Raw genomic sequence first — 131,961 nt, forward strand, 5'->3', positions numbered from 1 at the left:
GGAGCTAAACTTCCCAAATCTAGGTTGTATAATCTTTTGGAGCCCGAAAGAAGGGATATGCGAGAGTATATCACCGAGAGCTTGGCGAAGGGTCATATCAGACCATTCAAATCCCCAGTGGCTGCTGGTTTTTCTTTGTAAAAAAGAAAGATGGTACCCTAAAGACCATGTCTGGACTTCCATGAACTCAATTGCATTTCCGTCCGTGATCCTTACCCTCTTCCTTTGATTCCAATTTGTTTAAACAAATTGTCAGTGACAAGGTGTTCTCTAAATTGGATCTGAGGGGGGCATATAATTTGGTAAGGATCAAAGAGGGGGATGAATGGAAGACGGCCTTTAATACTCCTGAGGGTCATTTTGAGAATCTGTACATACCTTTTGGGTTAACAAAAGCTCCAGCTTTATCAATGACATCTTTCATCATCTGGTGGGGAGGTCTGTTGTTGTATACCTTGATGACATACTAATTTATTCGCCTAATATGGAGACTCATCAGGATCATGTGAGACAGGTGTTACAGATCCTAAGAGAGAATAAATTGTATGCGAAGATGGAAAAATGTGTTGTTATGGTTCAGGAAGTGTCATGGAACCATGAACCAGACGTACAACAAGAGATAAGTGGAAAATAAGAAGGTTTATTGAAGAGCAAGCCGTAAGCAAAGTCCGAACGGATGGCTAAACCGAAGCAGGGTCTTGCGGAGACAGAGGTCAGGAACCAGAAGGGTAGTCAGACGAAGCCAGGAACAGGAACCAACGGGGTAGTCAGACGAAGCCGGAATCAGGAACCAACGGGGTAGTCAGACGAGGCCAGGATCAGGAACCAGAAGCAGCAGCAGTCTTGGAAGCATGTGAACACAGGAGGACCAAGCAAGGAACTGAAGCCACAGACCTCCTATATATATGAGCTAGGCATCCAGCTCCTCCCAGTGGGAAGGAGGAGCCGCAGGGTGGGAGGCTACAAGAAAACCCAGAAACCAAGATGGCCAGCCAGCACATGTCAAACGAAGGGAACAGCAAGGAGGTAAGACCATGACAGTACCTCCCCCTCAAGGGCCCCTCCTCCGCGGAGTAAGGAACGGTTTCTGAGGGAAGCGTGCGTGGAAGGCTCGGAGCAAGACAGGAGCATGGACATCTGCGGAGGGAACCCAGGAACGCTCCTCTGGACCATAACCACGCCAATGGACCAAAAACTGCACCCGGCCGCGGACCAGGCGTGAGTCCAGGATATTGCTCACCTCATACTCCTCACGATTGCCCACTTGGACCGGACGAGGCCGAGGAATCGAGGAAGTGAAACGATTACACACCAGTGGCTTCAACAGGGAGACATGAAACACGTTGGAGATCCGCATGCCAGGAGGAAGCGCAAGGGCATAGGCTACCGGGTTTACCCTGCGAAGCACTCGGAAGGGACCAACAAAGCGAAGCGCCAGCTTGGGAGTGGGCACTCGAAGGTTGAGGTTGCGGGTGGACAACCATACGCGGTCTCCGACCTGGTAGGAAGGAGCGGGCGCTCGTCTGCGATCAGCCTGGAGTTTCTGGCGCTGCGCAGAGACCTCAAGGGACCTCTGGATCTGTACCCAAGAAGCACGTAGGACGGAAAGGTGATCCTCCACAGCCGGAATATCCTGGGGAGAGAATACCTCCGGTAACACGGCAGGTTGGAACCCATAATTGGCCATGAAGGGAGACGTCCCAGAGGAAGAGTTCACCGCCGTGTTCCTGGCAAACTCAGCCCAAGGCAGGAGGTCAACCCAATTGTCTTGGTGATCGGAGACATAGCAACGAAGGAATTGCTCCAAGGCCTGATTGGATCGTTCTGCGGCCCCATTGGACTGAGGGTGGTAGGCCGAGGAGAAAGAGAGATGAATCCCCAACTGGGAGCAAAAGGCGCGCCAGAACCTGGACACAAACTGACTCCCCCGATCCGACACAATCTCCTTGGGCAAACCAGTGCAACCGGAAGACCTCCCTGGCAAAAATCGAGGCCAACTCTTGTGCAGAGGGTAACTTCTTGAGAGGAACACAGTGGCACATTTTGGAAAACCGATCCACAATCATGAGAATGACCGTATGGCCTCGGGATGCAGGGAGGTCCACAATGAAATCCATCCCCAGGTGTGACCATGGACGCTCCCCGGTGGCTATGGGTTGCAAAAGGCCCAACGGAAGGTGCCGAGGGGACTTACTCTGGGCACAAACGGAGCATGCCGCTACATATGCGGCGATGTCGGAACGTAGAGAAGGCCACCAGAACAGACGTGAAACCGCCCAGGACAGCTGATTCTTTCCAGGGTGCCCCGCGGCCTTGGAGTTATGGTAGGTTCGCAACAACCGAGTGCGCAACTCCTCAGGCACAAAACATCTGCCAGATTGAGCCGCCAAAATCTGCTCGCCCAGAGGAGAAGTCAGGCTGGTGCGAATAGCGGCCAGGATCTGATTCGGGGGTATGACCGTAGTCGGAATCGACTCCTCCCCGGACAGCTCGGAGTACTGCCGTGATAAGGCATCCGCTCTGATGTTCTTGAAGCTGGGTAGGTAGGAGACCACGTAATTAAAACGTGACAAGAACAGAGCCCATCTGGCCTGACGTGGTGTCAATCTCTTGGCCTCAGAGAGGTAGGTCAGATTCTTGTGGTCCGTCAGGATGAGAACCGGAACCACCGAGCCCTCGAGCAAGTGCCTCCATTCTTTAAGGGCCTGCACGATGGCCAATAACTCCCTGTCACCAATCTGATAGTTGCACTCCGCGGAAGACAGTTTCCGGGAGTAAAACCCACAAGGAAGCAGAGGACCCTCTGGTGTTCTACGCTGAGACAGGAGGGCGCCTACTCCCGTCTCAGACGCGTCCACCTCGAGGACAAAAGGCAACCCAGGGTTGGGATGCGACAGAATCGGAGCCGACACAAAGGCGGACTTTAGAGCCTCAAAAGCTCGGATGGCCTCGAGCGGCCAGACCTGAGGATTACTGCCCTTCCTGGTCAGATCCGTGAGAGGCTTGGCTAGCATGGAAAAGTCCCTGATGAACTTCCGATAATAATTGGCGAAGCCCAAAAAGCGCTGCAGGGCACGAAGCCCACTGGGCTGGGGCCACTGTAAGACAGCCGAAACCTTCTCAGGATCCATGGAGAAACCCTCAGCGGAAATGATGTAACCTAAGAAGGTTACCTGGGATCGGTGAAATTCGCATTTCTCAAGCTTACCGAACAGCTTGTTCTCTCGTAAGCATTGCAACACTCGTCTGACATCCAGAATGTGGGCCTCCATGGATGCAGAATATACCAAGATGTCATCCAAATAGACCACCACACACTGCTGCAACAGGTCACGGAAAACATCGTTGATGAATTCCTGGAAGACTGCGGGCGCATTGCACAACCCAAAGGGCATAACCAAGGATTCATAATGACCGGTCCTGGTGTTAAACGCGGTCTTCCACTCATCGCCCGCCTTGATCCTTACCAGGTTATATGCCGCCCTCAGGTCGAGTTTGGTAAAGACCGTGGCCCCTTTGAGGCGATCGAACAGCTCGGAAATCAAGGGTATCGGGTAAGCGTTCTTGATCGTGATGCGATTGAGACCCCTGTAATCGATGCAAGGCCTCAACTCGCCGCCCTTCTTTTTCACAAAGAAAAATCCAGCCCCTGCCGGGGACGAGGATTTGCGAATGTGTCCGCGTGAAAGCGCCTCCCTCACGTACTCCTCCATGGCCTCATTCTCCGCTACCGACAGTGGATAGACTTTGCCACGAGGAGGAACGGCACCGGATTGTAACTCTATGGCACAATCGTATGGGCGGTGCGGAGGTAGGGCAACCGCGCGCACCTTATCGAATACATCCCGGTACTCTTCGTATTCAGGAGGCAACAGAGAGTCCGAGGAAGTACACAGCAACTTGACAGGCCCATGGATGCAACTAGCCCCACACTGCGGTGACCACGAGAGGATCTCGACCGATCTCCAATCGAAAGTCGGATTATGCTTCTGGAGCCAGGGGTACCCCAAGACCACCGAGTAGTGTGGAGACGAAATAACCTGGAGACAGACCGACTCTCTGTGAACAGCACCAATGGCTATCCCCACTGGAAGGGTCTCATGAGTCACGTGTGGCGGCAGAAGGGGTCTGCCGTCTATCGCCTCAAGAGCCAGTGGGGAACCTCGAGGCTGCAGAGGAATGGAATTGGCGGCAACGAACACTCTATCAATGAACAAACCACCAGCACCAGAGTCCACCAACGCCTGGGTCGTCACCGAGCCCCCGACCCAGGAGAGGACAACCGTGATCAGTGGTTTGTCAACACGGGAAACCGGGGACGAGGAGACTCCACCCAAGATCTGCCCCCGACAGGACCTCAGGTGCGAGCGTTCTCCCGGACGGTTCGGACATGCCAACCGAAAATGCCCACCGAGACCACAGTACATGCATCGGCCCTCGCGTCTCCGGAGTACCCTCTCCCCCTCAGACAGGCGAGCAAACCCCCGCTGCATGGGTTCACCCCCAGACAAGTCATCCCCAGGAGGCGTGGGAGGAGAGGGAGGCACGGGTGGGACAGCAAACGTAGGCGCCAATCTGTTAGGAGACCTCCGCAGGCTCTCCTTAAAGGAAGGTCTCTCCCTGAGTCTGGTGTCAATCAAAATCAGGAAAGAAATAAGAGACTCGAGCTCCACTGGTAGGTCCTTAGCTGCAACCTCATCCTTCAAGGCATCCGAGAGACCATGAGAGAAAGCAGCGACCAGAGCCTCATTATTCCAGCCCACCTCTGCTGCCAGGGTACGAAACTCAATGGCGTATTCAGCTACGGATCGTGAACCCTGTCTGATGGACATAAGGAGCTTCGCAGCAGAGGCAGCACGAGCCGGCACATCGAATACCTTCCGAAGAGAAGCAACAAAACCGGAAAACTCGGCAACCACCGGATTGTTGTTCTCCCATAAAGGGCTGGCCCAGGCTAAGGCCTTGTCCGAGAGCAGCGAGATCAAGAAGCCCACCCTTGATCTCTCAGTAGGAAAGGCATGTGGCAGCAACTCGAAGTAAATGCCCACCTGGTTAAGGAAACCTCGGCACTGAGTTGGCTCTCCCCCAAAGCGCTGTGGAAGGGGGGCAGAACCGGTCATACCCTGAAACACCACAGGCGCAGCAACAGGTGTCAGGGTAGACTCTGGCGCAACAACCGGAGCGGCAGTAGGAGCGGGCCCAGGAGCGACAACCGACCCATCGGCAATGGAAGCTAAATGAGCCGTGCGTTCAAGCAGGGTTTGCAACGCCACAGCGAACCGACCCAACAGGTGATCCTGCTGATCAAGTCTGGCAACCAGCGTAGGTAGCGAGGGTGGCCCTGTACCGTCAGAATTCATGGCTTGGTCCTAATGTCATGGAACCATGAACCAGACGTACAACAAGAGATAGGTGGAAAATAAGAAGGTTTATTGAAGAGCAAGCCGTAAGCAAAGTCCGAACGGATGGCTAAACCGAAGCAGGGTCTTGCGGAGACAGAGGTCAGGAACCAGAAGGGTAGTCAGACGAAGCCAGGAACAGGAACCAACGGGGTAGTCAGACGAAGCCGGAATCAGGAACCAACGGGGTAGTCAGACGAGGCCAGGATCAGGAACCAGAAGCAGCAGCAGTCTTGGAAGCATGTGAACACAGGAGGACCAAGCAAGGAACTGAAGCCACAGACCTCCTATATATATGAGCTAGGCATCCAGCTCCTCCCAGTGGGAAGGAGGAGCCGCAGGGTGGGAGGCTACAAGAAAACCCAGAAACCAAGATGGCCGCCAGCACATGTCAAACGAAGGGAACAGCAAGGAGGTAAGACCATGACAGGAAGTGAAATTCCTGGGTTTACATACTCTCATCCTCAGGTTTTCGTATGGATCCAGAGAAAGTCTGTGTGGTGTTGGACTGGGATCGACCCGAAAATCTGAAAGTGCTTATGCGGTTTTTGGGATTCACAAACTACTATCGTAAATTCATCTTGAACTAATCTACTGTGGTTAAAACTTTAACAAATATGTCTAGGAAGGGGGTTGATTTCTCTGTTTGGTCTGAGGCGGCATTACAAGCCTTTTCTGCTATGAAGGTTTTGCTTCAGCCCCTATTCTGGTGCAACAGGACATGTCTCAGCTATTCATTGTAGAGGTTGAAGCATCCGAGGTAGGGGTGGGAGGTTTGTTGCAAGGTCCTTCACCTAGTAAATGGCGCCCATGTGCTTTTTTCTATAAAAAAAACTCTCGACTGCTGAAATAAATTATGATGTGGGTAATAGGCAATTGCTGGCCATTAAGTTGGCTTTTGAAGAATGGCGCCATTGGTTGGTAGGACCAATTCCTCCTATTACGGTAATTACTGATCACAAAAATCTGGCTTACCTTGAGTCGGCTAAATGACTGAATCCAAGGCAGGCCTCATGATCTCTGTTATTCACCAGATTTAACTTACCTGCGTAAGTGTGTTGAGGACTATGTGTCAGCCTGTGGTACCTGTGCTTGTGCTAAGGTGACATACTCGGCCTTCTGGATCTCTTCTTCCGTTACCCATCACGTCCAGACCTTGGATGCATTTGTCCATGGACTTTATCATGCATTTACTGAATTATTCGGGAAAAAACGTGATCCTGGTGGTAGTTGATCAGTTGAGCAAAATGGCGCATTTTATAGCATTGCCTGCTCTACCTAATGCCAAAAGGTGTTTGTCGATAACATTGTGAAACTACATGACATTCCCTCTGATGTGGTGTCCGATAGGCGGACTCAGTTTGTTTCCAGATTCTGGAAAGCATTCTGTGCTCGACTGGGGGTACAGTTGTCGTTTTTTTCGGCTTTTCATCCTCAGTTGAACGGACAGACGGAGAACACCAATCAGAATCTAGAGACTTGTCAAAGGGCCTGAGCAAACAGCAGGTGTCACATATAAGCAGCCACTGGCTAATGTCGAAGGAGTGCTCCTGTCTGCCTGCATCATCAAGAAATTGTTTACAGCCTTCCTCTGCTCATGTAGTTGGTCCAACATGTGGAGGGTGGAGTTCTAAAGGGTGGAAACGTTGCATAGAAAGCGATGTTGGAGAATGCTATTCTGCCTTTACAGCTTAAGCAGGGCGTGCTTTGCAGTGTAAGAGTGGGATGTCTAGCAGTTGGGTGAAAGACTTCAGGAACTGCTTTACAATCAGATTAACCCCTTAAGGACCCATGACGTACATGTACATCATTTTTTTTTCGGGACTTAAATGTACTTCAGGGGATTGGGCGGGTGCAGTAGCTGCGCCCGCCTGATCCACAGCAGAGGTCCGGCAGTCACTGACAGCCGGGCCTCTGCTGCATGTGCCAGCATCGGTGAAATCACTGATGCCAACGCATTAACCCTTCATGTGCCACGGTCAGTGCTGACCACGGCACGTGCGATGTCAGGCGGGGATCGGAGCTGCCATCGGGTCCCCGTGCTGCTGTAACGGAGACCCAATGGCATGGAAGGCAGTGCACAAACATAGAAGAGGATTCTGTACGGTAAGAGCCAGGGCTGTGGAGTCGGAGTCGAGGAGTCAGAGTCAATTTTGGGTACCTGGAGTCGGAGTCGGCAAAAAATGAACCGACTCCGACTCCTACTAAATTTAAATTGGAATAAAAAAAAAAAGCAAGTTTAAATGTCCGAATTCATAAACAGTTATAATTAATGACTTCTCTACTGTAAGAATAAAGGCCAATGCATGCAGTGCCTCACGTAACCGCAAAACAAACGCGTTCAGTGATGTGAAGAAGCATGCTTTTCACATGCTTCACTATATGGCACGCAATGCACAATTAGGAGTGGCAATACATATACTTTCCATTGTGTTGTTTTCTGATGTTACAGGGAACACAATGCCCATGGTTTACCTAGCCTCTCACTGATAAGGGATGAAGTAAATATGTGTTTTGCAGGACTAGAGACACTTGTATAAGTGAAGGGAATGGAGGGTCAATAGTTCAAGACTGAAGCTGTAAACCACTGGAAAAACTGCTGTCATTCAGCTAAGGCTATAAAACGTGTAAACTCAGAATGTTATCTTAAACTTTAAACATGACTATGGGATTCTTCTAGGGAAATCATGTTTTAAAATAAATGTCCCTTCCTGGATCCTCCAACTGCCCGATGTTCAGCAGAAGATCAGCACACAAAGGAGAAGGCAGCAGCTTCTGCCCAACTACCTCTCTGTGCTAGAAGAGCTTAGAAAAACTTCTTTCTTTCCTTCAAGGAATGTATAAAATACATTCGTATATTAAATACAGAGGAGTCGGAGTCGGGGAGTCGGAAGTACAAAAAACTGAGGAGTCGGAGCATTTATCTACCGACTCCACAGCCCTGGTAAGAGCAGTGATACTATGGAACTCTCAGCCTGAGGAGGTGGTGATGGTGAGTACAATAAAGGAATTCAAGAGGGGCCTGGATGTATTTCTGGAGTGTAATAATATTACAGGATATAGCTACTAGTGAGGGGTCGTTGATCCAGGGAGTTATTCTAATTGCCTGATTGGAGTCGGGAAGAATTTTTTATTCCCCTAAAGTGAGGAAAATTGGCTTCTACCTCACAGGGCCAAAAAAAGACATTTGTCCATCCAGTTCAGCCTGTCATCCTGCAAGTTGATCCAGAGGAAGGCAAAAAAAAACTGTGAGGTAGAAGCCAATTTTCCTCACTTTAGGGGAATAAAAATTCCTTCCCGACTCCAATCAGGCAATCAGAATAAATCCCTGGATCAACGATCTCTCTCTAGTATCTATAGCCTGTAATATTATTACGCTCCAGAAATACATCCAGGCCCCTCTTGAATTCCTTTATTGTACTCACCATCACCACCTCCTCAGGCAGAGAGTTTTTGCCCAAAAATAGGGAAAAAGGAAAAGTAGACATATTATCGCCGCGTCCGTATCAATCAGCTCTTTAAACATATCACATGAACTAACCCCTCAGATGAACACCGTAAAAAAAATAAATAAATAAAAATTGGGGGTCACCTTATATCACTAAAAGTACAACACCAAGTAATCAGAAGGGATAGCACTACATAACAGTATGTTTCTAACATTTGTCCCTGCAGCCGTTTTTGTAAAATAAGCACTTTTATAATATGCTAATGAGCCTCTATGTGCTATGTGGGTGTAAAATCAGCACCTAGAGGCTCCATCCACTCACGCTTTATCCCACCCAGGTCCCCTGTTCTGCCCGTCCCGCTCCTCTTGATTGATGCCACGGTCCACCGCATCGTTGACGAAATCCAGCATCTGCGTGCAGTGAGGAATCCGGGGCCAGGAGCACATCATTAACTTCACTGCGCCTGCGCCGAATACAGAAGTGAACGGCGCAGGCGCAGGATTTCGTCTGCGATGCAGGGAACAGTGACATCAATCAAGAGGAGCAGGGCGGGCAGAACAGGGGACCTGGGCGGGATAAAGCGCAAGTGGACGGAGCCTCTAGGTGCTGATTTTACGCCCACATAACACCTATAGGCTCATTAGCATATTATACAAGTGCTTATTTTACAAAAACAGCTGCAGGGACAAATGTTAGAAACATACTGTTATGTAGTGCTGACATTAGCGCATCGCAGTCCTCACATTAACAGGGCTATATATACTGCCTATCCATGTGACATTGGCGCAACCATGGTACCATAAAACATTCATAATTGTAACTAAAAATATACACTTAGGTTGTGGCATTACTTTGGTGGCTCTATGCCCAGATGTCTTCCAAAAGAGAAAAAGTCACGTCATTGCTCTGATTCACATGACCTGGAACAATTATGTATATGCAAGTTTGCACATTAATTATGTATCATGGATATTGTGTATTTGACACACAGTCATATTCCCACTGATATTATGTCCCTAATATGATGAAAGCACGTGAATATAACTTAGGCAATTTTTTTATATGTTTTTATTTAATATTTAATCAAAATTACCACTTATGTATTTATAAGATTGATGGATTGGTTTGATTATATATTTGCCGCAAGTCACATGTGTTTTTTGCTTGAGAAAGGCTCTATGGATGAGCCGAAACGTCGCTACTGAACTGTTCCACATGGGTAAATAAACTTTTCATATTTTTATAGTTTTGGAGTGCTGTCCAATTTTCTTTATTTTTTGGGGGGTAATTAGCCTATATCCTGGGACATAGCACCCATACATTTCACTTACAGTTGGTGCTAGCAATTTTTATCTACATATTTTGAGCTGTTTTGGCTGAGCACGACCAGGATATTTTAGTGTTTTCCTTTTGGCATATTTTTTTAATTTAATATGGGTTTGAATCCGTCATGTGGTTCCACCTATACCCAGGAGGAAACAGAGCGAACTCTACAGGGAATTGAGGGATATGCCACCTTTCTAAACACGCCATCAGTTAATAAACTCAAGAAAAAAATTAAAATTATCGAGAAAAGCTGCATCTCTGCGACTGCATATGACCACCCTTGGGGAGTACCATAAAATGCAACTGATACCACGAGGTATGAGATTGTACCTACGTCCTAACCTGTTTCCGGACAATCCGGTATTTTGTAAAAAATATTTAGACACTTTCCAACAGGTACTCTTAACATAGAGTTTTTACAACATGAACTATCTAACAATAATATGGACTTGACTGATATTGAACACTCTTTATTACATCAATGTCTGAGGATTAGCGACGTCACGAACATAAACCTTTCCGTTCACGAACGGCGAACGCAAATTTTCGCAAATGTTCGCGAATGGACGAACCGCCATAGACTTCAATAGGCAGGCAAATTTTAAAACCCACAGGGACTCTTTCTGGCCACAATAGTGATGGAAAGGTTGTTTCAAGGGGACTAACACCTGGACTGTGGCATGCCGGAGGGGGATCCATGGCAAAACTCCCATGGAAAATTACGTAGTTGACGCAGAGTCGAGTTATAATCCATAAAGGGCATAAATCACCTAACATTCCTAAATTGTTTGGAATAACGTGCTTTAAAACATCCAGTGTGTGTATACGATCAGGTATGATGTTGCATCTATCAGATAGTGCAAGGGTTACACCCGCTTTACAGTGACAGACCAAACTCCCCGTTTAACGCACCGCAAACAATCGCAAACAGTCCATTTGCACAACCGCAAACTCCCCATTTGCACAAGGTTGGATACCAAGCTAGCCATGTCCCGTTCCTTGTCCTCACTGACGTCATTGAAGGTCTCTTCCTCCACCCAGCCAAGTACAACAAGCCCCCTGGGACGCCTGCTGTGGTTGGTTTTCCACCTCCTTAAAGCCACCTTCCTCCTCTGACTCCTCTTCTTCAGACTCCTCTCTCTCTGCGTTGCCGCAGGTCCAGCAATCGGCGACGACAAGGCTGCTTCTGGTGGTGATGGTGACCACAACTCTTTCTCTTCATGCTCATCTACGGCCTGATCCAGCACTCTTCGCAGGGCACGCTCCAGAAAAAAAGCATATGGGATGAGGTCGATGATGTTGCCTTGGGTTTGACTGACCAGGTTTGTCACCTCCGCAAAAGGACGCATGAGCCTGCAGCCATTGTGCATGAGCATTCAGTAACGCGTCTTCTTTTTTTTTTTAATAAAAAAAAAAATCTGTTCTTACCAGTTTAATCTCTGTTTTGTCCCCTATCAGGGGCCGGTGTATGGAATAGATTTTAGGAACCGGGAGATAGAAAAAGATGCTTGGTCGTTCTTCTTACTTCCAATTTGGGGCACTGCGCGTATGGCTTGCAATGTACTGTGCCACCAGATATGAGTGGTGTGTTTAAGTAGTACTATTCCTATCAGTTTAATCCCTGTTACATCCCCTAGCAGGGGACGTGTATGGAATAGATTTTAGGAACCAGGAGATGGAAAAAGATGCTTGGTCGGTCATCTTACTTCCAATTTGGGGCACTGCGCGTGTGCCGTGCAATGTACTATGCAATCCCAATATGAGTGGTATGTTAAGTAGTACTATTCCTATCAGTTTAATCCCTGTTATGTTCCCTATCAGGGGACATGTATGGAATAGATTTTATGAATTGGGAGATGGAAAAAGATGCTTGGTTGGTCTTGCTACTTCCAATTTGGGGCACTGCGCATACGGCTTGCAATGTACTGTGCCACCAGATATGAGTGGTGTGTTTAAGTATGTCGGGTTGTAATAATTCAATTAAGAATTATTAATTATGGTCATAAAAATTATTAATCATAAAAAAAAAAAAAATTATATAAAATTTGTCATAAATTCTTAAAATCATGACCTGGTGAATCGTAGACAACCTATTTGATACAATTCACATCTGAGGCCGACTATTTTCTCAGATAAATAAGTTATTTTTGACGTGAGATGACGTTAATGATAAAACATGTAATCCTACATTACACAACAACACACAGGTATTATAAAAATATGCAGATTTATTGGTTACAAGGTTATAAACATATATAAGTAAATAAACACAATGATACATGCAAATGAATATATATAGCGTTAATATAAAGCATTACAAGCTTAACAATACATGTGAGTGGAAATAACTTGTCACATTATAACCAAGCTATTATTAGGTTAGGATATCAAATAGGAACATAATTTATATATTACCACTGTTCAGAGAAAGCCTCATGATATCAGGACGGGCATGTCTAATCCTAGACATCAATATGGAATGCTAAATACATTCCACCCCCTCTAACCAACTACACATCACATGACCTCAGGCATGGGCAAATCCATTCAAGGATATAACGTAGAAGAGATAACTGTATCCTTCCGCCCCATCCTGGACTATTTTCACACATATGACTTTGGTAAGACTATTAAGACAAATGACAGGGATATAGGATCTTTGCTAGACCATATCTTAAATGGAAAGGACTTGAAATAAGTCTTTCCTGTGGGAAACCATCACTTAGCTTGGCGAAGAATGTTCTATCAATATATATATATATCTAAGCAATTATTTACTGCTTTGCTAGATTATGAGTCTTGATTCTTCTGCAGGTAGAATGAAGTCTCACAATATCCTAAAACTACATCTCAATATGGAGATGATCGATTAATTAATTTATTTATTTATTCGTCAATCTAGATGGTATAATTTCACCCACACTATCAAATTAGTCTTAATAAAATGAAATATCATTTTCTGTATCTCTTACCAAGTCCTAGTAGAAATCTCACTTCTGCTCCTAGGAAAGCTGGGTGGTCCATCATAGCACATCTCACCATGGCTTTCATCTTGATAGACACCTCTAGAGAGCTTAACTTCTCTTTCCTCTTTCTCTTGTGTGTCCCTCTGTCCCCCCTGTGCATGGTTTATGAACACAAACTTATCAGTTAGACACACCTTCCTAGTTTGGAAGTTTCCAATCATTGTCGGATGGGTGTGATCATTGATAAGAAATGACATCATAACCTTACCCAGAATGCACTTTTGCTACTGTTGTAATGTCACCTACTCATACCTAGGTGGCACTGCTGTGTAAGCTATTTGCATCATGGTATAAAGGGTTAACTTCTGTAAGTCTGAATAAAGGTATAATAAACAATTGACCTTAAAAGCTTTAATTCAAGGCTATAGGGATTAGATTTGACACTTGTAGCAATTAGAGACAGACCTCTAGGCGTCTTCTTTGAATGTTTCTGACATTGTTTATTTGTATATCGTAAATAACTTCACTGGCTTTGTTTTCTCAGAGATATCAGTACCTCCTCTCATACCAAAGAGGTGAATAATTGTTACAAAACACACATCTTCACAGACACTCTTTTAGAAACAAAGATTCTCCTAATGAGAAATATATATAATATACTGGATACATGTTGTCTTCATAACATATAACAGTATAATATATATTATATGTCCTACTGATTGTCTTATGCTAAGGACTAAGGCTCATTAAATGAATTCATGAATACTATATATTTGCTTCATTGATAAATGCCTAATTGTATAGGTAATTATCACCAGCTGCATAGAGCTTATCTTTAACTCCCGTCATAAATTTATAAGTAGACAAAGAAGACCTCTTCTCAGACTGGTACATTCATGAGAAGAATAACACTAAAAAGTAGAAACCTTCGTGTGACCTTACTTTGGCCTTCTCAAGACATACAAAATTGTAACTGTAGTCGAGCATGGCTCTTAAAGGTAATGAACATTCATCTTGACTAAAATAAATTGGATATCAATGCATTTACCTATGAAAAGGCACGACAAGTAGTACTATTCCTATCAGTTTAATCCCTGTTACGTCCCCTATCAGGGGACGTGTATGGAATAGATTTTGGACAACCGCAAAGAGTTGTCAATAGTTGACACACTCATGACATAAATTTCATTCCTCTATGCGTCAATCTTGGTGTAGTGATGACTGTGCTCGTGCGCACATTTAGGAGATTGCAGGCGATAGGATTTTTTCAAAGCCTATGGTCACGCTGAGGCAGTTCAGTGACAGTTAAGTGACCCAGAAAACAATGATTCTGCAGTGTGGGCCCATTGTTGGACTAGTAGGCTTTGATGATCACCTTAGATGATCACAAAGAAAATTTATCTTTTTTCTATGCAAAATTATCCAGCCGATCGCTTTTGGTCTGTTCACAATGAAGCAGCGACCTTATCATCTGGGGTGTGCCAACATTGCCATTGCCAACACACTCATAGAGGTGGTCGCTTCATTGTGATACGCAAGCCCCTTCACCACAACAAGGTAACGATCACGAAGGGGAATTGACACATGTATTTGCCTTTTTCTTTTTTTGCAGACACAGTGCAGCACCAGAGGCCAGAAAAATTAGGCATGTACACATGCCTGAAAAATGAGGTATTGTTGCAGCCACTGCTGATGTTTTACAGGCAGAAAGTGCACGAAAACATTGCGGCTTTAACCCTAGTTGGTGGCGGATAAGTCACGCAAGTCATCCGGCATGCAGAGATATAATACAGCAGCGTGTGGACCATTTTTAGCCCAAGGCAGCTCATCTCATCAGGCCTTTTTTAGTCAAATATATTGCCCACTGTCAGTCCCTTCGGGATCCATGCCTCATTCATCTTAATAAAGGTGAGGTAATCTAGACTTTTTTGACCTAGGCGACTTCTCTTCTCAGTGACAATACTTCCTGCTGCACTGAAGGTCCTTTCTGACAGGACACTTGAAGCAGGGCAGGCCAGAAGTTCTATCTCAAATTGGGATAGCTCAGGCCACAGGTCAAGCCTGCACACCCAGTAGTCAAGGGGCTCATCGCTCCTCAGAGTTTCGATCTCTGCAGTTAAGGAGAGGTAGTCTGCTACCTGTCGGTCGAGACGTTCTCTGAGGGTGGACCCTGAAGGGCTGTGGCGATGCGTAGGACTTTAAAAGCTCTGCATGTCCTCCATCAACAACACGTCTGTAAAGTGTCCTGTCCTTGCCGGCGTGGTCGTGGTAGGAGGAGGATTACTTTCACCTCTTCCCCTGTTAGATACCCGTTGTTCTGTGACATCACCCTTATATGCTGTGTAAAGCATACTTTTTAATTTATTTTGGAACTGCTGCATCCTTTCCGACTTCCAGCAATTCTGTAACATTTCAGGCACTTTCTGCTTATACCGGGGGTCTAGTAGCGTGGCCACCCAGTACAGGTCGTTCTCCTTCAGCTTTTTTATATGAGGGTCCCTCAACAGGCACGACAGCATGAAAGACCCCATTTGCACAAGGTTGGATGCTGAGCTACTCATGTCCCGTTCCTCATCATCACTGATCTCACTGAAGGTCTGTTCTTCCCCCCAGCCACGTACAAAACCATGGGTACCAGATAGGTGACAACGAGCACCCTGGGATGCCTGCTGTGGTTGGTCTTCCTCCTCCTCAAAGTCACATTCCTCCTCTGACTCCTCTTCCAGCGTTGCCGCAGGTCCAGCAAGCGATGCTGATGAGGCTATTTCTGGTGGTGATGGTGACCACAACTCTTCCTCTTCACGCTCATCTACGGCCTGATCCAGCACTCTTCGGAGGGCACGCTCCAGGAAGAAAACAAATGGCATGATGTCGCTGAAGGTGCCTTCGGTGCACCTGACTAGGTTTTTCACGTCTTCAAAAGGATGCATGAGCCTACATGCATTGCACATGAGCGTCCAGTAATGTGGCAAAAAATTTCCCAGCTCCGCAGAGGCTGTCCTAGCACCCCGGTCATACAAATACTCTATGGCTTTTTCTTGTTGGAGCAGGCAGTCGAACATTAGGAGTGTTGAATTCCAACGTGTCGGGCTGTCGCAAATCAAGCGCCTCACTGGCATGTTGTTTCACCGCTGAGTATCTGAAAAGTGCGCCATGGCCGTGTAGGAATGCCTGAAATGGCCACACACCTTCCTGGCCTGCTTGAGGACGTCCTGTAAGCCTGGGTACTTATGCACAAAACGTTGTACGATCATATTCAATACATGTGCCATGCACGGCACATGTGTCAACTTCCCCAAATTCAATGCCGCCAACAAATTGCTTTCGTTGTCACACACCACTTTGCCGATTTCCAGTTGGTGCAGAGTCAGCCACTGATCCACCTGTGCATTCAGGGCGGACAGGAGTGCTAGTCCGGTGTGACTCTCTGCTTTCAGGCAAGTCAACCCCAAGACGGCGTGACAATGTCATATCCGGGATGTGGAATAGCCCCTGGGGAGCTGGGGGTGTGCAGTTGATGTGGAGCAAGATGCAGCAGCAGAAAAGGACTCAGCCAAGGAGGTTAGCGAAGAGGATGGAGTAGGAGGAGTAGAGGAGGTGGCAGCAGGCCTGCCTGCAAGTTGTGGCGGTGTCACCAACTCCTCTGCAGAGCCACGCATTCCATGCTTGGCAGCCGTGAGCATGTTTACCCAATGCGCAGTGTAGGTGATATACCTGCCCTGACCGTGCTTTGCAGACCAGGTATCAGTGGTCAGATGGACCCTTGCCCCAACACGGTGTGCCAGACATGCCATGATTTCCTTTTCCACAATAGAGTACAGGTTGGGGATTGCCTTTTGTGAAAATACATTTCGGCCGGGTACCTTCCACTGCGGTGTCCCAATAGCTACAAATTTTTTGAAGGCCTCAGACTCCACCAGCTTATATGGTAAAAGCTGGTGGGCTAAGAGTTACGACAAGCCAGCTGTCAGACGCCGGGCAAGGGGGTGACTGTGACATTGGCTTCTTACGCTCAAACATGTCCTTGACAGACACCTGACTGTGGGCAGATGAGCAGGAACTGCTCAAGGCGAGAGGCGGAGTGACGGGTGGTTGAGAGGGGGCAAGGAGGACAGCAGTGGTTGACGTGGCTGAAGATGCTGGACCAGAAGGGGGATGGTGGCTTTGAGTTTGTGTGCTGTTTGTACTCATCATGTGTTGATCCCATAGGAGTTTGTGATATGAGATCATGTGCCTTCGCAAAGCAGTTGTACCTAGGTGGGTGTTGGACTTCCCACGACTCAGTTTCTTTTGACACAGGTTGCAAATGGCATCTGTTATCAGAGACAGACACACTAAAAAATGCCACACTGCTGAGCTTTGCAATGACGGCATTCTGGTGGTGGCAACAGCATGCGTTGATTGGCGTGCTGTCTGGCTGACCCCGGGTGCCGATACATGCTGTCTGACTGTGCCACTAGATCCTTGCGACGACCCTCCTCTCTGTCTCCCCATCTGAACTTTCCCACAGTTCTTCTTCTCTTCGAGCGGGCACCCGTGTGACATCCACGGACACATCGTCATCATCAACCACTTCACTTGTATCTGACAACTCAGCAAAGGAAGCAGCAGCGGGTACAACATTATCATCATCACACCGTACGTCCATGTGTGTAATGCTGCCTGACTGAGACATATCGCTGTTATCTACATTCTCTGGCAATAATGGTTGCGCATCACTCATTTCTTCCAACTGATGTGTAAATAACTCCTCTAACAGATCAAGTGAAACAGCTGTGGTGCTAGTGTTGGTGGTGGCGACAGGCGGGTTGAGAGGTGCCTAAAGCTGAGCTGGAGGAGGATGGTGCGTCAAGCTGCAGAAGATTGGGTGTCCTGTGTTAGCCAGTCAACTATGTCCTCAGAACTTTTAGAGTTCAGGGTACGTGGCCTCTGAACACTGGGCATTATTCTAGGGCCAAAGGGAATCACAGCACCATGACCACGACGACGGTGGGGTGGCCTGCCTCTGCCTGTCATTTTTTTTAAATTAGTTTAGTTGTACTATGCGTGCAAGCTACAGTGACACCAGATATGAGTGGCACTGTGCACTGGCAGTAGTTGGCAGAGTAGACACTGTAGGCCTGACACACACGCTTGCAGACAACTAACTGCTATTATATTACAGTCAAAATTGTTGTTTTTTCTTTTTTGAATGCAAGCTACTGTGACACCAGATATGAGTGGCACTGGCGGAAGTTGGCAGAGTAGACGCTGTTGGCCTAACACACACGCTTGCAGGCAACTAACTGCAATTATATTACAGTCAAAAAAGTTTTTTTATTTTTTATTATGCAAGCTAGTGTGACACCAGATATGAGTGGCACTGTGCACTGGCAGTAGGCACAGTACACGCTGTAGGCCTGACACACACGCTTGCAGGCAACTAAATGCAATTATATTACAGTCCAAAAAGTTTTTTTTTTATGCAAGCTACTGTGACACCAGATATGAGTGGTGGCACAGGGCAAGTGGGCAAAGTATGCGCTGTGAGCCTGACACACACACTGGCAGGCAACTGCAATTAGATTACAGAGGGAAAAAAAGCAGACTAAAAAGGGCTTTTTGGGGGTGCTGTCAGGACGCTGTCTTTCAGGACTGGAGTGGACACTGAATACACTGGCCTAGCTATCGATTTCCCTAGTAAATCAGCAGCAGCTACACTGTCCCTTCCGAATGAATCTAAAATGGATGGTCCAGGAGGTGGGAGGGTCTGGGACCCCGGACCAGACGGGGTGGTCGCCGACACCGAAGAACTCAGAAAATTGAGGAACAACAAAACACGCATAGCAGTCAACAAACCCCAGACGTCGAGGAAGAGATGACGGTGGTTAACTTGTCCTCCAATATTCTTACACCTGCACAAGTGAGTGTCCCCAGCAAGGGACTTTCCTTTCGTCCTAATACTTAGGTAAATTGATTTGATTTAGACTTTGATTTGAATGCTTTTTTTCGTAATATAAAACTTAAGGTCTGGTTCAACAACAAATCACGAGCTGAGACTCCACAATCAAGTGAACTATCCTTAAAGATGTTTAAATTGTCCATCAAAAGTGGGTTCACACCAATTGTTAATGAACCGGCTATTGATGCATTTAATTTACGTCTGCTGTCAAATCTGATGTTGCGGTCTTGAAATCTACACATGACAATATGGGATTTAAACATCCCAATCTTACTAAATTAGAGGTGGAGGCATTGGATCAACTTAAAAATGACCCCCTCCTTAAAGTGAAACCTGCTGATAAGGGGGGTGCTGTGGTCATTATGGATACACCTAGATATACAGCTGAAATTATGCGGCAATTAAGTGATACTAATGTGTATCAGGTCATTCACTCTGATCCCAAGTTTGATATTACCAGAGTGATCAAGGAATGTCTGTCCGATACAGTCAGGGCGGGTTTTATCGATGATGACCTTTGTGATTATCTTACGGTGGTCCATCCTGTCACATCAGTGATATATGTACTACCGAAGATACACAAATCCTTTATTGATCCCCTGGTACGCCCTATTGTGTTGGGGTCGGACTCCATCTTTGGTTATTTGGCTATATTTTTGCATAAGGTATTGCAAAACTTTTCTATAGGGGTGATTCATTCATAAGGGATACAACAGATTTCTTATGTAAATTAGAGGCAATTTAATTGCCTGATACACAACCGATCCTTTTAGCCTCATTTGATGTTACATCCATAGATCATGATTTAGGCATTATAGCGGTTAAATGAATGTTAGATATGTCCACACTCTCTACACCAGCTAGTGAATTCATCATTAGATCACTGGATATTATCCTGAGATATAATAATTTTTTATTCCAGGATACATACTATAAATAGGTACGAGGTGTGGTGATGGGGTCACATGTGGCCCCGACATATGCTATATTTTCATGAGATTGTTTGAGGAGGATGTCGTCTATCCGTCCAACCACTTCAGACATGTTCTGAGGTAGTGGTGATATATCGACATCTTCTCATATGGACTGGCGATGTGACTCAACTAATGGAATTGTGTGAACGAGGACCTACAATTTACATTGGTACAATCTGATTCTGAAATACAAATTTTAGATACCACTGTGAGATATCAGGCAGGGAGATTACATAATCGGTTAAATACCAAACCTATGGGTAGAAACACGATTTTATGTTTTGACAGCAATCATCCTAGAAATATGGTTAAACATCTCCCATTCTCAGTTTTTGAGGGCGAAACGTATAGTCTCTGAAACCAATGCACTTGACAGCACATTGGAGGTAATGGCTAACAAATAAAATAAAAAAAGCGGATACCCACATAGCTTATTACAAACTCAAAAGGAGAAAGTACTAACCATTGAAAGAAAAGACACACTGATTAATAAACAATCTTGACATGCACATACTAGAATTCCATTTATTTCATTGTACACAGAAAGTAGTATGGAGATTAATCAGATTATTAGACGTCATTGGGGTATTTTGAGTGGATGTCTCGGCAAGATCACAGAATTCAAATCCCCTCCATTGTTCTCGTACTACAGGTCGAGGAATCTACGTGATCAATTGACAAAGGCCGATGTTTGCCCTAAAATTAGAATGGAGCAAACCACATTAACACAGCCAGGCTTGGGGAGTTTCCCTTACCTGTGTTGTGTCAATTGTCGCCATATTTGTAGGGGTAGTAAGTTCACACACCCGAACACGGGGGTAGTGTACCCCATTAGATTTCATCTTACGTGTGATTCAAACTATGTCATTTACGTACTAACATGTCCCTGTAAATTGCTATATGTGGGCGAGACGTCCACAGACTTGAAAACTCGACTTAATAATCATCGATTGTCCATACGTAAAAAACTACGCAACTTACCTGTCCCAAAACATTTCACTGATTCCAAACATTTAGAAAAAGATTTCAAGTTTTGGATACTCGACCATGTCCCACAACCTAGGAGGGGTGGCAATAGAACACTACTACTAAAGAAAAGGGAGATGCACTGGATATACACACTCAATTGTCTTAAGCCGCATGGCCTTAATGTTGAGTATAATCCAGGGGTGTTTGGATGAGGGGTGGTTTGCCCTCTTGACTCTGGTTTATTCATTCCTAGTACCGTACAGGTATAAGGTGATTTGTAAGAAACACACTTTGAGCTTATTTTTATTAAATGATTTAGAATTTTTTATTTTTTTCTCTTTTGTAGATGCCGTGATGAGAATTGGAAGACATCTGGGCATAGATCCACCAAAGTAATGCCACGACCTATGTGTATATTTTTAGTTATAATTATGAATGTTTTATGGTACCATGGTTGTGCCAATGTCACATGGATAGGCAGTATATATAGCCCTGTTAATGTGAGGAGAACCCTCATCCATTTGGTGCTGGAGCTAGTTCTTGGACCTAATATTATGTGTGCTCGGTATTAGCGTATTGGACGCATATATGATGATGGCCCAGTAGGGGTGAGGTTTGGTGTCTTTGACAAGAGGTCACCTCCCCCCTGTTCCGGTGTACACCATAACATGTATCTTTACCTCTATAATAGAAGGGCTTTGGGCAGTATGCCATTTCCAAGATGAAGCTCCACGGAGTACTGTATAGGTGTGCATGCACCAGTATTTTGCTTCACAGATACCATTTCAAAGATGGCCGCTGCGGTCACAATGCTGGAGTGCGCATACTCCAGTGTAGGTCTGGGTGACCATTTCCTGGCGCATCCGCAGTAGAATTTGCAACACAACGAAATCTCGGCTTTTGAATACACGAGGTCGCTGTTACACCTGGTCGGTATGTACATATGTTAATCCTCTCTCATATCCTGTCTCGTCACGTCATTGCTCTGATTCACATCACCTGGAACAATTATGTATACGCAAGTTTGCACATTAATTATGTATCATGGATATTGTGTATGTGACACACAGTCACATTACCACTGATATTATGTCCCTAATATGATGAAAGTATGTGAATATCACTTGTTTTTATGTCATTTAGGCAATTTTTTAAATGTTTTTATTTAATATTTTTCACAATTACCACTTATGTATTTATTAGATTGATTGGTTTTATTATATATTTGCCACAAGTCACATGTGTTTTTTTTTTTACTTGAGAAAGGCTCTATGGATGGGCCGAAACATGGCTACTGAACTGTTCCACATGGGTAAATAAACTTTTCATATTTTTATAGTTTGGGAGTGCTGTCTAATTTTATTTATTATTTTTGGGGGTAATTAGCCTATACATCCATTCATTTTTGGGGTAATCAGCCTATGCACCCATCCATTTAACTTACAGTTGGTGCTGGCAATTTTTATACATATATATATAAACTGTGTGTGTGTATGTGTATATATATATATATATATATATATATATATATATATATATATATAATTAACACCTCAGAACTTAGTATCAGGCCACAATTTCACACCAATTCAACAATTAGGGATTAACGGATATATTTATGTAAAATAGAACTTGAGCAGACTGTAGTCTGTACTGTAGAAGAAACTTTAAGTTCTCATACTTATATATGAGAACGTGAACACACTAAATAGTGTAGCATCAGGCTGCAATTTCACGCCAGAATCAAGAATAAATGGATGTACTTATTTATAAAAAAATAAACCCAAAACATTATAAGACCGCAATTTCACAAAAATCAGTAGTATTGGATCACTTTTTAACCCCAATTAGTGTAGCAAGGTTTAATAGAATAGCTCCTAGTACCCAGGATTTACACTCTCCTATCAGTCCCTGCGCTTTCCCTACAGTGTGGATCATGCCACCCTAACATTTCCCTACACTATGAATAAGCTGCCCCTTAACTGCTTAATAGTAATTTTTAGTAAATAAAATCTTTCTTAATCACTGTCCCTAGTGCCTGTAACTTGTCTCCCTGCGCTAATTTTAATTAAAATGTCGGAGACCGGGCAGGATGAAGCTTTATATAAGGTTATGACTAGAGTTGAATGGACACCTGGATGTTCGGGTGAACTTAAAAAAAAAAGTTTGAGTTCGGGACCCGAACTTGATCCCGAACCCCATAGAAGTCAATGGGGACCCGAACTTTTGAGCACTAAACTCGCTCTAAAAAGGTCATGGAAAGGGCTAGAGTGCTGCAAATGCCAGTAAAATGTGGTTAAGAGCAGGGCAAGTGCTGTCAAACAAATGTGGATATGGAAATAACTTTAAATAACATAAAAAAAAATTATAATCTTGAGCTAGAAGGACGAGGTCTATATGGAATAGAAGGTTGAGGAGGCAGTGGATGTGGCGGTGTAGGTGGAAGCAGAGGTGGAGGAGGAGGTAGCCTACACTGCTTTTTGGTTTTAAATGTATTTTTTAAATTAGGGTACACCTCAAAACATTGGGAAATATAACCTGTGATAGCCCCCTCCAGTCGTGCTAAACACACATTCAGACAATACACTGGCTGCAGGGCAAGCCAGCACCTCCAAGGCGTAAAGGGCAAGCTCAGGCCATGTGCCCAATTATGAGACCCAGAAGTTGCAGGGGGCAGATCCATCAGTCAGTTCGTGTAGTCGTGTGCACACATACTGCCCGACCATGTCGCACGTCCCCGTGACGTCCACGATCCATTTGGATATCTTCTCTATCAACTTTCAATGTTTTTTCCTGAGCCTACCATGTTGATCACGGTTATCGGCAAATCAGGGTTCCACACCGGGGAGGGAGCGTGAGAAAGGGATACCACATCCAAGGGAGGTCAATGGCTGCAATGTGAGGTACAGAGTGGTAAGGTAGGTCCGAATAGTGCAAGGAAGGCAGCTGAAAAAGTCTCCAATGAAGGCACTCAATGCAAAAATGAGATACACAAGATAGAGGTGGTGAGTTAAAAGGGGTTCAACTGACCAAGGGAAAGGGGAAAAAATGCGAAAGCGCCAATCCAAGCTACGGGTAGGTGGAGAGAGTACTCCACGGGTAGGTGGTGCAGAGGTACAAAACAAAGAGGATTAGGACAGACAATGTAGCGCAAAAAAAAAGATATATAAAATAAATGTATGCAAAAATTTATATTGTACTAGAGCCCGATCAGTGTATAGCAAAAGGTCTCAGATCATACATAGATCAGACCTGTGGGAGGTCAAAACTATAACAATGGATATGCATATATCAAAAGTATATCGATATAATGAAGTTAAAATAACCATGAACTAAAAGGAACTGGGGAGTGGTAATGATTATCCACTAAAGTTGGCGTAGAAGATAAAAGAAGGAGATATGTGACCACAAAATGGACTGGTCACTTCCAGCAACAGCAGCAGCAGGAGATTAAAAACACGAGGTTTAAAGCAAGAGATTAAAAGCATGAGATTAAAATGGATGGGTAACATCCAGTGAGGCACTTACTTCACTGGGGGGGTCGTCAGCAGGATAAGCACATGACACCTGTGACGGATCCCCCCCCCCCCCGGCCAGGATCGTATGTAGAATCACAGTGAATGATGGCAGCGAGGCAACAGCGCTTCTGATCAAGTCACCTTTAATATATGGCTCAACGCGTTTCAGGGATCAAGGTTTCCCCTTCATCAGGAGCAAGTAAAATACAATAGTACTGTAGGCATACCAGGCCTATATACTCACCTAAAGAATTATTAGGGTTGTGGTCCTGGTCAAGACAATCTCCTGAACTCCAAACTGAATGTCAGAATGGGAAAGAAAGGTGATTTAAGCAATTTTGAGTGTGGCATGGTTGTTGGTGCCAGGCGGGCCGGTCTGAGTATTTCACAATCTGCTCAGTTACTGGGATTTTCACGCACAACCATTTCTAGGGTTTACAAAGAATGGTGTGAAAAGGGAAAAACATCCAGTATGCGGCAGTCCTGTGGGCAAAAATGCTAGAGGTCAGAGGAGAATGGGCCAACTGATTCAAGCTGATAGAAGAGCAACGTTGACTGAAATAACCTCTCGTTACAACCAAGGTATGCAGCAAAGCATTTGTGAAGCCACAACATGCACAACCTTGAGGCAGATGGGCTACAACAGCAGAAAACCCCACCGGGTACCACTCTTCTCCACTACAAATAGGAAAAAGAGGCTACAATTTGCACAAGCTCACCAAAATTGGACTGTTAAAGACTGGAAAAATGTTGTCTGGTCTGATGAGTCTCGATTTCTGTTGAGACATTCAAATGGTAGAGTCTGAATTTGGCGTAAACAGAATGAGAACATGTATCCATCATGCCTTGTTACCACTGTGCAGGCTGGTGGTGGTGGTGTAATGGTGTGGGGGATGTTTTCTGGGCACACTTTAGGCCCCTTAGTGCCAATTGGCCATCATTTAAATGCCACGGGCTACCTAAGCATTATTTTTGACCATGTCCATCCCTTCATGACCACCATGTACCCATCCTCTGATGGCTACTTCCAGCAGGATAATGCACCATGTCACAAAGCTCGAATCATTTCAAATTGGTTTTTTGAACATGACAATGAGTTCACTGTACTAAAATGGCCCCCACAGTCACCAGATCTCAACCCAATAGAGCATCTTTGGGATGTGGTGGCACGGGAGCTTCGTGCCCTGGATGTGCATCCCTCAAATCTTCTTCAACTGCAAGATGCTATGCTATCAATATGGGCCAACATTTCTAAAGAATGCTATCAGCACCTTGTTGAATCAATGACATGTAGAATTAAGGCAGTTCTGAAGGCAAAAGGGGGTCCAACACCGTATTAGTATGGTGTTCCTAATAATTCTTTAGGTGAGTGTATACACAGACCAATTACCTGGCAGTTTGCGAATTTGGCGCAATGTTGTCCAAAACCGGAAGTGGTGAATTTTCATTTCCAGTTGGTGGAACGCAAACTGCGTTCCAAAGGGCGGAAATTTAGTCACCATATGAGGATAGTACTTTTCATATGGGAGCAATAGTAAAGTGAAATATAATCAAGTTGGGATATAATCTATCGGCATGTAAATTACCCTAGTGGACCGCTTGTGGTGGAATGGACGGGATAGGGGGACATGTTAAAGGACGAGTGCTGGGGAGGGATAGAGCGATCCGACGTACTTCCTCCCCGTGGAACACTTGGTGGAACGCAGGTTAGGGTGGTGGGGCTTGCTGATGACTCTGTGCGCAAGTCTCTGGCCAGCAACACGGGGAGGCTGGTGGGTGGGTGAGGCAAAGCCTGTGTGGTCATGTGCTCTGGTGATATTGGTCATGGGGTAGTACTTTTGGCTAGGAAGTGGTGCCGAGTAAACTTACTGGAAGCTGATGGGTGAATCCATACGCATGATGGTGATAGCAACAGGTAATTGGTACACATCAAAATAATAGGTATATAGATATATAAGGGCTTAATGTAGAATTTAGATGAGAAATCTGTGATTTGGGGTTGAACCTGATTTTCCTTGTATTGGCGGTCCTCCTGTTTCAGTTTTGTATAATAGTGCCTTGAAATGGTGAAAATACAAACCTGTAATTTATATGAAATAGATCAATTAATTTGTAATTAATTTGTTAATTTTTCTTTGCCTTTTAGAACAATTTGAATTTTAAAAGATTGGATGGGGATCCTTGAACTGGCCCTCCTTGATGGTGACGGCGCCGAGCAACAACATCTGTGACTTCCTGTTGCGTAATTCCAGACATTAAATTTTGGTATTTTTGTGTAATGCTTTCCTTTGAGGGAGTGTGATGTAAATCTGATACGAATGTGTGCATGACTGGAGGGCTATAGGAAAAGGGCCCCCCATAGTTATATAAAGATAGGTAGATAAGAATTCCTTTTACATCTTAGGTAATGCTGATCGTCTCATAGAAACCATTCTAAAAGAACATTGGGTTACTACAGTTCATAAAGACATGTTGTGTAAGCCGTAATCATCTACTGATAACGAAAAATAACTCATACAAGCAATCATACAATTGGTCCATAGGGACACCGCCCGTTGAAAACAGAGTACTGAGCATGCGTAGAACGTGATACTCTTATATAATAGTATGTTGCAATGCGCGTAATAGTAAGCGCGCACAAACAGTACTTAACCATAACTAGTGCTGTTCATGAGGAAATGGCTATAAGCCATCCAATCATAATGAAGCTCATGACTGAGCATCCCCAGGATGCAACAAGATGATGGGTGGAGTTATGGGCATATAGGCAGAGGATTTTTCCCATCTGGTTGGGACTTTTTCCACCGCTGACGAGCCGTGTGATGTGTATGCGCTGCCTCCTGATGAATCGCTGGTCCCCCGATATGGAGTGATGATGCAATATCCGGTAATGTATTGATTCTTACTCTATGATTTATCCACGATTTCATTGTATACTCTAGAAAATTGTATATTAACCCAAGTATTCATATAATAAATCATTAATAACAGAAATAAGTTGTATGCTGTGTGTTTCCTAGTTGGAAAGCTAGTGAGAGGAAAGGTGAGGCCTTAGCACCGCCAAAAACATGGCAATACATTAATTGGCGACGAGGATGGGATTTGACCTTTTAAAACATATTGTTTGGGGCAGGGGAATCCAAGGGAGCAATTTGTAGAAGTCTGGCATGTTGCCAGAGGTAAGGGGCAATTGATAAATGAGCTCATAAAACTGCCCCTGAAGGGTATTTTGACTTGAAACTTGGTATTTGAACAAATCATCCGGTAAAGCACCGATTAGATTAAGACAGGAGTGAGAAGCTCCTCCTTCCCAGTTTCAAAGCAAAGTACCTTAGAAACTAAAAACAATTTATCTGTCGGAGGTTGTCTTAAAACGTTCTAGGTAACAAGGGACACCTCTGAGCACAACCCCACCCATTTTGGCAAAAAGCCCAAAAAAAAAAATATAACAGTATGTTTAAGAAAAAGGGCAAATCCCAGAAAGAACCTATAGAGATCCCCGGCTGGACCGAGGCTCCCTATAATATAATAGCAACAGAATTAGCTGGTCACAGGTTAGCGGAATCATGGGATAAACAGTTAAAAGGATCAAATCCGGTGGATGTAGTTCAGGTACTTGAGAAACTCCCAGTAAAAACTGGTGATGCAGTTACCCTGGCTCGTAGGAGCTGGGTGTTGGCATCTGCATATCGTGGAGTGCACAAGCGATTGCAGACGGCAATTCAAGATCAGAGGCGCGCGGAACAGGCTCAGTTGGAAGCTGAGGGGCGTGCTCTGATGTTGGAATGTAGTGGGAAACTTCTAAAAGACAAGTTGACCCACTATCAGACTATAGCAGAAAATTCTGCTGTATACATAGCGGCGAATAAATATAAGAAAAGAAGGGGTAGGATTAACAAGAATAAAGTTTATAAACATATAGCTGCCGCTAGTGTGGATTGGGACCCTAGTAGATGGGATGGGGATATCTGGGATTCAGACTCGGATGATTGGGATGATTGTCCCGATGGTCCTGATTGTCCTGATCCAGTGATGGATCCCCCATCTGCTAAGGCATTCCCAGTGCTACGTAGGAAGAAAGAAACTACCTTAGGACAGGAAATAAGGGAAAAAATAGGGTCGGATGGGAAACCTATCCCTATATTGGATAAACACGGCCGACCCTTTATGAGAGATGATGGTACGCCAGTGTATCAAACGGAGTTGGTCCCTCATACGGAGGTTCGTGAGAACCTCCAAGACTTTTCGCAGGCAGAGGTAGATGACATACTTACTAGATTTAGGCAAAGATCAGGGGAAAATGATATGAGATGGTTGGTAAGATTATTAGATACAGGGGCTACAGGAGTAATGTTGGATACAGGAGATATTCACAGGTTTCTTACTATGACACAAGACACTGTGATTACTCGTGTAATGAAACATTGGTTTAACAATAAACATGAGGATGATAATATCACTCTTGCAGGTGTAATAGTACAAGGGTTAAGAGAAAAATACCCCACGGAGGGAGACATTCCCTTTAATGTCCATCCCTTCATGACCACCATGTACCCATCCTCTGATGGCTACTTCCAGCAGGATAATGCACCATGTCACAAAGCTCGAATCATTTCAAATTGGTTTTTTGAACATGACAATGAGTTCACTGTACTAAAATGGCCCCCACAGTCACCAGATCTCAACCCAATAGAGCATCTTTGGGATGTGGTGGCACGGGAGCTTCGTGCCCTGGATGTGCATCCCTCAAATCTTCTTCAACTGCAAGATGCTATGCTATCAATATGGGCCAACATTTCTAAAGAATGCTATCAGCACCTTGTTGAATCAATGACATGTAGAATTAAGGCAGTTCTGAAGGCAAAAGGGGGTCCAACACCGTATTAGTATGGTGTTCCTAATAATTCTTTAGGTGAGTGTATACACAGACCAATTACCTGGCAGTTTGCGAATTTGGCGCAATGTTGTCCAAAACCGGAAGTGGTGAATTTTCATTTCCAGTTGGTGGAACGCAAACTGCGTTCCAAAGGGCGGAAATTTAGTCACCATATGAGGATAGTACTTTTCATATGGGAGCAATAGTAAAGTGAAATATAATCAAGTTGGGATATAATCTATCGGCATGTAAATTACCCTAGTGGACCGCTTGTGGTGGAATGGACGGGATAGGGGGACATGTTAAAGGACGAGTGCTGGGGAGGGATAGAGCGATCCGACGTACTTCCTCCCCGTGGAACACTTGGTGGAACGCAGGTTAGGGTGGTGGGGCTTGCTGATGACTCTGTGCGCAAGTCTCTGGCCAGCAACACGGGGAGGCTGGTGGGTGGGTGAGGCAAAGCCTGTGTGGTCATGTGCTCTGGTGATATTGGTCATGGGGTAGTACTTTTGGCTAGGAAGTGGTGCCGAGTAAACTTACTGGAAGCTGATGGGTGAATCCATACGCATGATGGTGATAGCAACAGGTAATTGGTACACATCAAAATAATAGGTATATAGATATATAAGGGCTTAATGTAGAATTTAGATGAGAAATCTGTGATTTGGGGTTGAACCTGATTTTCCTTGTATTGGCGGTCCTCCTGTTTCAGTTTTGTATAATAGTGCCTTGAAATGGTGAAAATACAAACCTGTAATTTATATGAAATAGATCAATTAATTTGTAATTAATTTGTTAATTTTTCTTTGCCTTTTAGAACAATTTGAATTTTAAAAGATTGGATGGGGATCCTTGAACTGGCCCTCCTTGATGGTGACGGCGCCGAGCAACAACATCTGTGACTTCCTGTTGCGTAATTCCAGACATTAAATTTTGGTATTTTTGTGTAATGCTTTCCTTTGAGGGAGTGTGATGTAAATCTGATACGAATGTGTGCATGACTGGAGGGCTATAGGAAAAGGGCCCCCCATAGTTATATAAAGATAGGTAGATAAGAATTCCTTTTACATCTTAGGTAATGCTGATCGTCTCATAGAAACCATTCTAAAAGAACATTGGGTTACTACAGTTCATAAAGACATGTTGTGTAAGCCGTAATCATCTACTGATAACGAAAAATAACTCATACAAGCAATCATACAATTGGTCCATAGGGACACCGCCCGTTGAAAACAGAGTACTGAGCATGCGTAGAACGTGATACTCTTATATAATAGTATGTTGCAATGCGCGTAATAGTAAGCGCGCACAAACAGTACTTAACCATAACTAGTGCTGTTCATGAGGAAATGGCTATAAGCCATCCAATCATAATGAAGCTCATGACTGAGCATCCCCAGGATGCAACAAGATGATGGGTGGAGTTATGGGCATATAGGCAGAGGATTTTTCCCATCTGGTTGGGACTTTTTCCACCGCTGACGAGCCGTGTGATGTGTATGCGCTGCCTCCTGATGAATCGCTGGTCCCCCGATATGGAGTGATGATGCAATATCCGGTAATGTATTGATTCTTACTCTATGATTTATCCACGATTTCATTGTATACTCTAGAAAATTGTATATTAACCCAAGTATTCATATAATAAATCATTAATAACAGAAATAAGTTGTATGCTGTGTGTTTCCTAGTTGGAAAGCTAGTGAGAGGAAAGGTGAGGCCTTAGCACCGCCAAAAACATGGCAATACATTAATTGGCGACGAGGATGGGATTTGACCTTTTAAAACATATTGTTTGGGGCAGGGGAATCCAAGGGAGCAATTTGTAGAAGTCTGGCATGTTGCCAGAGGTAAGGGGCAATTGATAAATGAGCTCATAAAACTGCCCCTGAAGGGTATTTTGACTTGAAACTTGGTATTTGAACAAATCATCCGGTAAAGCACCGATTAGATTAAGACAGGAGTGAGAAGCTCCTCCTTCCCAGTTTCAAAGCAAAGTACCTTAGAAACTAAAAACAATTTATCTGTCGGAGGTTGTCTTAAAACGTTCTAGGTAACAAGGGACACCTCTGAGCACAACCCCACCCATTTTGGCAAAAAGCCCAAAAAAAAAAATATAACAGTATGTTTAAGAAAAAGGGCAAATCCCAGAAAGAACCTATAGAGATCCCCGGCTGGACCGAGGCTCCCTATAATATAATAGCAACAGAATTAGCTGGTCACAGGTTAGCGGAATCATGGGATAAACAGTTAAAAGGATCAAATCCGGTGGATGTAGTTCAGGTACTTGAGAAACTCCCAGTAAAAACTGGTGATGCAGTTACCCTGGCTCGTAGGAGCTGGGTGTTGGCATCTGCATATCGTGGAGTGCACAAGCGATTGCAGACGGCAATTCAAGATCAGAGGCGCGCGGAACAGGCTCAGTTGGAAGCTGAGGGGCGTGCTCTGATGTTGGAATGTAGTGGGAAACTTCTAAAAGACAAGTTGACCCACTATCAGACTATAGCAGAAAATTCTGCTGTATACATAGCGGCGAATAAATATAAGAAAAGAAGGGGTAGGATTAACAAGAATAAAGTTTATAAACATATAGCTGCCGCTAGTGTGGATTGGGACCCTAGTAGATGGGATGGGGATATCTGGGATTCAGACTCGGATGATTGGGATGATTGTCCCGATGGTCCTGATTGTCCTGATCCAGTGATGGATCCCCCATCTGCTAAGGCATTCCCAGTGCTACGTAGGAAGAAAGAAACTACCTTAGGACAGGAAATAAGGGAAAAAATAGGGTCGGATGGGAAACCTATCCCTATATTGGATAAACACGGCCGACCCTTTATGAGAGATGATGGTACGCCAGTGTATCAAACGGAGTTGGTCCCTCATACGGAGGTTCGTGAGAACCTCCAAGACTTTTCGCAGGCAGAGGTAGATGACATACTTACTAGATTTAGGCAAAGATCAGGGGAAAATGATATGAGATGGTTGGTAAGATTATTAGATACAGGGGCTACAGGAGTAATGTTGGATACAGGAGATATTCACAGGTTTCTTACTATGACACAAGACACTGTGATTACTCGTGTAATGAAACATTGGTTTAACAATAAACATGAGGATGATAATATCACTCTTGCAGGTGTAATAGTACAAGGGTTAAGAGAAAAATACCCCACGGAGGGAGACATTCCCTTTAATGATAGACCTTGGTTTGCCATTAGAGATGGGATCGCCCGGGTAAAAGAGGAGATAGCGAGAACTTCTCTTCATTCATTGGAAGTACGTGACCCATACATGACACCGGTTACGGCGGGTTTCCGTTCTAGGTTACTTAAAAGTACACCTCCTGCTTATAGGGCAGTGATGATGACTTTATTATTGTCACTGATGGACCGGCCTGCATATAATTTGATAGATAGGATGTCAGAAATACAAGAAATGGGGGAATGGGGTAGGGATGGAGAAGAACGGAATAGAGACCGTCGCCCTCCCCCAAAGAATCCACAATATAACAATAGTAAACCCCAGGGAGGGGATAGGGTATCCAGAAGAGATATGTTTACCGCATTGTTGAAGGCGGGAGTCAGCAAGGAAAAAATAGATGGCATAGATACAGGTAAAATGTGGGGATTGTACAAACAGAAAGTGTTGGGGAAACAAGTTAGTAAGACTGAGGCCCCGAAGGAAGACAAGAAAGAGAAAGTGATTGATAGAGTAGCAAAAGAGGAGAGTAAACCCCGTCCCCCGGGATGGGAACAATACAAGGATCTTTATCCTTGGGAAGAAATGGCAGCGATCATGACTGCTCAATTACGGTCTGCGACAGCTCCTCCAACAGAGGAGGTGGATTCAGCATAGGTAGCCAGCCGAACCCCCGTTTTCATGAAAAAGGACGAGCGACCCTATGTACCAATATCTATTCACTGGAAAGGGGGGAATGTCCAAAGAATTCAGGCTTTAGTAGATACGGGGGCGGAGGCTACACTGATATATGGCAACCCTCATAAATTCAAGGGCCCTAGAGTAAAAATTTCAGGTTTAGGAGGAAATGTTACAGAAGGGGTACAGACACAGGTCACATTGAAGATAGGCAATCTTCCGTTGAGAAAATATTCTGTGTTGGTTGTGCCCATTCCAGAATATATAATTGGAATAGATGTTCTGAAGGGGATGACTCTTCACTTACAGGAAGGTAAATTTGCTTTTGGGGTACGGAAAACCAGTATCCAAATTAACACTGTATTGGTGGGAAAGGTCAAGATGCCTCCAGTGCATATTCCCCCTGCCACTAAATTAATTGCTTTGAAACAGTATAGGATACCAGGAGGACACACAGAAATTTCACAAACTATAAAAGAAATGGTGGAAGCGGGGGTTATGAGACCCACCACCACCGCTTGGAACAATCCAGTTTGGCCGGTTAAAAAGAGTGACGGGTCATGGAGGATGACAATTGATTACAGGGAACTGAACAAGCATACACCGCCAATAACAGCAGCAGTCCCCGATACGATAGGTATCATTGAAAATATACAGAAACATCCAGGAACTTGGTATGCAGTGATAGACTTGGCAAATGCGTTCTTTACCATTCCGATAGAAGAAAAAGCTCAGGACCAGTTTGCATTTACCTGGTTGGGGAGACAATATACACTTGCTAGATTGCCTCAAGGATGGTTACACAGTCCTACCATATGTCATAGGGTGGTAGCTGAGCATTTGGATGAATTTAATCTTCCGGAAGGAATGCAGTTTTCTCATTATATTGATGATATAATGATACAAGGTGAGGACGCAGGCAGTGTGCAGGAAAAGTTGGATGGGTTGGTTTCCCATATGAAGGAGAAGGGGTGGGAGATTAATCCAGCCAAAATTCAGGGACCGTCACAGACGGTAAAATTTCTTGGAATACAGTGGAACAAGGGACACAGGGAGGTGCTTCCTAAGGTAAAACAAAAGATCCTTGACTTTCCAACGCCCAAGAGTAAGACTGAAATGCAGTCTTACATTGGATTGTTTGGGTTTTGGAGACAACATATACCCCATCTGGGGCAGCTGTTGGCTCCTCTCTACAAGGTGACTCGAAAGAAATATGAGTTCATTTGGGGAGAGGAACAGCAGAATGCATTTGAAGCTGCCAAACAGGCCATACAAACAGCTGTGGATTTGTGGCCGATGAGAGAAGGAGACGTAGAATTACATGTATCCGTCTCAGACATCCATGCTAATTGGTCTTTGTGGCAGAAACAGGATGGTAAAAGAGTGCCGTTAGGCTTCTGGAACAAAAAATTGCCGGAAGCAGGGGATAAATACATTCCCTTTGAAAAACAATTGCTGGCCTGTTACTGGGCTTTAGTGGAAACTGAGCAACTTACACTGGGACATAATGTCCTGCTGAGGCCACAAATACCAATTATGCAATGGGTCATGTCCAATCCCAAAACTAATAGAGTAGGACATGCACAGGAACAAAGTATCATTAAATGGAAGTGGTATATTTCCCAAAGGGCCAAACCAGGAGAAGGTGGAGTGGCTACTCTACATGAAAAGGTGGCGAATATTCCTTCGGAGGAAGGAGTCATGGCCTGATGTCACACTAGAGACACAAGAATCTCCAGTAAGATGGGGAAAAGGGTTTGAGTCTTTATCAGAAGATCAGAAACGGCATGCATGGTTTACGGATGGATCAGCCAAATACATGGGAGGAAACAGAAAATGGAAGAGTGTGGCATACAACCCTCGGTTGTCTGCTACACTCACAGCAGAAGGGGATGGCATGAGTAGTCAATATGCGGAACTCATGGCTGTTTTCCTTGCCCTGAAAAAAGAACAGGGAGATCAATGTCACATTTTCACAGACTCATGGTCGGTAGCTAATGGCTTGGCTACTTGGTTGATGGGCTGGAAAAAACATGATTGGGTTATACATGGAAAGGAAATCTGGGGAAAACAAATTTGGCAGGAAATAGAGGAGATGGTCCAGAGAACTAACACTACTGTTTTCCATGTTGATGCTCATATGCCGATAGACTCTCTTGAACGTTTGTTTAATTCCCAAGCAGATGCGGCAACAGCCATATCCACTATATCCAAGTCAGAGGATAGAGAGACTGAGTCATGGCTGGAAGGTACAGCCGTTTGGGCTCACCAAAAAAGTGGACATCTTGGAGAAAAGGCCACTTACAGGTGGACGCAGGAGAGAGGTATTCCACTAACAGGAGACATGATCAAGCAGGTCATACAAAAGTGCCCTATATGTCAACATGTACGAAAAAGAGAGGTACCACATACAGTAATGGGACACATTGGGAGGGGAAAACTACCCGCGCAGATATGGCAAATGGATTTTGTGGGGCCCCTCTCAGAAAGTAGGAGATGTAAATATATGAGTACGGCAGTAGATACATATTCAGGCCTTATGGTGGCCTTCCCGTGCGCTTCTGCTACCCAATGGAGCACATTACGAACATTGGAAATGATCATACAGTATTATGGGATGCCCTTACAAATACAAACAGATAATGGGTCTCATTTTACAGGGAAGGAAATAAAACAATTTGCTTTAGAAAACAACATTGAATGGGTATATCACATGCCCTATTACCCACAGGCTGCTGGTCTCATTGAGCGAATGAATGGGTTGCTCAAAGGAGCATTGAAGAAAATGACGTCGAATGGAAACTACGGACAGTGGAGAGATAATCTTTCCTCGGCCCTTCAGTCGCTCAATAATAGACCACTAACAGAATCCACTACACCTTTAATGAGAATGTTGACGCCAAATCTGACTATAGGCAAATTAACTTTAGAATCCATTGAATATTGGAAAATTAATGAAGAAGCTCAGGTCCCTTTTAGGGGAACATCAAAATCTGCAGGGTTGGACCTGCACTCACTGGAGGTGACGGTAGTAAATCCAGGAGTCACCAAGATGATTCCTACTGGAATCGGGGTAAAAATTCCTTCAGGACATTATGGACAGTTGGCCACTAGATCCAGTTATGCTCTAAAAAGTTTAATAGTGGTTGGAGGGGTAATTGATGAAGATTACCAAGGAGAAGTCAAAGTTGTCCTCATAAATCTGGGTAAAATGGATGCTATAATATCAAAAGGAGATAGGGTGGCACAATTGCTATTAATCCCAATATATATAGCACAGATAAAAGAAACAACAGCCCCCAAGGAACTAACTGTGAGGGGACAGAAAGGATTTGGATCCACTAATGAAATTAGTGTAGGAGCTAAAATTTGGATTCAAGATGTAAACGGACCTCCGTCACCTGCTGAAGTAATAGCGGTTGGCAAGGACCGTACTCTACTCGTGATGAGGCGTGGAGTAGAGAAGTGGGAATATATCCCACAGGAAAAATGCTACTTAAGGGAATAATGCTGTATTCTTGATTTACAGAATCCACTAAGACATTGTGGCATCGCCCTTGGTCTCCTTGGTATCGTGTGGTTGGCATCCTACGCAGACGGTAATACACCTGGACACAAGCTGAGCCTGGCTGAATCCAGAAATTGGACGTGGGGGTGGAGAAACCATTCTAAAACCAGGAAACAGGACAGTGTTACTTGTGAAGCCAATCAACCTTGCGTATTTGCCAGGTGGAACATAAATACCAGTGCTTGGCTAGGGGCCAATCCATCCGGAACATTCTATAATAAACAGAGAAATATTACCCTGTATGCCTTATATCAAACATTTGTGCACATACAAGTAATATCGAATGTAACTTTGCGGTGTTGCAACGAAGAACAGTATGTGGAATTGAATAGAAGTCAGAGGGCAGAACTCGTGGAGAGGTGCTCTACTTGGATAGTGAATTCATCCCATATGCTGAATCGAACATTGAAAGAACCCAAATACTTTATCTGTATTAATGGATCTGAAATACAGAATAGAAGTGGATGGGGTGACTTTATTATTTTTGTTAATATAGATACGGCAAAGATAGATCCCGGTCATATTAAGAGACTTCCTTCAACCTGTGAACGAGTAGGGCAACATGCACAAAAAACTGAACTTTCGTTCGAAATAACGTTCCAACCTTCCAAGAAATGTCGATATCGAAGGGCGTGGTATGATACAGCATTAGGAGGATATGGAGCTCTGACCGGGACAATAAATGGTTTTGATATTGAAACATTAGCCAATAGAATGCATAATGCTGGCAGTAAAATTAATGAAGCTTTAACTTTACAGGCTAAGTGGATGCCCACTATATGGACTCCTTTAAGATTGCAAGCCAAAATTAATGATGATTTGCTTGATTTAGTTAATGCTAGTACATCGTTTACATATTCAGCAGATGGTAATGTCAGTCGTGTGGTTAATTGGACCATTTGTTCTTTGCAAACCCTACAGCAGCAACAACAGAAAGGGTTGTTCCAAACCATGTTGTTGACGGGGAATGAGGAAGTTTGGAGGACCGTGTTTAACTCTTTTGTAAGGGAAAAAAACTGGCTGGACATCAAAGCGCCTAAAATAAGGTGTAATGATACGTCCTGCACCGGTAAATTGGTCTACTACAATGTGATTAAAAGTAATGTAATGTGCAAGTTTATAGTATTACCAATGTTAATGGGCCCAGAAGGTAATCAATATTTTTGGGTACCTACATTTTATGGACAGGTAATTGATAGCAATAATAGCACACATGATTTAACTTTCTGTGATGACACTCTTGAAGGTAAAATCTGTAAGTTACAGTCTGCTGTATATGAGCCTTGCTTGTTACAGAATACTGTAAATAGATGCGAGTGGACCATAATGCCTACGTCATACCGATGGATGGTTGAAATAGCACCCCAGGTGGTATGCGTAGTGACAGATCGTCAGGTGGTCCCTAGAATGAGGGTGCCTTTTGCAGGATGCATACACAATACCACGGTTATTCAATGGGAAAATGAAACTTTTATGTTAAATCCAAATAACAAGCTAAGCACCAAGGTGTTATGGCAAGATACGGCTTTAGAAGTTCCTAATTGGGATCTAAACTTGACTAGACTGAAAGCTTTGCTGGACAAATCGATAGAAGTTCATGCATCAATTAAGAATTTGAATAGGAGTATCACGGGACACAAGCTCTTTACTACGGTAGTGTCTGATAAAATAATAAAAGTAGGATCCGCCATAGCGGACGCTACATCCCATCATTGGTGGGACATATTCATGGGGTATTCCCCATCGGCCAGGAGTACCATGGATTGGGTGGTTCACCCCTTGTTGGTAGTCATGATAGTAGTAATTGTACTATCTATTTGGAATTGTTATGTAGCCTACGGTATATCTTGTAAAAAACGAAAAATGATAATGGTTTCCTATACCAACGGTCAGCATTAAGGACCGAATGTGATGTAAATCTGATACGAATGTGTGCATGACTGGAGGGCTATAGGAAAAGGGCCCCCCATAGTTATATAAAGATAGGTAGATAAGAATTCCTTTTACATCTTAGGTAATGCTGATCGTCTCATAGAAACCATTCTAAAAGAACATTGGGTTACTACAGTTCATAAAGACATGTTGTGTAAGCCGTAATCATCTACTGATAACGAAAAATAACTCATACAAGCAATCATACAATTGGTCCATAGGGACACCGCCCGTTGAAAACAGAGTACTGAGCATGCGTAGAACGTGATACTCTTATATAATAGTATGTTGCAATGCGCGTAATAGTAAGCGCGCACAAACAGTACTTAACCATAACTAGTGCTGTTCATGAGGAAATGGCTATAAGCCATCCAATCATAATGAAGCTCATGACTGAGCATCCCCAGGATGCAACAAGATGATGGGTGGAGTTATGGGCATATAGGCAGAGGATTTTTCCCATCTGGTTGGGACTTTTTCCACCGCTGACGAGCCGTGTGATGTGTATGCGCTGCCTCCTGATGAATCGCTGGTCCCCCGATATGGAGTGATGATGCAATATCCGGTAATGTATTGATTCTTACTCTATGATTTATCCACGATTTCATTGTATACTCTAGAAAATTGTATATTAACCCAAGTATTCATATAATAAATCATTAATAACAGAAAGAAGTTGTATGCTGTGTGTTTCCTAGTTGGAAAGCTAGTGAGAGGAAAGGTGAGGCCTTAGCACCGCCAAAAACATGGCAATACAGGGAGAACCCCCCTTATGGCTGCGTTATTGCCGGTAATGAGGTTGGCGGTGCCAGCGGGGTACATTGATGTGTCCCCCTCTGACACATGCGACCTAGTGGGTTGGATCCATCTCGGCAGAGCTGGAACCTTTCCCACATGCTAGACTACGTAGGATGCACCTACCGCGGCATGATATACTGTTGAGGAAGCGCCTTGCACAATTAATGTACCTATGATATACACTTATGAAACCGCAGGGCAGTGCTGCCTTTTAGCAAAATGGCAGTTTAAGTGTAATTATGATGAGCGCATGTGTCACACGAAAGCGCTATGACAGACATGATGACGCGGGTCTGGACATGCGCAATGAACGAATGGAGACGCTCAATGGAGCGTAATGATGTTTGTGGGCGCCATTCCATCTAGAGGTGCGATTTCTATGATCTTTATCTGACACATTTAGTCACTTTATTTGAAATTACTAAAGATGTTATATATATGTATTTGGAAATTATTTATATTATATATTTATTTGATCAACGAACAGGGACATTGTTGTTGTAGTGTGGATCTCTCAGCACATGTCACTTTATGCACATGCACTTTGTTTATTTTTTTGCATATGTATCGGATGTATTTAATTTAATCATGATTGTAACCATACTGTGATCGCTTGGTCACTTGAGATATGTCTTTAAATGTTCTCATTTTCACTGTTTCTATGCTGGAAGAAGGCTCTTGTGAGCCGAAACGTCGCAAGGTTGCCATATTATGGGTGAATAAAAAGTTCACATATTTCACTTTTATCCAGGAGTGCAGTCCTATTTTTACCAATTTGTACTATTGGGGTATTGCCGCTGCCCTTGTGGACATTGCACCTGTTTTTTGGTTGGTGCTCCTGCTGGACTTTTTTACAACTATCTCGCGTTTTTTAAGGATAGCCTGTCTATCTCCACCACGCCTCCCCAATTCTACCTGTTCCAAAATTCGAAATCTCAAATCACTCTGTGTGTGCCCTGCCTCTTTAAAATGTTTGGACACTGGTAAACCCATCTTTTCTTTCCTGATGGAGTAGCGATGCTGATTCAATCGTGTTTTTACATCCCACGTGGTCTCACCAACATACCACTTCCCACACGGGCAGGTCAGTTGGTAGACCACGTAGGATGAGTCACAGGTCAAGAATTGAGTGATTTTCATCATCCCACCAGTGGCCGGATTTAAAAATGTATCTCCTTTGATCATAAGTTTGCAATTTATGCAATGATAGCAAGGGTAGCAGCCAGTACGAGTAGAACCACACATTGTCCTCACATTGATCCTGGCACTGCCCACATCCGCCTTCACCAATCTATCACCCACATTCCGTCCTCTCCGATAGGAGAAAAGAGGGGGTGATTTAAATTCCGCAATTTGGGGAAAACTATTCCCTATCAATCTCCAATGTCTCCGAATGACACCCGCTATTTGCGGGCTGTCAGTCGATAAATGGGAGATGAAGGGAATGCAAGGACTTTGGGCCTCTTTCTGAACGGTAGTATCAGTGAGTTGATTCCCCAATCTATCAATGGTATTTCTGATCAGCTTTTTCGGATATCCACGTATGGCAAATTTCTGACTCATTTCTTGGAATCTAGTGTGTCTCACTTGTCTATCCTTAACTATGCGATGTACTCACAAGAACTGGCTGTAGGGTAGAGATCGGATCATGGAACGAGGATGGTGGCTGTCATATCGTAACAGAGTGTTCTTGTCAGTAGGCTTGACAAATAAATCAGTACTCAAACCTCGTCCCATGATCCGGACCTCTGTGTCCAGGAACTGTAGTTTATCCATGGACTGCACCATAGTGAATTTCACAGTGGGGTCGATTTCGTTGAGAAAATATTATTTGTAATAAGTTTGCATTTGATATGATACTGCTCAATATTGAGTTTCTTCAGAAAGAGATTTTGTCTCTACAGGATGCTCTACAGACAACAACAACGGCATTGAAAAATGTATTGCCGGCTGCAGAATTTGATGCATATGTTGCGTCTTGTGCACCACATTTTGAGAAACTAAGAGCTGAACTGCAAGATAAAAAACGCCAAAAATGGTCACGCGACATGGAGGATTATACACGTGGATTCATATATATATGGATCCGTATCCCTTTCTGTAGGTCAAATGCACGTGTGTTTCTGCATTTGAATCATTATTTTGAATCAAGTATATTTTTTTTATGAGAATCGCAAAAATTTTCTCTCTTTGTTTTTAGATTTATTTTGACCTCACTGCCTTGGCGGAGGCACTGCATGATGTGACGTTCATCCTGGTTCCAGTTGGCTCCCCAATATCTATTTATTCTATTCAATCAATATATGTCTGGTTCAGTGCTTTACTATTTGTGCGGAATTTGCTGTACATTGTTCTGGATGCCCCCGTATACTGCTCATATAGAAAAATTTGATCCGTTTGACCGTGGTACCTGCATTATTATGGTTGTTCTTCCCTTTTTTTCCTTGAATTGAATGCTTATATTCATTTATAGGTATCAATGTTGTTACTTTTTGAGAGATTAGTGGCGTTCCGTGGGGTTCCCCCTGCGATGTAGGTTTGTTTTCCCATTGTTCACGCCGATATCTCATTATCATGAATTGTCAATCAATATGTGACATTCATATACAAATCAAGTAAAAAATTTTTATAGTTTAGATTTTGGATCTTTGGGGCACTGTGCCCGACTACCATACGTGCTTTGACATGTGGGTGGCCGTGCGGCATTGCCCTAGGACCCAATTCATTTATAATATTGGGTTCCATGGACTAGCAGCTCTATTGAGATCACTTTGATCATGTGATATGTGTTGGGTGGCACCCATTACTGCTCTGACATGCGCACAATGCATTTGATCCAGTTTCGCCCATCTTAGTTGTGGGTGTTAGCCAGCCGCTTGAAAACGGAGGAATCGCGAGATTTGATATTTTCGCGCATGCGCTAATCACGTATATTTTCGCGCATGCGCTAATTACGAGATTCGATATTTTCCAACATGCGCTAATTACGTATAGTATTTTCGCGCATGCGCAAATCGAGTATGGGGACGCCAAGGAGCATGTTCAACGCCAACCATGCAGCTGCCCACCTGACAGTGAGTTTTTTAATTCACCTTATTAGGGTAATCACTGACACTTATTATGTTATATTCCATATAAATCACGATATGTGGAATTAATGTTGTTTTAGTTTGATGTATTATTTTTGCCAAATGAGGCCAATTTGATATATGTATTTTCTATGATCACATGTATTGTTCGTTCACTGTACATTCACTGTATTATGTTCAATTGATGTTAATCTATTTTTGATTGATGCCCTTATTTAAAGTGTGTCTGTAACACATGTGCACTGTGCTTGATAAAGACAGCAACAAGCTGTTGAAACGTCGCCTGATTTTGGGTCCAATAAATCATCAACTTTTGAATTGATTTGGAGTGCTGCTGGCTATTTTTCACTTCATATATATATATATATATATATATATATATATCTATATAAAGATGGCGTGGGCAGCACCACTATTATCAACAAGGTGCAGTCGGAGTGCCAGCGGCTGTGGGGGTGATCCACCTCCAAAATATAAAAATAAAGAATTCCGCAGCACATCCAATTTGTAGAAAAGTAGAAAAAGGCTTTATTCACCAGACATGCGACGTTTCAATCCTCTCAATGGGATTTTTCTCAAGCAGTGACACAGTGGGCAGTGCAGTGTACATATTTAAGCAACTTCACATCATTACACAATCATCAAATAGAAATATAGGTAATATGTGGCGCACAGGGCTGACAAAATCTCTGGTGGAGGTGCTCACAGTACAAGAGGAATCACCCTTCCTCTCAAGATATAATAAATAGAAAATAGAAAATACTGGGCACTCTCACTAGCTGTGAAACCACATCGTTTAATGAGATAGTGTTTAAAATAACAGTATATTAAAAAGGATACAATATCTAACTATAGTAACAGTGTACTAAATATGGATACAATATCTAACTATAACACTCTGTATGTCGATATATTATATAAAATGCATACAACACTTAAAATGACACATAAATCATACAGTGGAAAATCCGGAATTTTGACTTTAAAAGCAGTATAATACCGCCAGATGGTTGGGTTGTAGGTGTCCTAAAATGTTCACAAAGTCTGTGGAAAAGTGCAGCAGTGCAATCTCTTTGAGATATGCGATCCTAATGTTAAAACCTCTTGCTATCAGAGGATATCAGTTGGTGATTTAGTTACAGTGATGGGTATGCGGCGTCCCGCTATACTCACTGTTTGATTCAAGTTAAGTTGCTTTTCTTTAGTTGCTTTATCTTGCTGGTGTTCCGGTACACTGGATGTCTGTGTCTGGTCCTCACTCGTGCTTTTCTTGATCCTCACGATCCCTTGTGACTGCCGCTCCGTAGATGTAAGAGCCGGCACTCCGCGCTTGGACTTTGTTTGCACGTGTCATCAAATAGAGTACATTCATTAGAGACAATATCTTAAGAAATATTAATACAAACAGTATTATCAGTGTGCTGGTACAATCACAACCTGTTCCAGATCTCAATAAAGCGATGTGATGTCAATCCTTCTCATGACAGTTTCAGCATAATCATGTATAATACAAAATATACGAATTGTGACAATTATTAACACAGGTGTGGGTCTTCTTCAAACCCTAAGTGTACAGGCGTACCTTGAGTGTAGGTGATGAACTGGGTCGCAGGAGCGCACGATGGGGTCAATTCACGTGGGTCCCGGCGTCTCTAGCATTGCATTGCGCATGTCGAAGGACCTTCTTGATTATTCCAATCACGTGATCATCCATCCAGGCCGGACATCAGGATGCGCATGTCCAAGGACCTTAGAGCATGTGATCATATCATGTGATCGCAACCCCGATCATGTGGCTGGACACATCACATCGTCAGAAGGACAACATAAGCTTCCAATTGCTCCACAGTCTCGCGGTCACATCAGATAATATGGTCACATGTTCGATGTTCTCATATATATGAATATCATGCCTAAAGTATTATAGTTTTACTAAGGTACCTCACAAACATCAACATATAAAATCATCAAAAATAAAAACTGTGGATGTACGCATGAAACTTGACACAATACACAGATTTGCAACGGCTCTACATAGAGTCCCATTGTAATCCGCACGTTACCAGTTCACAAGTGTGAAACAAGGCGAATGGGTCAACGATCAATCTAAGAGATAAAGATGACTGTATAGACGGAAGTACCGTTACTATAAAGAGGGTAAAATATATATATATGCGGTAGTCCCGCCACTATTCTTGTAGGACATTGGACTCAGCATGGTAATTATCAAATAGCCCCCTAGTCTAAACGAGGATTTTAGCTTATGTGGCTCATACTGTAATCATAGAGCCACAGGCTAGACTGTCCCCCCTGTATATCGGATACCATGCCTGGACATCCAACATAACAGACCCGGGACCACCCTCTAGATTACGGGGGCAAGCTTATAACAGTCCATTGAAAAATCTAAAGTGTCACCAATCTCACTGAGGTCAATGACTCCAAAGACTTATCCACACTTGGAACCCGAATGTGTAGACAGAACAATTGGACACCATAGGTGTCTCGTGGCAATGTCGGGTATAGTCAAGTTCATGTCGCGTATAATCAGGTTTGTGTGTGAGATATAAAGTAAATAGTACACAAAAATCACCTAGTTAGTTTAGTTATTTGATATCCGCAAGACTTTTATTATACACTGAGAGACAAAGTGTATACAGATAAAATAGATAATTCGGGTCCCATCATGATTCGTAAGATTGACCTTCCATCGCTCACTCCTAATGTAAACGAGCCCAATGTTCACCATAATCCTGAAGGTAATAAAAACAACATATAAGATCACCCTGTTATATAAACAAGGGGCACTACCACACATAACTCCATATAGAAACAGGCGAGCAGAATCCAAGGCACATTCACTCAGGACAATAACCAGGGCCTATAATCCACATTTAATCCCGGGGTCTCAATGTGTTTAATTTAGCAATCCAACGGATCTCACATTTCTTAAGTAAAGCATGTCTATTGCCACCCCTACGTGGAGTGGGAATATGGTCAACCAACATACATTTAAGGTCCCTTTCTTTGTGGCCCATGTCAGTAAAGTGCTTTGGGACTGGAAGGTCCATATGTTTTTTACGAATGGCATAACGGTGCTGGTTAATTCTACTCTTAAAATCAACCGAAGTCTCACCAACGTATAATAACTGGCATGGGCACCAAAGAATGTATACGACAAATGAAGATTCACATGTCAAAAAATGCTTGATATAATATTTTTTCTGTGTCAATGGGTGCAGGAAGAAACTGCCTTTCTGCATATACCGACAATTGATGCAATTTAAACAAGGAAAACTCCCCAATTTGGGGCAGCGTATAAATGTCTGGCCAGACTCTTTTTGTGGACCTATATCAGTGTGAATTAATTTATCTTTAAGGTTCCTGGCTCTCTTGTATGACATGAGGGGAGGAAGAAGAAACTCTTCAATCCCCCCATGTCCACTTTTCAAGACAGGCCAGTGTTTTAAAATGATTTGTCGAACATGTGTGCTATCATCTGTGTAGACGGTAACTAAAGGAATTCTCTTCATTTGATTATTATTGTTTTTGTTCCTCTTTGTAAGTAGGTCACTACGTGATTTATCCTGTATAGAGATAAGATGTTGATCCAGTAAGGCTACAGGATAATCTCTATCTATAAAGGATTGTGTCATGCGTTTTAGGGTACCTGACAATTCACCTGTGTCACTCACTATGCGTTTAGCACGATAAAATTGGCTCAGAGGAAGGGACTTAATCATAGCTCTAGGGTGTGCACTGTTGTAACTCAATAGTGTGTTGCGATCAGTGGGCTTAGAATACAAGCCCGTCGATAGCACATGATCTGCCCACTGTGTCACTGCTTGAGAAAAATCCCATTGAGAGGATTGAAACGTTGCATGTCTGGTGAATAAAGCCTTTTTCTACTTTTCTACAAATTGGATGTGCTGCGGAATTCTTTATACATATATATATATATATATATATATATATATATTTATTGTTGGGGGGAGAAAAGAAGCTTATAAGGGTGATTATCTTAGATAAAAGAATGTAAGTTAAAATGGTCATGGGCCAAGGGTGTTCCATCTCATGTCCTATAAAAGGACGGTAATTCTATTTATATAAATGCTGCTGGCCAAACTAGGAATGGAAAACTGCATGGTTTGTTATACGTGTACTATAGAGAATATTCAAAATCGGGTGCGAAGTGGATAGGTTAGTAATTGACATATTCCAGGGATTCATTGAGTCCAACGGGGTTAGGGTGTTCAATTTATAGATCCAGAACATTTCCTTACGGTGCAATGTCTGGTATGAGTAGGGGACCCATTCCAAAGGGATGAAACAAAGCGAGGAGGGGTCACCGTCATGACAATTGGAAAAGTGACGGGATACACTAAGGCTATTCTACGGTAGATGTTAGATCGGTGGTCATTCATACGTTCTCGTAGTGATTGAGTGGTACGGCCTATATAGTAAATGTTGCAAGCACAGTACAGAAGGTAGATGACAAATGTTGTGCCACAGTTCATTTGATGTCGCAAGGAAATGGTTTCATGGAGGTTAATGAGGGAAACTTCCCTGACGTCATGTGCGATCATGGCACAGCATTTGCAACGTGTTCCTCCACATTTAAATGCCCCCTAATTCTAAAATAAAAAATACATTAAAAAAACTCTAATCCAAGTAACAGAACTAAACAATTTACACTTAATCTTATTACCCGCTACAACACCCAGCACACCACCATCAGAAAAATACTTTAAAACATTGGCCAATATTACTCAAAGACCCAATCATTGGATGCAGTATCCCCCAGAACCCGATTCTCACATTCCGGAGAGCTAAGACACTAAAACAAATTTTAGCTCCGTCCTGTCCCAAATCTAAGACAACCAAAGGGGGGGACTTATTCGAAAAGAGCCCCAGTCATACTGACCATCCTACAAGAGGGGCATTTAAATGTGGAGGGACACGTTTCAAATGCTGTGCCAGGATCACACATTAACCTCGACGAAACTATCTCCTTGCGACATGAAATGAACTGTGTCACAACATTTGTCATCTGTCTTCTTTACTGTTCCTGCAACATTTACTATATAGGCTGTACTACTCAATCACTACGAGAACGTATGAATGACCACCGATCTAACATCTCCCGTAGAATAGCCTTAGCGTATCCCGTCACTTTTCCAATTGTCATGATGGTGACCCCTCCTCTTTTCATGTCATCCCTTTGGAATGGGTCCCCTACTCATACCAGACATTGTGCCGTAAGGAAATGTTCTGGATCTATAAATTGAACACCCTAACCCCGTTCGGACTCAATGAATCCCTTTTTGAACATTCCTCTATAGTACACGTATAACAAACCATGCAGTTTTCCATTCCTAGTTTGGCCAGCAGCAGTTATATAAAAAGAATTACTGTCCTTTTATGGGACACGAGATGGAACCCTCTTGGCCCATGACCATTTTAACTTACATTCTTTTATCTAAGATAATCACCCCTATAAGCTTATTTTCTTCCCTCAACTATATATATTTACACTCTAGATCTAGAACATGGAGTGTGAAATATGTCGTTTGTCAAAAAACATATACATTTAGACATATATCTAATTATTCCATAATTATTCCATATAAATTCCATATAGTCAGATGTATATCTAGTTATTCTAATACCGAATAATCTACATTTTGATGTACGAAACTGATGAATCTGTCTGATTAATTCATTAAATTTACCTATGAAGTAATTCAATTCATTGCTAGTATCATTTACGTTATTTATATGCATACATATTAATCTATATTGTAATCTATCTAGTATAAATATACTTATATTTTTATTCCAATTTCATTTTTATTGTTTACCAATCATGCTTTCCCATCAGGTTTCTGATGTATTTAACTGATTAATTACTAATTATTGACTAATTCACTTAATTGCTAGTGTTTTTCACTTACGGTTATATTGCCACTTATCCATCTATTTATTGCAATCTATCGAGAGTATATATCTTTTAATATTTTTTATTTTATTTTTTTTATTCTATTTTTCATTCTATCTTTCACTCATTTTACCAATTATGATTTTCCCATCATGTTTCTTGCCATGTGTTTTATATCAGGTATTTTATCCCTCGCTGTGTGTATACCTGACCTTATATATTTATATACCTATCATTTTGATGTGTACCAATTAGGCTACTTTCACACTAGCGTTCATAGGTCCGTTCGTGAGCTCCGTTTGAAGGAGCTCACGAGCGGACCCGAACGCCTCCGTCCAGCCCTGATGCAGTCTGAATGGAGCGGATCCGCTCAGACTGCATCAGTCTGGCGGCGTTCAGCCTCCGCTCACCTCCGCACGGCCAGGCGGACAGCTGAACGCTGCTTGCAGCGTTCAGCTGTCCGCCTGGCCGTGCGGAGGCGAGCGGATCCGTTCAGACTTACAATGTAAGTCAATGGGAACAGATCCGCTTGAAGATGTCACCATATGGCTCAATCTTCAAGCGGATCCGTCCCCCATTGACTTTACATTGAAAGTCTGAACGGATCCGCTCAGGCTACTTTCACACAGAATTTTTTCTAAGTTATTAATGCAGACAGATCCGTACTGAACGGAGCCTCCGTCTGCATTAATATGATCGGATCCATTCAGAACGGATCCGATCGAACGCTAGTGTGAAAGTAGCCTTACCTGTTGCTATCACCATCATGCGCATGGATTCACCTATCAGCTTCCAGTAAGTTTACTCAGCAACACTTCCTAGCCAAAAGTATAACCCCGGTCATGTGCCCAATATCACCAGAGCACATGACCACACAGGCTTTGCCCCGCCCACCTAACCTGCGTTCCACGGGGAGGAAGTACGTCGGATAGCTCTATCCCTCCCCTAGAGCACTCGTCCTTTGTCACGTCCCCCTATCCCGTGCATTCCACCACACGTGCTCCACTAGGGTAATTCACATGCCGATAGATTATATCCCAACTTGATTATATCCCACTTTACTATTGCTCCCATATGAAAAGTACTATCCTCGTATGGTGACTCCATTTCCGCCTTTTGGAACGCAGTTTGCGTTCCATCGACCGGAAATGACACTTCACCACTTCCGGTTTCGGACAATATAGCGCCAAATTCGCAAACTGCCAGGTAATTGGTCTGTGTCTATACATAGGCCCGGTATGCCTACAGTACTATTGTATTTTACTTGCTCCTGATGAAGGGTAAACCTTGATCCCCAAAACGCGTTGAGCCATATATTGTACATTAAAGGTGATTTGATCAGAAGCGCTGTTGCCTCGCTGCCATCATTCACTTTGATTCTACATACGATCCAGGCCGGGGGAAATCTGTCACAGGTGTCATGTGCTTATCCTGCTGACGACCCCCCAGTGAAGTAAGTGCCTCACTGGATGTTACCCATCCATTTTAATCTCATGCTTTTAATCTCTTGCTTTTTGCCTCGTGTTTTTAATCTCCTGCTGCTGCTGTTGCTGGAAGTGACCAGTCCATTTTGTGGTCACATATCTCCTTCTTTTATCTTATACGCCAACTTTAGTGGATAATCATTACCACTCCCTAGTTCCTTTTATTTCATGGTTATTTTAACTTCATTATATCCTTATACTATTGATATATGCATATCCATTGTTATATAGTTTTGACCTCCCACAGGTCTGATCTATGTATGATCTGAGACCTTTTGCTATACACTGATCGGGCTCAAGTACATTCAATTTTGCATAATTTTTTTTTAAATATATATATATTTTTTTTTTTGCGCTACATTGTCTGTCCTAATCCTCTCTTTGTTTTGTACCGCTGCACCACCAGGACAGTACTCTCTCCACCTACCCGTAACTTGGATTGGCACTTTTCGCATTTTTTACCCTTTCCCTTGGTCAGTTGAACCCCTTTTAAGTCACCTTCTCTCTTGTGTATCTCATTTCTACTAGGTAGAGCAGGTGTATATCGCAGCCAAAATTTGTGAATTTTAGCTGAAACTGTAACAGACAAATTAGTGAAATGACATAAAATAAAATCTGTACAAAAAAAAAAAAAATCTTGATGTATGAGATGGAGGTCCATATGGAGTAGGCAGTTCAGGAGGCGGTGGAAGCAGCGGTGGAGGAGGACAAGGTAGCCAACACTGGTTTTTGGTTTTAATTATTTATTTATTTATTAGGGTACACTCCAAAAGAGTGTGAAATATCCAAAATACAATAATGAGCAATTGTGCTGTAGTATAACAATGGCTGGTTAAGGCCTGTATACATGTCTATTCTGCACAAGGTACTGTTGTGCCTTTTCATAGGTAAATACATTGATATCCAATTCATTCTAGTCAAGATGAATGTTCATTGCCTTTAAGAGCCATGCTCTACTATAGTTACAATTTTGTATGTCTTGAGTAAGGTCACACAAAGGTTTCTGCTCTTCAGTGTTATTCTTCTCATGAATGTACCGGTCTGAGAAGAATCCTCCTCTACTTTTAAATTTATGATGGGAGATAAAGATAAGCTCTATGCAGCTGGTTATAATTACCTATACAATTAGGCATTTATTAATGAAGCAAAATATATAATATTCATGTATTAATTTAATGAGCCTTAGTCCTTAGCATAAGACAATCAGTTGGACATATATATATATATATATATATATATATACTTTATATTATACTGTTATATGTTATGAAGACATGTATCCAGTATATTATATATATTTCTCATTAGAATATTCGTCTCTAAAAGAGTGTCTGTGAAGATGTGTGTTTTGTAACCATGAATCACATCTTTTGGTGTGACAAGAGGAGGTACTGATATCTCTGAGAAAACAAAGCCATTGAAGTTATTTATGATCCATAAATAAACAGTGTGAGAAACATTCAGAGAGACGCCTAGAGGTCTGTCTCTAATTGCTACAAGTGTCAGAATTAATCCCTATAGCTTTGAAGTAAAGCTTTTAAGGTCAAAATGTATAGAATACATTTTATTCAGACTTCCATAAGTTAACCCTTTATAATATGATGTAAATAGCTTACATGGCAGTGCCACCTAGGTATGAGTAGGTGACATTAGAACAGTAGCAAAAGTGCATTCTGGGTAAGGTTATGTCATATTTCGTATCAATAGTCACACCCATCCGACAGTGATTGGAAAGTTCCAAACTAGGAAGGTGTGTCTAACTGATAAGTTTGTGATCATAAACCATACACAGGGGGGAGAAAGACACACAAGAAAGAGAGGAAAGAGAAGTTAAGCTCTTTAGAGGGGTCTATCAAGATGGAAGCCATGGTGAGATGTGCTATGATGGACCACCCAGCTTTCCTAGGAGCAGAAGTGAGATTTCTACTAGGACTTGGTAAGAGACACAGAAAATGATATTTCATTTTATTAAGACTAATTTAATAGTGTGGGTGAAATTATACCATCTAGATGGGCGAATAAATAAATAATTAAATTAATTGATCATCTCCATATTGAGATGTAGTCTTAGGATATTGTGAGGCTTCATTCTACCTGCAGAAGAATCAAGACTCATAATCTAGCAAAGCATTAAATAATTGCCTATTATATATATATATATATATATATATATATTGATAGAACATTCTTCGCCAAGCTAATTGATTAATTCCCACAGGAAAGACATATTTCAAGTCCTTCCCATTTAAGATATGGTCTAGCTAGATCCTAGATCCCTGTTATTTGTCTTAATAGTCTTACCAAAGTTATATGTGTGAAAATAGTCCAGCATGGGATGGAGGATACAGTTATCTCTTCTAAGTTATATCCCTGATTGGATTTGCCCATTCTGGAAGTCATGTGATGTGTAGTCGGTTAGAGGGAGTGGAATGTATTTAGCATTCCATATTGATGTCTAGGATTAGACATGCCCGTCCTGATATCATGAGGTTTTCTCTGAACAGGAGTAATGTATATAACTTATGTTTATATTTTGATATCCTAACCTAATAATAGCTTGGTTATAATGTGACAAGTTATTTCCACTCACATGTATTGTTAAGCTTGTAATGCTTTATATCAATGCTATATATATATTCATTTGCATGTATCATTGTGTTTATTTACTTATATATGTTTATAATCTTGTAACCAATAAATCTGCATATTTTTATAAAACCTGTGTATTATTGTATAATGCAGAACTACATGTTTATCATTAACGTCATCTCACGTCAAAAAGAACTTATTTATCTGAGAAAATAGTCGGACTCAGATGTGAATTGTATCAATTAGATTGTCTACAATTCACCAGGTCATGATTTTAAGAATTTATGACAAATTTAATAAATTTATTTTTTTATGGTTAATTATTTTTATGACCATAATTAATAATTCTTAATTGAATTATTACACCCCGACAGTACGGACAAGTCCTGTGGTATCCATGCCTGGTTCATTTTAATGAACGTGAGGTTGTCCACATTGGCTGTGGACAGGCGGCTGCGCTTGTCTGTGATAACGCCCCCTGCCCTGCTAAACACACGTTCAGACAATACACTGACTGCAGGGCAGGCCAGCACTTCCAAGGCATAAAGGGCAAGCTCAGGCCATGTGCCAAATTTGGAGACCCAGAAGTTAAAGGGGGCAGACCCGTCATTCAGTACGTGTAGGCGTGTGCACACATACTGCTCCATCATGTTGCTGAAATGCTGCCTCCTGCTAAGACGTTCCATATCAGCTGGTGGTGCTGGTTGTTGTGGCGTGCTGACAAAGCTTTTCCACATTTTGGCCATGCTAACCCTACCTTCTGAGGTGCTGGCGGTGCCTCAGCTGCGTTGGCAACCTCTTCCTCTACCTTGTGCTCCCACTGTGCCCCCGCTGATGCCACCAGCAACGCGTAAACCAGCGTGCGCTGGTACTCGCGCCTCTTACGATCACGCTTAATTGACGGAATTAAGGACGGTACGTTGTCCTTGTAACGCGGATCCAGCAGCGTGGCCACCCAGTAATTAGCACAAGTTATAATGTGGGCAACTCGCCGGTCGTTTTGCAGAGACACTGCAGCATGTAATCGCTTATGTGTGCCAGGCTGCCCAGAGGCAACAAATAGCTGTCCTCTATGGGAGGTGTATCGTCTGTGTCCTCTGAATCCCCCCAGCCACGCACCAGTGATGGCCATGAGCTGGTTTGGATACCACCCTGCTGTGAACAGGGTTCCTCCTCCTCCACCTAGTCATCCTCCAGAACGGTGCCCTGGCTGGACAATTGTGTACCTGGTGTTTGTAGGTGCAGGAGCCCACCCTCGGAGCTACTTGTGAATGACTGGCTGGAAACCCTATGAAATGATCCCTCTTTCTCCTCCTGTGCCACATCCTCTTACATCATCGCCAGCAGCATTTTTTCAAGGAGACATAGAAGTGGGATATCAACACTGAGAACAGTGTTTGTGGAGTACTGGAAACAGCACAACAAGGAACAGAGGTCTCGCATGGAGGCCCAGTCATTGGTGGTGAAGTGGTGCTGTTTCGCAGAGCGACTCACCCGTGCGTGCAGTAGCTGAAACTCCACTATCACCTGCTGCTGCTCGCACAGTCTGGCCAGCATGTGCAAGGTGGAGTTCCAGCTTGTGGGCATGTCGCATATGAGGCGGTGAGCGGGAAGGCCGAAGTTAGGCTGCAGCGATGGCAGGCGAGCAGCAGCAGGGCGAGAACACCGAAAGCGAGCACAGACGGCCCGCACTTTATGCAGCAGCTCTGTCATATCGGGGTAATTTTTAAGGAACCTCTGCACCACCAAATTCAGCACATGCGCCAAGCAAGGGATGTGTGTCAAACCGGCTAGTCCCAGAGCTGCTACGAGATTTCGCCCATTATCTCACACCACCAGGCCAGGCTTGAGGCTCACTGGCACCAACCACTCATCGGTCTGTTGTTCAAGGTCCGTCCACAGCTCCTGCGTGGTGTGGGGTTTGTCCCCCAAACAGATACATTTTAAAACTGCCTGCTGTCATTTCCCCCTGGCTGTGCTGAAGTTGATGGTGAAGGTGTTACGCTGACCAGATGAGGAGCCAGTAGAGGATGAGGAAGCGGAGTAGGTGGAGGAAGCAACAGGAGGCAAAGAGAAGAACCCTACAATCCTTGGTGGTGGAAGGACATGCACCAAACTGCTTTCTGCCTCAGGCTCAGCTGCCACTGCATTTACCCAGTCTGCTGTTAGGGAGATATAATGTCCCTAACCGTGCTTACTGGTCCACGTATGCGTAGTTAGGTGGACCTTGCCACAGATCGCATTGCACAGTGCATAACTGATTTTGTCCCCCACTTGGTTGTGCAGGGAAGGGATGGCACGCCTGGAAAAGTAGTGGCGGCTGGGCACAGCGTACTGTCAGACAGCCACCACCATAAGGGCTCTTTCACACGAGCGAGTCCATTGCGGGAATCATGCTCCGTGTGTGAGTGTGATCCTCGGCTCTGGACTTGCAGGAGCGCACAGTATTATCATGATTTATAATGCTATGTGTCTCTGCATGGCCTTTTTTCCACAGAATCATAGTGACATAAAGCTGTTAGTATGATTCTGTAGAAATAAGGTCAAGCAGAGGCACATAGCATTATAAATCATAAAAATGCTGTGTGCTCCTTCAAGTCCAGAGCAGAGGATCACACTCACACACGGAGCATGATTCCCGCAATGGACTCGCTCGTGTGAAACAGCACTAAGGCATTTCAATGGACAGTAATTTTTAAATGCTGGCATTCAGGGCCAGGGAATGCGGGTGAGTAGGGGGGTACTTCCTCTTCCGCTCCAGTGTTTGGGAGATGGAGAGCTGAACGCTTCTGTGGGACATTGTGGAGATTTTTGGTGGCCCAGGTGGTGGTGTTGCTGGCAGATCCTGTTTGCGGGGTGGCAGGTGGCACTGTCACTCCAGAGGTGGATGAAGAGACCGAGACTGCAGCAGAAGAGGAAGCAGGAGGAGCTAGAGATTTTTCTTGGTTTTTGAGGTGTTTACTCCACTGCAGCTCATACTTTGCACTTAGATGCCTGGTCATGCAGGTTGTGCTCAGGTTGAGAACGTTTATGCCTCGCTTCAGGCTCTGATTGCACAGCGTGCAAACCACTTGTGTCTTGTCATCAGCACATTGTCTGAAGAACTGCCACGCCTTGGAGCTGGTTTTGGTGTGCTCGGTCGCTTCCTGCGTTGGGTAGTAGCAGGCGTACTGTCGAAACACAGCAGTTGGCACCTGTGTTTCGTCATCATCCGAGATGTGCTGCGTTGGTCCTCCCATGTACTCATCTTGAAAGATAAGTGGTTGGGCATTGGTGCGCTCAAGCTCTTCCACTTCTGGGGCAGGGCTATGTGGATGGCCCTGGGAAACTCTGCTAGCAGAGTCATCAAAAAGCAGAAGAGACTGCTGCCTTACTTGGGGTTCAGACTGCTTGGCTGATTTGCATGGGGATGAGGTGAAAGACTGACATCAGCTGGAGGAGTGAACTCTGATCTTTCAGCAGGAGACTGGGTGGGAGACAACGTGAAGGAACTGGAGGCACTGTCAGCAACCCCATCTACTATCGCCTGTACTTGTTCTGGCCTCAACATTCGTAGAGCCGCATTAGGCCCGACCAAATAACGCTGAAGGTTCTGTCGCCTACTCGCACCTGAGGAAGGGGTTGCACTTGTGCTTGTAGCTGGCACAGATCGACCATGTCCTCTCCCTGCCACAGGAACTCCACCAGAACCACGACCGGGGCCACGTCCCTTATTTGACGCTCTCTTCATTCTCCGCAAATTTAGGATCGTTTTTGTTACTAACAGAATATAAGAGTGGTAGGAAAATCTTCTATTCCACCCTTAAAAAAGCTAAAAAATGCAGAAATTTTGTGTTTTGGCAAAAAAAAAAAGCTGTAATTTTACTCAATGTAACTGGAGTATTTAATGCCTTTCTGTCACACTGTAATATGCAGAAAAAAAACCAAATTTGAGTATTTTGGTACAAAAAGCTACTCAGACAATGTAACTGGAGTATCTACGGCCTGTCACACTGTAATATTCTGATAAATGCCAAAATTTAGTGTTTTGCCAAAAAAAAAAGCTGTAATTTTACTAAGGAAATAGAACTGGAGTATCTACGGCCTTTCTGTTACACTGTAATATGCTGAAAAAGGACAATATTTAGTGGATTGGCAAAAATAAAATGGCCGCCGACGCCAGTGAATGGATTTTTCTTTGTCACTGTGCTCAGGGCAGGGTAAAAAAAATAAAATAAAATAAATGATGCACTGCACCCACAAAAGTAAATCGCTGGAGACGGCAGAGTTCAACAAGCACTGTTCTGAATTCGGAATAGAGAATCTTTCCTACTCTGTCCCTAACAGCACCCTTTCCTTGCGCTAATAAGAGCTGATGTGACGTGTGGCACTACGTGACTCCAGCTTGTATAGAGGCTAGGTCACATGCTGCACTGGCCAATCACAGCCATGCCATTAGTAGGCATGGCTGTGATGGCCCTTAAATCGCTGAACACTGAAATTTTACTGAAATGTTAGGGTACGGGCTCCAAAAACCGTAATGTTCGGTACGAACCCGAACTTTACAGTTTGGGTTCGCTGAACTCTAGTTATGACATCACAGGGGCTGGCTAGTGGCTGATTGGATGCCTGCATGGCATTATGGGTGATCCCTCGTTCCCAGGCTTCTTACTTCCTCTTTCTAACATGTGCAGCAGCCATTTTAGAAAAAAATATGATTCATTGCCACAAAGCGAGATAACATTCAAAATCCACTCCATCAACTTCAATTCAAGCTCAGAATGACATAATTTCCTTGTTTAGGGTCATAGTGTCTATGATACATGTGTAAATCCTCCCTCCTGATTGGCTGAGGTTGAGTGCAAGGCATTACGGGTGACAGTGATGGCTGGGACCCAACCCGGGGTCATGTGATCCTGTCTACATCTACCTTGACCTGCTGAGCTTACTACTGTACTGTGATATGTAAAATGTCAGATGTCATTCTGAGCAATTTGTACAAATCGAATCACAAAATCTTGCTTAATTTTAACCTTCTCCCGACCGCCTAACGCAGGGATGTGTCCTGCGGGCCGCCGGGTTATTCCTCGTAGACGCATTGATGCGTTATCCTGCGAGACCTGACATTTCGCGCGCATGTTCACAGTGACGCGCGGCTGAGAAGTTAATCTATAGCCTGCCAGCAGCGATCATTCGCTGGCAGGCTGTAGATGCGATTTTTTTTAACCCTAAAAAAGTATATTAGATGCTGTTTTGTTAACAGCGTCTAATATACCTGCTACCTGGTCCTCTGGTGGTCCCTTTAGCTTAGATCGACCACCAGAGGACACAGGCAGCTCTAAGTAGCACCAGTCACTACACTACACCCCCCCCCCCCCGATCACCCCCCTGTCATTGATCAGCCCCCTGTAAGGCTCCATTCGCAAAACACGGACACCCGCAATGTGCTTACCGCATTTTGAGGATCCGCACATTGCCAGAACTATATAGAAAATGCCTTTTCTTGTCCGCAATTGCGGACAAGAATAGGACATGTTCTATAGGCTCTACAAAAAACGCAGTGTTCGCCAGATCAGGCCTGACATTGTGCGCAATGTTTTTTTTTCTGATCACCGCAAAAACACAGTAAAATAGCTGCGGTGCGGGGCATGGCGAGTTCATAGATTTTTTTTTGGGCACAAGTTAGCGGAAATTTATTTTTTGGGGGTATTTTCTTACAAAGTGGCTTTACTCACTGTCCTCTGGTTCTTCCAGCCACCACACTGCACGAGTCCTCACTGCGTACAGCATCAGAATGTAGTGCATGTTGGCATGCACTATGACTTGAAGTTGTGCAATGTCAGGTAAGAAGACCAGGGAGCCGCGATTATCAGCACCATCTGGAGCAAGAGAGGCAAGTTAACTTTTTTGTCTGATGGAGATTGGGGGTCTGATCAGAGTCGGACTAGAAATGGAGGTCTGATGGAGCTTGGGAGTCTGATCTATAAAGCTATATATCTCTCTCACTCTAAATCAGCCATTTAAAAAATAAATAAAAAACACGTAGCACATATTTACATGGTCATAAGTTATTAAAATTGACAGAGGTTGCTTTTTAAAATGTTCTTTAATGTCAAAGTAAATACAAGGCTATGCTTCTTTAATGAGACCTACATTCATACAAGACAATAGAATACATAGCTAGGCACTCTTCTATTGTACACTTACATCACTGGAGCACATAACTGTTTTTATTAGTAAGGCAGGTATTACACAACCTAATATCAGTTAGCAGGGGAAAAAAAACAATCAATAATATCTGAAAAATAGACAAAATATGGCACAACTGCATATTAAAGAAAAACTAAACTGCTGACAGCGCTAGGCAGAGGCCAGGAAGAGCAGGACAAACATAGCTTTTGTGAAGAATTTATTATCAGTAGTGTGAATATGAACTTGCATTCTGGTGCCTCACTGTGAACTGCTTCACAGCCACTCCCCTCTATGCTAGGTGACATCTGTGGTGGTCTACTGGTTGGATGTTACAGCTGTCACTCAGAGCAGAGGTTAAGCAGAAAGAACAGTAAACTTCACTAGTGACCTCCTGTTGAAGCACTTGCCGTAGCAGAATAAAAATCTATATTTACCCTACTCCTCATAATAAAAGTTTTACAAAAGATATGTTTGCAATGGTCTTATATATTTTATATAAGCTATAGAAATGCTACATATTGACACTGATGCATATCATTTTGTTGTAATTTAAGTACTGGTACATTCTTCTTTTAAATATGATATTTCAGTGAATACATACAGTTAGGTCTATATATATATATGTTTTGACACAGACAAATTTTGTATTTTTTTTTTTTTACCTGTTTACTAAAACATATTCAAGTGATAGTTATATAATGGACATGGACATAAAGTCCAGACTTTTAGCTTTAATTTGAGGGTATCCATATTAAAAATGGATGAAGGGTTTATGAGTTTCAGCTCCTTTACATGTGCCACCCTGTTTTTAAAGGGACCAAAAGTAACTGAACAATTGACTCAAAGGCGGTTTGATGGGCAGGTGTGGGCAATTCCTTCATTATTTCATTCTCAATTAAGCACATAAAAGGCCTGGAGTTGATTTGCGGTATGATGCTTGCATTTTGAAGATTTTGCTCAGAAGTAAACATGTGGTCAAAGGAGCTCTCCATGCAGGTGAAACAAGCCATCCTTCATCTGCAAAAACTGAAAAAAAAACATCTGAGAAATTGCTACACTATTATGAGTGGCAAAATCTACAGTTCGGTACATCCTGAGAAAGAAAGCACTGGTGACCTCAACAATGCAAAAATACCTAGATGCCCACGGAAGACAACAGTGGTGGATTATCGCAGAATAATTAACATGGTGAAGAGAAAACCCTTCACAACAGCCAACCAAGTGATCAACATTCTCCAGGATATAGGCGTGTCAATATCCAAACCTACCATAAAGAGAAGGCTGTATGAAAGTAAATACAGAGGGTTCACTGCACGGTGAAAGACACTCATAAGACTCTAGAATAAGAAGGCTAGATTGGACTAAAAAAAAAAAAACACATCTTAAAAAACCAGCACAATTCTGGACGAACATTCTTTGGACAGATGAAACAAAGCTCAACCTCTACCAGAATGATGGAAAGAAAAAAGTAGGGTGAATGCATGGTACAGCTCATGATCCAAAGCATACCACATCTGTAAAACACGGAGGCAGTGAGATGGATTAGGCATGCAATGGGTGCCAGTGGCACTGGGTCCCTAGTGTTTATGGATGATGTGACACAGGACAGAAGCAGCCAGATGAATTCTGTGGTTTTCAGAGACATACTGTGTGCTCAAATCCAGCCAAACTGATTGGTCAGCGTTTTATAATACAGATGGACAATGACCCAAAACATAAAGACAAAGCAACCAAGGAGATAATTAAAGCAAATAATTGAAATATTCTTGAATGGCCAAGTTAGTTACCTGATCTGAACCCAATAGAGCATGCATTTCACTTGTTAAAGACTAAACTTCAGACAGAAAGGCCCACAAACAAACAGCAACTGACAACTGCTGCAGTAAAGGCTGGCAGAGCATTAAAAAGGAGGAAACACAGTGTCTGGTGATGTCCATGAGTTCAAGACTTCAGGCAGTAATTGCCAACAATATTAGAAATTAACATTTTATTTACAATTTTTTTTTATTTGTCCAATTACTTCTGAGCCCCTGAAATGAAGGGATTGAGTAAAAAAATAAAATGCTTTAGTTCCTCACATTTTTATGCAATGATTTTGTTCAACCCACTGAATTAAAGCTGAAAGTCTGAACTTCAACTGCATCTGAATTGTTTTGTTCAAAATCCGTTGTGTTAATGTACAGAACATAAATTAGAAAAATGTTCTCTGTCCAAATATATATGGACCTAACTGTACATTTCATATCAGATCATTTCCAGTTGCTATACAAAGTGATATTCAAAACAGCAAAAAAATAAAATTTTAAACAAGGTAAATTTACATTTGAATAATATATATATATATATATATATATATATATATATATATATATATATATACATACACCGCTTATTACACCGTTTTGTTACTAATGATAATTTATTCGGAATCAATATATAAGCATTAATCATCCTGGACAGATATATAGTCTTTTGAAAAAAATAATAATTAATAAATCATTGATCTTCTGCACCAAAAAATAAAAGTACTTCATGACAGAAGATAAAGGTAAAGAAATAAACACAGAGGTCAGTAAAAACATCCACCATCTTGCCATATGTATCCAAAGAACGACTTATAACCTCAGAAGGTATTCCAGACAAAAGAAGAGCTGCAGTGAGGACCGTTGTTTTAGTTTTCTTCTCCCCCTAAAGAAACAAATAAAAAAGCTTTTTTAAGTGACCAAGCTTTTTGCTGTTTTTTTATGCTGTTCATTTTACACACTAAATAACCTCATAAACGAATTCTTCAGGTTATTACGGCTGTGTTAGGGCAACACAAGTGTGTCTTAGCAGGCATACTGAACAGACAGCCAGAGTCTGCTGAGATTGAAGGGGGTGTGGCCTGCTCCCTGATGGTGTCGGCCACTTGATCTACTTGCTCCGGACCTACACACAGCAAAGCGGCTCACAGCGGCTCTCCTTGCGAACCAGAGTTCAGAACATCTCTAAAGCTAAACTCACATGGGGAAAGAGAAAAGGCGCCCAGCTCCTATAAAATTGACCGCGTTTTTCGGCAAATCAGGCTCCGCCTCCACCGAGTTGGGCCTAGGGAGAGCCACACCACTAGCGTGCTCTTCTACTTCCTCTACCGCCACGCCAGCAGCTTCAATGAATGCCTTCCCTAATGCCAAAAGGACGGAGCATGAAAGGCAACCCGCTCTCATCTCACTGAAGATATCATGTGTGTAATGTTAGAGACACTATGTTCCTCTATGAAGACATGATGGGACTGCTAAGGGACCTCAAAAGAGATAAAAAGTATTGGAGACTGCACAGCGCATTTAGAAACAGCTGGGATTGGAGCTTCCTCCAACTCCATCTGTGAAGCAGATGCCTGCACTAAGACCCTGAACTGTAACAGCAGGTTGTTAGTGCAGGAGAGGTCCCATATAACTGCAGCTCTCAGTCCTGCCCTAATTTTTAACCCCTTTAGGACTGAGCTCATTTTCATATATTTTTTTCCCTCCCCACATTCTAATAGCCATAACTTTTACATTTTCTGTTTACATAGCCATATGAGGGCTTATTTTTGTGGGACAAAATGCATTTTTTTAACAGCACCATTTAAATCACCAGGTCTTGTATTCACTGTGTATTCACATGTATACTGTGTGCTAATGACAACAAGTCCTTATCGTGCGGCTCAATGAGATTATTGCGATACAAAATTTGTATATTTTTTTTTTTTAGTTAAAAAAAAAAATTGGAAAAAAATCTAGATTTTATTTGCAATGTCATTTTTTGACATACATAACTTTTTTTTATATTTCAGTCTATAGAGCTGTATAACAGCTTTTTTTTTGAGACAAACTGCAGTTTTTATTGGTACCAAAACATTTTGATCAGTTATTCAACTTTTTTTGGCCGACAAGGTGATGTGTTTTTACACTTTTTTTCAATTACGGCGTTTACCATAATGGATATATTTTAATAGTTCACACATTTTTGGACGTGATGATACAAATCAACAGAATACTGAGTCCATGTCATTGAAGCAGCATTCAGGAAGGGAAATACCTCTGACAGACAGAATGATTCTCAACACTGAATACGCTTAAAGAGGACCTGTCTCCTCTCCAGACATGTCTGTTTTAATAACTACTTGCATTCCCATGCAATAACAATTCTGGATAATGTGTACTTATGACTCTGATGTACCATTCCTTTATTATTTCTACTAGAAGTTATGAAAGAATTGCCGGGAGGGGTGTCCCTGCACAGTCTGACACTTGCAGCACTGATTAGACAGAATCAGACATACCATCTACTGCTAACACCCAGCAGTACCTTTACTGCAGACTGCTGGCAATTTATTTGTGAGCCTCTAGCAGGAATAATCCAAGAATGGCACAACATGGCGCCATAAGAATAGATGCTCCTGAATTCAAATCCAGAATGTCGGGGGGAGCAGCCAATGGCAGGCGCAGACGGGGACGAGCTTCCCTAGCATCGCGGGTGACGCTAGGGAGGCTCGTCCACGTCCCCGACACCAGATGTTTTCATCGGCGAACTGGGAGAAGCAGCAGCGGTGCGGGGACCAGGAGTGGCGCAGGGTAAGTATATTCGCTGTGAGGGGCCCAGCACATTAATCCAGCACTGAGGACGTATTAGGAAAATGTTTTTCAATTTTCTGACATTAAAGGGGTTATCCAATATCATAAACTGGGGGGGGGGGGGGGGCAGTTTATGATATTTGATAACCCCTTTAATGTCAGAAAATTGAAAAACATTTTCCCAATATGTCCTCAGTGCTGGACATGATCATTGAACAATGACATGAACAATGATCAAGCAGCTTCTTATTTTAATCTCTACAAAAGGGCCAGGTTGCTCAATACCATATGTCTCACGCATAGGGGGTCATTTACTAATGTGAAATACGCCTAAATTAGGCGTATTTCAGGCGCAGATGGCGGCGCATCGGTTTGTTGCGCTGCTATCTGCGACTTTTACCCGCTCATGCCAGGTCTAATACTGTGGAAGCGGCGTGGGCAGGCGTAGAAAATGGTAAGACAGCTAGGAAACGGGCTTTGATTCAGAACTGGCGCTCTATGCGCCGAAGTTATGGAGAGGTCTGCGTCTTTTCATAACTTCGGCTGAACCACCTCCAGCTATGGCCCTTGCTTAGAATCTGGTATTGCCAACAATTCTACATTCAAATATATTTTATTACATAGTGGGTAAAAATTGAATGTGTGCTTAATACCTAATCACTTTTTGAAGGCCTGCCATGCTCCCAACTAACAATGGGACATTTCTTATATATAAATTCATTAACCTGTCCAGATTTCAATAATTCATATATATTTATAAACTTCACTTCTGTTTTATCAAGTAAATACCTCAAAAGTCATATTTCCTTATCATTTATTATCCACTGGAAATGGGCAGCTAAAAAATACCATTGAAAAAAATGGGGATGCTAACCCCTTCATATCTTCAGGTAACCCCAAATAAAGCTGTTTAAGCCATACCCGCTTCCTCCCCAAAATCAAATAATTCAAAATAGTCTGAATTAACTTAAATATGGTTTTACCAATCCAGACTGGGCATACGATTAATACATCCAAAAGTGGGGGTAACATTACTATCTTTACAAGTGCGATCCTGCCTGCCCTGGAAAGTATAAGGCCTCTTTCAGACGGGCGTTGTAGGAAAATGTGCGGGTGCGTTGTGGGAACATGTGCGATTTTTCAGCACGAATGCAAAACATTGTAATGTGTTTTGCACTGGCGTGAGAAAAATCGCGCATGTTTGGTACCTAAACCCGAACTTCTTCACAGAAGTTCGGGCTTGGGATCAGTGTTCTGTAGATTGTATTATTTTCCCTTATAACACGGTTATAAGGGAAAATAATAGCATTCTGACTACAGAATGCATAGTAAAATAGCGCTGGAGGGGTTAAAAAATAAATAATAATTTAACTCTTAGTCCACTTGATCGCGAAGCCGGCATCTCCTTCTGTCTTCTGTGCTGTGTGGAGGAACAGGACCTGTGGTGATGTCACTCCGGTCATCACATGATCCATCGCCATGGTAAAAGATCATGTGACGGACCATGTGATGACCGGAGTGACGTCACCACAGGTCCTTTGACTGCAATCAGCAAAGAAAGACAGGAGAGATGCCGGCTACGCGAGCAAGTGGATTAAGGTGAGTTAAAAAATTGTAAAAAATTTTTAACCCCTCCAGCGCTATTGTACTATGCATTCTGTATTCAGAATGCTATTATTTCCCCTTATAACCATGTTATAAGGGAAAATAATAATGATCGGGTCTCCATCCCGATCATCTCCTAGCAACCGTGCGTGAAAATCGCACCGCATCCACACTTGCTTGCGGATGCTTGCGATTTTCATGCAACCCCATTCATTTCTATGGGGCCTGCGTTACGTAAAAAACGCACAAAATAGAGCATGCTGCGATTTTCACGCAACGCATAAGTGATGCGTGAAAATCACCGCTCATGTGAACAGCCCCATAGAAATGAATGGGTCGGGATTCAGTGCGGGTGCAATGCGTTCACATCACGCATCGCATCCGCGCGGAATACTCGCCCGTCTGAAAGAGGCCTAAGTCTGTCCCAAGTATGTATCTTCATTCTAACCTTCTGTACTAGACGCAAAACATGTAAGGTGATGTATTCTCCACCGAGATCTTAATTCCCACAAAACTTTGTGTAGTATGTGACACTAAGTTCCTCAAAACATTTTATGGTCATGGCTAGACTTATTGTCTAATGGGAGTAAGGGCTCATGCACACGACAGTATTTTGCGTTCAGTATACTGGCCGTTTTTTTGAGTTCAGTATGCGGTACATATACTGAACCATTCATTTCAATGGTTTAGCAAAAAAAAAAAAACTGGTGTCTCCGTGTGCATTCTGTTTCAGTATTTCCGTACCGTGAAAAGATAGACCATGTCCTATTCTTGTCCGCAAATCACGGTGCTTGGCTCCATTCAAGTCAATGGGTCCCCCAAAAAAACGGAACACATATGGAAATGCATCCGTATGTCTTCCGTATCCGTTCTTGCTGAACCATCTATTGAAAATGTTATGCCCAGCCCAATTTTTTCTATGTAATTACTGTATAGGGCATACGGAAAAACAGAACGGAAAGGAAACACAACATGAAACAACGGATCCGTAAAAAAAACGGACCGCAAAACTCTGAAAAAGCCATACTGTCGTGTGCACGAGCCCTAAGAGAGATTTCCCCCAATCTCAAGGTCAGACAGGCATCCTAATTGATTGATGACTTCAATTGTCCTGAAAAGTGACTTGTCAGTGTCCCTCAGACATAAAGGATGTCATCCACATATAAGCAGATTTTATCCCTCTCCCCTTCTCGTCTAAAACCCCTGATCTCCGTTTTTTTCCCTAATCAGAATAGCCAAAGGCTCTAAAAAAAATTGCAAATAGCAATGATGAAAGGGAACATTCCTGCTTAGTTTCTCTATAAAGGTTCAGGTAATTCATCATTAAGGGTCCATTCACACGTCTGTGTGTGTTTTGCGGATCCATAAATCCGTGGATCCGCAAAACACTGATATCGGCGATATGCGTTCTGCATTTTGCAAAATGCGGAACGAAATTGTGGACGTGTGAATGGACCCTAATGTTAATTCTTGTATTTGGAGAGTGGTATAATAATCTCACCCAGTTCATATAATCCACTTCCAGACCTATAAAAAAGACATTCTGATTATAGCTAGAACCTTTACAAAGATCTAAAGGGAAGATTGGTGCTTTCTGTGCAACCTCCACTTAATGTCAGTCCTAGGTTGTGAAATTGGTCTGTAAGATTGAATTTCTGATGGAATCTTCTTGAGAATTTAAGTAATAGCCTTAGAACGACCCCAATGTACTAGACTCCTGAAGTGTCAAAATGAAAAATGGAAACAAAATATCCACATACTTCTGATATATTTCAAAAGGCAGACCATCAGAGCCTAATGGGGTAGTATCCGAAACTGTCCAAGGCGACCTTTGACCCCTTAACACTATACGTCGTGCATGTACGGCGGGGGATGCATTCCGCCGTACATGCACGGCGGGCTGATCGGGCGGGCACCGGATTGGCAGCCGGGCCCCTGCAGCCGCCGACATCGCTGTTTACAGCGATGCCGGCGGATTAACCCCTTCTATGCTTCGGTCCGCGCTGCACACTGTGTGCTGTCCACATCAGTATGTTCCGTAGCACTGCAAAAAAAAAAAAAATAGAAGATTTTTTTTGTCAGTTTTAGGCATTGTTACAATGGATCTGCAAAAAATAAACCAAACGGATGGCATACGGATATCATCCGTTTTTTTTTTTGCGGATCCACAATTTGCAGACCGCAAAACACATACAGTCAGTGTGCATGTAGCCTAAGGCACCGATTTTTTAACACTTCCTGGATGGAAGCTGTCGTAGTGCAAATAGTTGGTCACCGTGGGCTTCCGATAGCCCTCCGTTACCAACTCGTCGCCCTTCACCACGACAGCCACATCCAAGAACTGCAGGCTCCGATTGCCATAATTAAAAGTAAACTTCATGTTCATATTGTTTTTTTTTCATTCAGGTAACAAATTGGAAACCCTTTATATGAGATAAAAATGGGTTGTCAATGAAAAAATAAAACTTATCCTCGAACCTAGCCAGATATATCTTAGCATTGTCAATGGGTTCACACCGCAATGCAAGATGCACACGGCTGGTATCCGTGTTTTATGTATCCACGGTTTGCAGTCAGCAAAACGAACACGGTCATGTGAATGACCCTTAGGCCTGATTTCACTCATAGATTTTGGCTGTTGTTTTTCTGAACATTTTTAGACCTCATGCACACGACCGTTCAGTTTTTTTGCGGTCCGCAAAAAACGGAAGCCGCCCCTGTGCCTTCCACAATTTGCGTAACGGAATGGGCAGCCCATTGTAGAAATGCCTATTCTTGTTCACAAAACGTACAAGAATAGGACATGCTATATTTTTTTTTGCGGGGCCGCGGAACGGAGCAATGGATCCGGACAGCACATGGAGGGCTGTCTGCCTTTTTTGCGGCCCCATTGAAGTGAATGGGTCCGCACCCTAGCCGCAAAAAATGCGGCTTGGATGTGGACCACAACAACGGTCGTGTGCATGAGGCCTTAGAGGCGTTTTTTTTTCACATGTTTTTTGGTGCTTTTATTCTAAGGCTACACGACGACATTTCTCACGTGACATTTTTTGCAATGGTCTCACACTGACATGCTGCGCCACAAAATTTGCCCCAAAAAAATCTATCCAAGAGTCACCGTGTACATAGTTGTACCCATTTTGTCACGCAACAAATGTCATTGTGTAGCCCTAGCCTTAGGGGGTAGTTCACATCACTGTTTATTTTTCTATTCTTATGATTTGTCAGAACAGAAAAAAAAAAACAACACAGATCCTGTACAAAAAAAACGGATCCTGCGCATCAGTTATGCACACTTTAAATCCATTTGAGCTACCACTGTCTAAGAGTACTTTCACACTTGCGTTTTCCTTTTCCGGCATAGAGTTCCGTCACAGGGGCTCTATACCGGAAAAGAACTGATCAGTTTTCTGAATGGAGAGTAATCCGTTCAGTTTGCATCAGGATGTCTTCAGTTCAGTCGTTTTGACTGATCAGGCAAAACAGAAAACCACAGCATGCTACGGTTTTCTCTCCGGTGAAAAAAACTGAAGACATGCCTGAACGCCGGATCCGGCATTTTTTCCCATAGGAATGTATTAGCGCCGGATCCGGCATTCAGAATACCGGAATGCTGGATCCGTCTTTCCGGCATGTGCAGATCGGTAAAACTGTGAAAAAAATGTACAAGACGGATCCGTCGGTCCGCATGACAAGCGGAGACGGATCCGTCCTTGCAATGCATTTGTGAGACGGATCCGCATCCGGATCCGTCTCACAAATGCTTTCAGTCAACGGCAGATCAGCGGATCCGGCGGCCACACTGCCGCAAGTGTGAAAGTAGCCTAAGATCGTTTTTTTTTTTTAAGGCAGAAAAAAAGTATTGCATGCAGGACCTCGGATGTGCCGGCCAAGCCTGTGCTGCGCAGCACAAATTCCGCGATCCACAATCTGCATTTGATGATCCGCACCGCCCAAAAATAATGCATGCACTTTTTTTTTTTTTTGTGGTGTGGAGGCACGGACAGAAACCCCACGTTCCATACCGCATGGGTGAATTGCTACATCCGGGATGTTGTGCACAAACGGCTGGTGTCCGTATATTGCGAACTATATAAAATATTAAACACAAGACACTCAAGTGTTTTTCTTTTACAATTTTGTAGTGTTTTTTGTATTTCAGTTTTTTTCTCTCAAAAACTCTATAGGGTAAAATGAAGATCCAGTAATTGATTTTCCTGAACACACGACAGCACCACGAGAGAGATGCTCCGCCCCAACAGACAGGAAACCTGAAGTACAAAAAGGAGGAGGTTCTACTCCCCTTTCAGTATGCCTTTCCAAAGATGAGTGGAAACTCCGCCCACAATTATTATAATCAACTATTTTTCTTGCAACACCCACATGTGAACCCCCTGCCCCATTATAGTCAGGGGGGACAGAGCGGCAGTCCTGGGGGCACACATGAACTAGAGGCAGGACGGAACAGCCTGCCGGAGTCCCCTGCCGCTAATGTGAAACTAGCCTTAGCTAGCAGGAACCTTTCAAAATCCATGCCATCATATGGAGGCTCTTCATCTGTGGATGGAAAACTGGCCCCTGAGACAGAAGGTTGCGGATCTCCGGGAGGACCCACGGGGACCCAGACCTCTTCCTTAGCCAGGTAAACCACGTTCTTCTGGGCCAAAAGGGCGCTATTAAAATCACCCGAGCACGATCCTCCCTTATCTTCTGTAATACTATGGGAATAAAGGGAAAAGGAGGGAAGGCATAACCCAAGGGAAAAATCCAACTGTGAAGGAAGGCATCTAGACAACAGGGGGATCCCTCTGGAGACTGAGAAAAGTATTTCTTTACTTTCCTATTTTGAATAGTAGCAAACAGGATTTGAGACATTTGGGGGGTTCCTTCAGTAGACCTATCAAAAACTTAAATAGGAAACTACAATCTCATGATTCTGAGATGTCTGTTAGATATTAAAGAAAAAACTTTTAACATAACAAATTTCACTGCCATAAGTTCCTTCATATATTGAGGAGGCTAACTTCTGATTACCTTGCCATAATCCCTGAATTGAGTTTTCTAGAATATGAGCCCCCCAACCCCAAGGGCTTGCATCTGTGGTCAAGCATAAAAGATTTTTCTTTATCCAAGGAGCCCCCCTGGGTTAAATTGTCTTTTATCAACCACCACCTTAATTCCTGTAAGGTTTGGCCTGGTATAACTAAATAAGAATCTAGGGCAGTCAACAGATCCCATTGTAGCCCTCCGTAATGGAACTGAGCCCATACAACCGCTGGGATACATGAAGTCAAACTTGACAGAATTGATATACCTTTTCTCAATGATACTCTTGGGTTCTGGGCTAGATCTTGAATCTTTTCTCTTAATCTCCAGATCTTGTCTTTTCTCAGGAAACACTTCTGTATCTTTGAATCCAACAGCAGACCCAGAAAATGCCGACTTTGTGATGGTTCTGGTCTCGATTTCTCTCTGTTCAGGACCCACCCCATTTCCTCCAGAATCTGTGACACCTCCTGTACAGCTTTCCTACAGGCCTCCAGTGACTCTCCGACTATCAAAAAGTCATCTAGATAAGGGATAAAAAGAATATCCTTCTCCCTGATATGAGCTGCCATTTCTGAGATTATCTTCGTGAACACCCTTGGTGCCATTGACAGTCCAAAGGGAAGGGCCTGAAATTGCAGATGTCTGAAACTCCCCCTAGTTCCACAGCTACCCGGAGGAATTTCTGATAGCCTTGATGAATAGGGACATGAAAATAGGCATCTTTTAAGTCCAGGGCCGCCATGAGGCAATTGGGATAAAGTAAATTTATTGCCGATTTTATGGTCTCTATCTTGAACTTTTTTTAGACTAAAGAACCCATTTAGCTTTTTTAAATTTATAATTGTTCTGAAGGAAGAGAGAGGAGAGTAAAAACCTTCTCCCTCCTTACCCTCTGGCACCGGAATAAGAACTTCCTTTTCCAACAATTGCAAGACTTCTAGTTCTATAAAACCTATCCTTTTCCCCCCCAGACTTTGTGACTATAAATCTTTCTGGAGGAGGGGAATGAAACTCCAGTTTTAAACCTAGACCTATGGTGTCTAAGATCCAGGAACTGATGTAAATTTGCTGCCATGCAGGAAGAAACTTTGCTAGTCTTCCTCCTACAGGCAACCCGGCATCATTGTTGGTCACCTGATTTTTTTCCTATCACTAAAAGATAGGCTGAAGAAATATCCTCTTCCACCTCTCTTTTGTGATCTGTATTTTAATTATCTGTCCTACTTATCTCCTTCCTTGTTACCTCGAAAGGAACGAAAGGGATGAAAAGGACAATCAAATCTTCCTTTAGCAGAGAATGCTTGGATTAGAAATTTTGTCTTCTTATCTGCTGCCTTACCTAACAACTCGTCCAAAGCAGAACCAAAAAGAAACTCTCCATCACAGAGAACAGTACACAACCTTTTCTTAGATAGCAAATCTCCACTCCAACCCTTTAGCCACAAAGCCCTACGGGCTGAGTTACCGAGAGCAGAAGATCTAGCTGCCAGCCTAATAGAATCCGCAGAGGCATCTGCTAAAAAATAAAATATATTTTTTAATGGTAGAAAGTCCTGATAAAATTTCCTCCCTAGAACCTTTTTTAATTAATCCTCTAATTCAGAGAGCCAGACACACAAGGAACGGGCCGTACAAGTGGACGCGATAGAAGGCCTGAAAGAGGATGTTGCGGCCTCCCATGCACCCATGCAATTTTTTATCTAATGGGTCCTTAAGTGATCCCATATCCTCAAAGAGGAGACACGATCTCTTAGTTACCTTAGAAATAGCAACATCTATCTTGGGTGCTTTGCTCCAAGGGGCACAATCTGCTTCAGAAAATAGGTATTTTCATTTAATGTTTTTTGAGCTATATACTCTCCTACCAGGCTTATTCCACTCCCCTTTACTTAAAGAGGACCTTTCACTAGTTTAAAAACTAAAAACGAACTATATCAGTGGGCAGAGCGGCACCCAAGGGTCCCCCTGCGCTTACTAGTATGTCTGGGCGCCGCTCCGTTCGCCCGGTATAGGCTCCGGTGTCTGCAGCTCCCTCTGTTGTACTGGGCAGAGTTTTTGTATTAGGGTTGTCCCTTGCTGCAGCGCTGGCCAATCGTAGTGCACAGCTCATAGCCTGGGAGTCCCAGGCGGTCCAAAACTGATCAGTTTTGCCTTAATGCATTCTGAATGGATAAGGATCCGCTCAGAATGTATCAGTTTGGTTCAGTTCCGTCTCCATTCCGCTTTGGAGGCGGAAACCAAAACGCTGCTTGCCGCGTTTTGGTGTCCAGTCTGACGAAACTGAGCCAAACACACAATGTAAGTCAATGGGGACGGATCCGTTTTCACTGACACAATAGAAAAAGGATCTGTCCCCCATTGACTTTCAATGGTGTTCAAGACGGATCCGTCTTGGCTATGTTAAAGATAATACGAACTGATCCGTTCTAAACAGATGCAGACGTTTGTATTATTTGAACAAGTCAATCTGTGCAGATCCATGAAGGATCCGCACCAAATGTGAGTGTGAAAGTAGCCTTACTAAAAAGAACAAACGCCAGGAGACGATGCACATTTATGCAACCGACGGCAACTTTCTTTGGGTTACTCGCTCTTATCAGCGCCTCCCTTGACGTCATTACTGAGCGCCCTTCATTTCCGGCGCTCTTTGTTTCAAGCCTCTTTTCCGACATTTTCGGCTTCCTGTTAAACCACTTAGGCCTCTGGAAGCTCCGCTCCTCACCTGGCACTCGCTCCTGGTGTGACACTACGCCACCAGGCAGATATACCCCACAGCGCTATCGAGCCGTTCGTACTGGCTATCGCGCCTCTGCCAGTCCATCAGCGCACCACTATGCCGCCCCAATGAGGAAGGGACCTCAGGTTAATCGCGGATACCACAGGGAGAAGCTACAGAGAACTTCAGGCTTCCTTCCAAAGACAGGAAACCATACTTAAGGGGGAGTAGAGCCTCCGCCTTTTTGTACTTCAGGCTTCCTGTCTGTTGGGGCGGAGCCTCTCTGTCGTGGTGCTGTCGTGGGCGAGGGGAAAAACACAATGAAGAAAATGCCAGTGGTAAGACGTACTGGGGGAAATTTATCAAAACTGGTATCAAGGAAAACTGGCCTAGTTGCATTATTCTGGCATTTTTTATTTTTTTATTCACCATAGCAAAAATGATGTGTGTGGGGACCCTTTCACATGGACGATATGGATTAGCCCAAGATGCATTCAGTGAAACTCCACCATTTTGCAAACAAGTTCAGTCAATTTTGTCTGCATTTGTGTTCAGCGTTTCAGTTTTTTCCAGTTTTGATGCGTTTTTCACGTGTAAAAAAAAAAAACTGAAGGGTTACAAACAACTCTCCCAGAAACCATCAGTGAAAAACGCATTGCATCCGGATTACATCCAGATGCAATGCGTTTTTTCACTGAAGCCCCATTCACTTGTATGGGGCCAGGGCTGCATGAAATATGCAAAATATAGAACATGCTGCGATTCTCAGACAGCACAGAAATTATGTGTGCAAAAAATGCTCATGTTCACAGACCCATTGAAATGAATAGGTCAGGATCAGTGCAGGTGCTACAAGTTCACTTGCACGCATTGCAACCGCGCAAAAAACTTGTTCATGTGAAAGGGACTTTAGACTACCTGCACATATTTCAAACTACACACGCTTATTCCATACAAATTGTTGTGTGTAAAAACCTCAGTGTAGGGGCTCATGCAGATGACCGTGGTTTGGGTATTTAAATTAATGGGTCCACATCCAACCCGCCAAAAATGTATGTGTATATATATCTATAAATCTATATTCATAGCTTTTTTTTTTTGGCAGGGTTTATTTGATATATGTAAAAACCCCTGCACTGCCGGTCTATGTGTGTATGTGTTTATGATATATATATATATATATATATATATATATATATCATATATCATATTTTTCACTTTATAAGATGCACTTTTTTCCCCTAAAAGTGGGAGGGAAATGGCAGTGCGTCTTATATAGAGAAGGTTGAAATTTTTACATTGCTGACACTGATACATCGCCGGTCGCTATGATGCACAGGGCGGCCTGTGATGTATCAGAGCTCTATAAAGCGGGGTGGGAGAAGGGTCTGGAGGCCGGCAACTACTGTTTAACTGGTGGAGGGGCCCACTGCAGTCACTGTACTCCATTACACTGGGCCCCACTCACAGTATTGTTCATATGTAAATATTAGTCATCTTATCCTCAACAAGAGGCTCTGTTTTGTTAAACTAATGTAATCGTCTGTACTTAAAGGGGTTATCCCATCTTAGACAATGGGGGCATATCGCTAGGATATGCCCCCATTGTCTGATAGGTGCGGGTCCCACCTCTGGGAACCGCACCTACAACGAGAACGGAGCCGGGGAGAGTTGTGGCTGGAGGACGCCGGGTTTCCCAGGGTCCGTCCACCACCAGGCACAGCTTGCCGCCTCTCCCATTGAAGTGAATGGGAGCGCACCACGCATGCGCGGCCAACGCTCCTATTCATTTCTATGGGGCCGACGGAAATAGCCGAGCCAGCACTCGGCTATTTTCGGCAGGTCCATAGAAATGAACGGAGGGCGGCTGCGCATGCACAGTGCGCCCTCCTCCACTTTCTCTGCTCCATTCTCCTTGTAGGTGCGGGTCCCAGTGGTGGGACCCGCACCTATCAGACAATGGGGGCATATCCTAGCGATATGCCCCCATTGTCTAAGATGGGATAACCCCTTTTATATCAAGCTAGCAGGCAGGTCGGCAGCGTAATGTCACTCAGTCAGTCATGCTCCTCCCACTTCATTAATGAAGCTGGCAGGTCAGAAGCGTGACTGACCAAATAACGTTATGGTGCCGGCCTGCCTGCCAGCTTGATAGTGAGTACTAATACAGACGATTATGATAGTTTAACAAAGCAGAGCCTCTTGTTGAGGATTTCATGACTAATCTTTACATATGAAGACTGCTGTGAGCGAGGCCCGGTGCAATGGGAGTCACTATTTTCACAGGGACATGAGAAGACACAGAGGGGACCAGCATAAGATGCTATATACCCTCCATGTCATCCACATATCCCCCTCACAACAGTGTCATCCACAAAGAAATAATCTCAGAAATGTTTCCGCCTTTAATGTGTAAACTGTACCACTCAATTGAAAAACAAACTTAAATCTTTTAGGTGGAGGAAAGAAAACAAAAAAAATAAATAAATAAATAAAATAATGTGGTATAACTGGGGATGTAGTTGTGTTCAGAATTAAGGAATCACATTCAAAATCATGTTAAATCAGCATACACCTGCCATCATGTAAAGTGCCTCTGATTAACACCCAAATAAAGTTCAGATGCTCTAGTTGGTCTTTCCTGAAATATTCTTAGTCGCATCCCACAGCAAAAGCCATGGTCCACAGAAAGCTTTCAAAACATCAGAGGGATCTAATTGTTAAAAGGTATCAGTCAGAAGAAGGGTACAAAAGAATTTCCAAGGCATTAGATATACCATGGAACACAGTGAAGACACAGTCATCATCAAGTGGAGAAAATATGGCACAACAGTGACATTACCAAGAACTGGATGTCCTTCCAAAATTGATGAAAAGACGAGAAGAAAACTGGTCTGGGAGGCTACCAAGAGGCCTACAGCAACATTAAAGGAGCTGCAGGAATATCTGGCAAGTACTGGCTGTGTGGTACATCTGAAAACAATCTTCCGTATTCATTATATGTCCTGGGCTATGGGGTAGAGTGGCAAGACGAAAGCCTTTTCTTACGAACAAAAACATCCAAGCCAAGCTACATTTTGCAAAAACACATCTGAAGTCTCCCAAAAGCATGTGGGAAAAGGTGCTATGGTCTGATGAAACCAAGGTTGAACTTTTTGGCCATAATTCCAAAAGATATGTTTGGTGCAAAAACAACACTGCACATCACCAAAAGAACACCATACCCACAGTGTAGCATGGTGGTGGCAGCATCATGCTTAGTTAAGCTAGAGGGAATTATAAACAGTTTCAAATACCAGTCAATATTGGCACAAAACCTTCAGGCTTCTGCTAGAAAGCTGAACATGAAGAGGAACTTCATCTTTCAGCATGACAACAACCCAAAGCATACATCCAAATCAACAAAAGAATGGGTTCACCAGAAGAAGATTAGAGTTTTCGAATGGCTCAGCCATAGCCCAGACCTGAATCCGATTGAAAATCTGTGGGGTGATCTGAAGAGGGCTGTGCACAGGAGATGCCCTCAACAGATTTGGAGTGTTTTTGCAAAGAAGAGTGGGCAAATCTTGCCAAGTCAAAATGTGCCATGCTGATAGACTCATACCCAAAAAGACTGAGTGCTGTAATAAAATCAAAAAGGTGTTTAAACAAAGTATTAGTTTAAAGGATAACTGTCATATAATTTTTTTTTGCTAAAGTGTAGGGCAAGTGATGGGTAACTATTTTACAATAGACTTTATTTAGCCAAATGTTTATTTTTGATAGAAAACTGGGGCTGAAATGCCCCTTAGCAGCACTATTCAAAAGAGCGTTGCTAAGTGCCACCCGTTTCCGATTAGAAAAGATGGGCTGTGCAGCCAGACGCTATGCTTGTGCCTCCCTGGGAGACAGAAGGCTGGGCACAGGAGTCTTAGGAGTTAAAATAACATTTATATTCCCCCTTTCTATGCAATCTAATGCTCCGTTACATTCACTGACCTGCGATCCCTGTGATAGTAATTCATGAAGCAGCCGTCGGCTCACTGCGCACAGTGCTTCTACTTCCAGCGGCTGCTTCATGAATTATCACAGGGATCGCAGGTCAGTGAATGTAACGGAGAATTAGATTGCATAGAAAGGGGGAATATAAATGTCATTTTAACTCCTAAGACTCCTGTGCCCAGCCTTCTGTCTCCCAGGGAAGCACGGAAGGCAGAAGCATAGCGTCTGGCTGCACAGCCCTGTCTTTTCTAATCGGAGACGGATGGCACTTAGCAGCACTCTTCAAAAGAACGTTGCTAAGGGGCATTTAAGCCCCAGTTTTCTACCAAAAATAAACGTTTTGGCTAAATAAAGTCTATTGCAAAATTGTTACCCATCACTTGCCCTACACTTTAGCAAAAAGAATAATAATAATATGACAGTTATCCTTTAAGGGTGTGCACACTTATGCAACCATATTATTTTATTTCTATATTTTTTCCTCCCTCCACCTAAAAGATTTCAGTTAGTTTTTCAATTGAGTGGTACAGTTTATAGGTCACATTAAAAGGTGGAAAAAGTTCTGAAATGATTTATCGAATTTTTATATCCACTGTGTATAAATATAATATATATATATATATATATATATATATATATATATATATATACATACATATATACACACACACACACACACATATATACATACACACACACTACACACACACACACATATACACAGTGCTGCCCATAATTATTCATACCCCTGGAAAACTTAAAGTTTTGACTTAAAGTTACTTTTATTCAACCAGCAAGTAATTTTTTGATGGGAAATGACATAGGTGTCTCCCAAAAGATAAGACTATGTACAAGAGGCATTATTGTGGGGGAAAAAAACATTTCTCAGCTTTTATTTACATTTGAGCAAAAAATACAAAGATGTTCCGCACTGTGGAGAATCTCAGAGGACGTGGTCGGAAGTCAAAAGTGACACCTGTGCTGGTCAGGAGGATAGTTAGTAAGGTGAAAAAGAATCCAAAGATCACCACCAAGGCCATCCTGGTGAATCGTAGGCTCTGCTGGTGGGAATGTCTCAAGGCAGACAATCCAACGGATACTGCACACTGCTGGGTTCCACTTCTCCAGATAAGGCACACAAAAGCTCGCTTGGCCTTTGCAAAAGCTCATCTGGACCAAGAAGACTTCTGGTCTTCTGTGTTATGGTGAGAGGAAACAAAAATTGATTGTTTGGTCACAATAATGTTTCCTTCATTTGGCGTAAAAAAGTAGAAGCCTTCAACCCAAAGAACACCATCCCTACTGTCAAACATGGTGGTGGGAACCTAATACTTTGGGAGTGTTTTTCAGCCAATGGACCAGGGAACCTAATCACAGTAATCGGCCCCATGAAAAAAAGAGCAATACATGAGGATTCTCTACAACAACATCAGGCATTCTGCAGAGAAACTTGGCCTTGGGCACCATTGGACATTTCAGTGTGACAATGACCCAAAACACACAGCAAAAGTGGTGAAGAAATGGTTAGAAGACAACAACATTAACGTTTTGGAGTGGCCCAGCCAGAGTCCAGACTTGAATCCAATTGAGAATCTGTGGAGGGAGCTAAAGATTAGGGTAATGGCAAGAAGACCCTCCAACCTGAAGGATTTGGAGCTCATTGCTAAAGATGAATGGGCAAAAATACCTGTGGAGACATGCAAAAAGCTGGTCTGCAATCATAGGAAGCGTTTGATTGAGGTTATAGGTAGAGATGAGCGAACTTCTGTTTTAAGTTCGGCGTCTAAAGTTCGGGTTTGGATTAGCGGAGAATCCCGATCTGGAACCGGATATGGATTCCGACTTCCGTTGTGGTCCGTGGTAGCGGAATCAATAATCGGCCATTATTGATTCCGCTACCACGGACCACAACGGAAGTCGGAATCCATATCCGGTTCCAGATCGGGATTCTGCGCTAATCCAAACCCGAACTTTAGACGCCGAACTTAAAACAGAGGTTCGCTCATCTCTAGTTATAGGCAATAAAGGCTTTTCTATTGATTATTGAGAAGGGTATGAAAAGTTTTGGACTGGACACTTTTTGCTCAAATGTAAATAAAAGCTGAGAAATGGAGACACCTATGTCATTTCCCATCAAAAAATTACTTGCTGGTTGAAAAAAAAGTAACTTTAATTCAAAATTTGCCAGGGGTATAAATAATTATAGGCAGCAGTGTATGTGTATGTATATATATATATATATATATATATATATATCTATCTATATAGTGACACAGTGAGGGGTTGTGTCTGGCAAGGCAGATATTTTCAATCCAGCATGTGCAGCCAGGTAAGGTCCCCTAAACAGGCCCCCTAAAGCCTGCTGTGGACAACTGGAGGCAGAACTGCCAGCAAGGTGACGTGTGTTATATGAACTTTCCATTGTGTGTGAATTTACACCAAGACTGCAAGTTATGTGCAATTGCTTCAAGTGTGAATAAACACTGAAGTTTTGAGTTAAGAACTTGCATTTTGTCTCTGTACTGCGCCCACTTACCTTCTCTACCAGAGCGAAACCCCACAATTGGTGGAGGATGCGGGCAAAAGGAGTGAGGCTGCAAGCTTCCGCTTGCAGCGTTTTGATGTCCGCCTGACGATGCGGAGCCAAACGGATCCGCCCTGACTTTGTAAGTCAATGGGGACGGATCCTTTTTCACTGGCACAATATGGTGCAATTGAAAACGGATCCGCCTCCCATTGACTTTCAGTGCAAATCAAAACGGATCCGTTTGCATTATCATGAACAAAAAAATAACTAAAAAAGATTTTTTTATTTATTATTTTTTTGTTCATGGTAATGCAAGCGGATCAGTTCTGAACAAATACAAGCGTTTGCATTATAGGTTTGGATCCGTCTGTGCAGATTCCAGACGGATCCGCATCTAACGCAGTGTAAAAGTAGCCTAAGATGACCCCCGCAGACGACATCAAAACCTACCTGGCCAATGTACGAGAAAGTGGCCATCAGGGAAAAGCTACCCCATGACCAGTGGGCTGAGGTCATCACTCCATTCCTGGCATCCGATTTCCAGCGGGTGTATTTCAACTTGCCGGACGATCAAGTGGCCGACTACCAAAAAGTAAAGGGTGAGATTTTGACAAAACTGGGGCTGAATGTGTTGGTCCGGGCCCAGCAGGTACATAAGTGGGGGTTTAAGCTGGCTGAACCTTTGAGGACCCAGTATTATGACTTACTCCACCTCTTGCAAAAGTGGCTACAGCCTGATGTGCTGAGCACTACGGCGATGCTGGATAGACTATTGGCTGATAGAAATGGTGGACCTGGTGGAGCGCTACCAGGGGGGCAGTCAAACCCCGTAAATCTCCATCCCAGACCCGGTGACTTGTATCAACAAAATCCATCCCGGGTGTACCCTCTACGGACCTGGCTCCGATAGTCTGCTCGTAGTGTCAGGAGCCGGGCCATGTAAGAGCTGACTGTGCCTATCAGGTGGACCCCATGGATACTAACTATGGCTACCGTCAGTTGCTATATGCCAGGAAGCTGTGTGCAGCAGGTACCCCAAAAACTGTAAACCACCTCAGGGCTCCAGATAATGGCGACAAGACTTTGTAGTCTTGTCGCCATTTGCGCCTAAACCCTACGCTGCTCTGCCTCTAAGAAAAAAAGGCTTTCACCCAGCAGACACACGCTGCAGCCGTCTGCTGGGTGAAGATCCGCTCGCTCACGAGACTCGGCATAGAGGATGTGCGTGGCTTGGGTTCCCGCATCTTGTGCTTCCGCTTCCAGAAGTCTGCTTCTGAATTCACAAGTCTGTGAAATCCCGGCCCGGAGTCCTGCTGAGTGCAGGAGCGCACGGCGTCATTGGTTGCTTCCTGCTGCCGCCGCAGTACGGTAATACACTGGTATGATCTATACCAGTGGTATTACTGTACTGCTGCGGCAGCAGGAAGCGCACGGCGTCATAGCAACCAATGACGCCGTGCGCTCCTGCACTCAGCAGGACTCCGGGCCGGGATCTCACAGACATGTGAATTCAGCACTCCTACATCGCAAATCGCGTCAAGCTCCCAGCAGAACTTGGACTCCAGTTTTCCCTCACAACAAACTGATGTGACTAACAAGTCTCAAACGTTTAATGGCTTCCCGAATCTCATACACTTCAAGGAGCCTGAAACATGAGCATGTATTCTGCATATGTTCTTGTCCATATTCCCCAGTTTCTGCAGTGCTGATTGCACATTATTAGTACTCAGGACCATCATTACTGCAAAAATAAATCAGGTTAATTAGTAATTAAAGGGATTTTCAAGAACTTTAATTCAAAAGAAATTAAGCGCAGGAAATATTTAAAAAAATAAACTCACTCACTGGTTAATTCCCGGCCACTCCAGCGCTGATGCTGTTGTCCCCAGCAGTTTTCTCTTTCCTGAAGTGATGACATGGAATACAGGTCCTTCTAAAAAAATTAGCATATTGTGATAAAGTTCATTATTTTCTGTAATGTACTGATAAACATCAGACTTTCATATATTTTAGATTCATTACACACCAATTGAAGTAGTTCAAGCCTTTTATTGTTTTAATATTGATGATTTTGGCATACAGCTCATGAAAACCCAAATTTCCTATCTAAAAAAATTAGCATATTTCATCCGACCAATAAAAGAAAAGTGTTTTTAATACAAAAAAAGTCAACCTTCAAATAATTATGTTCAGTTATGCACTCAATACTTGGTCGGGAATCCTTTTGCAGAAATGACTGCTTCAATGCGGCGTGGCATGGAGGCAATCAGCCTGTGGCACTGCTGAGGTGTTATTGAGGCCCAGGATGCTTCGATAGCGGCCTTAAGCTCATCCAGAGTGTTGGGTCTTGTGTCTCTCAACTTTCTCTTCCCAATATCTCACAGATTCTCTATGGGGTTCAGGTCAGGAGAGTTGGCAGGCCAACTGAGCACAGTAACACCATGGTCAGTAAACCATTTACCAGTGGTTTTGGCACTGTGAGCAGGTGCCAGGTCGTGCTGAAAAATGAAATCTTCATCTCCATAAAGCTTTTCAGCAGATGGAAGCATGAAGTGCTCCAAAATCTCCTGATAGCTAGCTGCATTGACCCTGTCCTTGATAAAACACAGTGGACCAACACCAGCAGCTGACATGGCACCCCAGACCATCACTGATTGTGGGTACTTGACACTGGACTTCAGGCATTTTGGCATTTCCCTCTCCCCAGTCTTTCCTCCAGACTCTGGCACCTTGATTTCCGAATGACATGCAACAGTCCAGTGCTGCTTCTCTGTAGCCCAGGTCAGGCGCTTCTGCCGCTGTTTCTGGTTCAAAAGTGGCTTGACCTGGGGAATGCGGCACCTGTAGCCAATTTCCTGCACACGCCTGTACACGGTGGCTCTGGATGTTTCTACTCCAGACTCAGTCCACTGCTTCCGCAGGTCCCCCAAGGTCTGGAATCGGTCCTTCTCCACAATCTTCCTCAGGGTCCGGTCACCTCTTCTCGTTGTGTAGCGTTTTCTGCCACACTTTTTCCTTCCCACAGACTTCCCACTGAGGTGCCTTGATACAGCACTCTGGGAACAGCCTATTCGTTCATAAATTTCTTTCTGTGTCTTACCCTCTTGCTTGAGGGTGTCAATGATGGCCTTCTGGACAGCAGTCAGGTCGGCAGTCTTACCCATGATTGCGGTTTTGAGTAATGAACCAGGCTGGGAGTTTTTAAAAGCCTCAGGAATCTTTTGCAGGTGTTTAGAGTTAATTAGTTGATTCAGATGATTAGGTTAATAGCTCATTTAGAGAACCTTTTCATGATATGCTAATTTTTTGAGATAGGAATTTGGGGTTTTCATGAGCTGTATGCCAAAATCATCAATATTAAAACAATAAAAGGCTTGAACTACTTCAATTGGTGTGTAATGAATCTAAAATATATGAAAGTCTAATGTTTATCAGTACATTACAGAAAATAATGAACTTTATCACAATATGCTAATTTCTTGAGAAGGACCTGTATGTCCATGTGACCATTGCAGACAATTACTGGCCTCATTGGTGATGCCAGCATGTGCAGCAGGTGACCATAGACTCACATCATGTGAATGTACAGCACCAGAAAATAAGGAAGAATCAGTGCAGGAGTGATGTGGGATTCAACTAGTGAGAGTTTTTTTTTATTTTTATTATCTAACCTATTGCTGTCCCTTTAAGTACTAAGTACACAATGTTTAAAAGGGATTGTCCAGTGCAGTGCAACATTTTAGTAAAGTGTTTGGAGTGGTTTTATATTAAAGAATCAAAACTCACCATCCTTCAATCCCTTATATTCCCGTTCCAACTGGGTTTCCACTGGTCTCTACTTAATGGTCCAGTCTCCACAAGCAGAAAAATGCCAGGAGAAGCCTGCTCAGCCAATCACTAGACATGGCACTATACTTTTCTCAGCCAGTGATTGACTGAGCTGGCATTTCCTGTGTGCAGAGACCAGTGGGGACCCATTAAGCATTGAAATAGGAGTGGCAGGGGATCAGTGGTGGCGAGTATTGATTCTTTTTAAACCACCCTGAGCACTGTACTAAAAATTTCGCCTCCCTTGTCAACTCCTTTAATATTTTTCCAAATCAGCACTAAATGACATATGTACAATTGCTGTCTGATTTCTAGTGTGTTCCTGGTTTAAGCTGTCCATGCACTAATGATGGACAGCCTTGACACCTTTTTTCTGGCAACTATAACAGGAGTTAGATTACTGTGTTAGATTATTTTCATTCACTGCAGGTGCTGATGGCCTAGTAAAAAAGTAAATTAAAAGCTCATGGTACTGTTCACAGACCTGCCTCATTGGTCATGTGCCAGCTGACTTAATCAACATGCACTGCTTAACCGCCTCCGGACCGCCTAACGCACGGATGCGTCCTGGAGGCGGTCGATTCATTCCTCCTGGACGCATACGTGCGTCATCTCGCGAAAGGCGAGATTTCCTGTGAACGCGTGCACACAGGATCGGAAGGTAAGCGAGTGGATCTGCAGCCTGCCAGCGGCGATCGTTCGCTGGCAGGCTGTAGATGCGATTTTTTTAACCCCTAACAGGTATATTAGACGCTGTTTTGATAACACAGTGTAAGATGAAATAATAATCAACTGGCGCTACACCATATAGGAGCGCAGCAGTGTAATAGCAGCCCCGTACTTGCTATGGAGGATACTGTGCAGGCTAGCTGCACGGATCCCAAATGTGTATATAAAAAATATAAATGTAACACTGCGCGCTACCGATAGATAAGTTGAATGTATTAGAATGTATGAAATATAGTTAAAATGAGTAACTGACAATCTGCAGAATCATTTACCGCTCAAACATGTAATACCACAGACGCGCTACAAGGTGTCCAAGTCCTACCTTAAACGCACGTGTATGTGTAGAGATGCAACGTTCTGCAGCGATCCTCCTCTTGTATTTCTCTGTATAGCGCAGAAGGGGAAGCGGATCCAATCTCCCCTTGGATCCGCTTCCCCTTCTGCGCTATACAGAGAAATACAAGAGGAGGATCGCTGCAGAACGTTGCATCTCTACACATACACGTGCGTTTAAGGTAGGACTTGGACACCTTGTAGCGCGTCTGTGGTATTACATGTTTGAGCGGTAAATGATTCTGCAGATTGTCAGTTACTCATTTTAACTATATTTCATACATTCTAATACATTCAACTTATCTATCGGTAGCGCGCAGTGTTACATTTATATTTTTTATATGTTTTGATAACAGCGTCTAATATACCTGTTACCTGGTCCTCTAGTGGTCCCTTTTGCTTGGATCGACCACCAGAGGACACAGGCAGCTCTGTAATAAGTAGCATCAAGCACCACACTACATAACCCCTTATGAACCCCTGATCACCCCATATAGACTCCCTGATCACCCCCTGTCAGGCTCCATTCAGATGTCTGTATGTGTTTTACGGATCCACGGATCGGATCCGCAAAACACATACGGACGTCTGAACGGAGCCTTACAGGGGGGTGATCACCCCATATAGACTCCCTGATCACCCCCCTGTAAGGCTCCATTCAGACGTCCGTATGTGTTTTACGGATCCAGGCATCCATGGATCGGATCCGCAAAACACATACGAACGTCTGAATGGAGCCTTACAGGGGGGTGATCAATGACAGGGGGGCGATCATCCCATATAGACTCCCTGATCACCCCCCTATCATTGATCACCCCCCTGTAAGGCTCCATTCAGACATTTGTTTGGCACAAGTTAGCGTAAATTGATTATTTTTTTTGTTTTGTTTTTTCTTACAAAGTCTCATATTCCACTAACTTGTGTCAAAAAATAAAATCTCACATGAACTCACCATACCCCTCACGGAATCCAAATGCGTAAATTTTTTTAGACATTTATATTCCAGACTTCTTCTCACACTTTAGGGCCCCTAAAATGCCAGGGCAGTATAAATACCCCACATGTGACCCCATTTCGGAAAGAAGACACCCCAAGGTATTCCGTGAGCGGAAAGGGAGGCTTTGTGAGAAAAAAAAAAAAAAAATATATATATATATATATATATATTTTTTTTTTTTTTTTTTCTCACAAAGCCTCCCTTTCCGCTCACGGAATACCTTGGGGTGTCTTCTTTCCGAAATGGGGTCACATGTGGGGTATTTATACTGCCCTGGCATTTTAGGGGCCCTAAAGCGTGAGAAGAAGTCTGGGATTCAAATGTCTAAAAATGCCCTCCTAAAAGGAATTTGGGCCCCTTTGCGCATCTAGGCTGCAAAAAAGTGTCACACATGTGGTATCGCCGTACTCAAGAGAAGTTGGGCAATGTGTTTTGGGGTGTCATTTTACATATACCCATGCTGGTATATATCTTGGTCAAATGCCAACTTTGTATAAAAAAAAAAAAAAAAAAAGGGAAAAGTTGTCTTTTGCCAAGATTTTTCTCTCACCCAGCATGGGTATATGTAAAATGACACCCCAAACACATTCCCCCAACTTCTCCCGAGTACGGCGATACCACATGTGTGACACTTTTTTGCAGCCTAGGTGGGCAAAGGGGCCCACATTCCAAAGAGCACCTTTCGGATTTCACCAGCCATTTTTTACAGATTTTGATTTCAAACTACTTTGCACGCATTTGGGCCCCTAAAATGCCAGGGCAGTATAACTACCCCACAAGTGATCCCATTTTGGAAAGAAGACACCCCAAGGTATTTCACAATGGGCATAGTGAGTTCATGGAAGTTTTTATTTTTTGTCACAAGTTAGTGGAGAATTAGACTTTGTAAGGAAAAAATAAAAAATTCATCATTTTCCGCTAACTTGTGACAAAAAATAAAATGTTTTATGAACTCACTATGCCCATCAGCGAATACCTTAGGGTGTCTACTTTCCGAAATGGGGTTATTTGTGGGTTTTTTCTACTGTCTGGGCATTGTAGAACCTCAGGAAACATGACAGGTGCTCAGAAAGTCAGAGCTGCTTCAAAAAGCGGAAATTCACATTTTTGTACCATAGTTTGTAAACGCTATAACTTTTACCCAAACCACCAAATGAAAGCTCTATTAGTGAGAAGAAAAGGAGGTAAAATTCATTTGGATGGCAAGTTGCATGACCGAGCAATAAATGGTGAAAGTAGTGTAGTGCATAAGTGTAAAAAGTCGTCTGGTCATTAAGGGTGTTTAAGCTAGGGGAGCTGAGGTGGTTAAAGCAGGCATCCTCAAACTGCAGCCCTCCAGCTGTTGCAAAACTACAACTCCCAGCATGCCCGAACAGCCTACAGGTATCAGCCTACAGCAGGGCATTGTGGGAGTTGTAGTTTTACAACAGCTGGAGGGCCACAGTTTGAGGATGCCAGGCTTAAAGGGCTTATTGTGTCCTCTCAGACTTAGGCCTCTTGCACACGACCGTATGCATTTTGCGGTCTGCCAAAAATGGTTCTGCATAAAATACAGATGACCTCCGTGTGCATTCTGTATCTTGCGGAACATAACAGCTGGCCCCTAATAGAACAGTCCTATCCTTGTCTGTAATGCGGACAATAATAGGACATGTTCTATTTTTTTGCGGAACAGAAGTACGGACATACAGAAACAGAATGCACACGGAGCAAAAAAAAAAAACGGAATGGACATGGAAAGGATATACACGTTTGTGTGCATGAGGCCTTAGATGGCTTATATGCTCCTAAGCATCCCAGCTATATAATATATATATATATTTTAAATTTGGCAACAAAATTTTTTATGTTAGGAGCTAATGGCTCCTTCATCTTTTTTTTTGTCTGGAGCACTGCACCTGTGCCAGGTGGAGGTAGGAGACACTCCAGCGGAGGCTCTGCTGGACTCAGAGTCTGGTGTCCCTAGTAAAGGCTCCCCTGTTACGGTCAGCGGAGTATACTGGCCGTAAAGTCGGGGTCATGTGCATCCATGGAGATTTAAAAGACTATCCCACCTCCCTGGTGTCTCTAACCACAGGGGCTAGCAGATGGACTCACGAAGTGGCAGTTGCCCCAAATTTACACTACAAACTTATAATAGGAAGAGACTTCCCAGCACTGTGGCTTGCTATGAGAGTGACTGATACCCATGATACAGGGGTAACCCTAGCAAAGTTCTCTGGCTCACAGGGGAGACCAGAACCATGAGAACCTGAGACCGAAAGGCCAGCGATAGGGGTGACCGCCACTTCGGTGAAAGAGGGGGAGACAACCCTGCTAAGTGTGATGGTAGGAGACGTAGAAGACTTGCCGCCGGGTCCTGAATTGGCAGACCTCAACGTCTCCGGGGATAATTTTGGTACCACCCAACGTCGGGACCCAACCCTATCCCGCACCTGGGAAAATGTGTTAGTGATTGGAACCACAACAACCTGGGGAAAAGTCAGTGTTTCCCCGTTTTGTGGTTCATCAGGATATGTTGTATCGGGTAAACCAAGCACTGGGTGAGCCTATTGAACAGTTGGTGGTCGTGGTCCCCAATGCTCATCGCAAGCTTGTGTTAGATCTAGCCCACCAACACGTTCTCTGGGGTCACCTGGGGCTGCAGAAAACTCAAGATCATATTCTACATCGGTTTTATTGGCCCAGCATATTCAAAGAAGTGGAAGAGTTTTGTAAGTCTTGCCCGACCTGCCAGATAACTAGTCCCCAGCCAAATTTCCGCAGTCCCCTAGTACCGCTCCCAATTATCAAAGTACCATTTGACCAAATAGCTATGGACCTCATAGGCCCAGTACCAAAGTCCACCAGAGGGCATCAATACATCTTAGTCATTCTAGACTACACCACTTGGTACTTGGAGGCGGTGCCACTGCGACATACCGCGGCCAAACTCATAGCTAAAAAGTTAATGGAGATGTTTTCCCGAGTAGGACTACCCAGAGGTTCTGACTGACCAAGGGACCCCTTTTATGTCCAAGGTGATGAGGGAACTCTAAGTTAATGCACATAAAACAACTATGGGCGTCCGTTTACCATCCGCAAACGGACGATCTGATAGACCAGTTTAACCAAACATAAAAAAATGTTGAAAAATGTGTCTAAAAGATGGGAAGGACTGGGACCTTCTGCCCTATCTCATGTTCACCGTGCGAGAGGTACCCCAGGCCTCTACTGCAGTGCTCCAGACTAAAAAAAATACCTAGTAGCCATTGGCTCCTGAACTGAAAAAAATTTAGGAGCCAAATTAAACTTTTAGTCGCCAAATTGAAACAAAATTTTGGTATTGTGACAACGCTACGCCGATCAGATCGCCGTAGGGTTGTTTCGATACTAAAATTTTGATTCGCTTTCGTCACCATAAAAAAGTATTGCGATACTCAATACCACGCAAAAAAATAATAAAAAAATAAAAAACACCCAAAAAAGCCACGTGCATTTCACATTTTATGAAATGTTCGGCCCATAATAGAACAGTCCTATCCTATTTTTTGGGGTGACAAGGTGACAAAAAAAATGGCGAAATCGCATGGTTTTATGCTTGCCGGAGTTAAATGCATTGCACCTGCACTGAATGCCGACCCATTCATTTCTATGGGGCTGTTCACATGAGCAGTGATTTTCACGCATCACTTATGCGTTGCGTGAAAATTGCAGCATGCTCTATTTTGTGCGTTTTTCATGTAACGCAGGCCCCATAGAAATGAAGTGCGGATGCAGTGCGATTTTCACGCACGGTTGCTAGGAGACAATCGGGATGGAGACCCGATCATTATTATTTTCCCTTATAAAATGGTTATAAGGGAAAATAATAGCATTCTGAATACAGAATGCATAGTAAAATAGCGCTGGAAGGGGTTAAAAAAAAAAATAGTAATAATATTTTAACTCACCTTAGTCCACTTGATCGCAAAGCCGGCATCTCCTTCTGTCTTCATCTTAGCAGTGTGGAGTAACAGGACCTGTGGTGATGTCACTCCGGTCATCACATGATCCATCACCATTGTAAAAGATCATGTGATGATCGGCGGCGCAGTGGCCACAGCCCCTCCCCTCCTCCTCCTGTCTCTCCTCTTATTGGCGGCGGCGGCAGCAGCAGCACAGGGGGAGGGAGAGACTCCTTCTCCACTGCGCTGCTGAAAAGAACATCGGCGGCAGGGCAGAGAACTATCAGCTCCTCTGCCCCGCCACTGTGTTCAACTGCAGAGAGCTGCGGTGGAGGGTCTAGTCGCAAATCGTCTAGCGCATTTTGGTCGCCATCTGGAGCCCTGTACTGGGTTCTCACCCTTTGAACTTCTATATGGCAGACACCCTCGTGGTCTCTTGGACGTGGCCAAAGATGCGTGGGAACAACCACCCACTCCACATAAAAGTGTCATTGAGTACATTACCCAGATGCAAGATCGGATAGAGACCGTGTTGCCTCTAGTTAGGGTGCATATGGAGGCAGCTCAGTGAGCCCAGAATCAGGTCTATAATCGGCAGGCTCGGGTTCGGATATTTAACCCGGTGATCGGGTTTTGGTTCTGGTGCCGACTGTGGACAGTAAGTTCCTGGCTATGTGGCAGGGGCCCTATGTGGAGATGTAAACTACAAGGTACACCAGCCACGGCAGCGAAAGCCGGAGCAGGTTTACCATGTGAATTTACACAAACCGTGGAAAGATAGGAAACCCTGTACAGAAGACAGCCTGCGGCCGGGGTTTCTAGGAGAAGAGGTACCGGCCCCTCTGTCTGATGCAACAGTAAAAATTGCCGACAGCCTCTCCACTAAATAGACTCAGGAGGACAGGGAGTTCATTAGTTGGAACAAAGATGTGTTCTCGGACCTCCCTGGATGCACTTCCATAATTCAGCATGACATTGTCACTGAGCCTCAGGCAAAAGTCTGATTAAAACCATATCGGGTACCTGAGGCTCGGCAACAAGCCATATCAAAGCAGGTGCAGCTACTGTTGCAGCTAGACGTCACTGAGGAGTCAAAAAGTGAGTGGGCCAGTCTTATAGTATTAATACCCAAACTTAACGAGGTTTCCAAATTCGATGCGTATCCCATGCCCCGTGTGGAAGAACTCATCGAGAGGTTAGGACAAGCCCGGTATTTTTCTGTTTTGGACCTCACAAAAGGGTACTGGCAGGTGCCCTTACAGGAGGCTGCCAAAGAGAACACTGCCTTCATCACGCCTGAGGGGCTGTATCAATATAAGGTCTTACCCTTTGGTCTGCATGGCGCCCCCGCCACTTTCCAGCAAATAATGGACATTGTGCTTCATCCACATCGTCGGTATGCTTCGGCTTACCTGGATGATATTGTCATCCGCAGTACCAGCTGGGAAAGTCACCTACCCAAAGTGCAGGCTGTAGTGGACTCCCTTCGGAAAGCTGGCCTAACTGCTAACCCAAACAAATGTGCGATATGGTTAGAAGAGACTAAGTACCTGGGGTATGTCATTGAGCGCAGAGTGATCAAACTCCAAGTGAACAAAATAGAGGCGATACGGAATTGGCCCCGACCTGTCACCACTAGGCAAATAAAGCAATTCCTGGGAATAGTGGGCTATTACATGAGGTTTGTTCCCCACTTTGCTATTCTAGCCGTTCCCTTGACAGGGTTCTTGAAGGGACGAAAATCAATGATGGTTCGCTTGGATGATGGGGGGGGGGGGGGAGAGCCGATTTGAAGTCGGCCCTGTGTGGGTGACTGGTTTTGGTGACTTCAAGAGGGAGTTTGTGGTACAAACTGATGCCTCCGAAGTAGGCATCGGTGCTGTATTGTCTCAGGAAGTCAATGGGGAGGCGCATCCTGTTGTATTACTTAGTCGCAAGCTCACCCAAGCCGAAACCAGGTACGGTATAGTGGAGAGAGAGTGCCTAGCTATCAAGTGAGCACTCGAGTCTCTCCGCTACTATTTGTTGGGGAGAAAGTTCCGCCTGGTGACCGACCACTCTCCTCTCAAGTGGATTAGCCAGGCCAAAGATAGGAATGCCCGTGTCACCAGATGTTTTTTGTCTCTGCAGAACTTTAAGTTCTTGGTAGAACACAGATCAGGCCGGTTTAAGGGAAATGTGGATGCCCTGTCCCAGGTCCATTGTCTGACATGTGTCCACCCCCTCAGGGTTGAACAAAGGGAGGTGGGGTATTTGACTCAGTGAGGGGTTGTGTCTGGTGTGTCTACCACCTCATTTTGACCGAATTAGCTTTCAGACACTAGCGATCTGCTAGTGTCTCATCTCCATAACCATGCAATTCTCAGACCTTTGTGTGGAGCCGTTTCATTAAAAAACTAACTTTTGTTCCTATGCAAATGAGCCTCTAGGTGCTATGGGGGTGTCTTTTCAGCACCTAGAGGCTCGGTCTACTCACACTGTATGCCGCCCCGCTCGTCCGGCAAGCCCGCCCATCTCGTCTTGAATGCCTGCCTCCATCTCAGCCATCGGACGAATTCTCGCGCCTGCGCCGTTCACTTCTGTCTTCGGCAAAGGCGTAGCGAGTGAAGGCCGCTCTCCTGATGTCGGCTTCCTCACAGTGACGTAGTCGGCGCAGGCGCAGTGTGGAATCCGGCACCAGGAGCGCATCATTCACTCACTGCGCCGAAGACAGAAGTGAACGGCGCGAGAATACATCCGATGGCTGACATGGAGGCAAGCATTCAAGACGAGATGGGCAGGCTTGACGGACGAGCGGGGCGGCATACAGTGTGAGTAGACCGAGCCTCTAGGTGCTGAAAATACGCCCCCATAGCACCTAGAGGCTCATTTGCATAGGAATAAAAGTAAGTTTTTTAATGAAAAGGCTCCACACAAAGGTCTAAGAATTGCATGGTTATGGAGATCAGACACTAGCAGATCTCTAGTGTCTGAAAGCTAATTCGGTCAAAATGAGGTGGCAGAAACCCTTTAAAAGGGCGTTTGTTAAGCTGACAGAAAATCCCTTACGCCTCAACAATTGCCTCTCAAGTTCCACGCAGTCAGGTGGAGGTTGTCCACCTGCGGATGGAAAAATCGGACCCAGAAAATGAAGATCCTGGGTTGCCGGGAGCAGCCAAGGATCTGAAATCGATAACTTTCTCAGCCATGTAAACCATGGCCTCTTAGGCCAAAATGGGGCGATTAGTATTACCCTTGCCTGATCTTCACTGATTTTCCTCAGTACTTTGGTAATCAGAGGGAAAGGAGGGAAGGCATAGGCCAGAGGAAAATCCCACCTGTGGAGGAAAGCATCCAGCCCACAGGGGGAGCCCTCTGGAGACAGGGGGGGAAAAAAACTTTTCACCTTTTTTTTCTGAGCCGTGGCAAACAGGTCTTTATATGGGAGACCTCAGCTTTTCGAGATCTGGGTGAACATCTTGTGGTCCATACACCACGCCCCCTGGGAAATCTGATGGTGACTCAAAGTCTGCCTGGATATTTTCCTTCCCCCCTGATGTGAACTGCTGAAATAGACCTGCATTTGCCCTCTACCATTTGGAGGATGTAACTTAGTACTAGCATTAGGTCCTGACACCTGGTCCCACCCTGCTTGCTTATGTAGAAAACAACTGTTGTATTGTCGGACGCAATTCTTAGATCCTTGCCTACACATAGTGGAAGAGCTTCCTGAATTGCTTCTTTCACTGCCATGAGCTCCTTAAGATAACTTCTGAATGTGGGCCCTCCAGCCCCATGGACTTGCGTCTGTTATCAAACAAACAATCTCGTTTTTTAGCCAAGGATGACCTCGATTTAAATTGTCTGTCTTCAAATCACCACCTTAGGTTGAGTAAGGTCTGGGAAGATATTGTGAATTTCATATCTAGAGGAAGACTCCCCTTCTGCCAAGTCTCCAGAATCTCCCACTGCAGCTCTCTTGTATGGAATTGTGACCAAGTGACAACTGGGATGCAGGAAGTTAAGCTCCCCAGGTTCGACATACCTTTTTTCAAGGTGATCAGGGGATGATCTATTCAATTTTGGATCTTCTGTCGTATACCGGCTACCTTCTCTTCTGTCAAAAAACACTTCTGGTGTCTAGAATCTAAGATTAGGCCCAGGAACTGCTGATGTTGAATAGGCCTTGGCTTTGACTTCTTGTTGTTCAGAATCCAACCCAGCTTCATCAAGATGCGGACTACTTCCAAGACTGCCAACTCACAAGCTTTCTCCGTTTCTGCCACAATCAAGAAATCGTCGAGATATGGTATAAACCAATATGTACTTTTCCCGGATATCAGATGACATTTCCGCTATCACCTTGGTGAAGACTATGGGGGCCATTGCTAAACCAAATGGGAGCGCCTGGAACTGCCAGTGTTTCAATACCCCTTCCATCTGAACTGCAAATCTCAGGTATTTTTGATAATCCTGATGGATCGGAACATGGAGATAGGCATCCTTCAAGTCCAGAACTGCCATGAAGCATCCTGGGAAGAGTAGATTTACAGTTGAATTGATGGTCTCCATTCTGAACTTTTTCTCTAAGAGAAAGTGGCTCAGTTTCTATAAATTGATTATGGTTCTGTAGGAACCATCTGGCTTTTTTTACTAAAAATAGAACCCCTCTCCTTCTGGATGCTTTGGGACTGCCCCTAGGACCTTCTTTTCTATTAATGACTGCAGTTCTGACCTGATCGCACCTCCATTTTTTTGCGCCGCTTCCGTAACCACGAACCTTGAAGGAGGATTTAAATGAAATTCCAGCTTTAATCCCTCTTTTAATGTGGCAGAAATGCAGGCAGAAAGTGTTTTAACCATCCCCCTACATGGTCCCTGGCGTCATTGCTCTTCAGAATTCTTATCTCCTCTGGTCTGTTTGTTGAAGAAAAAACCTCTTGCTCCTTCTCTCCGGGATCTTGGTTTGTAAGACTTTTCTTCCTTTGCATTTTCTCTGTTACTCCGAAAAGAACGGAAGGAGCAAAAGGATCGGTTGGACCTGTCCCTGGAAAAAAAAAGGCGCCCTGTGTAGGAAATTTTTTCTTTTTGTCAGCAGCCTTATCTAGCAAGTCATCCAGAGCTGGTCCGAATAGATACACTCCTTCACAAGGCACTGCACATAGTCTTTTCTTAGACTGTAGGTTACCCTTCCAATTTTTTAGCCATGAGGCTCTGCGGAGTTAGCTAGTCCTGATGCACGGGCGGACAATCTAATAGTGTCCGCAGATGCATCCGCCCTAAAGTTTACCACCTTTTTAATAGTAGGAAGACTAGCTAAAACATCCTCTCTAGGGCTCTTGTTCTTTTATCTTTTCCTCTAGGTCTCTTGTTCTTTTATCTATTCCTCTAGGTCTCTTGTTCTTTTATCTATTCCTCTAGGTCTCTTGTTCTTTTATCTGTTCCTCTAGGTCTCTTGTTCTTTTATCTGTTCCTCTAGGTCTCTTGTTCTTTTATCTGTTCCTCTAGGTCTCTTGTTCTTTTATCTGTTCCTCTAGGTCTCTTGTTCTTTTATCTGTTCCTCTAGGTCTCTTGTTCTTTTATCTGTTCCTCTACATCTGACAACCACAAAAGGGATCTGGCAGTACAGGTTGAAGCGATGGAAGGTCTGAAGAAACACGTCGAGGCTTCCCAAGCTCCTTTCAAGAATTCCTCAGCCTTTTTATTTAAGGGATCCTTTAAGGACCCGATGTCTTCGAATGGAAGAGCCGTCGTCTTAGCTTCCATAGCTATGGTTACATCAATCTTTGGCGCTTTATTCCAGATAGCGGCTACGTCCTCAGAAAAAGGATATTTCCTCTTAAAAAATTTTGAAATAAAGACTCTGGTTTACGCTATTCTTCATTAATTAAGGCGGATACATTTTTATGCAAAGGGAACAACCTAGACCGTTTTGATTGCAGCCCCCCAAACATAATATCCTGCACCGATCTAGCCTCTTTTAAGTCTTCTATTCCCATGGTTGCTTTGATTGCTTTCAAAGAGTTTATCCACATCCTCCACGGGAAAGAAAGCTCTCTTAATTTCATTATTATCGGAAACTGAGGAGAGGGACAAAGCGTCCGAGTCCAAACAGAAAGACTGGACCTCCTCCCCTTCATCTGAGCCCGAAAAAAACGCCTTTAACTCTTTTTCCTTTTTCCTACATTTAGCTTCTCTGGAACTATCAGGCTTCCTGGAGGATAAAGAAGCATTAATCTCAGCTCTTACAAAATTCTGTAGACAACTATAAAAGGATGGAGTCTCCTCAGCCACCGTTTTATCTATGCATTGCTGGCATAACCTCTAGCTATATTCAGAAGCCAGAGAACATTTGCTTAAGGCACATTCTTTGTGAGGTCTCTTAGAAACTGCTTTTTTAGGTTTTTCCTGCAAAGACACATAGATTTGTACATCAATAGATGGTCATAAAACATGTGGCTACACAAGCCTCTCACCCCTCCCTGGTACAAAGGTTGGGTTGGCTGCCGGGTCCTCCATAGTCTCTTTCTTTTCTTCCTCCGTGCTGCAGCTCTTGTCTCCAGACACTGTCAGCCCTCCGTGTATTGCAAACGCTGGCAGCCATTTCCAGGTTCCAGCGGCTTTTAACCACCCCCCCCCACACACGTGATGCGCCGCGCATCCGTGCGTTCCAGGCCTCACTCTCAACCCGGAAGTGGTGGATTACGTGAGCAGAGCCAAGACTCCTCCCCCTGGCCGGATCTTCTGTCCTCTGCGCCGACGGATGCTTACTGGTGCTTGCTATTTCACCGAAGCATCGTGCCCTCCAGCGCTCAGGAACACCGAGCCATCGCGCAAAGCATGCCGCACAAGAACAGGAGGCCACAGGTAACAGGGCAACCTAGGGAGAGGAGGACGAACCACAGGCTTCCCCTCAAAGACAGAAAACCATACTGAGGGCAAAGAGGAGTCTCCACCTTTTTGTGCCGCAGGTTTCCTATCTTTGGGGGCGGATCCATCCTCTCTCGTGGTGCTGTCGTGGGTGAGGGGTAAATATACCTAAACAGAACAGAATGTTGCAAAATGCATTCCTTTCCCTGGTTGCGTTCCTATACCGGAGAGCAAACCGCAGCAAGGGGACACAATCTGACAATAGAAAACTGATCCGTCCCCCACTGTCTTTCAGTTCATGACGGATCCGTCTTAGCTATGTTAAACATAATACAACTAGATCCGTTTATATTAGATGCAGATGGTTACATTATCAGTAACGGAAGCGTTTTTTGCTGAGCCCTGATGGATCCAACAAAACGCTAGTGTAAAAGTAGCCTTACCTTTGTCAAGCCATTAGACTGCTCGCAAATTAAAATCCTAAAAGAAGGCAGGGTGGCGAAACCCTCGATTTGGTAAGAGTCTGGCATGCTGCATCTTGGTTTAATGAGCTTGTGCTTTTAATTTCTTATATCTTGTCAGTATAATATTGAAACTACATTTATCGACAACATCTTTGACAGTGTTGCACTATGGTTTATTTATTTTAAAGGAGACCACAAAAGATCAGTACACCTTGAAAATGAAGGGTGAAAGTGGTGGAAACTACAGGTCTCATGCTCACCAGTGTACACTTACATCCAGAACCCACCTAGGATGATGTGTCAAGGGAAAGGATTCCTTTGCAATGCATGTTTCGACTGCCAGGTCCTGGATTGCTGACTGATAAAAATGTTGCTTTTATTGCAAATCCATCCTGTGAATGTTTTAAAAATACAGTGATCTGGGTTTTATCGCTATGGAGATGTGCCAAATGAATTTTAACCCCTTCACGCATTATGACGTACCTGTATAGGCCTCTGCAGCAGGCCCGCTCGATACACAGCAGGGGCTCGCTGTATCATACAGCCGGCACCCGTCCGCACTGACAGAGAGCGGTGATCGCACCACCCCTGTCATTTAACCCCTCAGGTGCCGTGTTCAACGCTGATCGTGGCACCTGTGAGAAGGCAGAGGGATGCGGCTCCCTCTGTCTTCCGATCGGAGCCCCCGCAGTGAAAGCGCTCCAGGCCTGCCATTGCTTTCTCCATACTAAGCTATGCCCGAGGCATAGCTCAGAATGGACAGTGTGAAAATCCTATTCATCCTAATACAGATCAAGATCCCATGTACTAGGCCCCTATGGGGCTAATAGTTAAAAAAAAAAAAAAAACACCAACACTTTTACATATAAAAACATTAGGTATTGCTGCATCTGAAAATGTCTGAACTATTAAAATATTAAAAAAGAAAAATTCCTGTACGGTGGATATTCCTTACACTAAAAAAACAAGCCCTCATACAGATATGTAGACTGAAATCTAGAAAAAGTTATGGCTGTCAGAATATGGCAATGCAAAGAATTCTTTATTTTTTTTTTAAGTAATAAAACAAAAATAACCTATACAAGTTTGGAATCACCGCATTTGTATTGAGCCACAGAATAAGGATGTCAGGTCATTTTTAGCGCACTGTGAACGCTGTGATTTCAAAACCCTGAAAACCTTAGCGGAATTCTGTTTTATTTTCAATTTTGCCACACATTTTTTATTTTATTTTTTTGTTTTCCAATAGAAGATATGGTAAATTAAATGTTGGCCATAAAAAAAAGCATCGTCCCGCAAAAAAATAAATAAATAAGCCCTCATATAGCTAGGTGAACGAAAAAATTTAAATGTTATGGCTATTGGAACATCGGGAAGAAAAGTCCAAAATGCAAAAATGAAAATAGGCGTCGACCTTAAGGAGCTGCAGATAGTTCTAGAACCATGATGCATCATATATACTAAATAAGCAAATAGGATTATGAATACAAGAAAGTTCTTTAGAACAACTCAAAAATTTAAATGTTGAGAGAAGCCTTAAATAATTAGTTTCTTTTTTTTACCTTCGGAAAATACTTTGACAGTCCCATGAATGCAAGTTGCAATGTAAGGAATGGAGCAAATATTGACTGTAGAGAGACAAAAGAGACCAAATAATTAATACAGCAAAATTACATGTTTGCTCACCTAGAAAAAAAGGTGTATAAAACATTTCCACTGCCATGGTTTCCCCTATGCATAGTGTTACATTTTCATGACAAATAAAATTATGCCGTTTAGAAAAAACATTTTATTGCAACATAGCCGATTTCCTTAGAACTTAGGCCTCATGCACACGACTGTTTTATGTTTTGCGGTCCGCAGATCCGCAAAACACAGATGGCGTCCGTGCGGAATTTGCGGAACGGCACGGACAGCCTTTAATATAACTGCCTATTCTTGTCCGCAAAGCGGGGACAAGAATAGGACATTATATTTTTTTTGCTGACCACGGAACGGAGCAACGGAGTGCTGTCTGCATCTTTTGCGGCCCCGTGAGGCCTAAGTCAAAGAGATATAGTGGTCCCTTAGGTTACAATATTTCTAATTTATAATGGCCTTGCCTGAGCCACCGCAAAGATAACACAGCGCTTCAGATGGCGACCAAAACGGTCGCCAATTTGCAGATGGCGACAAGACTTTTTAGTCTTGTCGCCATTTGCGAGTGGACCGCAGCGCTGGAGCTGAAGAGATACTTTTAGACCCGGATCGTATTGGTTTGAGAACATGGCAAGCACTGCTCTCAGCGGGCGCCATGTTCTCTTCAGCAGCACAGGGAAGAAGGAGTCCATCCCTCCCACCTGTGCCGCTGCCACCAATGTGCCTATAGCAGGGAGGAGCCGGGGAGGGACTGTGGCCACTGCGCCACCAATGAATACAATTAACACATTAATTTAATTTTAGGCAGCAGGTGCCAGCAGCAGTATCACATACTCGGTACCCACCCTCTGACATGGCGCTGCAATCCCCCGCAATTAACCCCTCAAGTGCTGCACCTGAGGGGTTAATTGGCGGGGATCGCAGCGCCATGTAATAGAGGGCGGGTGCCGGGTATGTGATACCACTGCCATCACCCGCTGCCTACACTTAGATTAATGTGTTAATTATATTTATTGGTGGAGCAGTGCACCCCCAACCCCCCCACCCCAAGTATTATAACTATTATAACCACAGGCACAACCCCCCCCCCATTGTTAAATTCATTGGTGGCAGTGGCCACAGGGTCCCCTCCCCTTCATTGGTGGCAGTGGCAGCTTCTGATCAGGGCCCCAGCAGTGTAATCCTGGTGCTCCGATCAGTTACCATGGCAGCCAGGATGCTACTGAAGCCCTGGCCGCCATGGTAATCTCCCTGCTGCTGTGTATACTAAGCACAGGACAGCAGGGAGAGTGTGAATTCCTACTCGCCCTAATAGAGCTCTATCAGGGTGAATAGGACAAGGGATGAAAAGATCCCAGCTTTCTAGCCCCTAAGTTAAAAAACAAACAAACACCAAAATATTAACCCCTTAAGGACTGATAACTTTAAACCGCTTTAGTTATCCAGGCCATTCTGAGATTTTTTTTCCGTCACATATTGTACTTCATGACACTGGTAAAATGAAGTTAAAAAAATTAATTTTTATTTAAAAAAAAATTGCAAATTTCGAAGTTTCACTTTCTCTACTTCTATAATACATAGTAATACCTCCAAAAATAGTCATTACTTTACATTCCCCATATGTCTACTTCATGTTTGGATCATTTTGGGAATGTTACAAGGCTTAGAAGTTTAGAAGCAAAAACCCAATTTTTGGTTGCTCTATATTACACTTTTTGTGAGGCAAGATAACAAGAAATAGCTGTTTTGGCACAGTTTTTATTTTTTGTTATTTACAACATTCATCTGACAGGTTAGATCATGTGATATTTTTATAGATCAGGTTGTCACGGATGCGGCGATACCTAATATGAATACTTTTTTTTTTAATTTAAGTTTTACACAATGATTTCATTTTTGAAGCAAAAAAAAAAATATCATGTTTTAGGGTTTCCATAGTCTGAGAGCCATCATTTTTTCAGTTTTTGGGCAATTAACTTAGGTAGGGTATGAGTTTTGCGGGATGAGATGACGGTTTTATTGGCACTATTTTGGGGTGCATAAGACTTTTTGATCGCTTGCTATTACACTTTTTGTGATGTAAGGTGACAAAAAATGGTTTATTTAGCACAGTTTTTATTTTTTACAGTGTTCATCTGAGAGGTTAGGTCATGTGATATTTTTATAGAGCCGGTCGATACAAACGCGGCGATACCAAATATGTATACTTTTTTTTATGTATGTAAGTTTTACACAATAACAGCTTTTTTCAGACAAAAAAAATTACGTGATATGTTTATAGAGCCAGTCGATACCTAATATGTATACTTTTTTCCCCTTTTTTTTTTTACTTTATTTGGGGAAAATGCCGTTTTTGTTTATTTTTACTTGAAACTAAAAAAAAAAAAATTTTGGGGGGGGGGGGGGGACTTTATTTTTTCAAATTTTTTTCACTTAATTTTTTGTCCCACTTTGGGACTTCAACTTTGGGGGTATATTCCTTTACAATGCATTCCAATACTTCTGTATTGGAATGCATTGGCTGTATGAGTAATATACTGTGTATTACTCATACAGCTTCCGGGGACTGGATCTCACGGGCTCGTCACCGGAAGGCAGCGCAATGCCTTCCTTAGACATCGCGCTGCCTTCCATGCCATCAGGTCCCCCCCCCCCAGCCGCATGGGGAACCGATGGCACTGCTGAACTCGCAGGTAAAGCCGCAAACCGCAGGTCTGAAATGACCTGCGGTTTGCGGCGATCACCGATACGGGGGGGGGGGGGAGAATCACATGACCCCCCCGGCGATGTGACAGGATGCCCGTCATGGGTACATCATGTGTCCCTAAGGGGTTAAGTTTAATTCTCTCCCTTTCTCAATTTTACATATAAAATATATAAACCATAAATAAACATATCACATATCGCCATGCCCAAAAAAGTTCAAACTATTAAAATATTTTAAAAAATATCTCCTATGCGGCGAACGCCGTAACAGAATTTTTTTTATTAAAAACCATGCGATTCGCCATTTTTTTTAGTCACCTTGTCCCCCCCAAAAATAGGATTGGACTGTTCGATTATGGGACGGACGTTCCATAAAATGCGGAATGCACGTTACTTTTTTGCGTTTTATTTTTTCCACGTGGTATCGAATGGTATTGAGTATCAATATACTTTTTTATGGTATCGAAATCGAATCAAAATGTTGGTATCGCAACAACCCTAGTGGGAATAGTTTATTTTAAGCCATTCTGTGTCACATATAGAAGAATATCAGTTTGAAACGCTGTTTAACCCTATTAAACTAGCTGACATTAGCGATGTGCCAATGTCAGCCAAACCTAACTAGACTATTCCTTTTATCTATGCCCTCGTTATGCCATAAATCTAACTTTTATAATTTGCTAATTAGCCCCTAGGAGGCGTTGTTCCTGCTTCTAGAGGCTCCGTTCTCCCTCCAAGTCCTGATTGACAGGGCCAAGCAGTGCTCGCATCTGTCTGCCAGCCCTGTGCGCTATTGAAATCTCATCATCATCCGGGGCAGGCGCGGTGAGGGAAAGATGCTCGCAGGCTGACAGCTTCCCCACTGCACCAGAGCAGTGTGTGAACTGTCACTTGTGATTGTATATTTTATGCTTCTGGTACTCCTGGTTCTGGTGGGGTTAACATTCCCTGCTCTGTTCCTGGGTGTGGCTTTAAACATGGCGCGCGTGCAGCGGAGGCCATGGCCGGCAGTTCTCTGCTGTTTCAAACAGCAGAGACCTTGCGGCTAATTACCGCAACCGGCAATAATGCAGATCGAGGTAAATAAAGGGTTTAGATATCTAATATATCAGTAACATGGGTATGTCGGTAGTTGCTTTGAATGCTCTGAGTCTCGCTGACAAGACCCACGACACTCATGCTGCAAATCTTATTTTGGCCACCAGATGTCAGGCCAACATAAGAACTGAACAATAGACATTAATAAAATCATTTTAAAAATACATGATTGTTCAAAATTAAAAAAACAGATTTTATAGGCTCCAAATTGGTATCCATAAAAACTAGATTGTCCCGCAAAAACAACAACAAAAAAACAACATAGCTCAGTAGATATAACAAAAAAAAAAAAGTTATGGGGGTCATAATATGGTGATGTAAAAAAAAAAAAAAAAAAAAAAAAAAAGTTTACATTTATTTTTACACTATTTAAACATAAAAACCTATACCTATGGGGTATCGTTGTAATCGTACTCACCCAGAGAATGAAGGGCATAGGTCACTTTTGCTGCAAACGGAACGTCATGGGAACAAAACCCGTAAAACAGTTGAGGATTTTTTTTTTCCCCAAATTCCACCCCATTTGGAACTTTTACTGCTTCCCACTACATTGTATGTCATAATTCATGGTGGCATTAAAAGGTACAACTTGTCCTGTAAAAAATAAGCCCTCCTACAGCTATATGAACGGAAATATTAAAAAGTTATGGCTCAAGGAAGAGGGAAGAAAAACTGAAAAAAAACCTCCGGTACCCTAAGGGTTAGGCCTCTTACACACGACCGTATGTATTATGCGGTCCGCAAAAAATACAGATGACATCCGTGTGCATTCTGTATTTCATAGAACAGTACTATACTTGTCCGTAATGCAGACAATAATAGGACATGTTCTATTTTTTTGCGGAACGGAAAAACAAACGGAATGCGGACCTATTGAAATGAATGGTTCCATATACAGTCCGCAAAAAAAAAAAAAAAACACGGAACGGATACGGAATGAAAATAAGTTTGTATGCAAGAGGCCTTAAGGCGGTATTTCCATCTCGGATATTGATAGCATATTGCTAGGATATGCCATCTTGAGAATGGGCCCGAAAGTGAATAAGAGCAAATCACGCAAGCGCAGCCACCCTCCATTCACCACAATGAGAGTTCTGAGAACTAGTCAAGCACTGAGCCAGTACTTCCGGCAGTCCTATAGCGATGAATAGGGAGGGGTGGCCACATGAGCAGTGTGCTTTCCCTTTACCGTTATAGGACTTCCAAAAGTAACCAAACGCATATTTCTTTTTAATTCCACATGAGGGTTACGAAATCAGCTACTTAACTGAGACTTGGTTGTGAATTTTGCGAGCAGACAAGTTTTGTTTTGTATGAAATAGGGGCTCCGAGATGGGATTTGATTTATTCTGCTCCCTTTCTCGTCTCATTAATGCTTGTAATTAGGAAAGAGAAGTAACAGGAATAGCTCACTCCTATGCGATAAGGACCAGGTGCTCTAGGCCAGAAAACTGCATCACCCGTACAGAAGAAAATAAATAAATGAATTGGACTGGCACTCTGTATGTGTGGTATAATACGGATAAAAATAGAATAAAATGCAATATAAAGTGATCACACAATTTAATTCACAAAAACTCAAATTACAATAAAATCACCAAAATACATTATAAAACTCGATATAAAATAGGGTCTGTGGTTTAAAATGAACTGAAAAACTGCAACAGCAATGATGTATGATAGTACAATAATATTGGGTTCTTGTAGTCAAATAAATCCAATAATATTCCTTTGCATGAGGTTCCTTTAATAGGAAAAAAAAGCAGGTTAAATGTCCTTCCTCTCAAAGAGTGTATGCATAGAGAGGAAAACCGCTTGGTTGTGTAGTTGTGAGTCCTGTCCGCAATTGGAAGAGGACAGGACTGTGTACATCATAGTGGAATGAAAGTCAGGTATGCGGCATCAATCCCTACTTTGAACTACCATCTGGGCCAAGGTAAGATCCAATTTCTTTACCTCAGAGCACACAGCACTTTATTTACCTATTGAATTGGGTTGCGACTAAAGCTATTTTGGGAATCGATTTTTTATAAAGCCCTCTTCCAATTGCGGACAGGACTCACAACTACACAACCAAGCGGTTTTCCTCTCTATACATACACTCTTTGAGAGGAAGGACATTTAACCTGCTTTTTTTTTCCTATTAAAGGAACCTCATGCAAAGGAACTATTATTGGATTTATTTGACTACAAGAACCCAATATTATTGTACTATTTCTATGAACTATCATACATCATTGCTGTTGCAGTTTTTCAGTTCATTTTAAACCACAGACCCTATTTTATATTGATTTTTATATTGAGTTTTATAATCATTTATTTTGGTGATTTTATTGCAATTTGAGTTTTTGTGAATTAAATTGTGTGATCACTTTATATTGCATTTTATTCTATTTTTATCCGTATTATACCACACATACAGAGTGCCAGTCCAATTAATTTATTTATTTATTTTCAATGCTTGTAATTACTTTGATTTCTCTTTGCTTTTCTTCTTTCTGGCAATATAATAAGTTATAACAAATGTCTGGCCAACATTTAGCATAGTGCTGGTTTACGCCCCCCACCCATCGGATGTAAAAACAAATTCTTCCTTCACTCCCCCCCCCCCCTCCCCCATCACTATCCTTCTCTCTATTTTGGTTGTTTTTTTTCTGCATTGTTAAAATAATATGATCTATATTATGGACTCTTATTTAGTCTTACTTATGTACCGTATAAAACCTAAAAAGGTTTAAAAGTAATGAGTTTACAGGTGTTTTAAATTTTTTATAACAACTTCCAGCATTTAAGCTACTGTAGAATAGCTGATCCACAGGGTTGTAAAGTGGCAAAAAAAAATCTAACATTGAAGGCCTATCCAGAGAGCAGGTCATCAATATTAAAATCCTGCAATACTCTTTAGGCCTCACTGACGGCCATAGTGTTTTGCGGATCCGTAAAACACGGATACCAGCCGCGTGCGTTCCGCAATTTGCAGATCGCACATGGACGCAAACATAATAGAAAGTGCCTTACGGACAAGAACAGGACATGCTCTATCTTTCAACGGAACAGAACCATAGATGCGGACAGCACATGGTGTGCTCTCCGCATCTTTTGCTGCCCCGTTGAAATGAATAGGGTGAGGAACTTACGGTTCTCTTTTCTTCCACTGTTTGGGTTCCGCCATGTACATACAGTGGATATAAAAAGTCTACACACCCCTGTTAAAATGTCAGGTTTCTGTGATGTAAAAAAAATGAGACAAAGATAAATCATTTCAGAACTTTTTCCACCTTTACTGTGACCTATAAACTGTACAACTCAAAACAAACTGAAATCTTTTAGGTGGAGGGAAGAAGAAGAAGAAAAAATAAAATAAAATAAAATTTAAATAAATGTGGTTGAATAAGTGTGCACACCCTCTTATAACTGGGGATGTAGTTGTGTTCAGAATTAAGCAATCACATTCAAAATCATGTTAAATAGGAGTCAGCATACACCTGCCATCATGTAAAGTGCCTCTGATTAACCCCAAATAAAGTTCTGCTGCTCTAGTTGGTCTTTCCTGAAATATTCTTAGTCGCATCCCACAGCAAAAGCCATGATCCACAGAAAGCTTCCAAAACATCAGAGGGATCTCATTGTTAAAAGGTATCAGTCAGGAGAAGGGTACAAAAAAATTTCCAAGGCATTAGATATACCATGGAACACAGTGAAGACAGTCATCATAAAGTGGAGAAAATATGGCACAACAGTGACATTACCAAGAACTGGACGTCCCTCCAAAATGTATTGAAAGACGAGAAGAAAACTGGTCTGGGAGGCTCCCAAGAGGCCTACAGCAAAATTAAAAGGGAATCTGTCACCTGGATTTTGGGTATAGAGCTGAGGACATGGATTGCTAGATGGCCGCTAGCACATCCACAATACCCAGTCCCCATAGCTCTCTGTGCTTTTATTGTGTAAAAAACCTATTTGATACATATGCAAATTAACCTGAGATGAGTCCTGTCTCTGTCTCATCTCAGGGACAGGACTCATCTCAGGGTAATTTGCATATGTATCAAATAGGTTTTTTTACACAATAAAAGCAGAGAGAGCTATGAGGATTCTATATTGCGGATGTGCTAGCGGCCATCTAGCAACCCATGGCCTTAGCTCTATACCCAAAATCCCGGTGACAGTTTCCCTTAAAGGAGCTGCAGGAATATCTGGCAAGTACTGGCTGTGTGGTACATGTGACAACAATCTCCCGTATTCTTCATATGTCTGGGTTATGGGTTAGAGTGGCAAGATGAAAGCCTTTTCTTACGAAGGAAAACATCCAAGCCAAGCTACATTTTGCAAAAACACATCTGAAGTCTCCCAAAACATGTGGGAAAAGGTGTTATGGTCTGATGAAACCAAGTTTGAACTTTTTGGCCATAATTCCAAAAGATATGTTTGGCGCAAAAACAAACAACACTGCACATCACTAAAAGAACACCATACCCACAGTGAAGCATGGTGGTGGCAGCATCATGCTTTGGGGCTGTTTTTCTTCAGCTGGAACTGGGGCCTTAGTTAAGCTAGAGGGAATTATGAACAGTTCCAAATACCAGTCCATATTGGCACAAAACCTTCAGGCTTCTGCTAGAGAGCTGAACATGAAGAGCTTCATCTTTCAGCATGACAACGACCCAAAGCATACATCCAAATCAACAAAGGAATGGCTTCATCAGAAGAAGATTCAAGTTTTGAAATGGCCCAGACCTGAATCCGATTGAAAATCTGTGGGGTGATCTGAAGAGGGCTGTGCACAGGAGATGCCCTCGCAAGACAGATCTGGAGTGTTTTTGTAAAGAACAGTGGGCAAATCTTGCCAAGTCAAAATGTACCATGCTGATAGACTCATACCCAAAAAGACTGAGTGCTGTAATAAAATCAAAAGGTGCTTCAACAAAGTATTAGTTTAAGGGTGTGCACACTTATGCAACCGCATTATTTTATTTTTATATGTTTTCTTCCCTCTACCTAAAAGATTTCAGTTTGTTTTTCAATTGAGTTGTACAGTTTATAGATCACATTAAAGGTGGAAAAAGTTCTGAAATAGTTTCTTTGTCTCATTTTTTTTTTACATTACAGAAACCTGACATTTTAACAGGGGTGTGTAGACTTTTTATATCCACTGTATATGTATTATTCCTGGACAACATAGGAGTCTGTTGATATTAATTAGGCTAATTGGTATGTTTTTAGTATTATCCCAAAATTTATTTTAATTATTTGTGAATAAAAGTTACGTTTTAGTTTAGCAATTGCCCTACAGATTTTTAAAGGTTGTACTGCTGGTGAATACAAACCACAGGAACTTCTTTTCTGTGGTGTTGTTTTGTTTTTTGTATTAAAACAAGAGGCACCAGACACAAAAAATAAATAAAAATGAAATCTGTGTAAACATAAAAAAGTGAAAAATGGAGAGTGTCTCTTGATCTTGTAGCCGTCACTGACAGCAGTCACTGGCAACAAAGACTACTTCATGCTGTGACACAATTGTCTGTCCAGCTACTAAATGTTGGGGCCACATACCCAGCAGGGCCCTCAAGTTACAATATGAATTAGTTCCGGGATGACCATTGTAACTGGAGTCCAAAACTCTATGGAAAACCAGTAACTGGTTCCAAAGACAAATAAGCACATGACAGAGAGATAGTGCAAGTCCTTACATATAAGGAATGTCAGGTATAGATACACGTCAGGAATAGATGGTGGAAGCTGTAAATCCATTCTTATGATGAGGACAGGAGCCTCTTCACGGCCTGGTATAGTGCATGTACATGTACCAGGAAAATAAAATGAAGCCACCGCTAACCTGGTGTCCAAAGGAGCAACTGATCCTGGCACAGACAGGGGGCAGTACAGAACATGTAGTACCGCACGGTCCTATACAGACAGCCATTACAGCGGTATAGAATAGAAATGCCCATGTTGATTGGTTGGATCTGAGGCACTGTATGTTATGTCTAGTTTAAGTTTACAATGGCCAAGGTAAGACCATTGTAAGTTGAAAATATTGTATCCTGAGGGATCACTGGTATATGAATTTCTGCAGTCTTATATATGTGGGCCACCAAGTTGCAGTTATCAGCAGTTAGCAAGCATTTGAAAAAAAGAGATAACTTTTTGGCGACTAGGAATATGCACTTACATAGGGCAATTTGTCACTTCCAAATTAGTTTTTCAAATAAGCATACCTCCATGTATGGTAGTTGACCTGAAACAAACTTTCTTGTGAAAATCCAGTCCTCTAACCAGGGTGAGATGCTTTTCATTTGGATGCAATAATGTTTTCGGTGCACTCGTTTCACCATAAGCCCACCAGCACCTCCTCCTCATGTTTGATTGATAGTACCTGAGATTTCAGAGCTGGAAGTGATGGTGCAGGGGAAACCAGGTGCACTGAAAACTTTATTCACATAAAATTAAAATGGAGCATTTCCAACTGGATTTTTATAAGAAAGCTATGGTTATATTTCAGGGCAGCTACCCTACATGGCGGTATTCTTAATTTGAAAATGATTTTGGAGGTGAGAGAACCCCTTTAATAAACATTTGCTTCTAAGGTGTTGTCTACAGTGACGGTTAAAGCATTATAATTATAGTATGTCCGTGGCAATCTTACCAGATACTTGCACACAAACAGCCTAACAGTCAAAGCCAGAAGGGCACTTCCGGCAAGCCTAAAAATGCGAAAAGAGTCCAATTCTTCCACTCCACTACCATTTTCTGGTGCTGGCTTTTCATTACTGAGCTGATTCCTAAGTTTCATGGCTTCATCAAATCTAGATATGTATTGGTTCAGGCCTCGTGGTGTGGACTCCAAGGTCATGTCTGTTCTGTTCCTCAGGCCATTACTGTCTTTCTTGGACTCAGAGTTGTTGCTCAAGTCTGTTCTTTCCACTGTGTGAGACTCCATACCATCCGCACTGCCGCATGAGTGATCACTTGGTGTGCCATTATCTCCAACAATAATGGTCCCTCTCTTGGTCAAAGATGACTGCAATGGGAGAGAGTTTGGTATATCAAGCTGTTCCATTCGGAGTTCTTCTACTGAGAAAAAAAATTAAACACATGAATATGTTATCCTAAAGACAGATAATTTACAAGAACTATAAACATTTTCAATTTTCAGATAATTAAAGTGGTTGTGCATTACTAGTGTATTGATGACCTATCCTCAGGATACCACGTCACCCCGCCAATCAACTGTTTGAATAGGCCTCGGCACTCTTGCAGGACGTGACCTATCCTGAGGACTAGCTCTGCACAACCCTCTTAAAAGGTTTTCTCTAGTGGTATATAAGGGACACAAATGTGCTCAACCTCTGTAATACGCGTAAAGATTGTTCCTTTCAGTACACATAGGACTTTTGTTGTTAGCAAACTTGGTTTTATTTTGTTGATCATACACAGTACAAAAATGGGAAGAATTTTTTTTTTATTTTAATATTCAGATTTAAGGCGTTTTCCAGGTTCCAGCACAGGTCATCAACTCCATTAACCCATTATTGACCATCCTGTTTTGGGCCTTAGTGGGCAAGCAAATTTTTTTTTCCGGCACATTCCAAGTGCTGTAACTTTTTACTTTTCCGCTTGTACACTATAGGAAAAAGCACTGGCCTCTCTGGTGACAGGGACCGTGGGACTAGGGATCGACCGATTATCGGTTTTACCGATATTCAGTATTTTGACAGTTATTGGTATCTAGTTTGCCGATATTCCGATAACGTATTGGGAACACAGATCGCGCTGCTGACAGCGCTCTCCGTGTTCCCTCAGCAGCACAGGGGAGAAGAAAGCAGTGTCTCGTCTCCCTCCCCCTGTGCTGCCGCTGCTGCCAATGAGAGGAAGGAAGACAAGAGAAGGGGAGGGGTTATGGCCACTGTGCCACCAATGAAGATAACTGTCTCATTTATTAATATACAGGAAGCAGGAGCTGGCTGCAGAATCACATAGCCGGCTCCAGACCTCTATGAGCAATAGCTGCGATCTGCGGTAGTTAACCCCTCAGGTGCCGCAGATCGCAGCTACTGCTCATAGAGGTCGGGAGCTGGATATGTGATTCTGCAGCCAGCTCCCACCTCCTGTATATGAATGAATGAGAGATTTCTCGTCATTGGTGGCACAGTGCGCCCCCCCCAAGCCACCAGTATTAATCATTGGTGGCGCAGTGCGCCCACCCCCCCAGTATTAATCATTGGTGGCAGTGGCCACAGGGTCCCCCCTCTCCCTCCTCCTCCGATCGGAGCCCCAGCAGTGTAAGCCTGGGGCTCCGATCGGTTACCATGGCAGCCAGGACACTACTGAAGCCCTGGCTGCCATAGTCGACTCCATGCTGCTGTGTGCACAAAGCACAGGGCAGCAGGAACAGTGTGAGCTCCTATTCACCCTGAATCTATCAGGGTGAATAGGACAAGGGTTCTAGTCCCTAAGGGGGCTAAAAGTTAGTAAAAAAAAATTAATAAAAATAATAATAATAATATTAAGTATAAATGAAAAAGAAAGATTTACAAAAAAAAAAAAAAAACCTACACGTTAACAATATACATATTAATATTTGCATAGGATTAATTTTTTTTCAAAAATGAAAACTCCCAGAATATCGGTATATTGGCCTGAAAGTTCACAAATTATCGGTATCGACCCTAAAAAAATCTATATCGGTCGATCCCTACGTGGGACCACACATAGGATGGTGCTTTTTACTATAGTGTGTAAGCATGACTACCACTAAGGGATTGTAGAGTGGTCAAAACCACGGAAACAAGCAGTGTATAATGTGATGGGAAAATGAATCCCAACAGAACTACAGATCTACATTTGAGCTCCTGATCACAAGAAACGTATATGTTTCTTGAATCTTCTATACTTAACCACGTGTATAAGTATTTTGAGATGATAAAAGATCAGGAGTAAATAAATTATATTTCACTCTGTGTAGAAAAAAAAAAGGCCCTAGGAAGAAAAAAGTTATCACAGGTTCTCCAAATCTGGTTTAAATGATCTGATCAGAACTACAGAGGAAGGAGAAGAGACCGCTGAAAGCTTGACCTATGTGACCAGCTGAACAAAGATTTAGCAGACCTATATCCAACGTAGCATTTGGGCAATTCCATGGAAATGTCAACTCCATCACACAAAAATGAAATTGTATTTAAAGGGAGTCTTTCACCTAATCTGAGCATTTTAGACCGCTCAGATCAGGTTATAGGCTCTTTGACCCTCATTACAATTGTACCTTTCTCTTGTGTGTCCCTCGTCCAGATAATGAAAATAACACTTTTTAAACTTATGCAAATGACCTTCTGAAGGTGCCCAGGGGCAGCGTTACTGGGCGATGTGCCCAGAAAAACACACCTCCAGCCGGCGGACGTCACGAGCGGCACCAGAGGACGGCAGGCTGGGAACTGGCCCGCACCTGCGCACTGCTCTGCCCATTATGGGCAGAGGAACATCCTTTCATATTGCGCATGCGCCGGCCGGCTGTCTTTAGTTGGCCGGCGGATGCGCAATATGAAAAGCTGTTCCTCTGCCCATAATGGTGCGCAGGTGTGGGCCAGTTCACAGCCCGCCGTCCTCTGGTGCCGCTCGTGACGTCTGCCGGCTGGAGGTATGTTTTTCTGGGCACATCGCCCAGTAACGCCGCCCCTGGGCACCTTCAGAAGGTAATTTGCATAACTTTAAAAAGTGCTATTTTCATTATCTGGACGAGGGACACACAAGAAAAAGGTACGATTGTAATGAGGGTTAAAAGAGTCTATAACCTGATCTGAGCGGTCTAAAACGCTCAGATTAGGTGAAAGACTCCCTTTCGAAACCACACTATGTTTGGAATATTAATGTACACAATCTAAAGTTCAAGGAAATATTGTTTTTAAAAAAAAAGGTGCCTTGATGTAGCAACATTGTAAATAGGGATCGACCGATATTGATTTTTTAGGACCGATACCGATAATCTGAACTTTCAGGCAGATAGCCGATAATTTATACCGATATTCTGTTTTTGTGGGTTTTTTTAAGAAAAAAAAAAAAAATCCTACACAAATCTGCTGTTAAATTAACATGTTTATTGTTAACATTTAAATTTTTTTGTAAGGCCTCTTTCACACGGGCGAGTTTTCCGTGCGGGTGCGATGCGTGCGGTGAACGTATTGCACCCGCACTGAATCCTGACCCATTCATGTCTATGGGGCTGTGCACATGAGCGGTGATTTTCACGCATCACTTGTGCGTTGAGTGAAAATCGCAGCATGCTCTATATTGTCCGATTTTTACGCGACGCAGGCCCCATAGAAGTGAATGGGAAGCGTGAAAATCGCATAGCATCCGCAAGCAAGTACGGATGCGATGCGATTTTCACGCACGGTTGCTAGGAGACGATCGGGATGGAGACCTGATCATTATTATTTTCCCTTATAACATGGTTATAAGGGAAAATAATAGCATTCTGAATACAGAATGCATAGTAAAACAGCGCTAGAGGGGCTAAAAAAAAATAAAAAAAAAAATTTAGCTCGCCTTAGTCCACTTGATCGCGAAGCCGGCATCTCCTTGTGTCTCCTCTGCTGATGAACAGGACCTGGGGTGAGCTGCTGCATTAAATAGAGGTTAAGGACCTTTGATGATGTCACTCCGGTCATCACATGGTCTTTTACCATGGTGAATCACCATGGTAAAAGATCATGTGACATACCATGTGATGACCGGAGTGACGTCATCAAAGGTCCTTAACCTCTATTTAATGCAGCAGCTCACCCCCAGGTCCTGTTCAGCAGAGGAGACACAAGGAGATGCCGGGCTTCACGATCAAGTGGACTAAGGTGAGTTAAATTATTTTTTATTTTTTTTAACCTCTCTAGCGCTGTTTTACTATGCATTCTGTATTCAGAATGCTATTATTTTCCCTTATAACCATGTTATAAGGGAAAATAATACAATCTTCATAACATCAATCCCAAGCCCGAACTTCTGTGAAGAAGTTCGGGTTTGGGTACCAAACATGCACGATTTTTCTCACGCGAGTGCAACGCATGACAATGTTTTGCACTCGCGCGGAAAAAAAAATAAAAATATAAATTAAAAAAATAAATAAAAAAAAAAAAAAATCGCACATTTTCCCGCAACGCACCCGGCTCTTATCCGGGCAAAAAACATGACGCCCGTGTGAAAGAGGCCTAAATCTTTCTTTTTCATTGGTGATAGGAGTCAAATACAACAAGTTGTACCACTTCTTTTTCATTTTTTTTTTATATCAGTCAAAAGGTAACGACTAACAAGAAAGAACAACAATGTTCAAATGTGGACATCACCTGATTCACCTGCCACCACCACAGGTTGACATGTTTCAAACTGTAGCGTTCTTAGGCTACTTTCACACTTGCGGCAGAGAAATCCGGTAGGCAGTTCAGTCACCAGTTTTTTTGGCCAGAGATAAAACCGTAGCATGATCAGTCAAAAAGACTGAACTGAAGAGTCAAGACATCCTGAACGGATTGCTCTCAATTCAGAATGCATTAGGATAAAACCGATCAGTTCTTTTCTGGTATATAGAGCCCCTGTGATGGAACTCTATGCCGGAAAATACAAACGAAAAGTGTGAAAGTACCCTTAGTTGTAACCTCCTGGACATTCGAAACATGTCAACCTGTTATGGTGGGAGGTGATGTCCACAAGATGAAAACTGTGATATGAAATGAAAAATAAATACAATGCAAGTGCAACGGTAAATTTATCCAGTGCTGGAATTTATCCTTTCACATTTATGTGCCGAGAGCCCGCCTTGGTACACAATGAGAGAATATTTAGAATTTCTTCAATACTTCCAGTTGAGAAGGAGTACATTGTAGTGCAGAAAGCACAACATTTCTGCATGTTCTCCTGTTAAACGGCTTCTGTTCCTTTCGTAGATTGCTGACACTTCACTAAAAACACGCTCACTAGGTACAGAGGAGGGTGGAGAGCAAAGGTATCTTCTGGCATAAGAAGGAAGGGTTTTAAAGCGTGCCTCATTTTCTTTCCACCACTCAAGTGGATTGTCCTTTCTATTGATCACTGGTTCTTTCAAATAAAGATGAAGCTCATCATCAAGGCAGACTTTTGGTATAGTTAGAGAATCCTCTACATGAGGCCCCAATAAAACGCTGAACATGGCATCAATTTGGCCATGTTTAAGCCTTTTTTCCATGTGTTTCCTTTTTGGGAATTTGTATGTTTCTGTGGCATCATCACCCTGCTCTTCCAGACTAGTAGTACTAGTACTAGTAGTAGGCTCTTCCAGACTAGTAGTACTAGTACTAGGCTCTTCCAGACTAGTAGTACTAGTACTAGTAGTAGGCTCTTCCAGACTAGTAACATCAGGCTCTTTCAGATGTGACCTTTCTAGAACCTGCAACTCCTTTTGCATATCTTCTGTCAGCCATTCTTTTGCCTTGCTCAATACATTATCAGAAGAGAAAACATGATGTTTGAATCGAGGATCTAAAAGACATGCCAACACTACGTTTATATTCTCTTCATACTTCAAAAAACGTTTGTTGAGGCTTTCCTTCATGACCTCCCTAAGCGTTTTAATGCCTCGTGTAGTGGACCCTTCATTCTCTTGAAGAAGCATCTTCAGCACTCTCACACATGGAATGACAGATGACACACTTGAGTCGTTATAGCTAACCTCTAGGGTCACTTCCTCTATTGGGAGGAGGGTCTGAATCAGATTTGCTACAATCTCCAACTGATCAGCATTAGGGCAAGAATATCCTCCATGTTCACCAGCGTAGATGCTAAGAGCTCGCTTCTGTTCCAGCATTCTTTGTAGCATATGGAGTGTGGAGTTCCACCGTGTTGGAACAGCCTGAATCAGGCTGTTTTGGGGCAGGCCAAGATCTGACCGAATGCACCTCAGTCGGTGCTTGGCAATGAATGAATGGTGGAAATGACTTGCGCACTTCTTTAGCATGGCAATTATGTCGATCACAGCTCTCTGGCTTGACAGACCATCATTTACTACAAGTTGCAGGGTGTGTGCCATGCAGCGGAGATCTGACACTTCAGCAAGCGTCATTCCTTTTACCATGTTTTCTCTGCTGTCTCGAAGCACAAGCAGCACTCGATCTTTGGTTATCCCCCAGTCATCAAGCATGCCTAGAAACATTTCTTTAATGTACTCGCCAGTGTGGGATCCTTGCATCACCTTTGTGTTCAACACCAACTGCCTTTTTGTCCACCCATTATCAATGATAGTGAATGAGAGTGAATTGCCAGCGTCCTCTGGTTGTAACATTGTTTTCACTTTCTGAACCACCTTATGATGAATCTGGCAGCATTTCATTTTTCAGTGTGTACCTTGGCTCAACTATGGACATCAAGCACTTAAAGCCAGAGTCAGACACCATTGTAAATGGCTGGTTATCCGTAACCATCATCTCTGTGATTGCTCTGTCCAGAAGTTGGGATCTTTCATCTGAATTTTGCAACTTTGTGTGTTTCTGAAATAGGTCTTTTATTTTTGGCTGGAGTAAAGTTGGTGTTTGAGATAATTCCCTTTCTTTTTGTGCATCATTAATTCTTAGATGGGTCCAAAGATTTGATGTATTCTTTGTTTTTGCAGTTGCAGATCCCATGCTCACATTGATTTTGCATGTGTTGCACATTGCCCGTCCTGGGGTGGGTTGACTAAAATAGTCCCAGACTATACTTTTATTTTTTCTTTGTGCATCCACCTGCATTGAAAGAAGAGGGTAACATGACTACTAGTGCTATTCGCCTTTTAGGAACAGTACAGATTAAGGAACAATGCGGCGTGCGCAAGAAATATGTGGAATTGAGGGGGGAGTAAACAATAAAAGCTTGTGAGGTGGAGTCACTGGAGTGTATGATGTAGTATGAGCTGAGGTGTGTGTGTGTGTGTGTGTGTGTATGTATCTCACACTGTAACTGTATATGTATAATATAATGAGGTATAGTGTGTTAAACCTCATACTACATCATACACTAGGGCTTCATGGCATGCACACACAGCTGTTTTGGTCCGCATCCAAGCCGCATATTTGGCAACTCAGATGCATACCCATTAACTTCAATGGGGCCGCAAAAGATGCAGACAGCACTCCGTGTGCTGTCCGCATCCGTTGCTACGTTCCATGGCCCCGCAAAAAAATATATAACCTATCCTATTGTCTGCACTTTGCTGACAAGAATAGGCAGTTATATTAAAGACTGATTGCGGAACGTGCACGGACGCCATCCGTGTTTTGCGGATCCGCAATTTGTGGACCGCAAAACACACCAAGGTCGTGTACATGAGGCCTTTTACATACCTCATATTACACATATACAGTGTATAATACCTCGCTCATAACTACATCATACGCTCCTTAGGGCTCTTTCACATCTGCGTTCTTTTCTTCCGGCATAGAGTTCCGTCGTCAGGGCTCTATGCCGGAAGAATCCTGATCAGTTTTATCCTAATGCATTCTGAATGGAGTGAAATTCGTTCAGGATGCATCAGGATGTCTTCAGTTCCGGAACGGAATGTTTTTTGGCCGGAGAAAATACCGCAGCATGCTGCGCTTTTTGCTCCGGCCAAAAATCCTGAAGACTTGCCGCAAGGCCGGATCCGGAATTAATGCCCATTGAAAGGCATTGATCCGGATCCGGCCTTAAGCTAAACGTCGTTTCGGCGCATTGCCGGATCCGACGTTTAGCTTTTTCTGACTGGTTACCATGGCTGCCGGGACGCTAAAGTCCTGGCAGCCATGGTAAAGTGTAGCGAGGAGCGGGGGAGCAGCATACTTACCGTCCGTGCGGCTCCCTGGGCGCTCCAGAGTGACGTCAGGGCGCCCCAACCGCATGGATCACGTGATCGCATGGCACGTCATCCATGCGCATGGGGCGCTCTGACGTCACTCTGGAGCGCCCCGGGAGCCGCCCGGACTGTAAGTATGCCGCTCCCCACTACTACTATGGCAACCAGGACTTTAATAGCGTCCTGGCTGCCATAGTAACACTGAAAGCATTTTGAAGACGGATCCGTCTTCAAATGCTTTCAGTACACTTGCGTTTTTCCGGATCCGGCGTGTAATTCCGGCAAGTGGAGTACACGCCGGATCCGGACAACGCAAGTGTGAAAGAGGCCTTAAAGTCCTTATATACCTGATAATAGTATACATAATATATGTGTGTTATATACCTCATATAGTCATACTATTATACATATACCATGTGTATTATATACCTCATATTCATACTACATCATACACACATTATAGTATGTAATTGTAATGCGTGTATGATGTAGTATGAGGTATATAATATAATACATATATAACACACTGTATATGTATAATAGCATGAGGTATATATATATAACACAGTATATGTTATGTATAGGTATACTATTATCAGGTATATAAAGACTCTAAGGAGTGTATGATGTAGTATGAGCGAGGTATATGATATAATATAACACACTGTATGTGTGTAATATAATGAGGTATAGGAGTCCTTATATATACACCTCATTATATTACACATATACAGTGTTATATATCATATACCTCGGTAATACTATTATCATACACTCCTTAGAGTCCTTATATACCTGATAATAGTATACCATCATATACTGTTATATACACCTCATATAACAAGTGTGTTCTATGCATTATATATACACCTCATACTACATCATACACACATTACAATACAATTACATACTATATGTGGCACTGTGTATGATATAGCACGGTCGAGGTGTAGAATACATGATATAACACACTGTATAATAGTATATGAGCCTGAGGTGTGTGTATATATATATATATATATATATATATATATATATATATATATTAGTGATTCAGATTAGGTAACAAACTATGACGGCGCACGTGTTTATTTTACCATGGCGCAACTGTAAGAGTCTAGACTAGAGTAGACTGTAATGGTGGCAGGCGCAGCCGCAGGTACTCTGGTTCTCTTCTCTGCCAAACACTGTGACCGCCTCCAATGACGTCAGCGTCTGCTATGGAGTTCCGTTCGGCACTTGGCAGGCAGGCACGCCCACAGGCGTAGTCTCTCCTGTACTCCCGCGATAGTTTGCACTGACAGTGGCAGCCGAAAGACATGGCCGGACTGAGACTTCGGGCACATGCGGCGGGCGGCGTAAGCATTATCGGCAGTTTATCTGCCGATACCGATAACTTGCAAAATCATGAATATCGGCCGATAATATCGGCCAAACCGATAATCGGTCGATCCCTAATTGTAAACCAAGATGGCCAATTTGCTTGTACAGATGGTGCGTTCTTTGTCAAGTTTGTGAGTAAGCCAGGACGTTCTGACATTTGTTTGGTACGTGCAGTCACTTGTAGCATGCACTTACCAAATTAATTGATAGAGACTTTCCACCAATTTTACAAGTCAACCACTAGCTGTTGGTGTGCATGAGCAGGTGATTCCGTCACGATAACCGAGATTTTTCTTCCTATACGGGTCAGTAAAAAGTTTTGTGCAAAGCACTACCTTTACCAAGATAATTACTGTAAAAAGTCACACATTTTCACATGTTATTAGGACAGTTATGGCACTGTGACAGAATCACCTGAATGTCCATAAGCCTATTTCATACTAACTAGAGAGCTAGTATAGGTCTAGGTAGCATCTAATTTATTTTATGTCTTTGAGGTTGTAGCAACTTGTGAGAAAGATGGGTAAAACTGATGCTGAGAGACAACGTGAAAGTCGACAAAGATAAAAAGATTCAGGCCTGCATGAAGCAATAAAAGAAAAGGATCTAAAACGGAAGACAAGCTGTCAATGACACCAAGACAACTTAAGAAATTCAAGGAACAGCATAATATTGCTCAAAGATAGAGACAAGCAGGAGACAGTTCACAAGATAAAGCTTCTAAATCTGCCGATACTCCATGCAGTCATGAATCTGCTTTAGGCCTCATGCACACGGTGCCGTTTTTTGCAGTCTGCAAACCGCGGATCCGCAAAAAACGGAAGCCATCCGTGTTTCCTTCTGCAACGGCAATATAAATGCCTATTCTTGTCCGCAAAGCGCGGACAAGAATAGGACATGTTATATTATTTTAGCGGGGCCGCGGAACGGAGCCACAGATGCGGACAGCACACTGAGTGCTGTTTGCATCTTTTGCTGCCCCATTGAAGTGAATGGGTCCGTATCCGAGCCGCCAAAACGGCGGCTCGGATGCGGACCCAAACAAAGGTTGTGTGCATGAGGCCTTACCTTCACCATTTCCGTACAATAGTAGGTAAAGTCTTGGGAAAGCACTTAAGCGGGTCAAGAGAGGTCTTCCGCACAGTCCATGGAAAATCATAAAAGTTGTACAATGCCTCAGTGATCAGTTTCCCTCTCCATCCCAATCTTTAAAGAGGTCCAGACATTATAAACTAAGTATCAGGATATGTAGGACTTGGTGCAGATACTATTTTTTCTGGGCACCGCTCCGTGCGCCCGCTGTGGCCCCCGTTGTATTCTCCCGACTGGTATGCTAATTTTAGCATCGGAACAATGAGGAGGAGACCGAGTCTTTCTCCGTGGGCGTCTCCTTCTCTGGCTGTGAGCTGTCCAATCGCAGCCGAGAGCATCGCGGCCAGGGAGAAGGTGAGTTTTTTTTTTCTCCCTGGCTGTGACACTCTCCGCTGCGATTTGACAGCGCTACAGTGTTTGGGAGCAAGGAGGAGATTCGGAGGATGCGGGCAGGTGCTGGGCTCCTTCACAGTGGGCGTTGCTGGGCACCAGAAACGTTAGTAACAGCCCCTTGCGCTCCTTACTTGCCTCATTTACATATATATATTTTTTAATTTTTTTTGCCTAAATAAAAGCACTCGAAGCTATGTGGAATATATATTGCGGATGTCCTAGCAGCATATGTCCACAGAGCTATGGCCAAAATCCAGGTGACAGAATCCCTTTAAGAACATCTAGCGCAGACATGCTCAACCTGCGGCCCTACAGCTGTTGCAAAACTACAACTCCCAGCATGCCCGAACAGCCTACAGGTATCAGCCTACAGCAGGGCATTGTAGGAGTTGTAGTTTTACAACAGCTGGAGGGCCGCAGGTTGAGCATGCCTGGTCTAGAGACATCCTGGTTGAACAAAGCTAGCAGGCAGAGGAACGAGGTCGAGTCTTTGGCTAATTTGGCAATAAGCTAAGTACAGAGGCAAGCTTGTAGTCATGACCGTTAATAAAAATATAAAAAACATAATAATGTGCTATCCCAAAAATTTCCCATGGGTCAGTGAAAAGGGTTTGTGGGGTGCATGGTTTGATCCTTGCTATGGGGCCCTTACTTCTCTATGTACGCCACTGTACAGAGACTTAGGCTACTTTCACACTTGCGGCAGAGTGATCTGGCAAGCAGTTCCGTCGCCGGAACTGCCTGCCGGATCAGGAAATCTGCATGCAAACGGACAGCATTTGTAGATGGATCCTGATGCGGATCAGTCTTACAAGTGCATTGCAAGAATAGATCCGTCTCTCCGTTTGTTATACGGACAAATGGATCCGTTACTATTTTATTTATTTTTTCACATTTTTAAGGACGGATTCAGAATTTTTAATGCCAGATCCAGCACTAATACATTTCAATAAAAATTAATGCCGGAGCCGGCATTCCGGCAACTGATCCGGAATTTGGGACGGCGATCATGCTGCGGTATTTCCTCCCTCCAAAACACTGTTCAATGACTGAACTGATGACATCCTGAATGGATTGCTCTCCATTCAGAATGCATGGGGATAAAACTGATCAGTTCTTTTCCGGTATAGAGCCCCTGTGACGGAAAACAAAAACACTAGTGTACCCTAAACCTCCACCCTGGCAACTGTTGCTGGGGTGGAGGTTTTGTCTCTAAATTATTTTGCTACGCTATCAAATAAAGCGCATAGAAGACTTTCTTCTCTTGACTCATCCTTGTCCCAACCCCTGCACTCAACCACAGCACTGAAGCTGAGCTGGAGTTTTCTTATACGATTTGACTGTAATCATGACATCTTCTACATGGAGCTCACATGTTTGTGGGTAACCTTCTACTACTCAGGTTTCCATGGACACTGCAGAAACAAGCTTAGGTGGCACCACTGGCACACATACCCTACCTCCAGTTTTACCCGGAAAACGCATAAAAAGGATTACAAAGCTAATCTAGCCTAGCTGCTGGCAGCACAAGATGCTCCCTGCAGTGCCACCGACCCACAACAGCATGTGCCCCTGTCATATGATCAGCACTACATACAATCTGCAGGTAAGAAAGGTGCGCACCGCTGCCGGCAGGCTTGTGGATCCCCATTATCCTATTCATCCTCTCCTCGGAATTAATCATCAGCTTCCGCCGTCGGATCTCAGCTCTCCTTTGAGACGCAGTCATTGTCCCCTCGGTAACCAAATCTCCGGTTTGGGCCGGAGTCGCCATACTGCCTGCGTTAATCGCCAAGTCACTCGCCACCTTCCGCAGTGCTGAACACAATGAGAAGCTCACATCGCTGTCAGACGGGTGGCGGCGCCACCTGATGACGTCATTGCAAAGCGCGCCATCTTGTGGTTGGCGGCCGATTACGTCAGGTTAGTTTTAGACTAATCAGTTAGAATCTGCTGCCTCAGCTGAGCCGAGGCGCCATATTGTGTAGTTCGATCACTCGTCACATTCCTTGAAGACCTGCTTATATAAATTGCGTAGACTCGGCTCTAATGATAGTTCCGGAGAGGAGAAGCAGCGCCATCTAGTGTTTGGTTATTGGATGCATTGGGTTAGGTTTCATACTAGGGAAACTACCACTCCCAGCATGCACGCTTGCTTGATTGTGTCTGAGCTCGCATAGAAATGAGTGGAGCATGGGGAATTGAAGTTTCACCACAGTTGGAGTGCCAGATGTTGCCTCCTATACTTTTAGCTGTTCTCAAAAGCAGCCTAAAACGAAGAAATATTTTAGAAATGCCCAGAAAATTAAAACTAAAAAACATGTTTCAGCTTGCATCTAAAAAAAATACATTAAATATTTTATTATTTATATAGCACTGTCAATATCCATGACATTCCACAATTAGGCTGGGTTTACACGGCGACATGTGCCTCGACCAAGTGAGGCGGCAGAGAGGATAAGGATGGTAGTAGTGGCACGGATGGGGGTTGTCGCGGCCATGAAGTGGTGGGAAGAGCGCACCTTTTCTTCCCTTCTAGCACACCCGGATCTTGAAGGTTTTCCTGACTTTTCATGTAGTGTAATATATATCTAGTCAGGTTTGCACAATTGCTGTGCTTTAATAAGGTAGATGTATTCTGTATGAGTCCGCTGTATATCAGTTTACATTTGTCATTGTTTATCATGCATCCATCAGGCTGTCTCAGCCGAGGACCAGATTTCACTGTAATAGCTGGATGCTGTTGTTCACCACCGGACCCCATTGACTACAGTGAGATCCGGCGGGGATCTGGCTTAAAAGGGTGCTCCGGGAATTAAGAAAATAAAAATATGTAAATATTACTTTATTATAAATATATTCCCAAATACCTTACAATAGTTATAATGGCTAGTTTTGTCTATGGAGCAATGATTAGGAGAAACAAAATGGCTGCTGTCCTATTAGCACACAAAGCCTGTCCTAATCACACAGCAAGACACGTTACTTCACCACAATGAGCCATAGTGCTGTGTCATCCTCCTCTCCTACTTGTCAGGGATTATGATCCTGAATACAGATGAGAAGATCTTCAGCTTAATCTCTGTGGGAACGGAGTTTATGAGGCGATATGAAGTATAGAGAGGATGGACAGGACGTACTGTGGTAATGGAGACTACATACAAGTGCTGCTGCTCATTAGCCACATCTGCTCATGAACTCCATTCCTAGAGAGATTCAGCTGATGACCAATATTAAACTGTACTCAGGATCATAATCCCTGATAAGCAGAGATGAGGACGAGGCAGCTCTTTAGCTCAGCGTTGTGAAGTAACTTGACCTGTGTGATTTGGACAGGTTTTGTGTGGACTAATAGTACAACGGCCATTTTGTTTTTCCTAATGATTGCTCCCCAGACAAAACAAGCCATTATAACTAATGTGAGGTATTTGGGAATATAATTATAATGAAGTAATATTTAAGTATTTTCATTTTCTTAATTCCCAGAAAACCCCTTTAAGTGCTGAGTTTAGCCCAGGCAAAAAACATTCCTTCCAGAAAGCAGCCAGATCCCCATCAGATCCCATGTAATCAGTGGGTCCGGGGCTGAACAGCTTTGGTGAAATCTGGCAGGCTGTTCCTCTACCAGAACAGCCTGCCAGATTTAAGAACGCACATATGAAACTAGGCTAACTGATTGGTTACCTAATGCTTTAACCCGTAAAGGACCTAAGCCGTACATGTACGGAGCTAGTGGATGTAGGGTTGACACAATACCAAAATTTTTATTCGATTTTGATACCATAAAAATGTATTGCGATACTCGATACCATTCAATATCACCACATAAAACACCAAAAAGCTGCGTGCATTCCACATTTTATGGAACGTCCGACCCATAATCGAACAGTCCTATCCTATTTTTTGAGGGGACAAGGTGACTAAAAATGGTGAATCGCATGATTTTTTTCTTTCTGTTCTGGTGTTCACCGCATAGGAAATATTTTTTTAATATTTTAATAGTTCGCACTTTTTCGGGCGTGTGCACACAGCACCAGGGAGCTTACCATGGCAGCCAGGGCTTCAGTAGCATCCTGGCTGCCATGGTAACCGATCAGAGCCCTGTGATTGCACTGCTGGGGCTCCAATCGTAACTGCCACTACCACCAATAAAGAGGAGGGGAGGGGACCCTGTGGCCACTGCCACCAATGAATATAACAATGGGGGGTGAGCCTGTGGCCACTGCGCCACCAATGATACTAATACTGGTGGGGGGAGGGTGCACAGCGCCACCAATGTTTATAATACTGGGGGGCGGGGTCTCAGCGCTTCCAATGAATGTAAAATACATTAATTCAAGTATAGCCAGCAGGTGGCACATACCTGGCACACGGCCTCAATAACGGCAAGCGATCTGCCGAACAGTGGCAATTAACCCCTCAGGTGATACCGCCGCCGGCACCCTCTGCCTATACTTGAATTAATGTGTTTTACATTCATTGGTGGCCACTGGCCACAGTCTCTCCTCTCCTCGTCCCTGCCATCTGCCCATTGTTGGCAGCGGCAGCCGTGTCACAGTGGGGTGGGACTCCCTCCTCCACTGTGCTGGTGAAGAGAACATGGCATGCACTGAGAGCGGCGCGTGCCATGTTCTCTAACAGATACTAGGCTGCGCAGCCTAGTATCGTTAAATAGTAAGACCCAGTATTGATTTGGGTCTAAAAGTATCGATTGGGTATCGATACTTCAATACCCAGTGCAACTCTAGGCGGACGTGACTTAAGGACCAGCACTGAACATGTACTGTGGGTGCAGGAGCTGCGTCCCGCCCTTTCAGCGGCACAGACCCGGCAGTCACAGACAGCCCGGCCCCTGCTGCATATGTCGACATCAATAAAAACACAGATGCCGGCGTATTAACCCCTTGTATGCCACGGCATGCAGATGGTTTGCGGAGGGTACGCTTCCCAATCGAAAAATGGAAGACTGCATATTGGGGGGCATTGCTCCATTTGGGGTGGTGGGTGCAGCATATTGGGGGGCATTGCTATCTGGCTTTGATCAGGTCGGTCTCTCCCTCCTCCCAGCACTATCAGCCATTGGGGGGGGGGGGTTGATCAGTATGTTGGGGGGGGATTTGAGCCGTATATTGGGGGGGGATTTGAGCCGTATTTATGGGGTGGCATTTGTGCAGTATATTTGGGGTGGGTATCTGCAGTACATTGATGGGACAGAGTATTGGATGGAGGGGGCTGTGCAGTATATGAGGCCTGTGTGCAACCCTAGTTTGACAACAAAATATTTATTTCCAATATTGCAACAAAAGCCCAGCCATTGAGTCACTAACTAGGGATGGATGAGAGACTGCATCCCAATCTATCAGTCACTGCCCCCCAGCCAGAGGGACTGCCCCACATCTGCAACCCATCGGTCACTGAATTCTGTAAACTCTGTCTTAGGCTGGGTTCACACCTGAGAGTTTTAGAGCGCATTCCTACGCGCTGTAAAACGCTCAACAAGCAAAAACCAATGCTTCCCTATCGGCATGGTTCTCACCTGAGCGTTTTACAGCGCGTACGATCTGTAAAACTCCCGACGCCCCAAGAAGTACAGGAGCTTCTTTGGAGCGCATTGTCGCGCGTTCCCGCACATAGACCTAGCAACAGTGGGCGTTTGCTTGTTTCCTCGGCACGTTCGTAAACGCCCGATAAGCACGCTTGTAAACAGCGCTTATCGGGTACGCTTATGTGTGAACCTGGCCTTAGGCTAGGTCTACACAACGACATTTCTTGCACGATAGATAGGGCACAATTACACTGCAACATTTGTAGCTCAACATTTTGTTGCACCAATGTCGCACAACAATTTTTATAATGGCAGTCTATGGTGTTGTACTGCAACATGCTGCGACTGCGACACAACAGTCACAGAAAAATCCATCTCAAATGGATTTTCTGCAACTGTTGCGTCACAGTCGCAGCATGTTGCATGTTGCATTGCGACACCATAGACTGCCATTATAAAAATTGTCACGCGACATTAGTGCAACAAAATGTCGCGCGACAAATGTCATCGTGTAGACCTAGCCTTAATGTGCATTGTGTATGTATAGCACTCCCAATTATTTTATTTAATACTGTGTGGCTCCCATAATCCTTGTCTGTCTGCTGTATATACAGTTGCAAGAAAAAGTATGTGAACCCTTTGGAATGATATGGATTTCTGCACAAATTGGTAATAAAATGTGATCTGATCTTCACCTAAGTCACAACAATAGACAATCACAGTCTGCTTAAACTAATAACACACAAAGAATTAAATTTACTTGGGTGGATTGGGATGGCTCCCCCTGAAAAGATGACCCCAATCTTTTAAGAAGAAAAACAAATTATATAAATAGGTGAGAGGGGCACACCTGCATCTGAAAATCACATAGAACACCAGCCAATACGTTACTGCAATTAGTTTATTTGATATGTTATATATAAAATCAGGTGAGGTACCTCAATTTAATCAAACTAAAACATTCAATAAAAATAACATAAAATACATAAGAATTAACATAACCAATCTGGAGGTAAATGATGTGCACAATGGTATTAGACAGAGGTCAATGTAGGTTACTACTTTGTGGTTCCTGAATCGTAGCTACTTGACCATACGTACAGTCTCAATATTTGTCCGCAATTAATTTGAGAGTATTTGATGTAAAAAGTTCTGATGTGGCCGATATTTTACAGGTGAATATACTGTCCTTTCGATATACTGAGTAGGTATCTTCACAGCTATAACATGTTCATCTGCTTCTACACCGCAGTTTGTTTAAACAAGTTACTCACTTTTTGAAGCGGTGGAGTGACCGAGTACTCGTGCTTGACGTGGCGTCCCACGTGTTACAGCACAAATGGTCTTACCTCCGGTCGGCTCTTTAGGATGAGTGGGTGAACTTTCAAAGTGTGAAACAGTCCGCTTGGACGCCGGGGTCAATAGGTAGTTAGACCCTCTTTAGTATCCGGCGTTACTTTGTGTCTATTTCATCTAGACATGACGGGACTTACGTTTCTTCCTATAAAATGTTCGGAAGCACTTCAAGGATTCAAAGGCGGTGCGCAGGTTGTGTGCTGCAGTTTCTTCTTTTCTTTGAGACTTGTATACACCAGACGCTTTTCGGTGTTAACGTTGTGTCTAGATCAAATAGACACAAAGTAATGCCGGACACTAAAGAGGGTCTAACTACCTATTGACCCCGGCGTCCAAGCGGACTGTTTCCCACTTTGAAAGTTCACCCACTCATCCTAAAGAGCCGACCGGAGGTAAGACCATTTGTGCTGTAATACGTGGGACGCTACGCCAAGCACGAGTACTCGGTCACTCCACCGCTTCAAAAAATTAGTAACTTGTTTAAACAAACTACAGTGTAGCAGCAGATGAACATGTTATAGCTGTGAAGATACCTACTCAGTATATCGAAAAGGACAGTATATTCACCTGTAAAATATCGGCCACATCGGAACTTTTTACATCAAATACCCGCAAATTAATTGCGGACAAATATTAAGACTGTACGTATGGTCAAGTAACTCCGATTCTGGAACCACAAAGTATTAACCTACATTGACCTCTGTCTAATACCATTGTGCACAACATTTACCTCCAAATTAGTTATATTAATTCTTATGTATTTTATGTTATTTTTATTGAATGCTTTAGTGTGATTAAATTGAGGTACCTCACCTGATTTTATATATAACATATCAAATAAACTAATTGCAGTAACGTATTGGCTGGTGTTCTATGTGATTTTCAGATGCAGGTGTGCCCCTCTCACCTATTTATATAAAGAATTAAATGTTACAATTTTTTATTGAACACACCATGTAAACATTCACAGTGCAGGTGGAAAAAGTATGTGAACCCCTAGACTAATGACGTCTCCAAGAGCTAATTGGAGCGACGTGTCAGCCAACTGGAGTCCAATCAATGAGATGAGATTGGAGGTGTTGGTTACAGCTGTACTGCCCTATAAAAAACACACACCAGTTCTGAGTTTGCTTTTCACAAGAAGCATTACCTGATGTGAATGATGCCTCGCACAAAAGAGCTCTCAGAAGACCTACGATTAAGAATTGTTAACTTGCATAAAGCTGGAAAGGGTTATAAAAGTATCTCCAAAAGCCTTTCTGTTCATCAGTCCACGGTAAGATAAATTGTCTATAAATGGAGCAAGTTCAACGCTGCTGCCACTCTCCCTAGGAGTGGCTGTCCTGTAAAGACGACTGCAAGAGCACAGCTCAGACTGCTCAATAAGGTGAAGAAGAATCCTAGAGTGTCAGCTGAAGACTTACAAAAGTCTCTGGCATATGCTAACATCCATGTTTGCGAATCTACGATACATAAAACACTAAACAAGAATGGATTACATGGGAGGATACCACAGAGGAAGCCACTGCTGTCTAAAAAAAACATTGCTGCACATTAACAGTTTGCACAAGAGCACCTGGATGTTCCACAGCAGTACTGGCAAAATATTTTGTGGACAGATGAAACCAAAGTTGAGTTGCTTGGAAGAAACACACAACACTATGTGTGGAGAAAAAGAGGCACAGCACACCAACATCAAAACCTCATCCCAACTGTGAAGTATGGTGGTGGGGGCATCATGGTTTGGGGCTGCTTTGCTGCATCAGGGCCTGGACATATTGCTATCATCGAAGGAAAAATGAATTCCCAAGTTTATCAAGACATTTTGCAGGAGAACTTAAGGCCATCTGTCCACCAGCTGAAGCTCAACAGAAGATGGGTGTTGCAACAGGACAACGACCCAAAGCATAGAAGTAAATCAACAACAGAATTGCTTAAACAGAAGAAAATACGCCTTCTGGAGTGGCCCAGTCAGAGTCCTGACCTCAACCCGATTGAGATGCTGTGGCATGACCTCAAGAAAGCGATTCACACCAGACTCCCAAGAATATTGCTGAACTGAAACAGTTCTGTAAAGCGGAATTGTCAAGAATTACTCCTGAACGTTGTGCATGTCTGGTCTGCAACTACAGTAAAACGTTTAGTTGAAGTTATTTCAACCAGTTAATAAATCCAAGGGTTCACATACTTTTTCACCTGCACTGTGAATGTTTACATGGTGTGTTCAATAAAAACATGGAAACATTTAATTATTTGTGTGTTATTAGTTTAAGCAGACTGTGATTGTCTATTGTTGTGACTTAGATGAAGACCAGATCACATTTTATGACAAATTTGTGCAGAAATCCGTATAATTCCAAAGGGTTCACATACTTTTTCTTGCAACTATATACAGATGAAACTCGAAAAAATTTGAATATCGTGCAAAGTTACATTATTTCAGTAATGCAACTTAAAAGGTGAACTAATATATGAGATAGACTCATTACATGCAAAGCGAGATATTTCAAGCCTTTATTTGTTATAATTTGGATGATTATGGCTTATAGCTTATGAAACCCCAAAGTCACAATCTTGAGGTACCCTTTGCTCAGGGGGTATGGATTAATTAGCTGACTAGAGTGTGACACTTTGAGCCTAGAATATTGAACCTTTTCACAAAATTTAAGTTGCATTAATGCAATTTTCATTACTGAAAGAAATGAACTTTTGCACGTTATTAAAATTTCTCGAGTTTCACCTATATATATATATATATATATATATATTTACACACACACACACATAATGTATATATAGGAAATGTGTCAGGAATGATGATGTCCTCAATGCTGACAAATATCTGCAGTACAGTGTTCATTTTAGGACATGGTCAGATATTATAGTGAAGTATCAGAATAATGTCAGTGTGATACCTGACTTTCATACCCGAACCTGACACCTGACCCTGACTCTGAAATCTGAGGCTGACACCTGACATTGATATTTGACTCTGACCCTGACTTTGATATTTTACTCCTCACAGGTCAGGGTCAAAGTCATAATGAGTTATAGATATATTGTTTATTTGTATGTTAACTCACACAGCCAAAGAAAATCTATACCTGAGCTTATAGTTCTGTGTCTGAGAACTTAAGACCATCTGTCCACCAGCTGAAGCTCAACAGAACATGGGTGTTGAAACAGGACAACGACCCAAAGCATAGAAGTAAATCAACAACAGAATGGCTTAAACAGAAGAAAATACGCCTTCTGCAGTGGCCCAGTCAGAGTCCTGACCTCAACCCTATTGAGATGCTGTGGCATGACCTCAAGAAAGCGATTCACACCAGACATCCCAAGAATATTGCTGAACTGAAACAGTTCTGTAAAGCGGAATGGTCAAGAATTACTCCTGAACGTTGTGCATGTCTGGTCTGCAACTACAGGAAACGTTTGGTTGAAGTTATTGCTGCCAAAGGAGGTTCAACCAGTTATTAAATCCAAGGGTTCACATACTTTTTCCACCTACATTGTGAATGTTTACATGGTGTGTTCAATAAAAACATGGAAACATTAAATTTTTTGTGTATTATTAGTTTAAGCAGACTGTGATTGTCTATTGTGACTTAGATGAAGATCAGATCACATTTTATGACCAATTTGTGCAGAAATCCATATCATTCCAAAGGGTTCACATACTTTTTCTTGCAACTGTATGTTGCATGCACTGTGTCAGTCATGCCATTATCTCTAACCATATATATATATTTTTTGTGTGTGAGCCAACTTGGACAAGCATGTTCTCTTATGGAACACGAGGTGGATGAAGAGGCACATCTTTGATGCTCATGTCCAGTGTGGAGTATTGAATTTAAAGTGTCATTTGGCATGTGAAAAGCTATTCCAGTTTGCACAGAGACTTCAACATTGTTAAACCGCGATCACCGTCTAGTTCAGAGGTTGGTAACATTAGGCACTGCAGATGCTGTGAAATACATTTCTCCTAATGCTGGAAAAGCATCATGGGAAGTGTAGTCCAAAACATCTGGAGTACCAAATGCGTATGAATGGTCAGTAAAAAGGGTTGAAGCCTTGGCGTTACTGCTCACATGTACAGTACAGACCAAAAGTTTGGACACACCTTCTCATTCAAAGAGTTTTCTTTATTTTCATGACTATGAAAATTGTAGATTCACACCGAAGGCATCAAAACTATGAATTAACACATGTGGAATTATATACATAACAAAAAAGTGTGAAACAACTGAAAATATGTCATATTCTAGGTTCTTCGAAGTAGCCACCTTTTGCTTTGATTACTGCTTTGCACACTCTTGGAATTCTCTTGATGAGCTTCAAGAGGTAGTCACCTGAAATGGTTTTCACTTCACAGGTGTGCCCTGTCAGGTTTAATAAGTGGGATTTCTTGCCTTATAAATGGGGTTGGGACCATCAGTTGCGTTGTGGAGAAGTCAGGTGGATACACAGCTGATAGTCCTACTGAATAGACTGTTAGAATTTGTATTATGGCAAGAAAAAAGCAGCTAAGTAAAGAAAAACGAGTGGCCATCATTACTTTAAGAAATAAAGGTCAGCCAGTCAGCTGAAAAATTGGGAAACCTGCAGTCACAAAAACCATCAAGCGCTACAAAGAAACTGGCTCACATGCGGACCACCCCAGGAAAGGAAGACCAAGTCACCTCAGCTGCAGAGGATAAGTTCATCCGAGTCACCAGCCTCAGAAATCGCAGGTTAACAGCAGCTCAGATTAGAGACCAGGTCAATGCCACACAGAGTTCTAGCAGCAGACACATCTCTAGAACAACTGTTAAGAGGAGACTGTGTGAATCAGGCCTTCATGGTAGAATATCTGCTAGTAAACCACTGCTAAGGACAGGCAACAAGCAGAAGAGACTTGTTTGGGCTAAAGAACACAAGGAATGGACATTAGACCACTGGAAATCTGTGCTTTGGTCTGACGAGTCCAAATTTGAGATCTTTGGTTCCAACCACTGTGTCTTTGTGTGACGCAGAAAAGGTGAACGGATGGACTCTACATGCCTGGTTCCCACCGTGAAGCATGGAGGAGGAGGTGTGATGGTGTGGGGGTGCTTTGCTGGTGACACTGTTGGGGATTTATTCAAAATTGAAGGCATACTGAACCAGCATGGCTACCACAGCATCTTGCAGCAGCATGCTATTCCATCCGGTTTGTTTGCGTTTAGTTGAACCATCATTTATTTTTCAACAGGACAATGACCCCAAACACACCTCCAGGCTGTGTAAGGGCTATTTGACCATGAAGGATAGTGATGGGGTGCTGCACCAGATAACCTGGCCTCCACAGTCACCGGACCTGAACCCAATCGAGATGGTTTGGGGTGAGCTGGACCGCAGAGTGAAAGCAAAAGGGACAACAAGTGCTAAGCATCTCTGGAAACTCCTTCAAGACTGTTGGAAGACCATTTCAGGTGACTAC

At 43.2% G+C, this 131,961-nt stretch overlaps 1 protein-coding gene across 2 annotated transcripts; it reads right to left on the bottom strand.

Moving 5' to 3' along the window:
* Positions 1–60,910: 60,910 nt before the first annotated feature.
* CAMLG (calcium modulating ligand) lies at positions 60,911–121,460 on the bottom strand. Of its 2 annotated transcripts, none has more exons than XM_044277801.1 (4): positions 121,223–121,460; positions 108,554–108,978; positions 98,028–98,093; positions 60,911–61,554 (listed from the first exon to the last, which is right to left on the bottom strand). In XM_044277801.1, exons 1-4 carry the CDS (start codon positions 121,371–121,373, stop codon positions 61,363–61,365), a joined length of 834 nt encoding a protein of 277 aa, XP_044133736.1. In that variant the 5' UTR covers positions 121,374–121,460; the 3' UTR covers positions 60,911–61,362. The 2 variants fall into 2 exon arrangements, with proteins under 2 accessions (XP_044133736.1, XP_044133735.1); XM_044277800.1 differs by having other exon boundaries at positions 108,554–108,981.
* Positions 121,461–131,961: the final 10,501 nt, after the last annotated feature.

This window comes from Bufo gargarizans, chromosome 2, assembly GCF_014858855.1.
Source record: "Bufo gargarizans isolate SCDJY-AF-19 chromosome 2, ASM1485885v1, whole genome shotgun sequence".
In the NCBI taxonomy this organism is placed as follows: Eukaryota; Metazoa; Chordata; class Amphibia; order Anura; family Bufonidae; genus Bufo; species Bufo gargarizans.

Coding starts and splice junctions, on each gene's coding strand:
- CAMLG (XM_044277800.1), bottom strand. CDS start 121,373: ATGGCGACTCCGGCCCAAACCGGAGATTTGGTTACCGAGGGGACAATG. Junction 108,982..121,222: donor CCACAAGCCTGCCGGCAGCG/GTGCGCACCTTT, acceptor TTTTTTTCTCAG/TAGAAGAACTCCGAATGGAA. Junction 98,094..108,553: donor TGTTTGTGTGCAAGTATCTG/GTAAGATTGCCA, acceptor GTCTCTCTACAG/TCAATATTTGCTCCATTCCT.